A 142964-nucleotide genomic window follows, 5' to 3' on the forward strand; every position below is an offset into this window, starting at 1 on the left:
ACATTTGTTTATTGATTAATTAGGAGTAAATATAGTCATGCAAGTAAGTTATTTTCTTTAGGAAGGTTGAGGATTACGATAGAACATTTGCAGATAGTAGTTGTGTTGTTAGTTATTCTTTTATGTGTATTACACTATTACTATGATCTACTAGTGCATTTGTATGTATCTTGCTATTTGGTTGCCTTATTTTTCTTGACACCTTACTTTGATTAACATTTCTTTTGAGTTGAGGGATCTATGGAAAATAACATATAAACCCTACAAATTAAAACTAGAAATAAGATATATGTACATGTTATCCGTTCTAGATTTTCCTTATAGAATTTCACGGTGTATATTATTGGGAAAATTCTTCTGTCTCTTGTAGATGTCAAGTTTTTTCATGCAATAGGAGAGCTATCCTTGCTCTTAAAGGACCGTCAATCTGACAAAAGAATTACATTATATATTTTTTTCTTCTTATATTTGTCTTTTCTTATTAAAAAAATTCTAATTCTATCGTTGATTTCTCAATAACAACACAGAGAATGAGCTATATCCATACTTTTGTGCAATATGGTTGGTTCAATTTTGGATGACATGTGTCCCTTCTTATGCAATGGTTTTTGTCAATAATAGCAGTATTAGTATAGTAGCACCATCACATATTCAAAAAAGAAAGGCTTTAATTTATTCAGGTGTTAGTAACTTTTAGGTGAACTATAAATCTAATTAACAACCCCTTTAAAGTGCAAAATAAACATGGCTCTAGTAGAGTTATAGACTAATATCATCAAACAATTAATCATGATTAGTATAAGATAATTAATTGAATTATAGAGTAATTAATTATTGATTGATTACAGCTCCTGCATGGAGGTAGTAGTCAACAGCAAGTGTTTCAAACAGTCAGCAAACTGAATTGTTAAACAAAATTTTGTTCTCTTCCCTCTAAAGAAATGTAACTAATTAATGAAGTAGTTAGTGGTATTATTTTATTTAAATGAATCCTTGACATGTTTATTCAATGTGCTAGAAGCCATGAATACACGTATATGAAAACAAATCGATAATTAAGTAAATAAAAATGTCTTCAATAACATCAGTGAATATTTTAACACTCTAGGCAATACAATTAGAATTTGTGACCTCAAAATTAAACTCTGATTTATTGTCAAATATTCCTAATTCTACATAAATATAAGCAATATAGGTTGGAAAATTAATTAAGATGCTTAAATATAGTCTCACATCAAGCTAATTAATTAGCCTCTTCATGGATCCTACTTAAAATCTGATTCACAACAGCTGCTATGTCTTCCACTGAATTCATCTTGCAATCTTCCTCTACCTGCACATTTATAAACAAAATCAAGTACATTAAATTAAATTCAAAAGATTTTAGCTTTATGTTATATACACTGTCAATGTAAATCAACAAATTTTACACCATCAGATCATCTATACCTATCACCGTAGATCACACATCTTAATTTCATGATTTCAGGCTTACTTGAATGATCAAACGGTGTAAAATATTGTTTACGATATTAATATATAAAATTTGAACTCTTTTTTTCTTTGTCTCAATTTATGTGGCATAGTTGAAATTTCAAGATTCAAACTTTGACCGTGAATTCAGGCATAGAAGCTTTAAAAATTTGATTAACTCTCGAAATTCTAACAATGACACATAAATTGAGATATAGTCTCACCTTCAAACTGAGAGAACAGAGGACAAAGTAGTCAACTTTTGAAACATTGAGATGAAGAACACTTAGCCTAAGACTTTCAAGCCCTGAAATAATTGTAGGAAGCAATCTTGGCCTCTTTTTTGACCTTATTTTCAGATTTGCATGATTTTCCACCATTGTAACCTCTATATCAGCTGTTGCTGGTAACTGCTGGTTCCTGTAATATTCATTCTCACAACATACATTTTCACTAGTAGTTGTAGCAGCAGACATGGTTGTGGAGTACTGTGGAATGCTAAAGAACTCAGAAAATGGAGAAGTTTCACCATTTGCTTCTTGATTTTGACTAGTCAAATGCTTCTGACCACTAAGGAATTGAAGCTGTTGCTCTAGCTCTTTCACATAGTTAATTGCACCACTAACAATTGATGCTTGATCACCCTTAAAATGTAACAAGAAAAATCAATAGTTTAGAATAAAAGTGTATTCTATCTGTCTAACAGCTTAAACTTTTCGATTTAGTGGACGTATATAAAGAGGATTTATAGATTTCGGCGAAGGGGATTTGATTGAGCTTCTTTATGATATCACACAGGTTATGAGTTAAAATTTCACAAATAAAGAAATTTCAAATCTCAAACTTATACGAGTCGACCAGTATAAAATAAAATTTGAGAAAAGGAATCTGACCCTTTGGACATAAGATTCAGGCATGAGAGTACGGAGAACAGAGAGGTACTCATTCATCTGTTTTCGACGATTTCGTTCAACGGCAATGTGTGTAATTCTTTGATTCTCAATCTCTTCGTCATTCTTCTGTGTTCTTGTTCTTCTTCTTCGTGGTCTAGTTGTACTACTAGACATTTCAATTGGAGAGTCCAATTGTGCCTGCTGTTCCTGTTGATCCACAATTGTAAAATTATGGTCTAAAACAGAGGAAGAATTTTGACCCCATTGATTAAATTCATTTTGGGAATCTACTAATAATGGAGCTGGCAAATTCCAATTTGAGTAGTTCTCGTACTCTTGAGGTGCTGTTACATTTTGATTATTCGGAAGAAATTCATCAAACGCTTCATTGTTGTAATAATCAGAGCCAGAGCCAGAGCCAGAACCAGAACCAATGCTCCAATTTGTAGTTCCGAGTAACGCATAAAGATATTGTTGTTGTTGCGTTATAGCTTCTAGAGCCATTATCGATCGATGAAGTCTAAGAGTATAGCGTGAGAAGTTTTATTTTGAAACAGACTAAAAGGGAAAAAGGATACCCGACGGAAATGTTACAATACGGGTTTTGGTTCTTTTGGGGTGAATTATTTCACCTTTTAAAGGCGTTCGACGGGATATAGACCACACACATGCACAGAATATTGCACGTGAAATTCTTTTGAACATATTCACATTTTTTACAATACAAAACAAAATGAGAAATATAATAAAATTCGTCCTTTTAAGTTCTACCTGTTCTTCTTTTTATGTCAAACTATTGATATATCATATATATGGTAAATTTAATTAAAAGTATTGAGTTTGTGCATTAAGGTCACATGGATAAACAATTTTTTAATAGAAAGGTTTTTGCAGGTAAATAAACCTTATACAATGTGAATATGATTTAGTTGAGCTAATACATTTCAAATAGTTTAAAAGAACCTATTGGATGGTCGGAGGACTTGTTCACATAAGAACTAAATGTCCTACCACAATTGCAAATCAATCTAAATAGCCGTTCTATGACAGTTCTACTCCTAAGACCTAATATATATGCAAAATTAACTGCAAATATGGAAACCCGTCCATTTTTTATTTTGATATTTTTTTTTAACTTTTATCCATTTTTAATCCTATAAAAGATAGCTTTGAATTTAAATTGGGACAAATTTAACTTGAATTTGTGGTCCTTTTCTGGGGACGGACTTTGAACATGATTTTTTTTTATTCTCATGAATTTGAAGCCGAGAATATACATTTATGCTCAAAGACTTGACTATACTTTTTGAACTGCCCTAGCTAGGTTCATAAAGACTATATGTTGATTCTAAAGCTGTACTTAGAGTAATTAATCACCAACTAATTTGGAAAACACTACTCACAACCTATTGTTGGATGAGAGTTAAAAATTTATGAGCTAGCCCAAACTATATTTCAATTAGATACTTATGGATGTAGCCACGTTTTAACTTACGTTAAACTCAAAAATTTATAACGTTATGTACGAAACGGAAGTTAAACTGTTTAACAACCAGCTAATTAATGAATTATTAACTAAGATGGCCCAAACATCGGTAGGCCAAACAATATTGTACCTTTTTTTACATAAAAAAAAAACCTTTTTTTACAAAATATAGAATTTGTCCCAACTCTCGCTACACTTATTATTCCAAGACTAGGCAATATATATTGGAGTACTATCTTTAGAGTTCATGCAGAATAAATCCCACTCCAGTACAATAGCTTGCAACTCACATTCGACAAACCCTATGCAACAACTCAATCAACAAAGCATGCAAGTATTTTGAACCAAACTGAGAACTTGAAACCTCATATAAACTTGGACTCTTCTTAATATGACGTCTATTCTCTTCAAATTAAATATGGTCTATACTTAGATGATAGTAAAATTTAATTTAACTAGACAGTGATATATACCTTCCATTTTTTGTCAATTTACATTTGAACAAATTGAAAGAGATAAACATTACTTAAAATGCATGTCTATTCCTAATTATCAAAGTATGTATGAATATTAGCTGGAGGACGAGTAATTAAGTAGTCCATAATGTGTGCATAACAGCATATTATATATCTAATTAATTAGAAAACGTAGAGTGACAAGGAACAAGGTGGGGACCACACCTATGCCACATGGCTAAACCCTAGCCCTCTATAAGTCCCCAATGCAAATATAGGCATCAACTACTTCATACACCTAATAAGGAAGGAGTCGTAATTTTGACTGGCGAGATAGGATAAACTAAAATATTCGATCCATAAGTTAAAATATCTTAAGCGGTTATTTTATTTTACCATTTTAATCAAAATAATAGAACAACTTAGATTTAAGATCATTAACTTATACCTCAAATCAAATGCAGAATAAAAGATTACTCCCTCTGTCCTAATTTATATGATATTTTTCGTTTTTCGAGAGTCAAAACTGTTTAAGTTTGATCGGGATTTTGCGCATGTAATCTTCAATTTTTTTAAAATGAAATTTATATATTTATAAACTACGTAAAAAGTATTATAAGTCACAATAATTGAAAATTCAAAATGTTTAAAAGATTTATGAAAAATTTACGGTCAAAGATAAACTTGTTTGAATCTCAAAATCTAAAAAGTGCTATATAAAATGGGACAGAGGAAATATTATTCTTTTCGCACGTACCAAATGACAATCAGGAGTATTATTTAAGGATATGCTTTCGTCGGGTTTTAATTTTCAGTTAAGAATTAAACTGTATAAATAATTATTAGATCCTTCAGCTGTCAATGTGCACTTTTTCTTTGAAAATTATTTAGGAGTTACCAGAGAAGAACCAAGTCTTGAAGCATATCCAAAATTTGCATGTCAAAATTGACGTTAGTTTATGAAGAATTTAGTATGCATTATTTTCAACGATTCATTTCTCTGTCATTTACTAAATTAAACAACGCGTTAAATATGGCCCCCATTTATACATACGTTAGGTACACATTTCATGGATTATTATAACTAATACGGAAACATTTTCATCCAGAAACAGTCCAAAAAAAGAAAAAATGAAAGTTACATTCTTGAATATCAGCTAAAACAAGAGCAAGCTAGCTATTTTAGTGAATTGGAAAAGGCAAAAATTATGCGATAATTAACCACGATAGTTGAAATTTGGCTCAGGTAAGACGTTAATGGTCAATTAGATGTGATTAATTACTAGAAAAAACTGTGATTAATTGACATGATGAGTAGAAATCTGTGAATATTCGCAAATCAAATTAATTAAACAGCAAAGAAACAATGATTCTGGACATTAAACTGGAGTTCATTCTGGATTAGCGCTTTGAAATTATTTCCGACATGGTTGGATCGGAGTTGTTAGAGCTACTAATTATTTTCAAATCTCTATTAGGCCGGTTAATTAATTAACAGCCATGTCTAGGCCTTAGGATAATAGCCCTATTAAAAAAATGTTCCTGCCAATATTTTTTAAACAAAAACATATTTATTATGATTACGTGGTGGTTGTAATTTTAACAACTTATGAAGAGACCAATCTAAGATCGATCTGGCATCAGTGTGGATTACTCAGAATGAGCATAATTTTACTACCTTATTGTTTGTTTTTGCGTCGTAAGCATAATTTAAGACGAAAGTAGTAGCTTCAATTGAATTCATAAACCAATACTCGATCGTCATGGCAAGGGCCGGCTCTATGCATACTTTAATAAGACATTGGCCTTAGGCCCCCAATTTTAGGGGGCCTCAATTTAATTTTTTATAGAAAAAACATTAATTATTTATGATAAAAAGTATATATTTAAAATTATTATTTTATTCTCTTTAACCCCATTCAAATAGAAGAAATCAAGAAAATATTGTTTTATTTTCTTACACTCTCTCCACTAATATTCACATTATTTTATTCTTTTTAACTCCTTTTACACTCTTCATTAAATTTTTGATAAGTTAGAGTAATATTCCGTCAAAAATATCAATCAATAGTCGAAGAGTGTTGAACAAAGTGAATTGTAAATTCTTTTTCCATTTCTTCTTAGATTTTCAAGCATTACACAAGCATAGTAAAATGTGGGGTATACCAAATTATCAATTTTTTGAATCAAATCTATGGTTCTAACTCTTATATTTATTTGAAATTTGTCAAACTTATTACTTATAGAACTATGTTAACTATTCTATAATGATTACCCGAGTAAAATGATATTATATTTTTCAACGTTGAATTGATAAAATATTATCTAAAACTAATAATTGGAATCATTTATGAAAAATATATATTAAGTAATACTTTGCATTTTAAAATGTAAGAAATAAATTTTAAATAAATGCATGTGAAGTTTATTTAGATTTTAGGCCTCTAAATAAGATTTCACTTTAGGCCCCCGATTACATTAAGCCGCCCTTGGACTCACGGCTCTGATACCATATTTCTATGTAACAAACTTATATAACAGAGAAGAATTTTTTTTATACCAGCTCCATATATATATATACGATTAGGATAGTATACGTATTCCTTAGGCCTTAGCTAATATTTTTTTTTATCCATTCCATTATATCAAAAAGGACAAAATATCTCAAATTAGAGATTTTTACCTAGCTAATATAATACATTAGATGCAGCTGGCTTACAGTATATATTAATTCCATCACTATATATGCATTGCATGTTTTTAGAAATAGAAAAGTTTAAATAACTCCTACATTCCTAATATAAGGTGGTAATTGCTATTTGCTACTTAAACAAAAATAAATGAACAAACACTAGTAATTAAATTTCAATGGGCGGCAAATAAAAATTAATTTTCACTATGGATGTCAGTTTATTGTTTGCTATTGGTGTTGAAAATGGGCCAAGCCAACTAGTTATTACGTACTTAAAAGATAACCTGTTCAACGGGGAGTTTGAATTGCCTCCTCCACAGGGATACTATACATACACGACATACTATATTATTTGTCTATATTCATTTTACGCTATTATATTCAAATTAATACCTACATTTTTTTTGTGATGTTGTTGGCCGTGGATGGTGTAAATTTCACACGGCTCAAGTCCACTTGACTTGTGGGGGATAACTAAAACTGACTATATAATGTACACCAATTTGTCGCCTTTTATATACTGCATGCAACGTACGGATCCGGCTCCCCTTCATTTCGTCAAGTACACCTCTAGATGAAAGACATGTGTTTTATTTAAAGTTTAAAGGTCAAGATTATATTATATTAACAAATATCATAATCATAGTTAAATCAATTAATTTTAGAAAACTACTCTCTAAAGTTGATAAGAATTATAATATATTTCATTCAAAATTTGATATTTATTAATATCATTAATTTCATCTTATAATATTATACTTAAATATTAAATTGTTTGATATTTAAGGGGAAAATCAACTAAACAATTTTTTGTACTAGTAAACTTTATTCTTGAAATATTATACTATGTTGTGAAACGAAAAACAAAAGTGAAGAATTATCAATGTTGAAAAAAAAACCCATAAAATAAAAGAATACGAAACAAAACTAAAAAATAAAAAGACAAAAAGTTTTTAAAAATTAAACGATACCAAAATTATTCCAAGGAGAAAATGTGGCTATTGTACATTTGAAGGAAAAAAATATACGTTTTTTAAAAATATTCTTTATCTTATTTTTTTGTGGTGAAAATAAATAAAACATTGTTTTAGATGCAAATATTTTTGAAGATTATTATTTATCACAATTAATATAAACGTTTCATGTTCTACAATTTTAATATTTAAATATAAAAATATAAGATGAAATTAATTGTATGGAATATATTGTACCTTTTACCAAAATTTAGAGATTAGTTTTCTAAAATTAATTGACTTAAATATAGTTATGATATTTATTTATATAATATAATCTTGACATTTAAACTTTAAATAAGACACGTGTCTCTTAGCTAGAGGTGCACTTGACGTAATGGAGGGGAGCCAAATCCGCAACGTACTATGATGGGTTCAATGAACAAATTTCATCTTAACGTACTAATGATTGATTTATTGTCAGTTTAATTTATTGCGTTGACATTGATATTATATATGTGCTTCGTATATACAATTAGTATTGTGTATCATTTCTTCGACTCTTCTCGGACGGCTCTAATGTCAGAAAGTCGCTCTAACTTTACTTATGTTTGGGTATTAATTGCTCGGAGTATTATTTGATATTATAACAAGAAATTTAGGATAATTCATACTTAACAAATCTTTCTATTGGCTTGAATTTCTGACAAATAAATTTGCTCCACTTTCTTTACATAAGTTTCAACGATTGGCATCTCCTCTTCATAATTTTCTCTGCAAAATTTATGTCTCGACACAAAGAACATCTCTGAAAATATTTCTTCAACAAAAATCTTCATTACTATCAAATAATTTGCGACTAGAACTCAACCCGCCAAGATGAACACCCGTTTTAACCTGGCTCCATCATTGAACCATTGAACCTGACGCTGATACCACTTGTTAGGACCACAATAATCCGGTGTCACTGAGAAGCTAGCAAAGCAAATCTCGAAAGATCATGAGTAAAAAGACAAATAAAAAATATATCAAAAAAATCAGACTATCAAAGCACCGACTATACCTTTTTTTTGGTCTTTGGGAGAAATTAATTAAGTGTAATTCTTGAAAGATACATATATCAAATCATAGAAATCAAGATTCATGAACTAGGTGCTAATTTGAATTAAAAAGTTAAGTCTTGACTTTGATTCACTCCTAGACTTATCTCCAACGTAAAAACGACAAAATATAGAGCCCAAATAATTTGTAACTACTATATTATAATTAACATTTTTTAAATAGTAGTAATAATTATCTCTGTTCGTCTTAATCCATGTGTACATTTTTTTTTGGGTATATTCTAAACAGAATAACAAACTTTTTATACTTGGAAATAATGTAATTTGTAATTTTCATTTATTGTATAAATGAGATACTTTTTATTATTGCACTAATTTTTTACTTTTTATAATTGCACTAATTTTTTCTTTTAACTTTGTACTCAGTCAAACCCTTTGTCATAAAAGAGTTGATGACACCAATTGATTCGTGCATTTCTTCTCGAAATTTAACGTGAAATCAAAGGCAAATAATGGCTGCAACTAAACCAAAATTTGCCTTTTTGAAGATTATTTTCTTACTCCATGTTGCAAAAAGATACCTAATATTTAATTTTCTTTACCAAATTGTCGATAGTTTTGTCCACTTTACTTTCTCTTCTTACTTGTTGCGACTTTTGAATTATAATACTACTTCTAATTTAGTTGCATTAGAGTGCTCTTTTATAATCATCCATTAATTATCTTCACTTTTATACCAACTTCACTTTAGATTGTTCTACTATTTTCATCTTTGTTCCAATATTTCTGCTTTATGAATATTTAACATATCCTATATAAATATGATTTTGGCAATAATTTGACCAGAATGGTAAAAAGACTCATTCACACTATAAACTAGTTTCTTTTTAGATTTTTTACCCTTTTAACTTAAAATTAAATATATTCTTAAAATCTTTATATTCTTCCATCATGTTTCCAATATATTGAAAATAATTAATGACATTAATTATTGAGGATTCCATAGTCAATTATCGAAAATACTACAAATTCTACCAAAGAAAACATTGATCATTAAGTAGATTGGACGTCATCCAATCTGTAAAAAAAAAATGTTTTCAAATTATGTTTTAAAAATAATAATGGTGAGATCAATAGTTAAAAAAATATTTTTTGAATCACATTATATTCTTGTTGGTTGTATTATAATAAAAAAATTACTTAATTACTATAAGTAATGATTCATAATTTATCAAATTGACATAATATAGGGGATAAAACATGTATGATTAGTAACATTAATATTTTATTCTCTTTGGTTCGACATATATGAACTATACACATGATTTCTATAACTGTCGATATTTACCGGGTCTAATGTATTTTGAGTTGTCGTTATCTCAATACTTTACAAATTACATTTAAAAACTATTTAAATATATAGTTTAATTTTATTTAAATATAATAATTTAAAAAATTACTTAATTGGAGGTCATTTTAGTAACAAATATAAGTAATGATTTACAATTTATCAAATCTACGTAATATAGGAGATAAGACTTGTATGATCAATACTATTAATGTCTGACTCACTTTGGTTCAATTTCTATAACTATTGACAATTATCAGGTCTAATGTGTTTTGAGTTGTCAATATTATCCCAATATTTTACAAATTACATTTAAAAAATATTTATTTATCTATCTTAATTTTGTTGAAACTTAATAATTAAACAAATTACATAGTTGCATGTCAATTTAGTAACAAGCATAAGTAATGATTCATAATTTATCAAATCGACGTAATATAAGAGATAAAACTTGTATGATTAATATTATCAATGTCTGACTCTCTTTGATTCGACACATATGAACTATATGCATGATTTCTATAACTATCGATATTTACCAAGTCTAATGTGTTTTGAGTTGTCCTTATCTCAATATTTTATAAATTACATTTTAAAATGATTAAATTATATAATTTAATTTTATTTAAACATAATAATTTTAAAAAATTACTTAATTGGAGGTCGTTTTAGTAACAAATATAAGTGATGATTCACAACTTATCAAATCAACGTAATATAGGAGAAAAGACTTGTATGATTAATACTATCAATGTCTGACTCTCTTTGGTTCGACACATATGAACTTTATGCATGGTTTCTATAATTATCTACATTTATCAGGTCTAATGTATTTTGAGATGTCTTCATCTCAATATTTACAAACTACATTTAAAATTATTTAAATATATAGTTTAATTTTATTTATACATAATAATTAAAAAAATTACTTAATTGGAGGTCATTTTGATAACAATTATAAGTAATGATTCACAATTTATCAAATCGACGTAATATAGGGGATACGACTCGTACGATAAATACTATTAATGTTTGACTCTCTTTGGTTCGACATATATGAACTATATACTATTTATATGACTATCACCGTTATCAGGTCTAATGTGTTTTGAATTGTCGTTATCTCAATATCTTATAAATTACATTTAAAATTATTTAATTATATAGTTTAATTTTATTTAAACATAATAATTAAAAAATTTACTTAATTGGAGGTCGTTTTAGTAACAAATATAAGTGATGATTCACAACTTATCAAATTGACGTAATATAGGAGAAAAGACTTATATGATTAATACTATCAATGTCTGACTCTCTTTGGTTCGACATATATGAACTTTATGCATGGTTTCTATGATTATCTACATTTACAAGGTTTAATGTATTTTGAGATGTCTTCATCTCAATATTTTACAAACTACATTTAAAATTATTTAAATATATAGTTTAATTTTATTTATACATAATAATTAAAAAAATACTTAATTGGAGGTCATTTTGGTAACAAATATAAGTGATGATTCACAATTTATCAAATCGACGTAATGTAGGGGATAAGACTTGTACGATAAATACTATTATTGTCTAACTCTCTTTGGTTCGACATATATGAACTATACACGATTTATATGACTATCAACATGCATTATTAGGTCTAATGTGTTTTGAATTGTTATTATCCCAATATTTTATAAATTACATTTAAAATTATTTAATTATATAGTTTAATTTTATTTAAACATAATAATTAAAAAAATTACTTAATTGAAGGTCATTTTAATAACAAATATAAGTAATGATTCACAATTTATCAATTCAACGTAATATAGAGGATACAAAGTGATCGAACGCTTTAGTTCTTCACGCAAGTGTTCTCAATTTATACTACGAAATCAAATGATAATATCAAGAATAAGAGTATGAAGTAAAAAGCAAAATATTTTAGAACATATATCTAAAAATAAGTTAAATGATCAGATTAAATAGGTTAAAATCAATGAGAACTCAAAATAACAAGAGGACCATCTTTAATAACTGGAAAACAAAATTAACCTATGAGATGAATTAATATGAGTTAATATCTTAAAAGGTCATTGAATTATGAGAAATTATCTAGCAAAGTCATTGAATTTTGTTTTATATCAATAAAATACTAAACTTAAAGCTTTTATTTTTAAAAATCACTCAACATTAAAATAAATTTGACATAACAAAATAAATTATTTTTATATGCCATGTAAATATGGACCTCATGACAAATAAACAAAATTTTAAAAGATCTCCTTAATTTATCATTGAGATACATCTGACATGATAAATATGTTTTTTTACCATATAAATTTGAATCCCACAATTAAAATCTTATAAGTATTTTTTAGTCGGCTCGCCCATTATAAATTCGACTTATACCCACTTTGCTTCAATTTTCAATTTCTACACTTTGAGCCACTGTTCGTAGAAGATTATTTATTCATTTTTTAATTAAAGTGATCATTATATATTGGTTACTTTAGTTAGATACTCCAGTACATATATGTTGATTCAAGTAAATGAGTAATAATGTATACGCCAAAATACAAGTAATAATGTGCAACGCTAATGCAATTTATAGAATTTCAGTGCATATATTTGCTAGCTAATTGTAATGTGATATTGAATCTCTTATGAATTTAAATTTCATATCCAAAATTTGATAATAAACAAAAGAACAGGAGTACAGATAAGCGGGACAAAATGTTTTGTTTATATATTTATTTATTGGGTCCATGTAATTTATATGGCATAAAAATAATATGTTTTGCTATGCCAAATTTATTTTAATGATAAATGTAGTTGGGTGATTTTTAAAGATAAAAGCTTTAAGTTGAGTGATTTTATTAATATAAAATAAAGTTTAATGACTTTACTAGATAATTTTTCATAGTTTAGTGACTTTTTAAGATATTAACTCCTTTAATACAATCTTAACGTTATCTTAGAACATACATCTAAAAATAAAAAAAATCGCTAATTTAAACACGAGTTGTCAAAATATAGCATAAACAGTTAATTAATTCACTAAATCCATAAGATAGGAATACTTCAGCAGGAACAACTCATCCCTAACTTCAGTTGAATTTATAATTTTTTTTGGAGAGGAAGTGATCGTGTCGACAAGAAAAGGAAAAAAGAATTAGCAGATTTGTGTCCCAATGTATAAGACTTTTGATATTCTAAGTCTTGGAATCTGTGTTCTAATTGAATTGTAATTTTAAAAAATAACAAACATTTTAATATCCTTTAATTAAAAAATAAAAAAAATCAATTTATTTTAGAATAGAAAGGTTAGTATAGTCTTTGTACGTTTTTGATCAAATTCTGACCATATTTTTTTAACTGTTTAGCACTTCCCTATAAATATTATAGATTCCTAAACTTATTGATACCAGTGGTTTCATTAACGTGCCCATAGTTTGGAGATATTTTAGTGACAAATTAATAAATGTAGTTATTTGTTAATATTTGGTCTCTCACCTACCAAGATTTGTGGACCAAGATGAATGTTAAGGTTTGAGTTTAAGTGGATGTGACTGGCTAGCTCTAATTGATTTACTTTACTAATTAAGTGGCCAGCTATCTTTTAATAGTATCGCTATTATTTATTTATTTATCGAATATAATCGTTGCTATATTATATTTAGTTAAATATGAATATTTATAATCAATATTTTATATAAATATATTGTTAAAGACTTTAGCGATTATGAATGTATGAATTTAACTCAATTACCAATAAACACTTTTAAAATGAAAATCTATTGCTACTAAATGTCTCTTTTTTATTGCAGCGGACCCCAGTCGATGTACAAAGTTTCAAATTCCTGTCTGCCTTTAATAGGTGAATTCAAAGAAGTTCCTACTCGATCGGTAAGTGTACAGAGCTATATATATTATTTTTTGACTCCTAAATAATTTGTCATCTTCATTCAATGAATATATTCATGCATGTTAATCATTCTTGTATTCAGTGGTGGAGCCAGAATTATCAGTAAGGGGGTTTAAAAACTGAAGAAATAGATACATGAAATAGCCGAAGGGGGTTCCATATCTACTATATATACTTAAAAAATTATTTTAAACATATAAAAATAATATAATTTTTCGCCGAAGGGGGTTCGGATGAACCCCTAGTGATAATGTGGCTCCGCCACTGCTTGTATTGCTTAACAAAATAATTTATACAAGGGAGGGAATGTCAATTTGATGAATAATTAATCTTCTTTATTGATTATTTATAAATTGAATAGAAGAAATGACTTTTTCAAATTATCTTTAGGCGTAAAAATAAAGATTTCTCCTAACATAAAACTAAAAACAAATTTGTAAAAAACTACATAATCACAGTTAAAAAGATTTAAAATATAATAGGGAAAAGGGTCTGATATACCCCTCAACTTTGTCATTTAGAGCTGATATACCCCTCGTTATGAAAGTGGCTCATATATACCCCTACTTATATACAAATGGCTCACATATACCCTTTTCCTCTAACGGAAATGAAAAAAATTAATTTCAGGTTAATTTTTTATTATTTTTTTAAAAAAATATAATCCCATATGAGTATATTTAATCCTCCTCAAACATATATATTTTTTTAACTTTTTTTTTTGGTTTCAATGACTAATTTAGATTTATTATTTTGATGGTCAAATTTATTTATGTTTCACTAATATTCTTATAAAACTTATTATAGACCAAATTGTTTTCTTCAAATACAAAAATTAAATTACAATATAGACCAAAAAAATAAAATTTTAAATTATAATATGGCCACAAAAAAATAGTTTTAAATTTTTTTCTTTACACTAAGGAATGAAAGAAAAAAATAAAATAAGAATAAGAAACTCAAATAATTATAATAAAAGAAGTCAAAAAATAATTTATGTATAAAAAAGATTAAAATATACCTTGAACTTTGCTAGAAGAATCATATATACCCCTAAATAATTTTTAAGAAAATTAAAAGTCAAAAATATAAATTTAAAACTAACTTTTTCACTTCCGTTAAATAAAGGGTATATGTGAGCTCATTTTGTAACTGTAGGGGTATATGTGAGCCGTTTGTATAACGGTAAGGGTATATATGAGCCACTTTCATAACGAGGAGCATATCAGCTCCAAATGACAAAGTTGAAGGGTATATCAGGCCCTTTTCCCAATATAATATACACTACATTTTGTGATGCACTTTCTTCATGTGAAAAGTTGTTGTGGGGTCTAAAATTCTTTTCCTTCTCTTTACCCTTATTGTATTGTTATAATCTTGTTTTACTGTATCCATGAGTTTTTGAGGAACACTGAAAATATGATTACATTTAAATTCACTTGAGAACAAATTTCATTGAATCTGACTCCTATATGGATCAATCTCAAGAACAAAATCATACTAAATTGCAAAAACATATCACTCTTTTTCACATTAATCTGGTCGGGTACGGGAAGTAATTAATTGTGGAACTATAAGTCCTAATCATAGTTGATGAAGCTCATGGTTCTTACAATAATCTGTATTATTGCTTAGTGTATCTATCAGAAAGATACTTTTCAAGGATTTGGTCTCTCCTAATGTGTGTTAATTTTTGAAGTGATGGTAACACAAATTTGTCAATAATATATATTTTGTTGTCAAGGTTATATATGATTGAAAGAGCAACTTTCACATTTAGCAAACATAAAAATCATATTTGTATGTTATCGTTATAGTTTGTATAGTTGCGCTCCTTAGCAAACTTTATGTTTGCTATGGAGCATCAGATTGTATAAATCGCTGGGGGCATTAGATTTGTATAAAATGGTTGACAGCCTCTCATTTGTATAAATCGTTGGCAGTCTCTCGTTTGTATAAATCGCTGGCAGCCTTTCAATTCAATTTTATGTTTGTATATCTGCATAAAATTTGAATTTGTATACAATTGAATCGAAATAAAATGTTTGTTTATCAAATCTCTCTCTCGCACGCACTTTATACAAACACAAATTATACATTGTATTTTGTGTAATCTGTGTTTGTATAAAGTGAGAAAGAGAGAAAGACAAAAGAGAATTGGGCAGGGGAAGATTTGTATTGTATAATTACAAGTGTATAGGACGAAGATATATGTATTTGCATGTGTATATACAATTTTCTCTCGCTTTATACAAACAGAAACCCATATATACATTTGTGTTTGTATAAAGTGAGAGAGGCGAGGGAGGAGTGGCGAGCGAGAATTTCAGGGAGAGAGGTGAATGACAACAGTTTGCTACAGGTTACAATTAAATCAAACTGTGGTTATAGCATTTAATTTGAATTAATAGTTTGTTATTATATACAATCTTCCCTAGTTGAAATTTGGATATTGTCGAACTAACGGTCCATTATTAATTTTTGATCCTAAGGGAAGTCTCGGGCTGGGGCTACGATAAGATTGTTTCATTGTGAGTTATGACTAGTAGGTTATTGATTCAAGCTGTGAAAACAGTCGCTTGTAGAGAGGTAAGGTTACATATACTAGACTTAATGTGGTGAAATCTTTTTTTCATCATGGCCATAGGAAAAATTGAGTATTGAAACACCATTACCATGGATGTGTGTGGTGTCAAGTACTAATAGCTTGCCTTTTTGTTGTGATCTTAGTTTTATTTTTGTGTCTTCCTTGCTGAATGAAGATATTGGATGTTTTGACTTTTCATATCTTAATTTTGTCACACACAAGAATAAAACAATTTCTCAAATACACATTACCTATTTAATTAAAATGATTGTCAATTTCTACGGTTCAATTATCAAATACTATATTATATTATTATTGCTGGCTTATATGATTTGAACGTACTATTTTGTCATTTTCAGTAGTTTATAGTATTGCAATTATCATATTTAAAATCGGAATGATTAAAATGCAGACATATAAAATAGACCAATTTAATAATTGAGATCTAAATAATTAAGATTAAAACCTTAATTAAATGTGAATAATTAAAACCTTATTCTATAATATGTCTACTTGCAGAAAAATCTGCCCATGCTTGTAATTGTTTAGATTAATTCAGCTAATAATTAAGAATTTCTGGCGATAACCATTATATATCAAAGGAGAACTAATGTTGATAAAGTTGCTCATAATTGGGAAAATGGTATGAAATAACAAATTATTAATTCAAATTAAATGCTATAGTCATAATTTATTTTATTTGTAATTCGCAGCAAACATTCCATTTTTTGCCATCTGATTCGGTATACAATTAGCCATTTTCGATATACAATTAGGCATTTTATACATTTCGATATAAAATGTATAAAATGAGTTTGTGTTTGTATAAAGCGAGAGGAAAGTGTATATACAAATACAAATACATATAGTTTCATCCTTTACACTTATAATTATACAAATACAAATCTTATTATACAAATTACAATGTATAAATGAATTTATACAAAACTGAACAATTTGTATAAAATTTGATGTATCTAGCGAATTAGACAAATCAAAATCTCCATAGCAAACATAAAATTTGTTGTGGAGCGCAATTATGCAAACTATAGTTATAACGTATAAATATGATTTTTATGTTTGTTATTCTTGAAAGCTGCTCATAATGATTTATAATTATTTTTGAGGTGGCCTTTTAATTTTTTTAAAAATTATTCGTATTATGTTTAAAAACTTAATGATATCACCACAGGGGCATAAATAGTGCTATTTATGGAAACTCCCCCTATTATGATTTTGTTTGAATCATTGGGCTGCTGAACAGGCCCAATTTAGTTTTCAGCCTGGAGTTAGTTGGACCAGTTTAGTTCTCGAGTCTTGTAAATAATCAGGAGTGGGGTTATTTCGACTTCGCCCCTATTTCGTTTTTAATTATTGTGTCACGGATAAGCATATTAGTGCTCTATAGATATAGTTTTGTTATTTGCGCTCTATAGCTATATTTTGTTTGTTATAGAGCCTCTGATTTGTATAAATCGCGACGCCAATTCGTCTGTGTCTATGAAAATTGTGTTTGTATATTTAATTCAATTTGTATATGTATATGTTCTTTGTGTTAAACTTGTCAATTATATATACATGTGTGTGTGTGTGTGGAATCTTTGTACAAATACAATCTTTTATTAGTTTCATTTTTATATGTATATGTTCTATATGTTAGGCTTGTCAATTGTATATGTATACTTATATATATATATATATAATTTGTATATAAATAAAATTTTGTATTAGCTGTAAATTATATATGTATATGTTTTATGTGTTACGCTTGTCAATTATATATATATATATATATATAAATTGTTGAATCTGTATATAAATACAAAATTTTATTAGTTGTTATTTGTGTATGTATATGTTTTTTGTGTTAGGCTTGTCAATTGTATATGTATACAATAAGTCTCACTTGAATGGCAAGAAAAATGAAACATTAAATGCGAAATAGAATTAAATGAAACAGTAGCGATAACATTTAATTTGATTTAAATGTTTACTATTATGAACAATTTTTCTAAATTTTTGTCGCAAAACATAAATTTATATTTGGGATAATTAAAATTTTTATTAACCAGAATTAGCACAACTTTCATTATTATTTCAATTAGCCAGTCAGCTATCTTAATTTTAACACATTAGCGAGCGTAGGAAATTTCCAACTCCCTTCTAATTACTTTCGTGGGAACCTTCCTTTCGTCATACACAGAAGAAAATAACTACTCTTTCCGTCCATTATTATTTGTCATATTACATTTTTCGAAAGTCAATTTGGCTAATTTTAAAAGTTAAATTAGATTACATAATTCAACATTTTAAACAAAAAATTTAGAACTATACGAAAAATACTATAAATTGTATTTTTTTTCATATCAATATGACGAAAAAATACATCGCAATATAACCATTAAAGGTTTTATAGTTTGACTCCTAAAAAGGAAACTAGGACAATTGAAAGTGGACGGTGACAGTAGCTATGAAGTAAAACATGATTTGCGTTCTTCCAACTCCTTTAAATTACCCTTCTCATGCTGTTTCAATTTTGGCATCACTACTAGTCTATTGTTATGCTATTTTCGCCATTGAAGAACAACAGAGGAGGAAAATGTGAATCAATTTTATAATTTGACATGTCGTAAACGTGATTCGTTTTGAATGAATATTATATCAAAAGAATCGATACATCCAGAGGAGTTCATATCTAAAATTTTAAATTGTTGGTTGAAATTGAAAAAGTTGACCAACAATGCATATTTTATTGCATCAACAATATATATAGATGTATATACATCTCTGATCTATACACTATTTATACATTATATATACATATGACCATTTTATTGAAAATAATTTTTGTGTCGGTATATATTGCTAATTTGAGGCTATTTTTAATGTAAATGAAAACTTGACTATATTAGTATATTTGGTGCAAATAAAACTACTTTATATGAAATTATCCCTTAAGTTTTTTGCATTACAATATCCACAAGTTATGTTCTACGTCCTTAAAGAGTTTATTTTCCAACAGACACAAGTTTAATTGTTAAGGACAAAAATTAAAGATCAATCCATTTAAAGAAGAAAAAAAAGTTAAAGACCAATGACTAATTGGGCAATTAAATGCTCAGGAGGAATTGGCAAACGAAGAGATAGCTCATATTTTCTCCATCTAAATTTCGATCATGTGTAAATCAACAATCACGAAAGCTTCTCTACTACTACCTTTCGATCAAGTAAATTCCACTTATATTTCAGATTTTTCTATATGATGATAAATAAATTGTTTATCATAGTGCAGCTAATTTTGATAATATCTTATTATTATTAGATGTTAACTGCATAGTGCTTCTGATAAGATTCCAGTCAATAAAAACAATCAATACCTCAAAAAATTATGAAAATTAATTAGGACTTGAAAGTCTTAACCTACTATGTAATCAATGGTCAGCAGTGGTCATTTATGTTAAAATGAAATGAAATATTAATTAATATTTAATTTCACTATTCAAAATTGAGTGTCATGTGCATCCCTTTGCTTTTACTACAAGGCTTAAAAAAATGAATTTAAAATAAAAAATGTGCCTAGTAAGATGAAAATTTAAAAGGAATAGAGGCTATAAAATTTTGAGCAAATATATGTATTGAAAAAATAAATCGGAATCAAAAACTTGTGTTACAATTTTAATCCACCGTTCATTTTAATTTGTCAATTGTATCAAAAATATATTTTCACTTTTACTAATCATTTTTTATATATTAAGAGACTTTTTTTCTTCACATTTTTTTTAATAATAATTACTTATTTTCAAGTTTTTTCTCAAAATCTAAAACAATACGTCAATGAATATGATTATTATGCTAAAATTTTCATATTAATCATTAAAACAGAAAGAATATTTTTAAAATATAAAAAATGATACCCTATCAACATAAATTGAGCCTAAAATATATAAAAAAATTTGTTGAGAGTGTCACCTAAATAACCCTTACTAGATATGTCATTCAAATTTAATGGAAGCTCTAATATGAAATTCGAAAACTAAAAAAAGAAAAAGGAAAATTTTCAAAATGATACCACCAACGGATCAACCCAAAGCACTAGGAGTAATTATCACGACAAAAACAAAGAAAAAAGAAGACGTGAAGTCAACGTTCGACCCACTCCCTTCTCCGCGCCTTTGCTTAAGCTTAATTCCTTGTATGTATTTGGTAATAACATCACTTTTTTGGGCAGGTGAACTGTTTACACTGTCCATTTGCACCGATTTACCCGACTCATAATTTGACCTCAAATGGCATGGCAACAGTTCACCATTACTCTCCTGAGCCTCTCGTTGATCTCTCTGTTGATACGTTACGGCGTCGCTTCCGGTTTCCGAATTTCTGATGTTTTCAATATCAGCACCGGTTTCCTCCCTTCGCCGGCCGACGGCAGCCGTCACACAACCATGTTACTTCCGCTTTTTCCTCCGAAAGACACTTCTCGCCGTACTGAAATCTCCCGTCGGCACCTCCAGAAAAGCCCTGTCAGTGCTCGCATGTCTCTCCATGATGATCTCCTTATCAACGGGTTCGAATTCGTAGCTATTGCTCAGAATTTAAATTAGTAACTGTTACTAACTGTTTTGGTTGCTGATTTCTCAACTTTTGATGCAGATACTATACAACTCATATTTGGATTGGAACACCACCGCAGAAGTTTGCTCTTATTGTTGATACAGGGAGTACTGTTACTTATGTTCCTTGCTCTTCATGTAAAAAGTGTGGCAATCATCAGGTTGGTTCATCTCTCAACTATCTCTTTGTGATTTTGTTTTCTCTTTCCTTTTTCTGGATAAATAGTAAAAGTTACAGATTTATCTTAATTTTCCAGTTATGTGATTTGATAGCTCAGTAATTTCATAAACGATTATTAAAGAGAGGTACTATGTTAGGCGAACCCAGGATTTGAAGGGCTTAGCGTGCACCAATATTACCTTAACTTAAATATAAGTTCTTAGCTAAACTTAAAATAAAAACAATGAAAATGGATTTAGCTGGATTCAAACCCTAGTCTGTGATTCCTCTGGCTTGTACTAACGGCACAAGGGAACTCATATGCTCCTCATGAGTGCACTGTTAATTATATCGTAGTTTCTGTTAATTTCTCAAGATAGAATTACATATATACAAATAATTTTTTCCGAAGTTGACGGGTGCACGTGCACCCCCATTTATAGGTATGGGTCCGCCTCTGCCTATCTATGTTTTTCACTTTGAATTGTGTGGCGTTTTGATTTCTTTCTTTTGATCTGTGGTACTATGTATGTTTTCTTACTTAGGATCCTAAGTTTCAGCCGGAAAAGTCAAGCACTTATCAATCTGTGAAATGTGATAAGACTTGTCCCTGTGACCTTAAGAGGCAGCAATGTATTTATGAGAGACGGTATGCTGAGATGAGTTCAAGTTTCGGGTTGCTTGGAGAGGACGTCATATCTTTTGGAAATCTAAGTGATCTTGGACCACAACGAGCTGTTTTTGGATGTGAAATTGCAGAAACTGGTGATCTTTACAGCCAACGTGCTGATGGAATAATGGGCTTGGGTCGAGGGGATGTCAGTATAGTTGATCAACTTGTTGGAAAACATGTAATCAGTGATTCTTTCTCCTTGTGCTATGGAGGGATGGATTTTGGTGGTGGGGCGATGGTTCTTGGTGGAATAAAACCCCCTGCTCACATGGTCTTTACCAAATCATATTTTGGTCACAGGTATGTATTGGAAATAATTGAATATATACATAGGAATGTTAGGTCCTCCTAACAAATACACTTGATAAATCTTACGCATTTACTCTAGTCTCGGATGGCAACAGCCCGTACTACAATATTGAGCTGAAGGAGATACATGTAGCTGGGAAGCCGCTGAAAATAAATCCTCAGGTTTTTGGTGGAAAACATGGGACTATTCTTGATAGTGGTACCACCTATGCTTACCTTCCAGAAGCAGTATTTGTAGCTTTCAAGAGTGCTGTAAGATATTGTTATCTATATATTTGCCAATGTTTCTGTCATTTGTTTGATTCAAATCTGCCTGAGAAAACGAGTAGTAGCAAAAGAACATGCTATTGGTGAGAAGATTTTCCTGAAGAAATTAAAAATTATCAACAATTTGCTTGTGTAGGTGACGATCCAGTATTTTCTGAAACCTTATGTAAGGAATTACAAAACAAATTCACTTAGAAAAATATTCATGTGAATGTTGTGTTTTTGATTATGTAGGTCAATCTATTAATTTTTGTTGTTATTCAAAATTTTGCTTACACCACTGATTGGAGTCACAAACCACCATGTCCTAATCACGGATCAACCTGTAGTCGGAGATTCCTATACATGTGTGGGACAGGAACTAAAATCTCTTAGTCAATAGTAGTTTGTGAGCCGATACTTTGTTAGGTACTTCCTTGTCAAAAAAATAAAAAGCTTTGTTAGCTACTACATATTTTTGAAAGAAAAGGAATGACCCAATTATCTCTTGATCCTGTAACTCCACAGTCTAATATTGTTCCTTCTTTTGCCGCCATCTTTTCTGCTATCAAAGGACATAATTTTCATTGCATAACCACTTATTATGGTTGTTTCATGTTTTAAATTTCTCAATTTGGTAATACAACACTTCCAAACCTGATTTGTAGAACGTTGTTTTTTTAGCCGAGGAGTTAGTGCTATCTTATTTTTCGTTAGTAAAATTCTAGTTAAAAGAGTTCAATTGTGCAATTGAGAGAATGCGAATTTGAGCCTATTGAATAGAGTCCAAGTATTTTTTCTCTCCTAATTTTTAGTTTTTATTTTTTCCATCAGAAACAACCTCCTTACCCCTCAAAGGTAGGGGAAAGGTCTGTGTACATCCCACTCTCCCCAGATTCCACTTGTGGACACACTGGGTATATTGTTGTTGATGTTAGCAGGTAGTAATTTTCGTTATATTCAGAGTTCCTTGCAAGCTTCTAGACATCTTTGATGTTGTCTTGCATTGCTTTTGCTGTGTTATATTTAGTGAAGGGATAAGTGGATCACTAGTGGGTAATATCTTTAAATGCAACTAAGTCTATTCCTTTCTAGAATGAACCTCTCAACTTTTCTTTTCAGGTAATGAAAGAGCTTCATTCTCTAAAACAGATCAAAGGGCCTGATCCTAGTTTTAATGATATCTGCTTTTCAGGGGCTGGAAGGTATTAAACGAAGAGTTCTGAAATTAATTTGGTGTCTATGATTTTCTTGTTTAAATTTGTTTTCTTCCTATTGTTGGTGCTACCCATATTATTAATATCTTATATATTCCAGCAACGTGTCACAGCTCGCAAAGAACTTTCCGCCTGTTGATATGGTTTTCAGTGATGGAAATAAACTAACTATCTCTCCTGAAAACTACTTGTTCCAGGTAGGCATCTTATTCTTCTTTAGTACTTAGTTATTTATCCTGCCTGATGCTATTTTGGCTTCAGATCCACTGGCTTCTTTTTCTTTTTACTATTTTGTATTGATTATTTCCCCCCTTTTCCAATGTAACTTGTATGCTTTAAAGCATTTCAAAGTACGTGGTGCTTATTGCCTAGGAATTTTCCCGAATGGAAAGAATCCAACTAGTCTTCTTGGAGGTACTTCTCACTACTTGACAACGTTCATCTTCCTAACTCTTCCGTGCTGAAATATGCATGCTTTTAATTGCAACAGGAATCGTTGTTCGCAACACTCTTGTAACTTACGATCGTGAAAATGAAAGAATTGGTTTTTGGAAAACTAATTGTTCAGAGCTATGGGATAGACTGAATTTATCTCCTCCTCCACCTCCATCTCCATCTACACCAGTGCTTTCAGGCTTGGATAACCCAAACTCCACTGCACATATGTCTCCTTCACCAGCTCCTAGTGGACCTCCTCGGTACGATATACCTGGTATGAAGAGACAACTTTTCTCCACATAGTATTTCTAAATTCTACTGGAAGGTTACTCTTCCCATTAGGGTGCTGTCATAACTAGAACTGCTTTTTTTTTTTTTAGCATTTCTACTAGGAAGTTCTGAATCTGTATAGATTAATACAATTGGTCTTCTTCTTAAAATAAAATGAAATAGATCAATACTGTCGTTTCCTTTTCAAATTTCAATCTTATGAAAGTGAGGATCATGTTTAGATTTGCATCTTGCTGATGTTATGATGTATTGCCTTTGATCAAATCACTTTTGACTTTTGACAATTGAAATTCTGCCTCTTACCCTTAGGTCCAGGAATGCTGCTGTCTTTATATTCCCATTCATGTTGACATATGACCTTCCATTCATGTAGTAAATCATCTAGTTTCCCTGGCATGCCAAACTTCATAAGAAGCAACCGTCTGTTTAAAATTGTTCTGATGTCATGACATTCTCAACCTTCTTTTTGCTGAAGAAAGATTTAATTAAATTGGAAATTTTTAATAACGACTTCAAGGAATACTGAAAACCCTTGGTTCCCTTTTATCCCCTTTCCACTTTTTGTCTAACTCTCCGACTTTGACTACAGATTTACTCAGATCTTAAATAGGCTAGACAACATTTATTATTTTGTTAATCCACAACTCATGTGATTGGTAAGCTAATTTCCAAAGCAATGTGTTCATCTTTTTGGGATATTTTAGTGGACAACCGTATTTTACTACATAAATGGTCATTTTGAAATTTGCTATTCGTAAAGATGACACTTGAAATACAAATATGTCGTTGGTTAGCTTGTTTTGTTTATTATTGGACTTCTGCAAAATTCGGTAACTTGAAGGTTTAATGAGTAAAGTTGAATAGTTAATGGAACATGCACTGACCATATACCTGACTGTCTGAAATTCACTCCACTAAGTTATAGTAATAAATTGTCAAATTTCTGGTGAATTTTGTGACACGAATACTCTGAAGTCTGAACAATGACAAGGATGAGAATTTTGTGGTAACTTCCTCGAGGGAAGGAATGACAATCTCCAAAAGTTTCATGCATAATAATTTCCTGTTTTCACTGTTGAACATAGGCATGTTTTTTACCTAATTTCAGTTTTGATGAATCTCTTCTATCTCTGCATAATCTCAAATGAGCTGACTTTTATCTTCCGAAAAATTTCTCAAGATTTCATTTAGTTTTGCTAGTGTCCGTTAGAAATACTTATCATTGTTATCAAATTCATCTTTGACATCAACTTGCAGTGGAGATTGAAATTGGGCTCGTTACATTTTACTTGTCACTAAGTGTCAACTTCTCAGAGTTGAAGCTACGGATTCCAGAACTTGCCCATTCCATTGCCCAAGAGTTGGATGTTAATGTTTCACAGGTAATTTTGGCAGAACCACTTTTTTCACTTTTGATAAGTTACACCTTCATTTAATCAAAACAGCATTGCCAAGCTACATATATTTTGGCATAAACAGAATGTCTGAGATTTATTCTTTCCAAGGGTGTCTAAAGATGCCATGCTACAGTACTAGTCCAAATTAAACTGAGAAGTAAGAGCTTGTAATTGAAGTTTGTTGTTGTTGTTGTTGTTGTGGGGGTGGAGGTGGTTGGGGGAGGGTTTGAATAGGTAGTTTCTTTTCTTGTTGAGCATTTACAAGCAAGTTTTGGCAACCTACGACATAATAACACAGGAAATGGCTATGCAGAACTAGGGGTTTGTGAAGTTAGTTTTGAGAAGTCCTTTTTATTAGTATGATATAGCTGAGTTCAGAAAAACTTCAAAACTCGAGCTTCAGAAAGCCTACCTTATCTTGCAGCATTTCAATATAATATTTGAACGTCTTATTTCTTGTATGTTACTCAATCTCCACTGGTCTTGAGTTTTAACTTTATTACACGTGATATGTCAATCATCTATGTCTTAACCTCAAGCAAGGTTGGGAGCTATACGAATTCTCATCAAGGATTGACTATTTTTATGATGATCCTTAACCTATGGCAACTCAACTCTTTTATCCGGACTGCACTGACTATGCTTTCAAGTAGGTTGATTCAACCTTATTTCACATGATGATGTCACTTACCTTGCAGGTTCGCTTAATGAACTTTTCAACAAAGGGAAATGATTCCCTCACTAAATGGGGTGTCTTTCCAGCAGGATCTACAGACCTTATGCCAAATGCCACTGCAATGGTGACTTAGCGTTCTAAAATATGTATTGCTATCCTTTGAGTTGAAGAATGTGTATTTATTCATGATATATTATGCAGGAAATAATAGCTAGGTTGGCTGAACATCATCCTCATCTAAAGGATTCCTTTGGAAGTTATAAATTGTTCAATTGGGGCATTGAACCTCCACCAAAAAGGTATACAAGCAATTACTTCTGTCTCTTTTGCTAATTCCTTCATTTGTCTACCCCTCACAGTTCTTTATTCTCTCTCTTTCTCCACCATTCCTTTTCCGTGGTAGTTTCATCTTTTTCGTGCCTTGTGTGCTGTGTTAATAATATGATATCACATCCTTGATTTGACATGATTTTAATTTTGTAGGAAGCATTGGCCGCGAAATTACTTGGCCCTAGTAGTACCATTTTTAGTTGTTTTGATAGTTGGACTATCAGCTCCTATTGGATGGTTAATTTGGAGGCGAAGGCAAGAACGGGCTCTACCTTATGAACAGGTTGGAAGTGTTGAAACTGTTACTCACGAGCAAGAACTACAGCCGCTAAAATGAAAGGGAATTATTTGCCAAGGATGGTTCATGGTAAAAAGGAAATTTTGAAGTGGAAGTGTTGATCTCTTATACAAACAGATTCATGATTTAAATTTTATGGGTTCGAGTTCAGAATTCTACCCCAACCCATGTGGTTTATTGGGTTTGCAATCTATTATTTGTACTTCAGTACAAAAAAAATTTAACACATATATATATAGGGTTAGGAACTTGGGATAAGTTAAATATGTCCTTTTGTTCTTCATACCACTACCACATCATATGCTGTTTCTTTTCTCTCTTCTTATTGTGGTGTATTTCATGACCGTTTATGCACACATTCATTTTTCTAGCAGGTGCCTGTATTATTTTACCTGCATATATACCAAAGTATATTTATGAAAACTTATAAAGAATCTAGTCTTTTATTTTATTTTTATACTTTACTAGGATTGGAGAAGAAGTAGAAATCCAAGTTAACAGCAGCAAGGGCAATAGAGAGTTGTAATCCATGCTTCTCGTTTAAAGTATGTCTTTCGAGGTGGAGTAGAGGAGACATTTCATACAAATGTAAGAATCTAGTAAATTACTTGTGCCAATAGTCCTCCGGAAACAGCCTCTTTACAGACGAGGTAAGAGCGTACACTCTACTCTTTCTCAGACCAGTAGGATCTCAGTGAGTTGCTGCTGTTGTTGTAAGAATGTAGTAATTAATCTCTAGGGAAGATACGATTTTAGTAAGCACAATAATGAACTCGCGTATTATAAATATGGCTGTTACAAGTTAATACTAAAGTCAGCTACAGCTTTGTGAAATGTGAATGCATGAACGATGAGATGTGAAATTTTGACTGTTGATTAAATTGAAAAATTATTAAAGCCACCCAGCTCAACAGCTGCGGAAGAAGATCCATTCTTTTTTATTTTTTTGTAAGAAAAGAGATTTAATTAAATGGACCAAAAATACTGTCCTAATGAAAATACATGAACCCTTAGGTAATTTGAGACTGAATAAATAAGCTAACACCATGAAATTGAACGTTGATAAATCGCGGAGAGACTAGGAGATATGAAAACAAGGCCCCCCACATTATTACACAAATTTTTTTGTATAGATGGAAGAACATCCCTTCTCCAGCTGTGTTGTATCGAGACACCTGAAAATTGCATACATAGGAACAGGTTAAAAGTAGCAAAGAGGACTTCTCTTTTCACAGCCTAAATTGGTGAAAAAGAAAAATCAAACTAATGCACAACCACAAAAAGACCTTGATAACCAAAAAAAATGAAAGAAGGTAAAATTGAAGGTGAGAAGAACCTGGAAACTATATATTTAGCTCTTCTCATAGGTTGGTATGGGCACTCCTGAATCTTTTGAGAGATTCTTGTAAGCATTTTGTAATCTCAGTGTTATAGGTCCTACTCGACCATCACCAACTATACGTCCATCAATTTTGACAACCTGTCCATGCAACGAACAAGATAGTCCCTCAGTATGATAGTAAATCAGCACGAATAAGTTAAACACCAGAATACTCAGTGTCATCATGTCAATGGTAAGATTCAGATTTTCAGCTCAGAGAATTGAACACACTTTTGAGTGTTGATAGATTTATTTATGACCTGCAGACTCAAAATAATCTACTTTGACAGGCCAAAATTATGTGAATTAGGATTGACCCCAATTGAAAACCAAGCCAAGGATCCTCAGGTGAACATATTTATTCAATGAGTTAAAGGAAACAGTTGCAATTCTGTATGACTGAGTCAGCCACATGACACTAAAGTTTTAATTCAATTCAAGACTTTTAACCTACCGGGCTCAGCTCCCCCATAGTTCCTGTTGTCCACACCTACAGGAAGTGAAAGATTCATATTAGAGGAAGCAAAAACAGAAAAATGGCGAGACAACCAACTGTGGTGGTGATGGTCGAGTCATACTTCACTAGTGACAGTAAAAATGAAAATGAGAAGCTTCGTCTTAACACAAGCATTTTTCAACACTAGATAGCAACAAACAACTAAAACCAAAGAAGAAGGCATCTCTAAAACAAGTAGTATCACAAATAATGGAACGGAAGAAGCATAATTGTGTAGGAATTAACTTTGCAAAAGGTGTTCTCGAAGCACACAATATATGCCCTCAAATTACAGACTGAAGAGTTGGACTGCAAAAATATCCTTATTACTTCGGGTCAGTGAGAAAACAAGAAAGTGGGCATCTTTTATGCATAATGATCGCATGGACCAAAGAGTGGGAAAACTAAACTTTCCTGAAAATGCTTAGAACATCTTAAATTCAGTAATGTCAAGTGTAAGAATCACGAAGCTTGTATTCTGTATATTAATGAATTCAAAAAAGGAATCCACATTTAAACCAAATGAGATGAGAGTCTCAATAATAGTTGATATGGAATGGTTAGTCCCTTCATGATTCATGATACATACATTTAGTGCAGTGATTACCTAGTCCATCAATACAATATACACACAATTTTCAAAGTTGAATCTAAAACAAATATAGAAACCTCATAGGCAACTAGGCATAATGATAGATTATCGGTGCTACCCCAAACATTATTGCCTTACTGCTGCTCTATTCAATTTTAGAGATGCAGTAGATGCTTCAAAAGGTATTCAAGCTAAAGTAAAGTTTGTCAGGAATGGTTTCTCCAGAAAATTGAGTAGGTTGAGTTGTGTGATAAGAAGGATGCATACACTAAATGCTCCGAAAACCATATTCAAGCAAGGTGGAATACTTCCACCTTGTGTTAAAATCCTTCATTTCATAATTTCTCAAGCAGCTTCCTCAGACACATTTACAAGCAACATAATTGACAATGTCTGGAGCTCATCTTTAAGAGAAAAAAGGTTGTTAGGTAATGCTTGAAACAAATTTTCTAGGTTTTCAAAGAACAAATGCATAGTTAAGAGTATACACCTCATCAGCAGTGTGAAATTCTGATAAGCTAATTCGTCGCTCCTCTAAAGCTAAACTTTCCTTCAGCACAAGCTCCATAACCTGCAAAATATATTGTTGATCATCAAGCAGATAACTCTAAAAATTTATCACTTCATCAAAGACTAAAAGGAGGAGAGAGGGAAAGAAACAAGAAGAGATCTTCTAAAACTTACTGTTGCTCTAGTTATGCCAGGAAGGCAATAATCAGCATGAGGTGTCACCACACGCCCTTTCTTCACTAAGAACTGCAAAGGGTAAAATCATATATTTTATCAAAGATAGGAGAAACACAAGATCTGATGGTTGGTAATAAAGTAAAAGGAAAAAAAAATGCTCAAACCATTGCAATGAGCTAAATGACCACAGAATTGTGTGAGAATGTGCTTTTGAGTTTTGTGGTTATACCACCAAACACAGGCAGATATTACAGAATAAAAGGGGAGTCTGTTGGAAAGGGCATGCTGTGGCTTGCCTCCTGAGGGATAGAGATGGGGAACCTCAAGGAGGAGGTAAATGAGCTTACTATATTTGTAGCATTAGTTTCTGACACATAGCCATCTTTATCAAGCATGATTGCATCATCAGCCTCAGCATTATTACCTTCTATCTGCACCAAAAGAGAAATTGATGTCAATTACAGCCAGGTGGATGCACACAAATCATACAGTGCGGTAGTATGACAAAGACAAGAAACAACTGCAATTTCTAAGGAATGCCTGGCCTTCACCAAACTGGAGTTGCTTTTGTATTTCCACATAGTATAATGATCACAATTTTAAATTGTCAAGAAGCAGTTGTCCAGCTACTAAACCATAGAACAATTCTTCCATCATCCCAGTTCACTGTTGATGTCCAACTTTTTTAGTTACATTGATATTTTTGATTGGCATTTAAACATTTCATAATCTTAATTAGGGAGTGGGATAAACATTTCACTTACTTCCAGCTGATCCAACAAAATTTTAGCTGCATAACCAATCAATTTGACTCTAAAAGTGAAATTGCTATAATTTCTTAATATAAAGTATTTAAAATGCAGAGGGTGAGCTAAGAATCTGCAAGCAGACATAAAACTGAAGAACTATCAATATGAATTTCTGGATCGCAATTACGACTTCCTCACAATAGAAAGATTATGTAAATACTCATTGTATTGATTTGCATAGAGAAAAATACCTTTGCAAGAATGTTGTTGAGAAGGTTGTTATGGTGAATCTTTGAATCCAAATTCTGCAAGGGAAACAACAAGTCGTTACTTTAAGACAAGAGATACCCCAAACACAATTTTATTAACAGTGATCAAAAGCTCAGAGTAACATGAACTTCATTGTCTTTTCACTTAAAAGATAGTTCAAGGAATTATGTATCGCTTTCCTCAATCTTTGGTTTTAAGATAGTAGCAGCAACAGAAAAGCAAGTTATTCCACATCATTAACTAGGAAGCATAGATCACTTAGATACCTTAACCAAGGATTAAATATAAATCATGAGAAGAAATTACAATCCTTGGCCAACATCATCTTGTGGGGTAATGGAAATGGTTGGGAAGGAAGAACATTAAATCATGGTGTTATTCTCAGCAACACATCACCATCCTTACTTGGACTCGGTATCAAGTTTGTTCTAAAGGTACTCTAGAACAGGGTACTGATAAAGCTAATAGAGAATGATTTTTTAAAATTGGCTCAAGTCTTGATGGAAGAGCCCGATGAAGGAATTTGGAAGTACAGGATCCACATGATGGTGTTAAAGTCTAAATTAACTGAAAACAGAGGAGAGTAGCACAGTGTCAGATTTTCTATCCTTCTTTTATTTTTCCTTAATTTCAGGCAAACGGAAGTTCCTCAGGATACCTCAACATAATCATGCTTTATGATAGCTATCTCGACTGTAACTGACAAAATGTCAAGTTGTCACTCACCATTTTAAGAAATGATCACTATTAACATGCACTGTACCGTTAAATAAAGTTAAAGACCAATGAGAGGATGAGCAACCAACTCCAATAGAGAAAACAAGAAGCACAAAAAACCGTCTTTTATAAATTATAACAGATAAACAATTAAGAGCGAATTGTTTCACCAGATATGGAGCCCTGATATTTGCACTTGAAGATGCTACTGAGTAGAAATCTGATTCTGGTTTATTACAAATAATTAAGCATAGAAGAAGAAATGTGAAAAAATAATAATCTGGTGTAGTATACAGCATATAATTGAATTGCAACTATATGATAGAGGTTTTTTAAAAAAAAAACTCAAGGCCTTTCCTAAAGTTTCAGGGTAAACCCTCCCCCTCCCTGCAGTAAAACAAACAAAGGATCAGGGGAATGCCGAGTTATCAACAAAACCACAACTTCCCTCAAAGATGATCTGAACACTTGAATAAGAATCTCTAGATGAATGGAAATTGTTTTAGCAGTAAGGATAAAAACGAAATGATTTTTTAAGCCAAAAAAGGGGGCAAGGAAAAGGCATAGAATCTCATGAAATTACTAGGTTCAACTAGAAGAAATATCTTACATTTGGTGAATTACGACGAGTGGTTGCCGTCACTAACATTAAGCCCTTTTCATTGTCATAGACTGGAGGTTTCCATTCAGCAAGAACTACAAAAAAGGGTATAATAAAAATATGAGAAAGGAGGACGGCAAATAAGAGTTATAGCTACACCAGTAAAGTACAGAAAGTGGACATTTAGTATTTTAATGTATTTTCTTTTACGTTTTATTGACATTGAAATCAAGGATGGTGCTAATCTATTTCTTTGGTATATCTCTTTTCCAGACTATTCATCACCAAGTACACAGAGAGAGAGAGAGAGAGAGAGAGAGAGAAATGCAGTCCAGGAAAAAGGTTTGCTGACTAGTTCGAAACATTCTTAATTCAGACAACTTCAGGCAACTGTAACTTGGATATAAGAACTCATAAACAAGAGTAGTTCATAATAAAACAATTTTCATGCTTACAAGATGACAGTGTAGGCTGAACCCTGACATTGTTCATGCCGAGGAACAATGAAAGCGTATACGAAGTAGGCATTCAGACAACAAAAAAGAGAGGACAACTTACCAATTAAAGTACATCCATAACGATTGAATGACGGGCTCATTCCTGAGGTTACCTAATGATAAGAACATGAGAAATTCTAAGGCCAGAGTGAAAGAGAACTAGAATTAAAAACATAATATGACCTAATGTCCAGGCATGCATTTATATCAGATTCCAAAACAACGACTGAATATGAGAATAGATAGAGTAATAGCAATTATGTAGATTACCTTTTTACCACGTGTCAAAGTTAGTCGGATATGTGCATTATCAAACATTCCATTTCTTAAAAGAGTCCTGAAAATAGCTTCTTTCACCTACATATTCTTGCATCAGGTCACAAGTTCTACAAATTATACTACATATTGTAATGTAGAAATCAAAAGCTTAGAGGACCTAGACCCAAACAGGGAATTGCCACAGCATTTTACCTCTTCGCGAGTTGGTACATTGCTGAAAGCTAGTGCTTTCACAGAGTCAAACATCCTGAGAAAAGGAAACTTAAATGTAAATTTAGAGCAAGAAAAATCATTTTATAGATGCGGCACATTATTCTGTGATTCAGATCAGAGAAGCTAAATCGTTTCAAAACTGATATTCATTTAACTTTATCTCCACTGATTAATCCTATGTCATTTCATATTATGGAGGCAGAATAGGTCGTTACATTGAAAAATTCTTACCATTAGGACTTGCAACTCATTTGCATAATTTTCCCTATCTGGTGTGTTTGCATTACACATGAAGGCGTGTTTTGATAAATTTGATTTTCAAGTTATGCAAAGCATTATCTTTGCTTTGGAGTTACTCATTCACAGGGAGTTGCATCCATGCTTCATCTTCTTTTACACATTTGATGTTATTTTCTTTGATTATGCCCCTTCATTATAATGTCCGTGCAAAACCATCCAAGCCTAATATTTTCCCTCTAAATTTTACATCAAGACGCCAACTTAATCAGTTAATTCTCTTCACAACAGTTAAATCTGATCCTGTCTATAGGTTCAAGTCAGTGCAGGTTTCCTATCTTGTAACCACCTCTGAACAGTTTGATCTGGATCTCTCATAGCCCTACATAAACATAAATGATTATGCCTTAAATTCCTATTCTGCAAAAAACTTGTAATCCCCTGTCTGACACTTGTTGATCTTTCATTATGTAGAGCCTGATCCTAAATCTTATGCAGAGGAAGCATCTCATGTCCAAGTATCTTACCATAATGATGAGGTATAAATTTGATGATACACAACAAAAGTGGAAGATATTTTACAAACTATCTTGTGCTGAAATTAATTGGTGATTCTTTATTGTTAGTATTACATTGATACTTATCCAGATAGACTTAAAGCTCATGAAGCGACAAAGTACATTGTTTAGAAACTTCCTCCAGTAGCAAATGAGAGGACTTAACCTGTGGTTTGTGAACTGTTCCTTTTTTCTTTTTCAATGTACTTTTGTTCTTACCTGTATACTCTCATCATTTACAACATCAGTTGGACCTCCATAAAAGAAGCCCAGGTAGTATACTCTCACTGTGCCATTGAAAAAAGCAATGGCACCCAAAAGGATTATTCTAATTTGTACAAAAATATGTTGCCGCTAGAAAATTAACCAAATTACTGGTGTTACTGGAACAATCAATGGGGAAAAAGAGTAGAGCCATCTGAATGATCGGTACAATAGTTAGACCATGAAAAGAAAGAAATATTGGTTGCACCGCCGCCTGTCAGTACGTGAAAACTATTCAAGTCGACCAATATTTAGGGGCTTTGAGGTGTAGGGGGGAAATAATAAAAGGCAAAGAGAATAAATAGATTGCTTGATGACAATGGTCTCACCTCATACAATCCACATCTTATATCTGACTAACGGTGACTAATTTAGCACTAGTTGTTGTCACTTACCTATCTAAATGCTCCTCAAGCTTAAATACCTTTCCGCCGTACACTCGAAGGCCCTCCCAAACTCCATCACCACCTTGGACAATTGAATCAAATACTGAAACCTAGAAAATGTCTTGCAGTGATCAAAAATTGAGAGCTAGTTGAGCAGGAGAGCAGAAAGAACAGAAATTATTCGAATATCATTCTTGGTAAACTACGTTACCATTTTACCTTCGCAGTCTCACGAGGCACAATCTCATCACCAACCCATGCAAGCAGCTTCTCATTAGCAGGAACAGGAAGACTAGGATGAGGTAAAGTTGAGTTCAGGTAATTAGAAGAAGATCGTCTAGCATGACGTTTAAGCATGTTGTAAAAGGGTAGGCTTTGCTCCAACATATCATACAATGATGTTGGAAATGGCTGAAAATTTTTAGAAGGAAAAACTATGAGCAAATGTCTTTCACGTGACATTTAGCTTTATTCATGATTATTTAGAATGTTCTAGGAAAGAAACGAGCTGCCAGCAAAATCAAAACAATTTAAGACTGAGTAACAACAAACAGGTTCAACTTTCATGGGATTAATTTTGAACAAAAACACATCGCGCTGCACATGCAAAAACAACAGGTGACTGGTAAGCGTGGGACATGAAAGAGACTTTGTTTAAATAGTTTTCTCCATTTCAAATTCACTTGGCACAATATATCTCCGCCAATAAGGATAATATGTGAGCTGTGGATAATCCCCGGAAAAAGAATTCATATGCAATCATACTTGATAATACAAACTGAAGTAAAGAGTGTCCCTCTTCTTTATTTTGTAACCCGATGGCACTAAAGATGAGTTTCTAAATGCCACTATAATACTCTGTTTAATCATTAAAGTTTTTGCATAACCAAATAGTAATCAAGGATCTGTGAACCATATACCATAGGGTATTTCTTTGCTGGAGAAAAACCTGTTGATTTATGCACACTTTTATACCACCATGGTGCCCAGATGCCATCAAATGGTTTCGGTCCAGCTTCCCACCTGAAAACTCCAACGAGCTTGAGATTTAGGTATAGTTGCAGTTGTTTAACTCCAGAGAGATGATTTTCTTCTGATAAGGTAACATAATCTCATTAATATGGTAAATTTTCCGCATACAAAAAAGTATTACCAAAAAGTAGAGTCTACACAAAATATGGCTGTCTAAAGAATAGAAAATCTTCTAGTGCGGTGACTCCAGATAGATTATTGTCAACAACTTGTTAAAAGTTCTAGCACGAATTTAGCTTACCTGAGCATTGAATCTTGAAATGGAATGTCAAGGTCTTCACAAAGGCCACGCAGGGTCACCTGCAGAAAGACAATTAGCAGAGAATTCTTAAAAATGTTAAGTTGTGAAACTTTATAAGCAACTAGACAAGTAATCAAGACACTCAATCCTGCGATCATTCCTCATGTAAGAGTTGGGGGAAGGTATTTTAGCTATCTTTTCTTTTTCATTTCTCTTTCAGTTGGTATAACAGACTGCCATGTTTAAAACAAGATGAAACAGGAAATTGAGGGGGAAAAGTTGAACCAGATAAAGGAGACTGGACATTGCACTAACTGCACTAGAACTAGTGCTATACAATACTTTTATAAGTGAGGTCTTAACATTTATTCAATAGAAGCTGACCCTACCAGTCATAGTTGGTGGGACACTAAGCCTGACCCCTACGCTTTAGTTCATATGAATCAAGTTGAACATATAAGGCTCTCACAGCAAACCAACTGATAGCATAAACACAAATTAGGCCTTAGCTTATTATAATGAAAACACATGATAAGTTGTGTTACCATATAAGCACAATAGCTTAAAATTTCACATTCATAACAGTTCCTTTCCTCTTTTTCTACAAATTAAGGTTTTTGTGTTACTCCAACAGTGTTCTTATTCATAAATACCTATATATCTACACAGAGAAGGAATACCACTGAATACAGTGGTAAAATGACTAAGCAGACACAATGAAGTTGTGACAGGACCCTAATGAGCAGCCATTGCTATAATTCTTAAACCATCTATGAAAATGTTTGCACTGGCAACTCCGTAAGTCAGTGCAAAGCAATAATCAGTTATTACATGTTACTGCACGAGTAGAATAGCTGTGATTGAAACCATAATTTCAGTAATTTGGGCATCACTGGACAAAGGACCATATCTTTCTAGTATCTAAGTTTGTCAACATTCCCAACTAGGATGAGCAGAACCAAGAACCATACTTTCATAAACCAGTAATGAAAGGGGATTATGCTTCAAACAGAATAATGCTACTGGAAACGAACCTCGGGATTTTCTCGAAGATCTGCAGCATCAATAACTGGTGGGGGTCTTCCTGATTCAGATAACTCACTGTATATGGAGACCAGCTCTGCCAACCCCAGCTCAAGAAATGATGGAGGTACAACCTTCTCAAAGGATGGCTACCAACATAGCACATGTAAGTTAAATTTGTTAGAAGCAGAAATAACATTTTCTACATCAAAAAGAAAATGAAAATTAATAAAATATAAAATAAACAGAGAAATATAAGATGAGCAATGTCACAAGGTAATGAACCTGCTGCTAGTGATGCATCGGTATTGAGATTTTCCATTAATTTGCTTACTTGGTACGTTGACAAAAGAACATAATTTTTTTTAAAAAAAAAAACAGACTGAATAAATTAGAAACTTATAACCAACCCATCAGTAACAAGAGTCAAAACTTGAACTTATATTTACCAAGATATCAAGGGGATTCCTTATCAGTATGAAGTGCTTTCCTCTTTTCATCAATTCATTTGTCAAACCTGGCACACGTTGTTTGGCTATATGCTGCGAGAAGGAAGAAGGAATAATGAGAAAATTTGAATTAATAATCTAATTACAGATCTCTATTACCAAAACTGTCTACAGCACTATGTAGTGCTCGAAACCTATCAAAGACCAGACCCTTTGAAACTCAGTGTTTGACCCACAATGTTAAATGCTTGTTTGCAGGCTTGCAGCTGTCTAGACAACTTATTGGTTCTTCATCTTATTCGTCAGAAAACTCAGGCCAAAGTTGTCAAGCAATAGCAAGCATTCCTATATAACTATTAATTTACTTTATATAAAATTTCTGGCATAAGGGTGTGTTTTACCATTTTAAAAAAAATCATAATCATAGTAAAGAACTCAAGTCTTACACAAAGTCCACAATTTGCTAGCATTAGACAGCACCGGTACCTAGAAACAGTGTTAGTTCATGCTCCTTCCAACTACTCTTTGATGAACAATCACAAAAATGATGGAGCTTTGAGAGAAACCAGTACTGAGAGGAGAACACACAGTCAAAATTATCTTGAATACCCTTCCGACGTAACACTCAGTTGCTAACTCTCAATCATACAAATTGTATGGTGCCTAAGTTGTCACAACTGTTATCTGAGTTTTAGCAGCAAGCAGACACATTTCCAACATTTTTCTACAAGTAAATAAAATTCATCTTGATGTTCCTTGTCCTCTGATATCGAGTTAGAAGACTATGAATATGAATGAATCTCTCTTAGAAACGTAAGAACGATAAAACCCAACAAGGCTGGTAAAGAACAAATCATAACTTCTAGTGCATTCATAACTTTATTCATAAATAGAGCTATGATGCTTGCTTGATTACCTTACAGTAGCGATACTTCTTTACTCCTGCACCGAAGATGACCTCTTTCACCACCTTATTTCCATCATTCTCCTGCTTATTTCATATAAAAGTTACTCTAATCCAAGATACAGAGAGCGCATTGCCATACATTATGTAACCATATTGAAAAGAATCAAGATTGCTATACTAGGTATCAAAATTGCAACTCAGCACGAATGACAAAACTGGAAAAGGATGGGAATCATGAATGTGGTACTCATCTTACATACCATTTCGGATCGAAGTTCTTCCTTGTAAGGTCTATCCACTCCAGTGACTCGCAAAAAATTTGCATACAGGGGTTCATCAAGAACTTCGATGTCATTTCTCTGTAACACAAGAAAATACTCTTATGCCAAAGGGCATGTACCATCAAAATAACACTATATACGCTAGTTAATCAAACAAAGACATAGGTGTCGAGACTGCTTAGGATTCTTAACCATCTAATCAAGCAAATAGAAATTACGTAGGAGCATTATTTTCGCTGGAAAGAGGCATCATATATATTCACAGAAAATCAGGATTATCAAACAGGCATTCCAAAGACTAACAGAGCAATTATTTGCTATTGCACTGTTAGGTGACATGCAAGATCAACTTTCCAAACCCCACTTCCATCATCCTCTTAATGAAGGGAATGGGGATTTGAGAAGCATCATTATATCAAGATTCATGAACATAAATCATTCTAGTGTAAGATAAAGTCAACCAAATCAAGAAATCCAAGAATCTCATGATTTTTCAAGAACCACTTCAAAATTTTCAAGAACCAACATTTATTCAAGAACCCCATCTCACACAGAGAAAAAAATAGAATCTTTTTCCCCTCTGATTCATCAAGAATGATGGTAAACAAAAGAATACTCCTCACCTGGGAAAAAGAGTACATGAGGCTGCTGCTTAGGGACCTTGGTGCAGACCAAGAATGTATCACCTCAATTTCTTCTCCCATTATTCAAGATTCAAGAATTGCACAACTTGGTTTTGTGAGTTTGAGAGATTCAAGAATGTATCACCTAAATGTTATGTTTCTTGAAGTTGGTAGCAACAACATAAGTAGACTAGTTGGTGAAGAGGACAAGAAAGGATAACTACAATTTGTACACTGTATTAGTATGTCCTTACCCGAAAAGTAATAAACAAAAACTTTATACGTCTCGTCATTAGTTTGATCTGCTTTAAATATGAGAAATTGAAACACGCCAGCCGTGGAGGTTCTTTTATAGTAAAAAATACTTTTATTTAAGGGATACATTATTGAAGGAAAAAATGGCGCCCCATTAATCCAATATATAATTTTTGCACTTATACTACTATAACAGCATTTAGGGAGAATACAGTATATGTTGACTTATCACTACTATTTCATGGAGATCGATAAATAAATTAGATAGCATTTTGTTTCTATCAACCTTCTATCTTAATACACAACCTTCTCTCTTTCCTATAGTACTCTTTCCATTTCATATTAATTGTAGAAAAGAAGATTAAGACATAAATTAGGTATAACTTTTCATTTTTACCCTTATTAATTATTGTCAAATTTATGATTAAAATAACTAAACATTAATTAATAACTAATTCCAATACTAACTAATGAAGGGTAAAATTGAAAGAACATTTTAAAAATAGTCTAGAAAATTAAACAATTAAGTTAATTTGAAAAATGATAAATGTTTTAGCAATTCAATTAATATGAAATGGATGGAGTATTAGTTATGTCTTCAATAATATGAGTTTGTCCCATATTATCTAATCAACTCTCCCCAATACGTTTTCGGCATATCCCTACCCCTATGTGTAGCCCTATAACCAAACCTTTGACACATCCTCATTGAAGCATCATTAATTTTATAATATAATAATTTCAAATATTTTAGTCATCGTTCTCTTTTTCCTATCTCTTAGTATGATTTTAAAAATTAGTAGTAATAAAATAACATTATTAGTGTAATGATGTAAAAAAGAAAAAAAAAAGTTTGAGACGTATTGTAATAAATTTAAATTTAAATAGAAAAAATAAAGGTGCTTTCTTCTATAATCCGAATGTAACTAATGAATAGGATAAACTAATTAATGGAACGTGGATTTGGTCATTTGGTATATACGAAATTATCGGATTTAAATTTAAAAGAATTGATTTTTTCTTATTTTTGGTACAATATCTTATTTTAAGAAATTCAATACTGAAATACATAAATAACTCATACAACACATATTAAGATTATAAGCATATCATTTTTGACATCCACACCAAAAAATTAGCCCATCTCATTAACATTAACACCAATTTATTAAATCAATTAGAGATATCAAAATAAGTACTAATATTATTCTCTTATCGTTGCTTTATGAATCCCAATGAAATGTTATGATAATGAGAAATTAAATCTTTAAATTGTCTTTAAATTTTTTTCCCTCAAAGTAAAAGATCAGTCAAATTTAGATAATTTTATTCAATTCAATTACGATTTCTTTTGGTATAGTTTCCTAATTTATTTATTTATTTCAGAACATATAATAATACAATTTAAAAGTTCATGACCGCACATGATTTTTGTTCAGTATATTTTTCATTTTTCAAAAGATTTTTTTTTTTATATTTCTCTATCCAAATGGAATTATCAAATTAAAAGGAGAAAAAATAAATCATGTTAGATTTTTATTTAATAAAATATTAGTTATCACTTCAAGAATTCGAATACCGAAACAGAAATATAAAAGCATATCCTATCGACTGACGTAACTCAGAAGTCAGAAAGTTGCTTAGCACTTTACGTATTCCATTTGTTCTAATATATATAAATCCAATTATCTCAATTAATTGCTTTTGTTTCACGCTAAATTTGTAAGATGCTTTATTACTTATTATAATTAATTATAGACAGCTGATTAGATAATGTCAAATGCTGTCATGTATGATTAACTAGTTTTTGGATATGCGCTTTGCGCGTGTAACTCGTATTAATGAGTATATTATTTTATTTTTTAAATAAATATTATTAAAAATATGATTTGAGTTTTTTTTATAAAATATGTCTAATGAGGTTTCTTATTGAGTGAATGTACTGAAATAGTAATATAAGAAGTTAATAAAATAAACTCTATTTACAAGTCAAAAAATAAGCTTGTAAAGCAAAAAGAAAAATATAATAACTATCTAAATTAAATTTCTCGATAGTGTTAAAAGTTCTTTTTTATTGGTAGAATAATGTTAGAAGATCAAAAGATTGCATGAGATTAATCCTCTACAAATCGTAGTGCAATGTTAATGTTTCTTCAATTAAAAGTTTGAGAGGAGATTATTTACTTTTTGTATCAACAATGGTGTAAGGTTAACTTTCAGTGAAAGGAAAACAAAACCTTTCAATTTTTTTACTTTGTCTTTTGAATCTCCTGATAATTATAATGAATGTGTTCAAAATATTATATTAAATTTTTATCCACAAAGCACTTTAAACTAATTAGTTAATTATAAATATTTAAAACTAAGGTGTAAAATTTTTTATTATTTATATTTTGAAAATTGGGATATTTATAAACATAACTACTATTTTTATATAAAATTTAATTTTTTCTTCATACATAACGTATTCACCATTAATCTAATGTTATATGTTTCACCTTCTTCTTCTTTTCCAAAAAAAAAGAGAGTAAACATTTTATCATATTCATTCTTAAAGATGAAAGTTAATGTATATGTAAAATTATAAGTACAAAGAAAAAAAAAAGATACACATGAGCAAGACAATTAGGCATTTTTTTTTTGTCGCCTTTGTCTCTATAATGAAAACCCGAATATTTGAGCATACAAAATAAAAATTTGAAATTAAAGCAAGTTGCTAACAAAACAACATTTCAACTATATGAAGAGAGATATAAAAGTCTTATTATAATTCTAATTATACAAATAAGTATAAAACTAACACACCAAACTCCGATGTTTCAATAATTGAATTCTTGTCTATTTTTATGACTGTACAAGGGGATCTCACAACTTTCACCACAAATTATGACATTATTTTTCCTGTTTAGAGCTCCTACACACAAGAATTTTCGGAGTAGTAAATAAAAGTCTTTCTTGGAAAAGTTAAATTTATAGAACAAAAATTATGGAAAGACACATGAAAAATTGAAAGGTCAAATACTATTAAAATAAAAATATAATGATTATTTCATTATCTTTATAATAAATAACTAACAATTCAAATAATAATTAAAATATTATTTTTTAATATTTAATTAATTAGAATGTTTAATTTAGCCTAGGGGTAAAATAAATATAATAATTCTTTCATTGCCTTTATAATAAATAACTAACAATTCAAATAATAATTAAAATATTATTATTTAATATTTGGTTAATTAGAACGTTCAAGTTAGCCTAGGGATAAAATGAATCTAACTTTTAATCTTTGGAGCTTTCGAAAAATTACAGAAACATGACAGGTCACATGAAAAATTAAAAGGTCAAATACTATTAAAATAAATATAATAATTTTTTCACTGTCTTTATAATAAATAACTAACAATTTGGACTTCCCACTTTTAATAATATATGATCGGTATCATTATAAGATAAGATGTTTCTTTTTTCAATTAAACATGGCGAGTTTGATTTCTTTGAGTCATTTTTAACTGGAAGTATTTCATTTTCTTAATAGTATTGTGCAGGAGATTTGATTTGATAGATCTTTTAAAATTTGTTTGTAATTTCATGTCCATTTTACGAGAGAGATTATTATTTTATGTAAAAATTAAAGGAACCCCATAGTCTAAGATCTAAATTACATTCTCTCCCTAATAATTCCAATATTACAAAAATCCCTTGAAAATTGAGAAAATCGGATACATAGGTACCATACAGATACATTATAAAAGATACATTGTAACAAAATGTTGTTGCACTAAAAAAGGAACAAATAACGTAAAATTTATTATTGTTATATTAATTTCCTAGATTAATGCCTAACTGATCATAATCATTCCATATTCTAATAGGGGACAGTTTCACGATTTCAAATTTCAAAATTTCATCTTCTTCATTGAAGACGATTTTTGAACACCCGATTGAAAAATTCATAATTTCAAAAAGAAACTCGATACATGATGAATATATTTATTTTGTTGAGGCATTCAGGAATTTGGGCGAGCGAAGTTAATTATGAAGGTTACAAAAGTGACGGAATTGTTGTTGGACAATCAATTTCATTTTTGAATCTCAAAGCAGCCATTTCAACCGAGTTAGAGATCGATGAGGTAAGAAAAAACATTGAAATCCGATACATCATAGAAGGTAATTCATCTCCTATGAAAATTAAGAACGACATGGGTGTTAGACTATATTTAAAAGTGAAAAAAGTGAGCCTGATTTTGCAATGTATCCATTATGTATTGATAAAACGGATAAAATTGGTGGTGAGATACATAGCTTTGATGGAACATTCGAAGATGAAGGTATGTATCATGATACATAATTTTATCTTTTGTATCTAATTTGGTATATCATTTGGCTGTTTTGATCACCATTTCTTGAAATAAATTTATCACTTACTTTTAAATGTCCACAAGTTGTTCCATATCAAAATTTATTTTCTCGATTTATGAAGCTGGAAGAAGATACATTGTTTGTCTTGAGAGGAAAGAATGTACTTGTGGTAGATTTCAACTAGATGAGATACTTTGGGCACATGCAGTTGCTGTTTTAAAGGACAAAAATGTCACAGATATGCATCCTTATTGCTCTAATTACTACAAGCCTGATGCATTAGCAAAAACATAAGGCTCCAATGGTTCCAATGCCAGATAAGGAAGATTGGTCGGTTCCTAGCAATGTTATAGATGAAACTGTGTGGCCACCCAGATACAAAAGATTGGCTGGAAGACCAAGGAAAAAAAATGCAGATGCAAAGATAACAGTAAACATAAACTGTTGTGGACGTTGTGGACAAGAAGGTCACAACAAAAGAACTTGTACTTTCTTCCCAAAAGAAAAGTGAAAGTGTTATTTTTATAAGACATTCATGTTTTTGTTAAATAATTTTTGAATTAATCCATTATCACTTTTATTTTTATCATGAATAAAGTTTACTGTTTATTTTGGTTATTTTGATTCAATATTTATGAGTTTTGTTGATACATTTAAGAATTTGTTCTGATTTTTGTGTTTAATGTTATTTTGGTACGTTTATTTATGACTTATGTTGTTCAATTCAATAAATTGTTATGATTTGTGTGCAAAATCTCCGATATACAAATATTTAGGTGTGTTTGTATCATATACATTATGGGGAAAATCTAATAAATTATGTAGACTATGTGTAATGTATCATATACATAATAATTAATGTAGCATATTCATTAAATCATTAATAACCTATCTATTTTAAATAAGCTATTGTATCTGAGTACTTATATGATACATAAATTATACCATTAAGTTACTCACCACTGTATTTGTCACAATAAATATGAAAACATGTATCATATATATTATTATCTATTACAACTATTGTATCATATACATTATCAAAAAATTGTGTTATAAACATTAAATGAACAAAATATATCTATTGATTACAATTTTTTCATAGACCTTTTTAGAATACAATTTTGTTTCACTTTTATAATTTTCAATTCAATAAGTTTTTCACTATAACCGTAATATACATTTCAATGTATTGTGATTTTATATGTTTTTTGACACAATATATTGAATTGTTACTGTTAGGAAATAAAAGTTTTAATCAAATTTATGTGCATTTCTGATTGATGTTGATTTAATTACACTGTTTAATTATAGAAATCTGTAAATAGACCAATATACATTCTGAGATTAAAGGAACAAAATATATTGACATTAAAAGTCAAACAAAACAAGTTTTTGGAGAAACACTCCAACACTTAAGTTAATGTATCTTGAAAAGAGTACTAACTAAAAAACATTGTGTATCCATTGATACACAAAAACTATTCCACATTAACTAAGGCATTATGATCCGGTGGTGTGAAATAACGCCTAGGCTTTGATGGATCGTTATTATCATGACTAACATATCTTGCTTTGATTTTTTGACTGTCGTATTTTCATAGCAAGGTTGTGTATCTTGTGCGGTGATAATCAAATCGGAAAGCATTGGATTGTATTGGAATTTCATCGGTAAGAAATTCAGCAAATTCGGCCACAAACAATCCACAATCCCTACAAATGCAGAAGATATATTAAAAAAACGAATTGAACATATACTTTAAAACAAACTTTATAAAACTTACAGTGTGTCGCTTCCTTGATGAATAATGTCTTGTACATATTCAACAAGAAAAGGGTGCTTTGGTTTCAATAAACATCGTGTTGTATATTGAACCAAACCTCAAAAAGTGTGTAGGAATTTGTTTTATCTTGTATTTCACAGACTATAATGAGACAAATGAACAATAGTTAAAGAGATAAAATAATATAAACATGATACATGCTGAATAATATATAGTTGAACTTTTAATGATTATTATATTTATATCTGATACATAATATTAATATTTGTATATAATACACAATAACCTTAATAATGCCATTTATGTATTATATATGATAAGTCAAGATTGATACTTAAATAAGCATAATACAACACAATGTATGTCATTAATTGAGAGTGATACATAATCCAACCTGTTACAAATATATTTATAATTTGATACATTGAGAAGAAAAATTGACAAATTTTTGTGTTAGTTAAAAGAAAGGGTTTTGAATCAAAATTTAAATTGCATGTTGATACATCACAATATGATAGCATTAATCTCTCAATAATGTTCATAAATTTAAATCACTAATTGATTCAAAGATTGAGCAACAAAAAACGCAGAAATAGATCAGAACTCATTACCTCGGGTAGATTCGAACGAGAAATTGGGGATGATACTTTTCTATCCCTTTTTTAGGGGTTTCCCAATCTTTGTTTTTGAAGAAGAAGGCACATCCTTCTTCACCTTCTCGATACTCACATTGGTCAGGACTAGGGGATCATGCAATTTTTTCGATCTATTCTCAGCCCAACCTAGATCTTCATTGTCATAAACATGATTAGTGTTGGATGGCATTATCTAGGTAATACCTAAACTGAATGAAGGAGGATCCTCCATAAATCAGAATTTTGAATTTAAAAAAAAACTAACAACTATGAGCGAAAGTAATGAAATTGAAACAATACCTAGAAGGAATGAAAAATCCTTTGACTGGAGAGAGAAATATTTTGAAATTCAAATTCAAATTCAAAATTAGAATGATAAGATCATGGGAGAGAATATGGCGTGATTTTCAGGAGAGAAAAATTGGGGAGAGAAACGTGGGTTAGGAGATATGGAGTTATGTATCTGGGAGTTTGGTTTAAGGAGTAAAAAAGGGGATTTTAGTAATATTTTAAAAAAGAAGGGAATAATAGAAAATAAGTAAACTAATGATGTGTATATAAGTAATTTTTCCTTATTTTATTGTATTCAACTAGTAAGTGGCCGAAATTATACTAAGCCAATGACTATTGTCTAGTGCTCAGCAGGTGCTTGTTGAAATGTTTCTTCGAAATTGAAGCATTACTTTGCTTCTTATAATGCTACTAGATTTCGAAAATGCATTGCACGTGTATCTCATGTTATTTAATAAAAAATATTTTTAAATTTATATATATATATAAAGCCAAATATAAAAACGCTAATGTGACACCTCCCAATGGCCTCTATTAAAATTTATCTATTTTATCAATTTTTTGAGCTTGAATCTTATTTTTAATTACAAATTAAAAATGTATTCATGATATAAGAAAAAGACATTTAACTCCTATAATTAAGAAATTGTGTAACAACTAAATAAATAATGGTAGGGAAAAGACATAAATTCACCCCTGAACTTATCTCAAAAAGTAAGTTACACGCTTAAACTATCATGGTGACCTATTACACACTTATTCTTGTTAAAAGTGTAATTAATACCACCTTCTAATGTACAAAACCAGTCACACATACTAGCGTTGTGCGCACGCGCCTGCCAAATCTATGCAAGCATACACGTGTAATTTTTTTAAATTTTTTTACTTTTTTTCCCAACCAATTTTGCCTCTATCTTCTCTCTCCTTTTTTTCACTTTTTTCACAGCCATTTTTACCTCTCTCTTCTCTCTTCTTCCTCACTTGAATGACACCATTTTTTTCTTTATTTTTTTCTCTTCTTCCTCACCTGAATGACTCCATTTTCAATTATTTCTTCTAATTATAACATAGACAATACAAACTATTGCGACAGACAAGTTAATCGACGGAGTAGCAGCGATTTGGAATGTTCCTGAAGGAGTGAGGACATGGATATCAAATTAAATTGAAGTTATTACCCAATACGATTTCATCTCACTTGTCATCATCACTGACATGAATTTTAAACCCAAAACTTATCTTTCTTAGCTTCTTAGCCCTATTTAAACACCTTCCTTTTTTCTGGGTTTTCAAATATGAGTCAAATGAACCTTAACTGGTAATGTTTTGTTTTGAATTTTTTTTTTTAGTTATTAGTGTTTTGATGGTAATGGGTTGTGAAACTTGAAATAAATATTTTAGTTTGATACCGATCAATTTTATATTGTCGAGCCAATTTTTATTTTGCTATGTATAAATCGTCATTGAACCCAAACCCCTGCTCTATCAAATCTGCAGTGCTGTGTAAAATTGATAATTTTGATATATGGGGGTCGGGAACAATTAACTTTTCTAGGTATTAATGGTTTGGGGATTTAGGGGTTAGACACTTCAATGTTCTTTTGATGTTATTGGGTTGTAAAATATAGATTAGCAAATTACTTTTCTTGGTGAATCGGTGAAAATTAGTGGAGAATTCTCAAGTAATGATGAAATTGAGTGAGAAATTGTAGAGTTGTGACAAAAAAAAATAAAGAAGAACTCTTAAGAAGAATAAGAAAAGATGAGTACGAAGAAGGAGAATAGAGGGGGCTGGGGGTCAAAAAATTATTTTTTTTCGACTTTATTTTCGACTCTAACGCGCTTATTTTATTTTTTAATTTAATTAAATTTCCACGTCAGTTCTGAGGTGGTATTAGTTATAGTTTTAACAAGAATAAGTGTGTAATAGGTCATCATGATAGTTTAAGCGTGTAACTGACTTTTCGGGACAAGTTGAAGGGTGAATTTATGCCTTTTCCCATAATGGTACAATTAGGATATATCATAAACACAATAATTAAGAAATTGTGTAACGGCTAAATAAATATGATACAATTAGGATACATTATAAACATAATTTCTTTAATTAAATTATTATTAACTAATATTAAAATTAAGTCATTGATTAATTAACTCAATGAAAATGGCAGTAACTAGAATATGAATGTTAATTTTGCTATTTCAACATAATTGATTGACTAAAAATTTGTATTAATTACGGAAGTTTAATAAGTTTTTCCTAATTGCAAAATTAATGAAAAACTAACCACTTAATTCTTTTAATTACACCTTTTCTTTTCCCTTAATTGTAACTTATACCTCATTTAAACCCATTAAACCCCTTTAATTACTCCCCAAACATTCAACTTAACCATCAATATATTCTGCAATCTTTTTCCACAAATTCAAAATATGGGAGAAGGTAATCACAATGATATGTATTTTTTTTTCCTGATTATGATTTGAACGAAGCAAATATAGTTTTATGTCCTTTATTCCAAGGCCACCAATTAAAAATGTCTAGATTTGCAACATAAAGGTTATGAAGAAGGACATCAATACTCAAAATGAGAACAATATTTGGCTTTATTTTATTTTTATTATTGTTGTTTATTTTGATCATATATATGTAAATGATATTTATTTTTGTCAAAATATTACTATCTTACAAAGTTATTTATTTTTGAAGGTTGTTTCTTCTTCTATAGCATGTTCGTTCACTTCATGGGGTTCCTACAGAGAGGAAGATGAAATTCTTAAACAAAGCAGAATCTACCTAGAGATAAAAATTTGGTATTTGTCTGTAAGTTTCTTGCTTAATTTTATTTTGATACATTGTCTTATTAAAGTTTATACAAGTAAAATTTTAATAGTTCTTTGTTATATATCCACCAAAAATGAAATACTTGACTTGCTAATTTTACAAACTCCTATTTGAATATAATTTTTGTAATATATATATCCATTTAATTTTTGGAAGACATGATTGAAATTAGATGAAAAGGATAAATAAAATTATCTTATTATTGTAAAAATAAGAAGTAGTTAACCTTTTATTTGTTTATATATATATATATATACACACACTCATTGAATAGTTGTACATTTAATTTTAGTTTTACATTTTTATTCCTATGTACTCATTGAATTATTTTTAATTATCTAAAATTTTAATAAGTTCCACCTATAATATATAATGAGAGATATACTATGAAAATTCTTATATAAATGATGGTACTTAGAAACAAAATATATGTGTTTTAAATAACCCAGATGTATATATTGGTGTGTGAAATAATGCTAAAACATGTTGTTATAGTAATTTTCTTTCATATAAAAAGAGTGGCATTTTCTAAATCCATTATTAAATTAAGATATAACTTATAATACACAAGAAAATAGATAGAAGTGAAATATTCAATATATATTAAAAACAAGTGTATATTTTGATTTATTGCTTAATATTACATTTTTTTTATATTTTGTATCAATCTAAAAATTACAAGTAGAACAATTGATATAACCGTTATGATCGAAATCTATAGAAAAAAATGTAAAGTTATTTTTTGAAATTACAAAAATTAAAGCAACATATTGGCTTTTTTTTACATCTTATCTTATTTAATTTTTGTTAAAATTTGAAATTTAAAATACTTTAGTGATATATCTTTTTGACCAAGAACTACAATTATTTTTTTCTTTTCTTTGGTCTATTTTTTCTTCATTTGTGTGCTATATGAAAAATACTTCAAAAAATCATTTATTTTCTTTAAATGTGCAATGTTAAGCTAAAAAGTCATGTTTTACATTTTTTTTAATGTAAATATTAAAGGTTTTTATTTTCACTACTCTTCATAAATTTTTTTAAAAATTATTATTATTATATATAATTGCAAAAATAGTTAATAGTCATATTAATGATATTATTTGATAATTTATATTATAGTCTTTATTAGTAGAGACATTGTAAGACTATTGAAATAAGCACATTAGCATTTTAAGTTATCACGTTTTCGATGTTAATTATATTGATGCTTTTGTTTGACTTGAAGAATAAGATGAAGGATATTGAATGGTTCAAAGTAGTAACTTATAAATTTGTTGGACATAATTAGTTTGTTATCTTTAAACTACAAATAATATATATTTTTTCATGAATTTCAATTACAAATCTTTTATTATAAGCTTTAAATAACATTAAAATCTTCACAATAATCTTTGGCTAAGAATTGTATTTATATTCTTATTTTGTTGACAATTTCTCTAATTTTTCTATTTTTTATTGTGAAATAATAAATATGTAAATTAACCATTCATTCATATTCTTCGATGCAAAACATAATGTTTTTTATTTTTATTATTCTCATATTTTTTTATTATTATAGCTCCTAAAATAAATAATAATCATATTCATGACATTATTTGATATTCATGTATATATATATATAGAGAGAGAGAGGGAGAGAGAAACATTGTAATCCTTTGTAGAAATGATCATATTTAAGTTGTTATGTTTTCAGTACTTATTTTCTCCATACTTTAGTTTGACTTGAAGAATAAAGTGAAGGTTATTGAATGGTGATCGACTTAAAATTATTTATGGGAATTGATATTGACAAATGTTCGGAAGATTGTGCATTCATTTTATATTTTTCTCTTCTGGTTTTAGTGATTAAGATCATAAAAATAATGTTGCGTTATTTATTGTAGTTACGTTCTCTCTATCATTTCTCTTTATTTTGTATATTATATAATTTTTTCATTGTTATAAGTTTATAATTTATGGTTCAAAATAGTAATTTATGACTTTGTTGGGAGTCAACTAACTACTAATTAATACGTCTGGATAAGTATATATTGACATCTTATTGTCTTTCATAACCGCGCGAAGCGCGGACTAATTCACTAGTGATACAAATAATTTTAGAATAATTGATGCATTACACAAAATTTAATGGGTAAAAATGTTGCTTATGGTTATAATTCAATGCTAATATAAGAGTTACTTTATTACAACCCTAAGACTAAGGTTGCCAGTATCACTAAAATCAAAAGAATTTCTGATTGTACGGATAAAAGCTTCCCTTTTAATTATTTGGGATACCCTATGGCTATATTTACCGGTAAAAAAAGAAGATTTTCTACTTTAATTATATGATTGCCAAATATCTAACACTATGTTTCCATACAAAATGAAAGAAGTTAAACAATATAATATATCAATTAAGAAAAAAATGACCGATGAATAAAAAATTACATAAGAACTATATTAAAATGATGAAACAGAGAGTGTAATGGACTAACATTTTCTATTCAATTTATAAAGAGAGAAATTGTGTACATGAAAGGTTGTGATTGGACGTATTTTTAATTGTAAAAGCTAAAATGTTTAATAATTAAAGTTATTTAGCAGTGAAAAAGACAAGTTGTAACATCTAACCATGTATTTGTTCTAGTTTAATTATAGAAGCTAAAAAGTTAACAATTAAAGTTAATAAAATAATTTTAATTAAAAAAATTAGTGAAGGATATTTTCGTAATCCAACTTTAAAAAAGAGAGGTTGTTATCAGGTTTGTTATGGCTATTCACTGACCGTTACCTAAAACAGAATGCAAGATTGCATTGTGTTCTTCTATCTAATAAGAAACCACTAAAATGAATCATGAAAGGTAGTGATAACTCATAGTGGAAACAATTAGAATTGTTAGTGAAAACTTACAAGATAACAAAAATACAAGATTACAATTGAAAATAAAAATGTAGAAATAAATCTCTTCAGGCTAAAGCGCGGATATCTCGCTCTCTTTAAGGAAATTCAAGCCCACTGCAACAAATGTTTTTCACCAGTCCAGCAGTAGTCCTTTTTGACTTGTCCCCTCCAGGATACAACAACTTTCACAATATATAACTCAACAACTATGGATAAGAGTTGAGTCCAAAGCACTACAAAAAATAACATCTTCCTTCAACTAATAAGAACTCTCTTTTTTGATTAACTTTTCCACTCTATATTTCCTTGTGTGTTGTGTCTCCCAAACCAAATAAAGACCACCACTATTTATACTAGAATAAGTCTTTCTAGCAATGAATAAGAAGATAAATGGTGTAGTAAATAGTAAAGATAATGGTCTTAGGAGTTACATATGTTATATAGGTTACAAAGAATAATGGAGGAATAAAGAATGAGATAATGGAGAAATAATATGGAGAAATAATATGGAGAAGTAATGGCCAAGATGCCACTACCGATGCTGCAAGAAATGGTCATAACATCAGCACTTACTCCGAATGGAGTAATGCTCGAAATAACTGCCCAACGGTTGAGACAAAAGAATTATCCACCAACGGACAACTTACAGCAAATGCAATACTTTGACTCCAAACATTTCAAGCAAATTAATATACAAAGATATTAATATTAAAATGCTGACCAACAAGTACTAATAGTGAGCAGCATGCTGCAAGGCAGTGTTACATCCTGTGAAATTAATGTCTGCCTCTTGCTTTCCCTGCTGCCTTTTTCGAAGATGCTACACTACTGCTACTAGTTCTCCTTTCTTGATTTTGCTGCTGAAATATCCTTAAAATTAATCTGTCAATTGTTCTGTTGTACGACTGGTTCCATCTTTTTGAGAATAGAAGTGGTAGAAAGATGACCCCAACACCAACAACAAATCCCAATATAGCACTTACATAAATCTCCGTCCTTGAAATGAATTCGTCCTCTTCAACTTCTGGCTCTGAAGGTGCATCTGCTGAATTATTCTTGCAAGTTCTGTTCAGCGGTAACCCACATAGCCCCTTGTTTCCTTCAAAAGAACTTTCTCCAAATGTTTGAATTTGGTTGCCTCGTGGAATCATTCCAACCAATTCATTATATGATAAATTTATGTGTGAAAGAAATGTGAGGCTAGCAAGCTTTTCTGGGATATTGCCACCTAATTTGTTGAATGAGAGGTCCAGTGATTCCAATTGCTTCAAATTTCCAATTGCTGGAGGGATTTGCCCCGTGAGATTGTTGTGTGAAATATTGAGAACATAAAGTGATCTGAGATCTCCAACTATCTCTGGTATGTTCCCCACAAAATTATTGCTTGAAAAGTCAATGGAGGTGAAGAAGAGAAAGATCTTTGTCTGTGTAACATCTTGTCCTTTAAGAGAAAGAGTGACTCTGTCCTGATAGTATACTGACCTAACAGATTGAGACTCAAAATGCAAGATATCAGAGCGTGAATGTGTTAAAGATGGGTCCGCCATCATTCCTTTTAGCTCCAAGAATGAACCTCGTGGAAGAACACCCCCTAAATTGTTGGAAGCTAGGTCCATGATTTGAAGAGAGGTCCAGTTGGAACTCACTCGTGAGCAATCAATGTTCCCATGGAAACCATTGTAGCGTAATACAAGTACACGAAGATCTGACATGTTCCTCAACCAGCAGGGGAAAGTATCCTTGATCTTGTTGTTTCCAATATTTAATACCTTTAACTTTGTGCAGTTGGACAAAGAACGAGGAAGCACACCTGTTAAGTGATTCTGACTGAGGTCAAGGCTCTGTAACTCACAATTATAAGAAAACTTTTCAGGTATATTTCCTATGAGATTGTTCTTTCCCAGGTTCAGTACTTTCAGTGTGCTGCTCTTTTCTGCTAAACATGGTGGTATTATGCCACTCAAACTGTTGTTAGACAACTCAAGTACTTCAAGATAGCTGGAGTTGCATACCGAAGAAGGGATACTACCGATAACTTTGTTGTTTGCAATTGAGAGGAACCGAGCAGTTACTAGATAATTGCCAAAGGCAGGTGGAAAAGTAGAAAAGTTATTGTTGGAGAAGTCAATATAAGCAGCTGCACGTGGTGGTACTGGAATAACTCCAGTGAGCAAATTTGAATGCAGATCAAGGAAATTCAGGAAGCCAAATGTATAAGGTTCTTGAAGATGTGTGAATTGATTGAAAGAAAGATTCAGAAAACGGAGAAGTCCATCATTGATTTCCACCAGCCAGTTTGGTATTTCACCAGTAAGCTGGTTGTTTGAGAGATCTAACATCGACAACTTTGATTGGTTCTTGAGGAAGGAAATATTCTGCAGATTGCATGATGCTAACATGAAACTATTCAGCTGGGGTAGCAAGGCAAGGTCCGATTCACTTATAGTTGTGTCAACTGATAAACTGTTGTGGGACAGATCAAGACTTACAAGTTTATTGAGGTTTGTAAACTTCTTCAACTGCACAGTACCGTTAAACTTGTTGAATGAAAGTGAAAGACCGTAAAGATCATGCAGCTCAAATAAAAACTCAGGTATTGGCCCTTCCAATTTGTTGGAACTCAACTCAAGACTTTCTAGTGGAGAAATCACATTTTGTAATTCAGTTATTTGGCCAGAAAACTTGTTGTTGGACAGAAATAAAGCTGAAAGTGAGGGTAGGTAAAACAATGATTCTGGAATGAGCCCAGAAATTGAATTGTTACTCAAGTCAAGATACTTAAGATTCTCAATGCCTTGCCAGTCGGATGATATACCTGTCAATCTATTTCTAGCAGAGTATATATCAGTGAGATTTTTGGACAGCTTAAAAGATGGAAATGAACCCGTGAAGCTATTCAACTCGAAATCCAGAAGAACGAGCTGGGTTAGATTTTCCATAGAAGATGGAATTGGACCTGTAAAATTACAAGCTCTAAGTTCAACATGCGACAACTTCCTAAGGTTCCCTATGGACTCGGGTAAACTTCCTGAAAATTTGGTATCACTAAGAACCAGGTTTTGTAGAGATCCTTTTGAAGGAAATTCAGGTAAAGAACCCCCAAGCATCTCATTTACTGATAAGTCAATTGTTTGCAGAGTTGGTACCTGGAATATTTTCTGAGGTGCCTCTCCTATCAAGTTGCAGGAACTCAGACTCAAGACAGTTAAATTGGTTAATTCTGCAAAGAATTCTGGAATTGGTGCAGATAAATTGTTCCCATCAAGACGGACAATAGAGAGAAACTTAAGATTAGCTAACAGATTGATACTGCCCGAGAATGATTCAGCGCTAAGGTCAAGACCAATAACTTGGCCTTCACCGTTGCAAGTGACACCCTCCCATTGACAGCAGTCAATCCGCTGGTTCCACTTCACTAGCTTGGTAGATATTTCAGAATCATAAGTAAGGTTATTTCTCAGCTGCAGCAGTAACTTCTTCTGATCCTCAAGACATTTACTGGAATTAGCTGCCACTACATCACTCATTTTACAGCAGATGGAGAGTAATAGGATCAAGAAAAGCTGGGAAAACATTTCACTTCTCATTTGGACTGTCAACAGAAAAAGAAACTCCAAGTTTCTGCAGATCTGAAACGTATAAAACAGCAAAATCCTCGCCCAAATGAATACAACAGGATTCGTTTGAATAAAAAATTTTGGCTAACAGATCATTTTTTTGCCTATTTTAAATACTAGCGCCAACCAAACATGAGTAAAGCAAGATGATTAATTTATGTATTATTTTAAATACGCTGACACCTTGTGTCTACTTATAATATCAATTTATTTTTGAAATTGATAGACAGTGGAAACTGGAGTGTGGACCTACACGGTTTTCCATAGGATGTTGCTTAATTTTGTTTTGACTATATTGTCTGTATTTACATGTGAAATTATCTTAGTATATAGTAGTAAGAAAGTTATATTCCCATCATTAGTTTTTTTTTTTTTGTTTGAAACGTGTCACAAATATATTTATTAAGTAACAAACAAAACATCTGACAAAAATAAATAAATCATAAGTTGTGTAACACCCAAGCATTGTTATTTGAACGAGAAAATGACCAAAATAATCCTTAATATAAGGGTTGAATAATATTGATCTTTCATATATACTATTTTATTAAAATAATCTTTAATGAATATAAAAAGATAATTATTTTGATCCTAACTTTAAAACTAATCATAAAAGTTAAAAATTATGTTAACTTTTAAGTGGTCCCTTGAAATTAACATGTGAAAGTATCATTTCTCCCTCAATCTTCTTTCTTCTTTTTTTTTGCTCAGACTCGATCTTCTTTCTTCATCAATTCTTCTTTCTATTAACAAAAATCCACTTTTACTCACAATTTTTTTTTCAAATTTCAAAAAGATATTTTTAATATTCTATTTTCTACCCTCGTTCATTCAAATTATTTGAACAGTAGAACAAAACTAAGTAAATACATTGAAAAATTATTAATCATATATTATTATTATTATAAGTGGAAAGAGCTTAACCTCAAGAGTTGAATTACGAAAATGCCCCTATATTAAATTAAAAAAGCAATAAAAATTAATTAATTAAATAATAATCATATATCATATTATTATATTATTATACTAATGCTAATCATCATATACCTACTTGTTTGTTTTCTCCGTTTGTTGGCTTCTCATTTCCTTCCTAATCTTAATTATTCTCTCTCTACTTATAAATATTCACCTATTGTTATAATAATTATAATAAAGAAGGGGAATGAAGAGTTGCAAGGTAATTAATTATGAGAGAAATGTTCACTTTATTGCTATATAATTATGATAATAAAATATAAAGAGAATGAAGAGTTGCAAGGGTAATAAATATTGAGAGCTATAATATAAAATAAAGAGAATGAAGAGTTGCGAGGGTAATAAATTAGGAGAGCTATATATAATATTTGTGTAGCAAAGAGGTGGCCAGCCGATGATCATTATTTTTGCAAAAATGCATGATTATTAAATAAAATTTTCATTTTCTCTAAACACATTAGTTGATTACTTATTACTTTCATTATATTTTTTTGCTTTTTACAGAACAAAAATGTGTATAAGTTCTAAAAGTTCATACGGAGCATGCAATGATGGAAATGGATATTGGAAATTTTCACGGAGGTTGAAATCCATCTATTCACAAAGTTAGTTTTTAACATTATCTAATATATTTTCATATTTTGAGAAAAACCTCTTTTAATATTTAGTTTTTTGGTAATTGTCAGAGGAATTCAAATCGGTGCTTTCACTGATTTACATACTTTGGGTAAGTGAATTGAACTCTCTTCTTCCTTTCTTTGTCATTTCACATAATATATATATATATATATATATATATATATATATATAGTCCTTGTTTTTCTTTCTTCCATTTAATTTTTCACCTTATTTTGTTAGAGCTTAATTTTTCATGTTTCAGATCTGACCTAGCTATCATCTTTGGAAGAAAATTATTCTAGATAATTTATAATTATGACCATATCTAACTATTATGTTGTTTACCTCATTTTGCTCCAATATTACTTTTTTGATTCCTTTACACTAGATCTTCTAGGTACAGAAGAAAAAGAATATCATTGTCTTTTTAGAACTGTTAGGGATAGTAGTATTAGTGTTGCATTTGGATCGAAGACGTTATCATATGTGATAATATTGATAGATAGAGAATGAATATTTGGAAGACAATAGATTTTATCACTATGTATGGATTAGAATGAAATAAAAATATATACTCTTTTATACACTAATAATTTTTATATTTTATTTTTTATTATAATTGATGTAGATGAAGGATACATATCTCTCGAAGGTGTTTGAAAATGTTTCAAAAATTTAAATTTTGGTTTTATTTCATGTAAATTGGTTCCTTTGTAAGTGGTTTTTATATTTATTCTTAATTTTTTTTTTTATGTTTTCAAATTGGATATGGGATCTACGTGTAAAGTGCGTAACGAGAGATTATTGAAGATAAGTTATATCGACATATTCATACCATTACATGTTATATTATCTTAATTAGCTTCACATTTCTTGCTTGATGCTAAATGCAGCATTCTACTGTTATGATTAAAAAAAAAAAACATTCCACTAGTATGAATTTTATTTAATGAATATGATGTAAATGATAAAGTTAATATTGTTAATTTCAATATTTTCTATATAATAATTCAATAATATGAGATAAACGTGCAACGCACGTTCCTAAGGACTAGATTAAAAAAAGGGAGAATACAAATATTCTTCCCGTATAGAGCTTCCACATGAGAGAATAGTTGGTTAAAGCTTAAAATAGTTGACTTATGACAATCTGAAGAATAAAGTATTTTATATACTTTACTTAGTTCACATTTGTATAAATGGTCACGTTTTTTTTTATGTTGATGTATGGAAATGTGAGTTGCTGGAAAATTTGTTTAGTGGGAGAAAAGAAATGGGTGTAATGTTATTTTTCTTGCAAGGATATTGCAGGTGGTGGATTGTGGATACAGAATGAGCTTTAATGGTGAAAGAAAGAAGATTGAGGGAGAAGGGCTACTTGTCACTGGACCCACAATTTAACAGAATTTTTAACTTTTATGGTTAGTTTTAGGATTAAAAATTAAAATGTTCTCTTTTAACATACATAAAAGACTATTTCAATATGACAGTATATATGAAGCGCCAAAATTATTCAATTCTTATACATTAAGTATCCTTACTCAGTTTGTACTTTGTACTATGTGAAATTAACATCTCATATCTAACTTTATAAATACGGTATTTTCATTCACATTGGTTGCCAAAAAAATACGGTATTTCCCTCCTTTGATTCAGAAATTGAGATTGACAATGTTTTCTTAGTTTTCTAATTATTATTTTTTGATAAACTAAGAAATAAAATATGTCACAATAAACAAAAAATATGGGATAGCAGGAGTAATAATATTTACCTGGTATTATATAAATTGAGACAACTGAAATATAATTGAAACTTGAATATCAAATGAGGTGAAACAATTCAATTATTTTTGAGATGACTGGAGTGATCTGGGATAATCTTAAATTAAAATTGACAAATTTATTAGTAGTACTTATTAATAGTAGGTTTCAAAACTTTTATAAACACACCAAAGGCGTTTCTCGGGCATTTTCCCTCTTTCTCGAAGCTTTTTTGGCGGGAAAATCTCCATAGCTCGTTGATCAAATACGTGTATACATAGCTGTTTTTTTTTTTCCAGCTTGATCGTTGATCAGCTTAAATATGTCAACCATGAAAGTTTGTGTGCTATTTAGTGTTAAAGCAAAAAGCTCCACATTGGTGATTAATGCGATGGTGGACTCTTTTAAGGCTTGAGCAATACGCCTCCCTTAGAGCTAACTTTTGATTGTAAGTTAGACCTAAGACCTAATTTAACATTCAGACCTCTGAATTCGGATGCTGTCTTTGTTCATGGAATTAACTCTGAATCCTTCATAATCAAGGTTTTAAAGCTCAAAACTCTGTTTCGTGTATTGATTATTCTGTTAATTTCAAATCAAATGTGAAGTCTGTTCGAATATACTTTTGAGAACGTTACATGAATATGCATTAATACATTCATTATCTACTGTATAGTAGATCAACTTTTGTCCAAATCATACACTTTCAGGCAAAAATTGTGCAGGAGCCATTTAACGTGGACAAATGGACATAAAGGATTTGCAAGGAGAGAATTAGGGTTAAGCAGGAAAGGTTCAACAAACTGTCAAATGCCTTTGAAAATTTGATGTCAAGGCCAGAAAGAGAAGTCAACAAGGACCATGAGCCATTCAAATCAGACATTGAGGAGCTTATAAATGAGTTTGTCAAGGGTGGATCTCCTACTTTTACAGAAGAGAGTGTGGATTTCTGAAAAGTGCTCCTATATTTTCGAGGTTAGTCCATCTAAAGATCAGGCATGCTTTATACAATCTTTTTATGCATACTGCAGTGGTTACATGGTCTCTACTCACTCTCTTTTAAGGAGACTAGGTGGATTATATTGCTTTTATGAGACAACCATTCAGACCTCTGTTACGACCAGATTTTGAAAACTAAGGTTTCGAAGCCCATTTTCGCAATTTTGTGAAGTTTTTGGAAAAATTTATAACTTGGAAGTCGCCACTTAATTTTTTAGGAAGAGTATTTGAAAGAAAACATATTAAATAAAACCAAAGTCGGGTAAGGGTTCAAATAATTCTCTAAGGAAGGGTTTAGGCATCTTAGAGAATCCGCTAACACGCGGTTGACCGACGGATTTAAAAATTTGGCTAACTTAGTAAAAAATGGTTCCTTAATTATAAAAATCTCATTTGAAACTTAGATAAAAATCTCTTAATATTTCTAGAAATCTCAAGAATAATCCTAACTTAAAAAAAACTTTTATCCATAGTCATGTTTCGAATCATACAATTAATTCTAACTCATAAACATGGATTAAAGGACCTTGTTTAATAACTAAGAAAGGATATAGAAAAATCCTTAAGTCATTCGTACAAAGTTCTAAGTTAAATTAAAAGACAACTAATTTATTTTAAGAAACTTAACATTTTATTCGAGTCAAGTTTTGTGTCGAAAAATCAACACAATAACTTAAGCGTGGATTTGAAAGCTAAATACTAACTATGAAAGAATATAGATAATTCTAAAGTTAGTCTTGAAGCTTAGGGTGACTTAACTAAAACGGGTTTTGAGAAATTTAAATATTTAAAGTAAGTAACTAATGAAATAGAAGAGTTACTTAAAAACTTCCAAGGATTCATCTAAGTTAGATAAAATAAATGTTAGAAGTTAAAAAACAAATATAACAAAATCACAATATGACGGAGACAAAATGCGAATAGAACTTGGACGTTTTTAAGTCCACTTGTTGCTTCTTATTTGCTGCTGCAGGTGCTGATTTTGAACCCTTTTTAAAGCCCGAAAAATGTTATTTCCAGCCCTTCGAGGCTGCTGCAAATCTGCTGCACTTAGTGGACTTTTGAGAGTCCAAAAATTATCACATTTCAGCCTTTTCAAGGCTACTGCTGCTGCTGTCTTTTGGGATTTTAACCCAATAGTATTAGCATCCCCTTGTGTGACTCGAATGAGGTCGACTCAAATAGAAGAATATGCGAGAGATGGGGAGTCCAAGTGAACTCAATGGAAGCGTGTTCATGCATAATAAGAAAAAGAATTAGCTAGTATAGATGAACTCCAAAGAAAACATAACGAATTAAAATTATCGTCAAACTAACCAAACCGGAAACACATGATCATTAATTAGTCACAGTTTGCAGAACTTAAGTAGTATGGTAAACATGACAGATTTTCTTTTAAAAAGAAACAAGGAAAAATAAGTCAATAAACAAGTCATCTGTAGTCGAAAAAATAAAATAAAATAAGGGATCATTACAGAGAACATAAAACCAAAGCATTCAATACTAACCAACACATCAACTTTCTTAAGCAAGACACAAGACAAAGAAAACTATTTTGAGAAATGAAGGAACTTAGAAATAAATTATACATGCAGAGAAGTTGTATGTGAACTTAAACAAGATTATAGTATTGTAGTCTACATTGAAACATGCAAAACTAAAATTAAAACAAGCAGACAACTTCTTATCTTTATCTGGTGTGACTCAAAAATAAAAACTAATAAGAGCAAAACACAAAGATAGGAGAAAATGCTAAGAAGAGAAAAATAAAATACTTGATTTTATTGCCTTAAGTCTAATTAACCAGCTCATAGATTCAAGTTTCAGTCAGCACATTGCTAGCTATAAATTACTCATCTCTAACTCACAAAATTACCACACTTCGATTGATTTTAACAAAGAGTAAACAAAGAGCTAAATCAACAAAGTACTAACATATATTATATTACTTAGATGCATAATTTATCCATACTAACTCTAGGTAAACTAAGCATAACAGAACTTCAAAAACTGTACTTGGAAGAAATCATTTTAAAGCTAACATGCTCTACCATTTCAGAAATTGAGTAAATCAACAAAAGATCACGACTAGTAAAGCAACACATGACACATGAGCTTCCAAATAGAACAACACATATATGGCATCCAATATTTAAACTAATAATCAGCAAATAGGATGAATTCCAAGCCAAGCAAATGTACACAATTTAGGATCTATAGCTCAAGGAGTGACATGAGGATCTAAAGGATTTAGGAGCAACCAAAGAGAAGTTGAATTCAAATTCAACTTCATCTAGAGCTCAACTAAACCTAGGATCAACTCATGGTTTCCGAACAAATAAAATCCTTAACATAAGAAGCAAGCAAGATACCCACATTGTGAAGAAGAGAACTGGATGTAAAACGAAGAAAGCATGGGTTCACTTTAAGGGGCATATGTAAAAGTAGAATTGAGATTGAGTGTAGTCAAAATGAATCTACATACGACATACAGTTGCTCAATCCCTTGGACTACAAACGAACTTAATGGAGTATCAAAAGTGTCATACTAAACTAAAGAAACAAGTTCATAATATAAACAACAACTAAACTTGAACAAGTCACAGCAACATTTTAATCATATATGACTTAAGAAATTGATAAAACATGATACAAAACGATCTTGAATGATAAATTTGAGACCTCAGATTTTATAAGCTTATAAATAAACCCCTATTTCACAGATACCAAAATGATAGGAACTAAACCAAGTATTAACCTTTTAAACCATTTTATGGAGCAAGAGATAGACTCTTAAGGAAACAATAGAGGAGTAACTATTCCATCGAGTTGGCAAGGGTAAGACATTTTATAGGTTGTTTTCAATCACCAGATGCGATACAGAATCAACCAAGCAAATGTGCTATTAAATCAAAACAAGATTTCACATTTTATTAAAAGAAAAAAAAAGTAACTTTCTTCAGAAGCTAGGATTGGAAACTCAAACAACACATAAGGAATAAAAGAAACATTGCTAAAATAACTATAAAACCACCAATACTTAGGTATTCAGCAAAAACGTATTCATCAACATATAAGTATTAGGAAACATAACTAGCCTTAAATCGGCTTTAACGCATAACACTACAACGTAGACTAAAATTAAACTAAATAGAAAAGGAAAGGAAAGAGTTACCTGGTTCTGGGCAGCGACTGGAACTCGAGTCTGGATGTGACAAACTCCACCACCATTCCGACTCAAAATAGCCGTGAATCAACCAAATTTCAGTGACGAAAATAAGAACTCCCAAAAACTTAGCGGGGTGCTCTTTTCTTCGCCTCCAAGAACTCCCCCCTTGAACAGTAAGAAGGAGGGGGTATTTATAGGACCTAAAATCTCATGAAATTTGGAAAGATTTTCGATGTGGGATTTTGAGAATTTTCAAAATCCCTTAACAGATAAGGATTGCCAACTAGTTAGTGTACGAATTCGTACCATTTTGAACGAAATTGGAAAAGGAAAATAAAAAATTAGAAGGGTATTACCGTTGAGGAAAGCAATGCTGGAAGCTTGAGGTGTCTTCGAGCTCGTGCTATGCACGCGGAGAGTACGAATTGAAGGATAAAAGAGGAAAATTAAGGCGGTGAATCTGAGGATTTAAAGTTGGGTTCGTTTGGTTGCTTTCACTGAAGAAGAAGAAGAAGAAGAAGAAAGAGGTGGGATGGGGGGGCGCGTAGGGGAGTTCTGTTTGTTCTTTCTGGGAAACAAAAAGAGTGTGTGCGCGCGTGAGGTAAAGGGGATTAGGAAAATAGTGGAATAAAGGGTGTGGGCTGGTTTAAAGCCTTTTGGGGCCGAAAAATTGGATTAAAAAGTTGAGGAAAAATAAGTGGGTTAAGGAACTGATCCTCTTACCATATCTTAAATAAATTGAAAGCAAAAGTAAATTACGTATTTAATTAAACACTAAACTTCTCAACTCTTGCAACATAAAACAATTATTTTGAAGCAAAAAACTAATATGTGAATTAATCGTTTTTAAAGAAATAAAATGCATATTTAATTAAAAACCCATTTTTAGTAAAAACAACCTTCTAAATGTTTATTCAAATTGAAAATTATATAAATCTCTATATTTTAAGTATTTATATGAAAAATGGCGAAAAGTGCCTTGAAAATAATTTTTTTAAAGTATTTTGATTTACCAAAACAATTATTTCAAATTGTTTGAAATTTGAGAAGCTTGAAAATTAACTAAATTGTGGAGGGTCAAAATTGGGTGTCAACAACCTCCTTCCAAGATTTATCTATATCAGCGAGAGTTGAAGAATCTTAGAAATCTTGTCGCTGAGGCAAAGGCCAAAGTTGTTAAACGAGTCCCAGCTCTAGTCAAGCATATGCTAGATAGGAACATGTTTCTTTTTGGCTTTGTGGATGTAAATGGAAGCTCGGTAGCGGGAGATGATGACTGGAAGAAATACAAAATGCAAGTATCCAAATAGCGTGCAAAAGTTATTTGCAAATAGCCGGATTGAGCACTTCACCCACATGGATATGAGGTTGGAGCTTGAGGTGGATTTGCTCAAGCAAAAGTCGGCAGAATATGCACAGGCCAAAGATCTAGCTATCAAAGGGGCTAGTGACATGGTGGATGTAGAAAACATAAAGCACATAACACAGAACCAGACATTGATAGGAGACATGGTCAAGAAGACAGCTGATGACTGGAAAACTCAGAAGGAATTATTTTAAAAGAAAACTGGTATTTGTCATCGGCCTGTCAAATCTCAGTTGACGTTGTCCGAGAAGGGCAGGATAAGTTCTCCCAACAAGAAGTGGCTGAAGAGCAGGATGGCGATAAAGACTTCAGTGAGGAACTTGAAGAAGTCTTATTGTCTGCGCAGAAATACTTTGACTTCGAAGATAAGGGAGAACTTGTATAAACTATATTGTACTTAGAAAATGGCCTAGTTGGCTTTTGTTTCTTAAAAAATGAGAGAGGTTGTTATCAGGTTTGTTATGGCTATTCATTGACCGTTACCTAAAACAGAATGCAAGATTGCTTTGTGTTCTTCTATATAATAAGAAGCAACTAAAATGAATCATGAAAGGTAAACAAACACCGATAACTCATAGTGGAAACAATTAGAAGTACTAATAGTGAGCATCATGCTGCAAGGAAGTGTTACTTCCTGAAATTAATGGCTGCCTCTTGATTTCCCTGCTGCCTTTTTCCAAGATGCTACACTACTGCTACTAGTTTTCCTTTCTTGATCTTGCTGCTGAAATATCCTTAAAATTAATCTGTTAATTATTCTGTTGTACGACTGGTTCCATCTTTTTGAGAACAGAAGTGGTAGGAAGATGATCCCAATACCAACAACAAATCCCAACATAGCACTTACATAAATCTCCGTCATTGAAATGAATTCTTCCTCTTCAACTTCTGGCTCAGAAGGTGCATCTGCTGAATTATTCTTGCAAGTTCTGTTCAGCGGAAACCCACATAGCCCCTTGTTTCCTTCAAAAGAACTTTCTCCAAATGTTTGAATTTGGTTGCCTCGTGGAATCATTCCGACCAATTCATTAGATGATAAATTTAAGAAGGAAAGAAATGTGAGGCTAGCAAGCTTTTCTGGGATATTGCCACCTAACTTGTTGAATGAGAGGTCCAGTGATTCTAATTGCTTCAAATTTCCAATTGCTGGAGGTATTTGACCCGTGAGATTGTTGTGTGAAATATTGAGAAGATAAAGTGATCTGAGATCTCCAACTATCTCTGGTATGTTCCCCACAAAATTGTTACTTGAAAAGTCAATGGAGGTGAAGAAGATAAAGATCTTTGTCTGTGTAACATCTTGTCCTTTAAGAGAAAGAGTGACTCTGTCCTGATAATATATTGGCCTAATAGAAGACTCAAAATGCAAGATATCAGAGCGTGAATGTGTTAAAGATGGGTCAGCCATCATTGCTTTTAGCTCCAAGAATGAACCTGGTGGAAGAACACCCCCTAAATTGTTGGAAGCTAGGTCCATGATTTGAAGTGCGGTCCAGTTGGAATTCACACATGAGCAATCAATGTTCCCATGGAAACCATTGTAGCGTAATACAAGTACACGAAGATCTGACATGTTCCTCAACCAGCAGGGGAAAGTATCCTTGATCTTGTTGTTTCCAATATTTAATACCTTTAACTTTGTGCAGTTGGACAAAGAACGAGGAAGCACACCTGTTAAGTGATTCTGACTGAGGTCAAGGCTCTGTAACTCACAATTATAAGAAAACTTTTCAGGTATATTTCCTATGAGATTGTTCTTTCCCAGGTTCAGTACTTTCAGTGTGCTGCTCTTTTCTGCTAAACATGATGGTATTATGCCATTCAAACTGTTGTTTGACAACTCCAGTACTTCAAGATAGCTGGAGTTGCATATCGAAGAAGGGATACTACTGATAACTTTGTTGTTTGCAATTGAGAGGAACCGAGCAGTTACTAGATACTTGCCAAAGTCAGGTGGAAAAGAAGAAAAATTATTGTCTGAGAAGTCGATATAAGCAGCTGCACGTGGTGGTAATGGAATAACCCCAGTGAGCAGATTTGAATGCAGATCAAGGAAATTCATGAGAAAGCCAATTGTATAAGGTTCTTGAAGGCGCGTAAATTGATTGAAAGAAAGATTCAGAAAACGGAGAAGTCCGTCATTGATTTCCACCAACCAGTTTGGTATTTCACCAGTAAGCTGGTTGTTTGAGAGATCTAACATCGACAACTTTGATTGGTTCTTGAGGAAGGAAATATTCTGCAGATTGCATGATGCTAACATGAAACTATTCAGCTGGGGTAGCAAGGCAAGGTCCGATTCACTTATAGTTGTGTCAACTGATAAACTGTTGTGGGACAGATCAAGACTTACAAGTTTATTGAGGTTTGTAAACTTCTTCAACTGCACAGTACCGTTAAACTTGTTGAATGAAAGTGAAAGACCGTAAAGATCATGCAGCTCAAATAAAAACTCAGGTATTGGCCCTTCCAATTTGTTGGAACTCAACTCAAGACTTTCTAGTGGAGAAATCACATTTTGTAATTCAGTTATTTGGCCAGAAAACTTGTTGTTGGACAGAAATAAAGCTGAAAGTGAGGGTAGGTAAAACAATGATTCTGGAATGAGCCCAGAAATTGAATTGTTACTCAAGTCAAGATACTTAAGATTCTCAATGCCTTGCCAGTCGGATGATATACCTGTCAATCTATTTCTAGCAGAGTATATATCAGTGAGATTTTTGGACAGCTTAAAAGATGGAAATGAACCCGTGAAGCTATTCAACTCGAAATCCAGAAGAACGAGCTGGGTTAGATTTTCCATAGAAGATGGAATTGGACCTGTAAAATTACAAGCTCTAAGTTCAACATGCGACAACTTCCTAAGGTTCCCTATGGACTCGGGTAAACTTCCTGAAAATTTGGTATCACTAAGAACCAGGTTTTGTAGAGATCCTTTTGAAGGAAATTCAGGTAAAGAACCCCCAAGCATCTCATTTACTGATAAGTCAATTGTTTGCAGAGTTGGTACCTGGAATATTTTCTGAGGTGCCTCTCCTATCAAGTTGCAGGAACTCAGACTCAAGACAGTTAAATTGGTTAATTCTGCAAAGAATTCTGGAATTGGTGCAGATAAATTGTTCCCATCAAGACGGACAATAGAGAGAAACTTAAGATTAGCTAACAGATTGATACTGCCCGAGAATGATTCAGCGCTAAGGTCAAGACCAATAACTTGGCCTTCACCGTTGCAAGTGACACCCTCCCATTGACAGCAGTCAATCCGCTGGTTCCACTTCACTAGCTTGGTAGATATTTCAGAATCATAAGTAAGGTTATTTCTCAGCTGCAGCAGTAACTTCTTCTGATCCTCAAGACATTTACTGGAATTAGCTGCCACTACATCACTCATTTTACAGCAGATGGAGAGTAATAGGATCAAGAAAAGCTGGGAAAACATTTCACTTCTCATTTGGACTGTCAACAGAAAAAAGAAACTCCAAGTTTCTGCAGATCTGAAACGTATAAAATAGCAAAATCCTCGCCCAAATGAGTACAACAGGATTCGTTTGAATAAAATTTTTTTGGCTAACAGATCAATATAGACAGTGGTCAGTGGAGTGTGGACCTACACGGCTTTCCGCAGGATGTTGCTCAATTTTGTTTGACTATATTGTCTATATTTACATGTGAAATTATCTTAGTATATAGTAGTAAGAAAGTTATATTCCAATCATTAGTTTTTTTTTTTGTTGAAACGTGTCACAAATATATTTATTAAGTCAAACAAAACATCTGACAAAAATACATAAATCATAAGCTGTGTAAAACCAACAACATCCTCACTCCTTAGTTTGTACAAAAAATTTTACTCCCTCCGTCCCTTTTTAGTTGTCCACTTTAGAAATGACACACAGATTAAGGCAACAATGATTAGCATAGTGAAGTTACAATTTTACCCTTATGACAACTTTTTCACTTCAAAATTACAACCACTTATTTGAATTAAAGTGAAATAAATTGGAAGGAAACAACATACACTTTTACAATTTTCAAGAAGTGTAAATAAGGGTATAATAGGAAAAAATTTGTTGTCCTTTCTTGATTTGTCAAAATGGACAACTAAATAGGAACAACCAAAAAAGGAAATATGGACAAGTAAATAAGGACGGAGGGAGTATTCTATGAGAGGCATAGATATTGGGTGGCGGATAATACTTGTGTGAGGTGCTTTTGTGCTTTTCCAAGTGGAATTTGGGTCCCACTTGCAAGCAAAGTGGCCTAAAGTCCCTTTCCTCCCCTCTAATCTCTCTCCTCCATGGTCCAAATTTTCTTCTTATGCTATTTAAAATTTGCTAACGTAAATTTTGTTATGTTTTTGGGCTGTTCGGTTTTGTCATTTTTAATAGAAAATATGATAATATAACAATAATAATTAATTAACAAATACAAGAAAAAATAGCATAAAATGCACTTCTGACATTATCAAAATAAAAATATAAATCAAATTAGAAAATAAATACAAAAAATCTGATTATTATAAAGACAAACACATGAATATGAATCAAGAGTTCAGAAGATTAATATCTAACATAATTTTTTTTAAAAAAAATATGTATTTATATAGTTCATGTGAATCAAAGTGGTGTATTGTTTACGGACAATTTAATAGTAAATAATAGAGTGAAAATTTCAATTATAATAAATCAATGTATGATCTTCTATAAGCGTACACAAAAATGCTTTTTTTTATCTAAGTTCTCGTATTTTCTATATATCATTTATAAATATTTTTTTAAAAAAAACATTTTATGAAATTAAGACACGAGATTTCAAAATACTAATATTTTTGTAGTTTCACTTTCTTCAATTCCTTAAAACTTATCTAAAAAATTAAATTTAAATTTTTTGAGACACCCACTTTTGTTTTTCCTCAAATAATTGATGGGGCAGAAGATATTATTGTTTCTCGCTTAACTAGAGGTCTCGAGTTCAAGCTTTGAGTGTGAAAAATTCTTGATAAGCAATATATCACTTCGAACAAAGCTCTACACAATGCAAATCTTAAATAGTCATGTTTTAATTCATATATCGGATACTAGATAAAAAGTCAAAAAAATATCATACAAAAATAAAATTATGTGTAAGAATTAACAAGTACTAGTAGGAAAAAAATGCAAGAAAGTGTTTTGAAGAAAGAAAAAATATATAAAAAAAAGGGGCTAAAAATAGATGAGAAAAGAAAATAAAAGAAAGTTAAATGTGGTCCCATAGTATACACTTGGCAGCCAAACAACCCTTCATACAACGGACAACAGTTGCACCTCGGATAAAAAATTTCATTCCTATAACCACTACTTCATTATTCTACATAATTATTCTTGAATTTTGTAATTCATGTAAGTTCTAGCTCATTCACTTTTCCTATATAATATTCATAATCTTTCTATTCATTGTAATGAATAATTTCTCACCTATATATAGTGATGATCTTACTTTATTTTATAGATAAGAGAAATAATGTAAAAGAAGATGAGAAGTATTTTATATTGAGGTTAGTGTAGTAAAAAGAAGGTTGAGACAAAGAAAAACATCCCAAATCTTCAACTAATTTACTATACAAAAGAAAGTAATTATATGTTGAAAGAATGTGTTCTTTTGGTAGATCTTTGGACTCTTCAACTAATCAAGAGATATAATGTTGGATCCACGTAGATTGTGCCGCAGTGAACTTGAATCTCCTTAAGGAGAGCATGATATTTTTATCATTTTATTTAAAACTATAATTTTTTTTCTGTATTTATGGTATCTATAACTTTGTACATATTAGGAAACAAGTTTATATACATTCTGTAACACCCCCTTCAAGTTGAAACATGTATATTGATTATGCCCAACTTGTTATAGAGGTAATCAGCTCGAGTTTCATGCAACACTTTTGTAAACAAATCAACACTTATACTCTCGTCTTCACGTAAAGTACATTAGATATTTATATGACTATATAAATCATTTCATTAAAGCTAAAAGGGAAATTTTAAAATTAAATTGCTTTTAATTATGAAAATATGACATTCTTTTTGAAATATTTCTAAAAATAAAATGGTGTTACATAAATTGAGACAAAGAAAATATTCAAAAGACTATAATCAAATCAATTATATTTGAGATGAAATGAATGGAGTAATTTGGGTTAGTCTTAAATTGAAATTGACAAAATTGTTACTTATGTAAAGAAAGAAATACTTAACCGCAAGTTCCAAAATCTTTTACTTTACTACTATAAATAAACACCAAAAGGTGTTTCTCGGCCATTTCCCTTCTGTTCTCGAAGCTCTTTTGGCGGGAAAATCTTCATAGCTCGTTCATCAAATAGTGTATACATAGATCCTTTTTTTTAATAGATTGATCGTTGATCAGCTTTAAAATGTCTACTATGAAAGTTTGCGTGCTATTCAGACCTCTGAATCCGAAGGAACTATCTGAGTTCGGCGATGCTGTCTCTGTTCAAGGAATTAACTCTGAGTCCTTCATAGTCAAGGTTTTAAAGCTCAAATCTCTGTTTCCTGTATTGATTTTGCTGTTAATTTCAAATCAAATGTGAAGTCTGTGTATGTATTGCAAAAACTTTGAAGTGCACTACTTAATCTTCGCATTAGCTATTCAGAATGAGGTTTTACTACTTCGTTGATTTTGTAACATCATCACAGGATGAAAAGGAACAGGAATTTGATTTTACCTTCGACAGAGTTTTCTATCAAGGATCTGAACAAGCTGATATATATGAATTTCTAGCTCTGCCTATAGTCCAAGGTACAATCGAATTTCGTGAGAGTTATTATAAAAAGTGAAAGAGTTCTAAATTCAGTTGATCTTCTCACTTAGAATTTTCGTTTTCCTGATGATGGTGAAAATAGGTGCCCTAGATGCAATAAACGGTACAATTATCACTTATGGACAGGTAAATGCTTGATTACAGCCTTTTATGTAAGCATGCCTGCAATTTTAATATGTGAATTGGAGATTTTCAGTACAAATACTGGGTCCGATTAGTGAAGGATCAACTGCAGAAATATGAGAACAAAGACATTACTCAATTCCTAGTGCAGAATTGTTAATGATTACAGGAGGAGAAAGTTCTTCTTTACCTTTTCGTAATTTTCGTTGACTATTCTTTATTATTTTGATGTTTTCTCAGACAGGAGCAGGAAAGACATATAGCATGGAGGTAAAATGATTTTACAACATCCATAAATCTGCGTTTTATGGAAGTATTAGTTCATTGTCAACTCTGTTGGCTTTAGGGACCAAGTATTGTAGATTGTGAAAGCAAGAAGAAAGGCCTATTGCAGAGAGTGGTGGATGGGCTTTTTGAGGCCATAATGAATTCAGAGAAACCTAGCAAATACACAATCAAATTATCAATGGTGACAATTTGTTGATTAGGATGTTATTGTTATTGATTTCAACCTTTTGTATGGCAAATGCTACGTTTCTTTAATCTCTTTTAAGGAAATTTCTTACTCTTACAGGTAGAGATTTACATGGAGAAAGTAAGGTTTGTGTCACTTACCAGTACTTGTACCTGAGGAGATTTTATTGATCCATATCTATTGCTTTAACTCAATTTGGCTTTATCCATAAGCATGCCTTTTAAGTTATATCAATTTCTCTCAGAGATCTCTTTGATTTATCGAAGGACAATATACAAATAAAAGAGAGTAAAGTTCATGGAATTGTTCTAAATGGAGTAACAGAAGTAAGACTCATCAGCACTTTTCTTTCACTTTTTCCCTCAAATTGTTATACTGTTTTAGTTTCAAGCATGCAATATGCTCAACATAACCTGATATTGTCTATTTGGATTTATGCTGGATTATCCTCAATAGTCCTCTGGCTTCCTGCATAAATTTAAGTACTCACAAACTACCAACTAAAACAGTTGGCTGGCTTGATATGTTGGAAGCCTGAATAAGTGCTAAACCTTTTGACTTTCAGGAACAACAACCTTTATGCGAAAAAATCTACTTGTCCTTGATTTATAACTAAAATGCTATATCTATTTTGTTTTTTATTTTAGTTTTCCTTGGAAATTTCTAAATCCTGCAGAATCTTAAATTGCTTTTTCCAGGTAGCTATAGCCAACTCTGCAGAAGCATTGCAAAGCTTGTCTGTAAGGGGAAATGAGATGATGTGTTTCCATATGAAGCATTTTATACATTTCGGTTCTGATATGGCTGTTCATGTTGCAGAGTGGGATAGCTAATAGAGCAGTCGGAGAAACACGTATCCTTTGCCTCATTCTGTGCATCTTGTTAACAAAATTTCTTCCTTTTACATATTTATTTTTTGTTAAAATATTTTAACAAGTCCAGAAATGAATATGTCGAGCAGCAGAAGCCATTGCCTCTACATATTTACTGTCCACCAAGATCTTACAAAGGATAAAAGGTATTATCTCTCAATAGGTTTGAAACTTGAAAGACATATCCTAAATATTTGAATTTCAAAGCAGGACCAAATTTGGAAAGCTGATACTCGTAGACTTGGCGGGGTCAGAAAAAGTTGAGAAGACTGGAGCTGAAGGTAAAATTCTTGAAGAAGCAAAGACCATCAATCAGTCCCTCACAGCACTTGGGAAAGTGATAAATGCTATGACTAGCAGCACTCCAGGAAAACCAACTCATATTCCTTATCGTGATTCTAAGCTCACTCGGATCCTACAAGATGCTCTTGTTAGTTCCATTTCCTGAACTCCATTTTCTCCATACTTCCAGCCTACGTTGATGAGTGATGACCATCTACACTATGATTTGCAGGGTGGATGCTCTCAGACTGCATTACTTTGCTGTTGCTCTCCAAGCCCTTCCAATTCTTCAGAGAGCCTCTCCGCCCTGCGATTTGGTGCTAGGTATGTAAACTTGGTTTTATTTGAACTTCTTGTCATAAAGTCAAGAAGGGAACAATGAGGAACATAATGCACAAAGGAAAAAAGAGAAATTTTGTAAGACCCCTATTAGTTCTATACATCTTTGGAATTTATGGATTTCATTTTAGTATTCTTTTATTTCCTTTGTTAGCATTATAGTTTCTTCTCATGTTTTGGTCTCCCTTCGATTTACATTCCATTGGGTATAACCTAGTTTTACTTGTAAGTTAAAGCCTTGGTTTTTGAAAAGCTTACCATGTCAATCAATATTTGGTGCTGGTCAATACATGTAAAGTAAGGATTTTAAGTTCTAGTTTCTGTCCTTTCAAGCAGAGCGAAGCATGTAAAGGCATCAGTACATGTTAGTTGCAAGGAAGATCTAGACAATACCAAGGATGCCACGGTCTATACTTATGTAGACGAGTCCAGGGAGAGAATATTGGCCAAGGTCTGATTTGCTGGGTTCATGTAATTTAATCTATCCTTGGTTACTGTACTATAAGCTAATAATCTGATTTACATAGCTGAGAGAGAGAATGACTGCCGATGATGTTCAATTGCTTGAGAACTTATTTGTACTGGAGGGAATTTTCTTTGATCCCAATTCAATTGACGAGATAGAAGCCGCATATGAAGATGTTACATCAAGGACAATCTCATCATTGCATAAAGCCGTGGAAGAGCTGAGTACTGGTGTAGAGAAGGTAAGCGATACATACATCTGAGTTCACTGGTATAAATAGGGTTCTATTCAATTTGATTTCACTGCTTTTCTTTCATTTGCTCTTTTTGCTTAATAAATCAGTGAATAGTTGAAAAGCTCTTCTGTCGGGCTTGATATGAATACTGAAGTGTGTTTGCTGGAATACCTAGGAACGATTTTTCCAGAAAGATATCAGTGAATAGTTGAAAGGCTCTTCTGTCGGGCTTGATATGAATACTGAAGTGTGTTTGCTGGAATACCTAGGAACGATTTTTCCAGAAAGATTATGTACTCAGCAAAGGCTTCATGAAGTAGGTTAGGAAGGCATTCTGCTTTATATTTTTTGAGTTCCAACACTTCCTGGGAGAGGATTCTTCTGCTGGATTTTAGAAAAGAATGAAGGCTCTCCAACTATACCTAAAGAAAGTGTAATTGAGAAAACTAGAAAACATATATATGAATTATGATTACCTTGTATAGACTATATAATGTCCTTCACATTTTTAACCTTTCATGCTTTTTGAAAATTCCAGCAAAAGATTGATGTTATAGTTCACGATCCACATACAGTCTTAGCTAACATTATCAATTGGATAGAACTAATGTATAGTAGAACAAAGAACAAACATAGGTAAGAAATATGATTAGAATTCTACTTAGAATATGGACCGAGTGCAGAGTCAAAAACCATCCAAAAGCTTTTTCACGTGATCACAATTGCTTTACTAGATGAGTTTTCCTAATGGTATGGAGCTTCATTTTGATTGTGCTGTTGTGTCAATCATTTTACAGATGAAAAGGGAGATTGTCGCTCTTAAGTCCAGCTTGAAAGTTTCTGAAGAGTTTTATCAACATCAACTCGAAAGAAGGTCGCTCTGCTTCATTCTCTGATTGTAATTATGGACCTTCATTTTTAAAGACTGCATTTAAGACATGAATATTGGATTCGATAATAGGTTACTTGTCATCTCATGACACTTTCATTTTTTGGACATGTAAAGGAAGCCTTAAAAGTTAGCAATTCGTGGAAGCAACTTCCCGTTTTGCTTGCAGGGAGGATTGAAGTTTTTTGGGCCCATTTGCCTTTGCTTTCTGAGATTTCTAATTTTCACAGTACTCAAGTTTATTTTTTCAAGCAATATTTTCTTTGAGCCAAAAATGCCCTTTGTTCTCTTTTGTGATGTTGCCACTGAGATTAATGATGCAAGGTATTAAAATTACCATTGTTCCTGCGCATTAGGAATCGTTGGATTTGTAAATCACCTGGGTGTTTAAGACCATGCAATTTTTTATTTTAAAAGTTTTTCTATTGCTATGATTATTTTGTTAGTTAAATGTATTCTTTTTCCAATTAAACCATCCGGTATCCCTCATCCCTTGGCTCGACTAATACGGAAACAGTCGGCTAATCTAGTAAAGAGATTGCTATGAGGGATCACAATTATAAATGTAAACCAACTTGAAAAAGAAGTAAAGAATATCACTAATGCTTAGACAAATATACTGTATGAATGGACGTTAGGGATGAATTATTCGAGCTAATCTCTACTTAATTAAGCATCGATCCCATGAGTAGACTAATTTGAATTGTTTACTAAAACATGTCTGACCTCCACCTAATGTTCTTATTTTTCATTACTTCCTCAATTCAGATCCACCTACTAAAGAAGCAAGAAATATTACACTCCGGAAGCCCATGACAGTCGAAAAAAAATATTTTCTTTGATTCCATCTTTTTAAAATATTTTCTAAATATTTTGAATTGTTAACCGTTGTAACATATAATTCCATACTTCTTATATATTTTTTAAATGTGTAAATTTTATTTCAATTTTTTTTTTTTGAGATTCTATGTACAATTCACACTAAACAAACATTAGTTAGTTTGATCCTCATAGTCTGAATTTTTTGGGACAGCTGGAGTATATATACACGTTGAAGACAAGCAACTTTCACATGTACATGTCTGACCAAGATTGAGTTAAACATGATATCAGAAATGAATGCACTGACATTACAAAATGTCTCTGTCACAGAACCATATTGCATAATTTTTCTCAGCTGAGTTATATTATCAGTGGTTAGAGAAAATAACATTAGAAAAAGGACAATTTTTACCTGTTTGAAAACAAGGAAACTGTCCTAATCAAATCTGTTTTCTCATTAATGGAAGCACTTCTAATCATAGCATCCATTCATTAAAGGATATGAAAGTAATTGAACAACAACCAATTCACAATCTTTTAGCCTTTCCCACAATTCAAAGACAACTTGAAATTGAAGCAAAAAAGCCCAACAAATCTTATTTTAAGAGGATAAAAATGCCAACTTTTTGTCAAAAGGGCAAAAAAACATGGCTTCTTCAACCACTTGTGTCCTTCACATTCTTGCCCTCTTCTTCTTCTGCTTGCCCCTGGCTAATACCATAGATTTCAATTATCCTGCAATATTCAACTTTGGTGATTCAAATTCTGATACAGGAGGCCTTGTTGCAGGCGTTGGTGATCGCCTAGAGCCACCTAATGGACAAACTTATTTCAAGAATCCATCTGGGAGGTTCTGTGATGGCCGACTAATTATCGATTTCTTGAGTAAGATTCCCACTTCAAAGTACCATCTTTTGATTTACTTTGATGTTTATATTGATATACTTTTTTTTAATGGATTTTTGTTGCAGTGGATGCAATGGACCTTCCATTCTTGAACTCCTATTTAGATTCCGTTGCTGCACCGAGTTTCAGAAAAGGAGCCAACTTTGCAGCTGCTGGTTCAACTATACTTCCTGCCACTGCATCATCTGTTAGCCCTTTTTCATTTGGGATTCAAGTTGCTCAGTTTTTCAGGTTCAAGAATCGGGTTTCTGAAATTCAGGCAAAGAGTAAGTTTGATCATGTTTCTGATAATCAGGGCTCATTTGCATATATCAGAATCCTATATATCTTGTGAGATTTTATTGATTTTCTTTGCAGCTAGGAAATATGATAAGTACGTTCCAGCTCAAGATTTTTTCCAGAAAGGACTTTATATGTTCGACATAGGCCAGAATGATCTTGCTGGTGGATTTTACTCCAAGACATTAGATCAAATTCTAGCTTCAATTCCAACTATTCTTTCAGGATTTGAAGATGGTGTCAAGGTCAATTCTTATAACAGAAAATTACGCAAATTTTCTGTACTGATTATCAATTGCAAGTTGTAAACTCATTTCTGCTTCCTCTTTGACATCACAGAGATTGTATGACCTAGGGGCCAGGAATTTCTGGGTTCATAATACAGGTCCATTGGGGTGCTTAGGTCAGAATATAGCCAAATTTGGAACTGATGTATCAAAGTTGGATGAGCTTGGATGTGTTAGCTCACATAATCAAGCTGCAAAACTTTTGAACCTGCAGCTTTACGCCCTCTGCAAGAAGCTTCAGGGCCAGTATTCAGATGCAAATATCACTCATGTTGATATTTTTTCCATCAAGTCTAATCTGATAGCAAATTATTCCCGAAATGGTAAGTTACTAAGTTTCTTTACTCGCAAATGTCAAAAAGAAGATTGTATTATGCAATTTCTTTGTGATTATTGAATTCATGAGACATAAAGTGAAATTGTTCCACCAAATATCATATGAACTTTATTGAGAAGAACTGCAGTGCGCCCACTGTGTTCTTCATCTGGAAGGCCATGAGTGGAGGAGTGATGGTGCCTTTGCTTTCTTGATTTGGCTAAACCAACTTTAGAACTTCCTCTGATAAACACAGCTGAGAATCATACTTTTGCCATCATGATAACTTGTTTATACTTCAACTAAGAGGAAACTAAAGCAGGAAGAGAATTTCCACAAACTGCACTTTCATTAAGTTGTAGAAGAAAAGAATTAATATAACACTTGGTACTTTGCATTTACACCTTGCAGGATTTGAGCAGCCACTAATGGCTTGCTGTGGATATGGAGGACCTCCACTCAACTATGACAGCAGGATTGCCTGTGGTCAGACAAAGGTGTTGGATGGAAACAATGTCACTGCCAAAGCATGCAATGACAGTAGTGAATATATCAATTGGGATGGAATTCACTACACAGAAACTGCAAACCAGTTTGTCGCCTCACAAATTCTCACTGGAAAATACTCTGATCCACCCTTCGCTGACAAGATGCCTTTCCTTCTCAAACTGAAGTTCTGAGGAAATAACATGCTTATCATTGTTTTATTCTCTGTATACTTAAATATTTTAATTTACTAAAGAAATTCAATACTTTCATGGATTCTTGAAAATATAGAACTTATGGATCGTGTCATGATGGATACCACTAAAAATAACCCTTTACATTATCAGCGGTGCAACAGGAAAGTTTTATCTACTTCTTATAAAAAGAAATGGTAGTATCCGTTATGTTAGGGGAGGTCCAAATCTTCATATTTATCCTTTTTAAATATCTCATGAATCAGTCATTTCCGAATGGACCATTTTGTACACGATAATATACATGCTTACTCAAATGTAACTTTCCAGAATCAGACAGTTCACTTCTTTGAAACATATGCATAGTATTGAGCCATAGGAACAACGAAAGCAATCACTAACAGCCCACCAACCACAAGTGTGAATTGTCCTCTTTTCTCATCAGTTTCCTCTCTGGATTTAAAGTTGGACTCTCTTTTGTTATCCTTGAGTTGGGGGCCACCAGGGTCAGGAAGGCCATCAATGGCTGCAACGAGACGTCTGGCAGTGCTGAAAACTGCTTCATTGTACTTCTCTTCAGTAGCCAAGACTACAAATATTGAAACCAATAGCCCCACCATCAATCAAGAGCATTAGTGTACTTTCACTATGAAACAAAACAGAATTGTTCTGGGGTTGCTAGTTCTCCTATATATACAGAACAAGTTGTCTAGATAGATAATACTTTATTAGAATAGTCATCTACACACAGAAAAAACATGTGGTCATCGATAGTTCTGTGTAAACCTTCCCAAATTTGGTTTATCCAACAAACACTTCGAATTCATGCATCCAAACCCCATTTTTCTTGATAAAGAGACTTTTCATACCAACTTTAGCACTAAGAATGAAATCCAGATGCTGCATTAATTTTATCAATTGGTAAATAATTGAACGAGACCTTGGGACTGGGGTTTAACCTCGAGAAATAGACAATTAACGGAGAATGCTCCAAAAAAATTCACTTCATCCCAGTTTATTAGAAGTATGAATAATAAGGAGAAAGGGATCTGTTTCCTTTTCTTGCATGTCTAAATGTCATTGCCATCCTACTAGAATCATTCAAATGATACTAGTTTCTCCAGAGCTTCGACATCACGATCTACTTTTGGACCAGAAGATATGCTTTTTAAAGAATTCTTAATTGCATGCACAGAATAACTAAGAAAAAGTCCTTATTCCTCCATTGGATTGTCTCAGGATCATTACAAATATATAAACAACTAGGTGAACTCTTTTGGAGTTTGTGTTTCTAGGTCCTGTTTATAAATCCTTGGACATGACAATGAGAAAGCTTTTCTAGCAGTTAAGACCTAAGAGTTATTGAATTTATCGTACTCACTAAATTGCTTACATGCTATTGTTAATGTTGATGAAGAGAATTAGACTTTTCTAACCTAGTAAGTATAATCTATGAAAAGTAATATTCTCTATTATACTAATTCTCTGTACTATACTTCATGTCCATACCAAAATTGTGAATCTTACTTATCACCACTGTTCTCAATAAACCATTCATTGGAAATCAACCTCAATGACAGAATTAATCAATGTGCCCAAACAACAAGGAACTAAGAGGAAGTATTTCCTACCTGGAAGGTTCTCTGAGACGGTAGCATCAAGAACAGTATCTCCAACGGCCTTTACAAAATCAGGGCCACCAGTTATTGCGCCTTCCTTTTGACTTGTAACGAGCACAACTATACCCTTATCATTTCCTTGTTCAACACTAGGGTACCACTTCTCCAAAACTTGATCAGCATACTCAAAAGCATCAGCTTTGCTCTACAAAAAAAAAACAAAAGTTACCATTTCGATTATTTTTCCTTAGTCAGTATAGTTTACAGGTTGAGGTCATAAGTCTCTCCAAGACAAGAATTTACAAAAGAACATAAGTACTTTAAGAGCATATCAAGTAGAAAATCACCATAAAGATAGATTGAAACTTTTCTTCTGAATAACTAATTATAGACTATTTCAAGATAAAGAAGAGAAGAAAAATTACAGTGAGCTTGCGGACAGTGATGAAATTAATGTGGAAGCCTTTTCTCTTCTCTACATCAGACAACAATGCCTTCAAATCAGACTTTGTCACCCTGCTAAGCACACCAGCATCATCAACTACATATGAGTCCTTTGGTGGCCCTTCATTTAACACATCAAATTCAGATGCCAATGCAGAATCAGAAGACACAACTGGGCAAAAATTAAGGGCTAAAGAAATAGCTAGAGCAGCTAATCCTTGCTGGACATGAGAAACCCAACTTTTGGGTACTGAAAAAGATTCTTTTTCAATCTGGGAATGTTGTTTTCTGAGGCTGCAGCAAATTGGCTTAGTTGATCTGGGTAAGTGAGAAAGGGAAAGAAAAGGCTTTGAAAGGGAAGTTTTGGGGTTGAAGAGAGGAGAAAAAGGAGGGGAGAGAATAGTTTCCATTGGAAGAAAAACAGTAACAGATCAAAATTCGTGAGAAAGTACAGAAAAAAGTTGTTTTTGTTGCTCAGTGTGACACTGGCTATGTGTTTTTTGTTCATATTTCGGGTGGTTTGTGTTGTGTTATGTTGCTTCTCCTTCATTGGTTGTGGCTGAATCTTGATCTTGTATGGATAACGTTTTTCTCAGCCATGGAGAAACACAAGGGCATTCTGGTCTTTTCCTCTTTGTTTATAACTATAAGTTATTCGGTTCATTTCAATTAATTGTTTTTACAGCTTTTGAATCTTGTGTTCAATTAAAAATATTGTGAAATATATTATCCTTATCTTAAATATATCACTATCATTATCTCGTAGGATAAAAATATTATTTTTGATATACCACAACTTAATAAAACATTTGTCTACTCTTTAACCAACATTGAAAAATATTTCAAAAAAGAAGTTATTCCCTCAATTTAAAAAAGAATTATCTACTTTCATTTTCATTTTGTTTGAAAAAGAATTACCCTTTTTCCTTTTTAGTAATATTTTTATTTCAGTTTTCCACGTGAAATGTTTAAGGCAATGAGATTAAGGGTGTGTTTTGGTATGAAGGAAAATGTTTTCTTGGAAAACAAGTGGATTTCTAACTTATTTTCTCATGTTTGATTGGTGAGTTGAAAATATTTTTTAATGTTTGGTGGGTGAATCAAAAATATTTTTCAGAAAATATATTTTATTTTTAGCTTGAGACTAAAAAATACTCTTCAGGAAATAATTTCTGATCCGAAAATCAACACCGATAATTGGTCTAGGACCCGACCTCGACACCCAAATTAGGACAAGATCCCAATGACCATTCCAAAATCTGACCCTGAGATTTGACTCAGGAAAAAAAATTCATTTTTTTTTTTTAAAAACAATTTGATGGGGTGGGGTGGCATAAAAATGATTTTTTTTAAAATTTAAAATATTTTTAAAAAACAATTTCTTTTTTTAAAAAAAATTCTTTTTGATGGGAGTGGCGCGGGGGGGGGGGGGGGTGGCGTTAAAAATGAAATTTTTCCCAAAAACCTTTTTTTGTTAAAAAATTTGACGAAAATGGCCTGGGCAGGGGGTGGGGGTAGAGGGTGGCATAAAAATGAAAAAAAATTAAATTTAAATGGGGAGGGTCGGTTACGAAGTATGGTAGGGTGAGAAACAAATTAAAGGATAAGTTATTTTCCTTAAATTTGAGGAAAATGAGTTGATTAGAAAAACACTTTTCAAACACTTCAGCCAACCTAACACACACCCTTTGGTACATTTAGCCTAACTTTAATTTTTGATCACAATAGTGAAAAATATTCTTTATTTTCTTAAATTCTGTCATCTCAAGGCAAATTAAACCATTTCTTAAAAAACCCAGGGAGTATTTTTTTTTTTATAAAAAAACATTATTTTTGATCATGTAAAAGAGTAAAACCAGGTAAAAAAAAAGAAAAGAAGGGTAAAACCAAAAACCATGTTTTTTTAAAAAACAAAAAATTGTGACAGGTGGCAGTCCATAAACGGTAAGCACTACCAGCTTAACTTATGCTGCGAAGTAGCAAACAAATCCTCCTTAAACCCTCTTCTCAAATTCCAAAACCTCCATTTCCGTCTTGAATCTCCTTGATCACAAATGGCTTTAGGGCGATTGCAGACGCTTCGAAACATCTTTGAAACAGTTCAAATTCGAGAGTTCTCTACCTTGTAAGCTGCTCAATTTATTATAATCTGTATCCTTAAATTCGTAAAATGCATATAAAGTTCTTTCTGCAAAGACTTGCTATATTTTGATTACATGCGAAAACGAGTTTATTAGCGAAACAGCCAGCTTCCCATTTTCCGTTTTGTTAGAAAAATGTTTTTTTTCGGAATTAAAGATGTCTTTTGTATCAAATCTGCCTCTTTTTTGGATACTGCAGGCTAGCCAGCTCAAGAAGCAATTCAAAATCTATTTCAAATGGTAAGTGCATGCTTTCAGTTTCTACGCGCATTTGATATTCTATTTCACAAATGGGTTTGTTGAAATTTACTTCATTTTGGTTGTGTTTAGAGGCTGATGGAAAGATACAAGTGGAATAGGTGAATGAATTGTTTTTTATGGTTGTTGTTCTCACTTATGGGATTGGTTGCAATATGAAATCGTAAATTAAGCTGGTCTATTTGTAGCTGAATTGCATCATGTTGGAATAGATATGTTGTTTTCTGATTATCCTATCATTTTCCATTTCATTCATTTCAGTTCTTATGAGGGATAACTCTTATCTGTAATGAATTGAATAGTCTTTTCTTGTGATCCGATACAAGAGCTGGAGCAATTTACTTGCTTATATAAATGGCCGGACCTCCATCCATGGAATAATATCACTTGGTGAAAGACCACTCACTCTGAATCAATTAGTTTACTTTCTTCCTTCTTGTTTCATTTTCGTTGTGTTGACCTCTCTGCCTTTTAGAATTTGAACTCTGAGCTGTTAGTTGAACAAACATATTTCTTTGTTAAACTGTCTACTCCTGGTGTTCAGTTCCACATAGCACACTGAGGTGCATATCATCCTGCATCTATAAGGACCATGGAGGTATCCCCTGGACATCTGGAGATAAAATAATGCTCCGTTCAACTACGGTGAGTTAGATTTGAAAAAAATATCAAAGTTGTATTCAGAGGTAGCTTTCCTTTTTATAATTTAAATTTTGTGAGCATTTTATCTAAGTTTTAACTTGTCTGTAACTATTAGTTGTCTCAAGTGGTTTAAGCACCTTCTGTTTGACTGTTGATGGAGCATATTGAAAGTCCAGAGAGAATCATTAAGAATAACTTTATAACTAAGAATCCCAAAAAATTAGAAAACTTTATTTTAACCTAAACTTCCGTTATTACAGTTGTTTATAATTTTCTTATATTAATTATTAAGTTGCCTAAACTCCGATATAAGAGTTCTCTTATATACTGTTCACCAACCAATTCAAACAAGAGCTTTTATCTCCTCTTCTTATTTCACATGAAATAAGGTAAGTTTAGGCTAAAGGGAGTTTCGCAGCAGAAGAGGTGAATTTTCTGTGGAAGAATCCCAACTGATGGTTGACACTCTTATAGTGTGTCCTTATCTCTTTTAGACAGATCAAAGTTCTTTTTGAACTGTTTCAATGTTATTTTAAAATTGGTTGATCAGTGAATCTGTTGCTGTCCCTTCTGTACTATTGTCCTTGTTAGTTTGCTCACTTTCTCTTCTAGTGGAATTGATACTCCTGATCGTTTTCCTTGTAGTAATTGTATATCCTTATTTTGTTGAATGAGAGCTTTGACTACTCCTATCACTTTTACTTTCCGTCTAGACGCAGGAGCCAATAAGCTATGGTTACATGCGATCAGTTACAACAAAAGCAAAAGCTCCAGCCCAAGCACGGCAAATGGTAACAAAATTGAAACTCTGCTAGTGATGAATAAATATGCTTGGTTTCATTTTGGTTGTTACTTGTTAGTGTTAAGCACATTAATCTGTTACGGCCTTTAGATTATTCTTTTGATGTGGTTTCTCCCTTGGTGACTTGGACCCACAACCTTAAGGTTGGAGATAGATGTGCTTTCCACTTGAGCTACCCTCTCTTGTCAAAAGAATTTTTTTTTTACAATTAAGTTGGATAAACATTTAAGCTTTAAATTTTTTCCGTCTATAGGGAGCAGTCAAAGTGTCTATGCTGAGTCCTGGAATCATATATGAGCCTTATGTCCCTCGTGAGAAAATCCCATTCTGGAAGCGGTAAGTAAGACTTCTCATGCAATTGGCTTTTGATTTTGGTTGCTCGCTCTTCTGATTAATATCTAAATACAAGAGATCTTTTCTGGAATCAGTTTTAGTCTGTATCTAACAGAGAGAAAACTATTATGGTATTTAGGTAACTTTTGGTGTGGCAGTCTAGGACTGTCAAATTCTTTGTTCTAGTTACTGACATTGATTAGGACAGGATGGATTGTATATGCTCACATAAGACAGTATCCAAGGAGAAAATATAATGAGGAGAAAACTGAGGCAAGCTAATTATGGACAACACGCACCATGGTGCACGAATGAGGTAGTAGGTTCTTTTGGGGTTGGTATACCGAAACATATAAGAAATCAATGGACTAATATTAAGTTATTAACAATGTCTAGTTCAAAGTGGAAATAGGAGGTGCTTTGAAGACAAAAAGGAGATGATTCATGTTGTCAAATATAGATGTGTTCAAAATTTGTACTATTGGATGAAAGTAAATTTTGATTTAAATATGTATGACATGATGGACTTGTTAGAATCTTTGAATCTGTAATGTAAACCAAGTCCTGCTTTTTGTACTTGCTGGAGTACTATCTTGGTACTGTACGTCTTATTCAAAGTAGGGAATGTAAGGAGAATTCACCTTGGCAGATGCATGGTTAGGTCATACACTCCTTAAAGAAATGTTTTTAGATCTCTTTTGTAGTGATGCTGATAAAAAGGTCACAGTATTATAAATAAAATTAGAAGTGCTCATTTGGTGATTTGGAGTTCTTTACACTTCGTGATCATGCAAAACAACCTGTGTTCAACTTTTCAAATCTTGATACCAGGTATTTCACTAGAAATGGTTGGAAAAGGACAAAGGAGGATCTTACTTCAGAGGTAATTATTTGTGCATCTGACCGTTCTATATAAACTCATTTGCACTGCTACTTGACTACTTCACAAAAATAAATTGTTTCAAGATCTGCTATTCTTAAGTTTTTAACCCCTCATGGCATGTTCCTTCACTTGGATTCGGGTTAATAATAAGAAATTATTGATATTATTTAAGGGTGACTATGCGAAAAGTTCCTATTATATGTCCTTTATCTTCATTGTCTTCACCTTTACTCATCAAATTTGTCTTTGCAGCTAAAAAATGCATACGCTATTGCTAAATTACGAAAATCTGGATATTCAAAAAAACAGTTCTATACTGAAGCTGTTAGCATATACAAAGAGGTGTTCTTTCAATTTTGTTCTATTTTTTTCAGTACTTTAGACTTCTTGGGTGATTGTCGTCCTCTTGTTTCTGTTTACTAACATTTTCTATGTTCAGCATTTGACTTGCATGTACTTCTGCCTTTCCCCTTTCAGATAAATACCCAAATGGCAAATGGAGGAAAGGGAACTTTGAGGAAATTAGTTACGGAGCATATGTACTCTGTAGGTTCTTATACCTGGTATTTTTATTCTGAATTCACACCGTGCCTTCAATCTTGCTGCTTAACCTGGTCATTTGGATGAAACAATGAGATTATGCTTTTGGCATGGGTTAGGTCCTGTTTGTAATGAGTGGATCTTGGACCACTTCAATTTTCATACATAGGCCATGTTGGCTATCGGATTGGTCCACAGTTATCTATATTTGTCATGGGCTATTTAATTAATTAACTCTTTCTGACTTCAAACTTAAAACTAGTCTGTTTGACATATTTCTTCCTTTGGTCTTACAAGACAGGCTCTCAAGAATGAGATCAAGCAACGAGAATCAGTGTGGCCTACTGTCTACTGGGAACTAATTGAACCAATTGTAAAAGTGCGAACTCTGCGAGCTCGATTGGCAAGTACCAAACCTTAACCATACAAGCTTGTAACTGCCTTGGTTTGCATGTGTAGGAACATTATGTAACTACCAGGACACTAGGTGGAACTTAAGATGATTACCTTTTCCATGTGATGGATATGATCTACATTTTTTGTCTCTCTTATTTGGTTTGTCAGGATCAAAGCCTTTTATGCTGACCCTTTATAAATTCTGTCTCGGGTTCTGATGGACACTTCCTTATGTGATGGATAGATCTACATTTTTGGTCTCTCTAATTTGGTTTTTCAGCAGCAAACCCTTCCATAAATTTTCTTCCTGGGTTGGTTTTGGTATTTGTCTTTCCTGGAGAAACCGTATTCAATGGGGTCGATAACGAAACACATCAGGGTTTAAGAAATTGTGTACGCTTCTGATAATATTTTTAGTTTTTGTACCTGTCTTATTGCCTATATCTTTTCTTAAGATGACGTTGCCAACTTGCCATGTAATTGATTGGGGAGAGAGTGCTAGTTTAACTGGGATGATAAATATTAAAGCCCTAGAGGCTATTTGATATTGGAAGTTGTTGAATTGCTTTTCTACTCAGTTTTCCATATCAGGTACTATATATGTTGTATTTCTTATATTTTTTAGGCGAAAGCAAACTGTAGAGAGCTCATAATGTCAAAGATGATGTGAACTGAAAGTGTTTTTTCTTTCTGTTGTTAAATTGTTTATCCTTCGCCTCCCTTCAATCACTTTTCACGAATATTAAGAAATATAACAACAAATGGAACCTCTATCATGTAAAAAGGGGAAAAAAAGGAATTTCATTCTCTTTAGATTTTCTCTCCACCAAGTGATTATTCGTGTGGAGGTTTTGGCGTTTGAACTTTTGCCCCTTCTTAGTTGTGCAATGATAGAACTCTGTAGCTGCTTCTTTGCAGATTGGTGTTGATCGAAATGATCTGAGTAAGGTGTTCATACAGCTTACACTTGAGTTTCTGGCTAAGCAGGTAAGCTGGCCAGTAATTTAAATATATTCTGTTTTGAGTTCATTTGATGCTGATGCCTGCTCCTGTCAATGGTGTTGTAGCTGTTTGAAGTTTTCTGCATCTCATGATTGTAATGCTTGATTCGGTTGTGAAATTTGACATCCAGTCCTGTTGATATGACCAAATAGCTGCATAATTTATTTATTTTGAGAAAGAAAATAGCTGCATAATTTGTCTATATTACCACACCTTTAAGACTTTACCTGGCGGATAACCTTTGTTTATTGCTAATCAACATGGCAATCAAAGACATCCATTTTATAGAGAATTACTTGGAAAAACAACTCAAGCAAAAGGTAATGTCACCATTCTGATTGTAACTTGAGAAAAGAAGAAAGTGAATAGGTGCCGATTGGTGTTCTCCTATCCCTAGTACCCAAAGAGGATTTTGTGAACACAATCTCAAACTTGAATCATGGCATGACAGGTGGCAATGACTTTACCTATTTGCTTGCTTGTTTTGATAGACTATTTTAGCTCATGAAATTTCCTGCTTGCTAGGAAAGAAAGAAGAGTATTGGAAGATCACTTTCTAGTTTCCTACTGCTTATTCATGAACCAGCGACCTCTATACCCAAAACAGATGCACTAACCATACTGTGCTTGCAAATATCAATGACTTCTAGTTGATGATGAACTTGCTTCCTTGTCTGTTAATGGACTTAAATTAACTGATTGCAGATTCTGTCACATGAGTTAACAATTATGTTTATGCTGTGGTCACATAGTGTATAATAAAGAAAAATCAGGATAAATTAATTTTCATGGTTGTTAAATTAGCCTAAAAAAGGAAAGAGTTCTATTGGCATCATATCAGTCTTACCTTGAAACTAAGAGATCCTGCTGCAGCTTATGGATAAGAAAAGTAATAAACCCTTATCTTGTTACCTTTAAACTAAGAGACCTTGCTGCTATTTGTGGATAAGAAAAGGAATAAGCCCTTATCTCGTTACCTTAAAACCAAGAGATCCTGCTGCCACTTGTGGATAAGAAAAGGAATTAACCCTTATCATATCACCTTAGCAAAATTAGTTTGTAAATGAAATAATTGGAGAACGGCCTTTCTCATGTTTTACTAGTCCAAAGGAACTTCGTTTAGTTTCCACGAGTGCGTCAGGTTTTACTTTTAATATTTAAAATTTAAAAGACCAACACATCTTTTGTTGTAATGCAGTCTAGGGTTATTAGAAGTGATTATCCTATGTTGATATTAAGCTTTTTTACAGAAGTTTGAGGCATATGATGGGAAAGGAGCTGTTGTCTCTGGAGATAGAAATAAGGAGGTATGTGATAGAGATTCTGTATAATGCAGTGATCAACTGAATTAGCCATCCGACATTGCTGTGAAGAAAGTCACTTTTCTACACTCCAAAGTTGAGGAATGCTGAACCAGAGTTTGTTATTTAGTCTAAGTTAATGGCTCCATATCTTACAAATATATCTGGGATATTAACATATGGATTGGGAATTTGGGATGCCAGAAGCATTACCTTGCAAGCCTCTTATAACGTTCTATATTTTCTTCTGTTTTTTTTTTTAAAAAAAAACAGCATTCCTGGTTACATCTAGTAAAGGGCTGCTAAGTCACCACAGATAATACAAAGGTCTAATATTTGGTATGCTGAAATTTATAGTTTTCCACCATCATAGTAGTTATGTTAGTGAAGCATTTTGGCAACAAGTCCTACTATGTGATTGCCTATGCAATAGTAGTAGAAAACACTATTTTCTCATTTGTTTTTTCCCATCCAGGTCTTGGTACGTGATATATGGGTTTTTGAGAAGTCTCTCTTCCACCCTGGAGCTTACTGGCGTTTATGTGGACGAATCAAAGTTTAGATAGACTAAGTGAAGAGGGAGTGATACACTTCAATTCTGTAAGATGCTAAGATTTGTAACTTATCCAATCCTTAGATACTACATGTCTTTGTTTCTCTCAAGCTAATTAGTTGGGACTGCCTCATGGGTCGAAGAGTACTTTTGTGTGCCTTATCCCCGAGTCCATTCAGAAAATTTCCTTCAGACTTGTGTATCTGCCATTTTATGACTTAATAAGCAGGTGTGGTCCTGAATAATCGTTCTTAGAAGAAAACCTTTAAAGATGTATTTTTAGTTTTTTGTAATTGTTTTGAAGTGTTGTCAGTGTGATTTAAGGGAATGTCTATCATTTGACTTGGTGAAAATTGTGTACAAAGAAGTATACTCCTTGCTTCTTTGCTTGGTAAATAGTAATACATCTCGTCTGGTTTCATTCTCTTTCTTCATGTGCTCTTCAATCAATTAGTATTTCATTGTTCGAAAGTATTGCACTTCAGTTAAAGCTGACCAAATCCCTTAATCCTCTTTATTAGTTTTCCATGCTCAATTGGTTTCAATTCTTAAGCTGAGATTGACAATCAGAGCCATCTTCTTGATTATCTTTTTGTTCTTAAACTCGAGTTGAGAAAGAGGCAAGGAATAAAAACCTTGGTGCTCTATAAACATTAGCTTTATGGAAGGAGGAAATAAGATGCTATCAGGCTTTGGCTTTGGTTTGCTCTCAAGAAAAGAAAAGGAACATTGCTTGCAACTGTTGCTTGTCTTTGCAGAAAGAATCCAATGCTACAGCAGGCTAAAAGCCTGCGTTATTTTTTTAATTTCCTTTCTTTAAACAGACTAAGAAATGGACCAAGGAGAAAACAAGATCCAGTTCTTTGGCATTTTTAATGAGTTCCTATGTTATATCATGTCTTTTGGATGTCCTGTGTGTTTCAGTCTATCCATCTGTCGAAGGCTATTCAACTTGTTCAAGGATACTGCTGCTGAAATAGCAGGTCAAATCTACATGATCACGAGTTTGAATTTATCTTGGCGCAATGGCATCCTTATTGTCGACAGGCTTTATGAATTTGTTGTGCAGAGCCTTGCTGATGAAGCTACCAAACCTGTAACTTTGGGTGATTCCAAGGGTCACAGTTTGGTCAATACAGGCCAATCTCGATCTAATCCAGGTAATGGAAATCACTCAACCAATGAACATGTTCTGCATTCTGAAGATTCGAGTTCTCGTGTAATTCCCAAGCTGGAAGAAGCTGTAGTTGAAGATGATCCTGTCCTTGAAAATGAAGAAAGTGAGCTTTCTCAGGTAACTAGTGAAGAGAATGAAGGTGACAAGATTGTTGAGGAAGAGGCCTCTGGACCATCAATGGAAACTCAAAATAAAGCTCCAAAGAAGATGGTTAGCATAAATGATAATGTGGAGGAGATTTATTTCAGTAAGAAGAAGAAGAAGAAAAAGAAATCAACAGAGAAAGTGCCTTCCAACAAAGAGGAAGTAAAAGAAGAGCCAAAACCATTGAAATCAATTCTCAAGGTGGGCTCTAATGTAAATGAAAATTGGGATGAGAAATAGTAAATTCATAGGTGCAAATAACAAAAAATTACTAGTAAATTATACTTGTTAATGACGCACATTGCGTTTGGGATATGAAATAAGTTCTCACTCATTAGTATCTATGAGGTGTTATGGTCATATGGTTGACAGGGCATTGTTTAAGATTGAACAACTTTTTTATGATATTAACTTATTGACGTCCAAACATATATCCAGATTTTAGTACTCAATTAAATATACGCACATCAATATTTACACCTAATAGAACACTTTAAAGTTTAACATTAAGAGATAGCAAATTTAAGTAAGAACATATATTACTTTAAATTTTATGTTCATTTCATCTTCCAAGAATAGAAAAAGGGATCTCACCTTGCCATGAAGCAGAACTCATATTCCTTTTCTTTTATAGCATGACACATACTCATATTCTTCAAAATATACGCTAAATATAATTGCATTTGCAACATTTATTCCTCCTCAAGTTAGAAAAATCTAAAAACACTAGACACTCAATTTAAGATGTAATTTCACATAGGACAAGCTTATCAAAAATTCCTAATAGCTTTACGAAGAAAAAGTGATTTTAAAAGTTTGATCAAACAAACTAATAATAATATATAATTATGATCCTCACGCGCGCACACCTTCCACCCAAAGAGAAATCTTCCTACTCATTCCATAGTTCAATAGTCAAGATCTCCTCCTAGTTTTTTTTTTTGTCTTTACTTTGTTATAAATATACATAGTTTTGGACATTTTACCTAGTTCTTGATGTCAGCAGTGACATCTTTCCATTTGGAGATAATACATAATTTTAATGTATATGGGGGATGAATTGATAATTTTATAGCATATTCCTTGAGCAAAGTTGCAACACACTTTCCTCAAAAAAGGCAAATTGAGAACAAGATTCCCTCCCCTTTAGCAGCCAGCCAAACGTAAAGAGCCACTTTGGACGATAATAAGGTAACATAAGGGGTCCAAAGAATGTCAAAATGGGCAGCGGCTGTTCTTCTCCATCAATCTCACTAACTAGCATAAGCGCTACCTCTCCTTTTCAATCCCAAGAATCACCATCAAACTATTTAAATTTCTGCTCACCTACTAGATTCTTGGAACCCCGTCTCCTTAAATCTTCCAAGATTTTCATACTCAAATCCCCATTGAAGTGTGCTAAAGTGCATAAAATGCAGACCCAAGTGGAAGATTCTGCGAAACCCATTGTCGATCTTCATGATATCGACCCAAAATTGGTGCAGAAGCTTGCTAATGATGCCCTTGTCTGGTGCTCTCTTCGTGGACTTCTTGTTGGTGACAGAAATTCGGAGGTCAGTCTTTATGGCAATAGAAACTGCTTTTTACATCACAGAGAGATAAGTTTGTATTACTGAATTATCTATGAAAATATCAGATTTTGTTTATTTCTTTTATTGTTTTGATTAAAGATTGGTGCTTTATTTTCCTTTTCTCCTTTGTTTATCAAGAAGGTGGTTAGGTGTTATTGTTATTGCTTTCATGTGATATTTGTGCCTTTTGAAATTTGAAGAGGTCAGGAACTGTTCCTGGTGTTGATATGGTTCATGCTCCAGTTGCTCTGATACCAATGTCATTTCCTGAAAGTCATTGGAAGCAAGCTTGTGAAGTTGCTCCTATTTTCAATGAACTCGTGGATCGCGTGAGTCAGGATGGAGAATTTCTGCAGCAATCACTGTCTAGGTTGGTACACATAATTGCTTCTGTGTTTGCTGCTCACTTAAAGCATGTACTGGAACAGAATACACAACTCTCTAGTAAGTTGGAAGAGATAATGGTAGTTCTTTAGAGTTTTATGAAACTTAATGCAATTTTCTGCAGGACGAGAAAAGTTGATCCTTTCACCTCCAGACTACTAGAAATCCACTCCAAGATGTTAGAAATCAACAAGATAGAGGTACATCTTGATATCATACAATTTTAATTTCGAGATATGTGCGTACCACATTTGTCAGCTCTTTATATTATGGCATTTCTTTTCTATTCTTTAATCATTGTTAGACTTGTTCTGTTGTTTTGGGTTGACATACAATTTTGATATTCCTAATACATGATATCAATCACCATGATTTTGATTGACCCTTTTATCATTGGACTTGGTGTTACTCAATTTGCCTGATAGTAATAAAAATTCTCGTTGTTGCTTTAGATGTTGCCATATTTGATCATCAGAAATGGAGAATCTGTCATGTATTTCTTCATCTCCAATCGTTATAAGAAGGCATTATTCATTTATGTGCCTAAGTCGACTTATATTAGTTGTAGGAGTATTTTATTGTTTCTTTGTGTAGGAGAGAATTTCCCATTTGATATAACATTGATGTAGGAAATACGCTTGGGGTTGCATCGCTCAGACTATATGCTGGATGAGCAAACTAAATTACTTCTGCAAATAGAGCTTAACACAATTTCATCATCATTTCCAGGGCTAAGTTGTCTGGTCAGCAAGCTTCACAGGTAAAATAATCTATGTTAACTTATGTAGCAAAGCTTCCACTTTTTTAATAATGAAATGCATTGTAATGTCCTTGTCTAAAAAAATTCAAAAACCTTGAGCAACAAAAACCTTCAAGGGCTTTAAACAAGCAGCTAATGATATCTGCAGTACAGTTGGGTAAATGGTGTGTTATAGGACAGTCTGGTATTGATACTCACTATCCAGAACTTCTGTTGTAATTTTATCAAGTTATTTCTTGGATTTTTGTTTTATGATGAATCTTCAGTGTATGCATGCGTGAATATTGAAACGATAACGTCAGATCATAAAACATCTAGCTCTTTCTCCTCTAAAGCCCATATAGAAGTTGATATTAACTGTCGTTTACAGGAGCTTGCTTCAACAATACAGAGAAGACATTGCATCAGATCCTAACAGAATTCCCGCAAACAATGCTGTAAATCAATTTGCTGAAGCATTGGCTAAAGCTTGGAATGAATATGGTGATCCAAGGTCGATTTGATTTGAGAGATTTTTTTGCTTAATGCCAGAAAATATGTCTTTGAAGTTGTTCTAACTTTAATACATATTGCAGGGCTGTGATTATGTTTGTGGTTCAAGCTGAAGAGCGCAATATGTATGACCAGCATTGGCTTTCTGCATCATTGAGAGAAAGATATCCTACTTTCAATGATAGATGTGGCTTTAATGTACTTTCATGGATCTAATAAAGGAATATAGCCATATTTAAGACACTTAAGATTATCTTGGTCTGAAGTATCAAAAATGCATTCTGTGTAGTACATCTGCAGTGATTTTTGCTTGTAAATTCTCCTAAAGATATTTCCTTAGCTTATAACACACATCAAGTTACAACTATCAGAAAGACACTGGCTGAAATTGATGCACTTGGCGAGCTTCAACAAGATGGTACCCTTGTTGTGTATGTAACTTTTCTACCAAAATACTGTGTTAAAGCTGTTAAATTTGCACTTTCTGTATGGGAAGCTTAAAAGCTTTAGGATTGCAGAGATGGTCAAGCTGTGGCAGTCATTTATTTTAGAGCTGGCTATGCACCAAGTGACTATAACTCGGAATCTGTAAGATTATTTTTATACTGCTTGACTATGGTTATGAAATTACTGGCTTACTTTTAAATTCCTATTCAAATATGTGCAATAACCACTATTTGCTGACATTAGAGGTGGATACCCTCTGTACAGTCAGATTTTTACATGGCTCGATTTGTTTGATAAAATTATCTGTTGGTATCTTTATGAATCACCATCTCATGCCATTTAACAATTCTTATCGAATCTGTAAATACCTGAAATGAAAAAAAGAAATAAGCAATTCCTTATTAAAAGAAAAAGGAGAACACAGTTCCAAGGGGGAACCTGTCTGGTAAAAAAACAGTGGGCAGGTTATTCCCTATTTTAGCAGGTATACTCTAGATCAGAATTTCTTAGATAGGGAGGTGAGAGAAAACATAGGTACACACAATTGGAGAAGAAAGAGAAATGAGCACATGATTTTGGGTGGAAGGGAAAGTGCTGTTTAGCACTGATCACTGGCTGAGGAGTAGTCAGCTGTAGTTTTCAGAGTCCAAAATAAGAGTAGCTTGTGACAAGATTCCTATGTCTTTGACATGGCATGGGGGTAAAAGCATTTTAAACAAAGTTTTTTTTGATTAAAAAAAAAAAAACAAAAAAAACTGGTAAGTGAAATGGAAGCAAAAAAAAATTCAATAACTAATTGAAATGGAACTGTTTGGATCTATGTTGCTCAGACTCTTCAGAAACGTCGACGGGTGCGTGTCGGATCCTCCAAAAGTAGTGCATTTTTGGAGGATCCTACACGGGTGCGGCAGCAATTTTGGAGAGTCCGAGCAACTTAGGTTTGGATGCCTAATTCAGGATAATGGACCCTGATCATTTTCATTGTACAGTTAAAAGGCAGTCTCTGGTTCTTTTAGTTAGTCTTATGGATATTTAGCCTTTACTTTCTGCAAAATCTTTTGAAAGCATCTCTAAGTTGTGCACACACGTTTTTGGGTAGAGGCAGAATTGATTCATAAGTACTGTTCAATATTTGAGATTATGAAAGTGGCCCAAATAGAGAGATTGGCCATTTACTATTGCATCTCGTTGTGATCTCCACTTAGTTATACACTTCCCAGTTACCTATCATTTTTGCTTGATCTGTTTTATGCAATTTATTGTAGGAGTGGAAAGCTAGGCTGCTGATGGAGCAATCACGTGCAGTCAAGTGCCCTTCAATTTCTTATCATTTAGCTGGCAGCAAGAAGATTCAGCAAGAGCTTGCAAAGCCCAATGTACTTGAAAGGTAAAAGCTTAACTCAAGTTGCGTCTCTTGTGATTCAGTAATTAGTAAACTTAGTGTGTTGATACAGGTGTTTAAATTTGAGTCTGGATAATTGTTTGGGATCTTCCCTCTCTGTAATGGGGTTCTGGAAAGGCAAAACTTAATGCACTTAGTGCTTTATAAACTGATTGTGATGAATAATGTCATTCCGTTGCTCTCTTTTCCTGTGGTACAAAAAGAAGGTAAAAAAATAAATGTCTAAATTAAAAAGATATAGACATCCAGACAGTTTGAAGTAGAACGTTTCGTTTAATTTGTAAGCTGGGAGCATAATGAATACAGTTATGCAGTCATTGAGAAATTAACTTTTCCTAATACTCTATCTATGATTTGGTAAACTTCCGTCCTTGTTTATGAGCAGGTTTCTGGAAAACAAAGATGACATTGCCAAATTACGGAAATGCTTTGCAGGGTTGTGGAGCTTGGATGACTCCGACATTGTCAAGGATGCAATTGACAGGCCAGAATTGTATGTTATGAAACCACAACGAGAAGGAGGAGGTCTGTCTCATGAAATTGATTTTGTCTATATTGTAACTACACATCAAAATCATTAATACTAGATCCTCTTCTCACCTCAGGAAACAATATCTATGGGGAGGATGTCAGAGACGCTCTTTTGAAACTGCAAAAGGAAGGCACTGGAAGTGATGCAGCCTACATTCTAATGCAGAGGATTTTTCCAAAGATCTCTCACTCGATACTAATGCGAGAAGGCATCTCTCATAAAGAACAAACCATATCAGAACTTGGGATATATGGTACCTATTTAAGGTATTTAGTGAATATGCTGTATTGCACCCCCATGGACCCACCCACCCCAATTTAACGTAAGAATGAAAAAGAGGAACTGCCAGAAAGGAGAAACGTTGAGGCAACCTTTTTACCCAAAGCATGTTCCAGTCCCTACTTTCAGCTTATGTTTGATTCATAGAATGATGTTACAAGGGATGCAGATTATTTGAATAACAAATGAGCAAGAATGATTATTTTATTTTGTAAACCTAAGTTTTAAAATCATCGTTGCCCTCTAACATCTTGTGCTGATATGCACTTCATATGCAGGAACAAAACAGAAGTTTTAATCAACCAACAGGCTGGTTACTTGATGCGAACAAAGGTCTCTTCATCAAATGAGGGAGGAGTTGCAGCCGGGTTTGCAGTTTTGGACAGTATATACTTGGTTTGATGGAATTGGCTTGCGCGTTGACTCTATAACAAGGGTTGAATGCAGAAGCTGGACAAGTCATTTCCTACATTATTTTGAAACACCATGCTTTTGCCTGTTTAACCTTTCCTTGTTTTACATTGTATTTTTCTTGCTTAACATCTTTAATAAATAGAGCTCTCCATATCTGAAGGAAGTGACCAAAAGAATGATAAAAGTCAATTCAAAGTTTATGATTGCAATTTAAACCTATTCAGCGTTTGGACTCTTTGTTACCCCAGGAGCTTTTACTGTTATGTTGTTCATTACATGTAATTCTGTTTCACATTTGTTGGTACTATCAAGATTGCTCACCTGCTTTTTTGTTTTCTCCTATGTGATCTTATTAGGATATGTGTGAAATATGCATTGCTCGATGTGATGTATCATCTATTTGGAAACATCCTTTTGGCTAGAATGGTAAAATAACATATTTCACACTATGTTATTTTACCTTTTTGAACATTTTTATCCTTTTAACTTTAATACCTTTTAATTAAAAAATGAAAAAAAGAACAGTTTATTTTAAAATAAAAAAAATATTATAGACTTTTTAAATGTCTGGCCATTTAGCATTTCCCAATTATATTATGGATAATTGAGACGTTGCAGTCTTTCTGTTTGTTTCAATTTAGAGCATGCAAATTCAACCAATTATCAACACTAAACCACCTTCCATCTTTTTTCGGAAAAAAACACCTTTTATGTTTTATTTTTTCCTAGTCTCCCATTATAAGCTATGAACGGGTGAGAAAACTAGTTTTAAGTAAATGATTACCTATACTTGGTGTTAGTTTACTATAATTAATGTGAGAGAATGTAATTAACTATTGCTTAGTGATAACAATGTAGATGACTGAAACTCTTGAGAGAACAGCATGTACTCATGACATGACAGCAAGACGGCCAAATTGAAAACCACACGCATTCCGTTCACAATGATGTGAATTGTGATAACACAACTTGGAAAAACGTCAATTAAATTATTAACTGAAATCAACACAATCTGAAGTATAAGAAATGAAAACCAAGACAGACGAAAAGGGAAAACCATATTCACAAAATGGGTGTACAAGGAAAGAGGCATATCTATTCTAATTCTAACAGAGACCAAAATGGTTTAATTAATTTTCCTGGAATAAAGTCTTCACTAGTCCTTCCAGCCAAACTCAATGGCTCGAGTCTCCCACAGTGCAGAGAGCTTGCGCTCTTCTATCAATGCAGCTTCAGCCTTTTCCCTCCCTCCCTCACATGTATCTATCCCTATGTTGCACTTCTCTGATTCTTTTTGGTAGTGTGAAGATGCTCTTTTGGCACTCATAATTAGAGCCTTGGTGCGATTCAAGACGTCATCAGTAACATTTTTTTGCAAGTTAATCTCCTCTGCTAGTAAAGTAGCAATGTCCTTTTTCATCTCTTCATTCAACTGAGGATCATTTTTACCACAGTCTGCATCACAAAAAGAACCAATGATTAGAGGAAGCAGCTTAAATCAAATTAAACCTCTCCTCCTAAATTTTTCAACAGCGACCTACTTATCTGCACGCATGCAGCACAATGTTGTGAAAGACTATATAGTTAGATGGCAGAAAAATGCTACATTAATCAGAAAAATGGAGGAAGAGCGCCAAAGGGTGGCTCTTTCTCTACTTTGCTTTCAGTGTTCTAGACAGTTCTTCAAAACTTTTAGCGGATGTCAAACAGTCAGTTTGTCCAGAACATCTCAGCTCTGTTTTTTGTTTTTTTAGCAAGTATAGTGCTCTGTTGTGAGTTGTTACTAGGGCAATCAGGATTTAGACACAAGAAAAATAAAAAAGATGGCTTAGATTTCAGTCAAGTGCTGGATTAGTGTCGCTTTAAATAATATCCCATAGCCAAAAGATTTAATCGTTTCTCCAACATTATGCCTTCATAGAGTAACTTTTAATCAGGAAACAGTATAACACTTCACTCAATTTCGCAGAGGATTACTTGTATAACTTTACACCTTACAGTTTTTCAGGCACTAAATGAAGCAGAGAACTAACCTGCCAATGAGCTGTTTAAGATGTCTGCAAAACAACACATAAATAGGAGATAAGAATCAACAGGACAGAGGAAGACATCATAAACGATGTCAGTTCTGCATTGAAAGATATTATTATTTCCAAAAGCTATGCTGATTTTCAAACATCAACACCAAGAGAAAAGAGAAAGTACTGGATAAATAGCTTAAAATTTTGTTATACCAGACAAAAGAAGACAATATGGTTAAAAAAATATCTTGAATGTTAATTTATAAACATTAAAGGTATTGCGTCATAGCAGTATATATTTGAATAGTATGCTATACTGATGGAAGTATCATCCTTTATATGTAAACAATCCTCATCCTCTTCAAAATAGAGAACCTCAAGTCTTAATGATGTAGAAGGTATTCAGTCTACTCCAATCAGGATAAACAAATAAACTATTTCAGCTAACTCTTGGAAAAACTATTTCCTGGACCCTATTATGCCACTTTTTGCAGATGCAAATTTATCAAAAAGTTCTCATTCTTAAGGAGCTTGTCAAGCACTAAGAATTTCTCCCTGTACCAGAAACATATAGTTCAAGATCTAAATACAAAATCAGTAAGAGTCGGTACTCTGAATAAGTTCAATAAAATGCTCTGTTACCAACAATGAGAGGCATCTATAGCTTAGATAAGTCATATCAACCTATTATTCAGGATGACAGATTGGGAGTTTGGAACTGCGGCTACTGAATCACTCCAAGGTTTACAAAGTTTCTTCCAGGCCCACCAGTTGTGTCGTGATGCCAATTTATGCCCTCAGAGAATTATGGGCTCCTTATGGAAATCAATAAAAGTAAAACAGACTATTCAGAACAAGGCAACACTTCATTGACTACTAGGTCACACCCAATTCATTGACCACTAAGCCACACCTTTGAACCTGATACCTCATGGTTCTCACCCACTTTTGTCTCTTCAATGAAATATGTAATAGTTCCTTTCCCAGTACAATTCTCAAATCAACCATTAATTAGAAATTTCAGTTAAAGTGTCTTTCTCTTACATTTCGTTTTAATTGTAACCTGCACCAATTCTCAGCAAATTCACTTAGTTCTTGTGGATTCTAGAAAGACCTAACTTAAGATTAACTGTATGAAATCCTCGCTATGTATATGGAAGTATAATAATACGAAGCATTTGATTTTTGTACCAGGACAATATAGTCTTTAAATATACAAGACAGTTCACTCATTCCTGTTACTTCTGTCATGAATATTCTCTAGCCATACTCAATAAGAACATATAGACTTAGAAATGACCTTTTGGTTGATGCATGGAATTGGCTAAGCATTTCATTTGAACAAAAATAGAGCTAGGATGAATGGTTTTGTGTCTATTTCCAGTTCTTCCTCCTGTGGAAGAACCAAAAAGTTTTCAACTCACATGAATTCCTTCTAATATTTAGTTATAGTTCATTCTCCACCTTCTATAAGTGGTAAAAACAAGGTACTATTAATTGAGAATCCTGCCAGTTTCTTCAATTGGTTAATACTTATTACAAAAATGGACCATAGTTCACCAATTTGGATGACAAGCAACCCCATGAAGGCTATACAAGTTTTCTTAATCAAATTGTTCATACATAGACCTTAAACAATATCACTTCTTACTAAAAGCAGAAACTCAACTTTAAATGAACTAAGTGTCTCAATATGTAAAAGGCATTACTTTTAGTCATTAGGATCAAATCAGCCAACATAAGTACACAACCTACACAATTTTAAAGTAGATGAGCAAGATTTAGCATCCAAAGAGAGATAAACTGACCTATAGGCGAGAACATGGGATCCTCCTCACAATCACAGAAACATGGAGGACATGAAGACAAAGCCTTAGAGTGCCGCAATGTTGGTGTTGTCACCATGTAAATAACCAAAAACAAACCCACCAGAACCAAAACAAATCTCACAGTCCCACGACTAGAGGACCTATGGTCTAATGGATAAGCCATAAAATTGCCCCTAAAACACACAACAAAAGTTCCAAAACCCATCTGTCAGTACACAAAACAAACAAGCAAGCAAACAACCCAAACCAGATTTCAATTTCAAAACAAAATCAAGAAAAAGACAACAAAACTACAAATCTGAAAATCCCATTTTTTCAGATTTTCACTGAAAACCACATATCAAACACCCAAAAAAACACACATTTTCCATACCTGTGTCAAAAAGATCAAAACTTTCTAATAATCAGAAACTCAAACTCAATCATTTGAGCAAGTCTGAACAAAAACCCACTTCACAAAATGGGTCTATATCCTAATGCCTTGCAACCCACCAAACGAAAAGAATGTATAAGCAAGCACACAAATGATTGTAGTGAGTACTATTCAAACTCTTTCTTGAAATCCAAAATACAGAGAGAGAGAAAAAAACACAAATAGTGATTAGCTTTAGTGGATTAGGAAAAGTAAAAGTAACTCAGATCCCAAAAAAGAGAGACGAAATATATGGAGTTGGTTAAACATAATGCAACATTTGTAGAAGAGAGAAAATAGGAGGAATTAGGTAGTGAAGAACAAGTCTCTGCTTTTTAAAATAGCAAAGGTAGTGTTTGATCATCATTCAAACACTAACAATGGATGTGTTTTAGTGCTAATCACAATCCAAATTAAACTTTAATCAAAACCGGGAAAATAGAGTAGACCAATCAATCTGGTCCACGTATGTCATTTAGTGTACCTACGTGGTCCCCAAATTTGTAAGTAATTATTCACTTGTCCTGAAAAAAGTATTAAATGTCGTATCAATTTGTTTGTCCCTAAAATGGAAAGATGTATTTTTTTTAAAAATAAAAGTGTATCAATTTTTGAAAAAACTACTTATTTATTACTACTACTTAAATCACTTACATTTTTTCCAAAAAACTTGATTAAATACCTAAATTTTCTAAAATAAACATTTTTTAACTTCTTAAGAATTTGGCGAAACAGGCTATTAGCCTTGTTTGAATTAAAAAAAAAAATTAATTAATAAAAGCCATTAAAGAAAAAATATTGAGTATAACTATAGTATCGCTACCTAGATTTTTTATTTTATTTTTGTTTCCCTCACGGGTCCCATTGGAGCCCGACTAAATTCAAATCACGCAATTTAAATAAAATTTTCTCCATATTCAGGGCTCGAACCCAAAACTTCTAGGGTCTATTTAAGGGTGAAACAGTTCACCACTATATCACAACCATGATTGGTTACTACTAAAGTTTGTGGTTTTTTGAGGGAGAAAATACTACCTGGACTTGGTGAACTTGTAAGATTAGACATAGACGGGTCGAGTTGCCTGCTTAATTTAGGTAGTTGCCTAATGGACAACTATAGAGACAGATACAGTACATGACTGGATTTTATTTGTGTAAAAGGTTTATGTCTTTCTTGCACCAATGAATCTTCTGAGCCTACATACCAACAGGACAGACATAAACAGATTTGTAGAAGTTAAATTCATAATCTATGGGTAAAATTATTCCTTTTCGCATAGTTCAGAGCATATTCGGCCCTCTTATCGCATGTTAAAAGTGTTGTTCCTAAAGGAACTTGTCGAATTTTATGTTGAAGGAGTCCTTATCCCATGGGAATATATATATTGAGAGCCAGTACTGTAATTAGTCCTTACTAATGTGTAATTTGTTGAATGAGAATTCAGACAGGTAAAATGAAACAATACTGACATACAGAAAGGGAAAAAGAATTGAAAAATATATAAATATTTTACTAATTCAAAGGACACACACCATATGTCAAAATTAAAGTAAAACTAAAAGTATAGAAAGCAAAAAAGAAAAGAAACAAATAAAATAGAGTAACAATCATGGCTAACTCTTTCAAATTCAAATCCACGCAAACAAATTTAATATTTTAATTTTAAAAAGAAAGAAGAAGACAACAGAATCTGTCGACCTCATAATCCTAATTAGTAAAGCAAATGTGAAAAGTTGAAACCTATCAATTTAAAATACTCTCTGTCTCGTCCCAAAATAAGTATCGTTTTAGCTTATTTCACGTTCATTATTACTATATGTTACCTCTATTTATTAGGTGTTTCTTAAGAATGAAAAGTTATTAAGAAGATGTAGTTCTTTAAAATTAGAGAATATATAGTTACTAACAATCAAATTTAGCATACAGGTATGTTGGAATTACAAATGGTGTACGAGTGAATGAAACATTTGATGCAAAAGATACACCATCAAAGGAAAGAAGAAAACAGACACAAACAAGGTCTTCATGTTTGGCCTTGGTTTCATCGAAGAAAAATAACCCTTTTATCTGGTCTGAAGATGATAAAAGGGTTATGCTATCTGGGCTAAAGAGCTACTTCTGCACTGGGCCAACCAGAAGCCCAATTCGGATAAAAGGCCCAAGAAATAAAGGTTTTACATATAGCTGAAATGTATATACATAGATAGGGAATAAAATTTGTTATAGATAAGCCAATTAAGATTGTACAGCTGGAATGGTAGTTACAATAGAAGGTTCTATTCTTTTCTTTAGTTGTATATAAATATAGGAACAACTTGTATTCTGGATATTCAATGAATACACAAAATTTCTAAATTCTTGTCAACTTTCAAGGTATAGACTAAAACAGAGAGGGAGTTAAAGTTAATAACAATCCAATTACACCATAATTTTACTTAATTACTAGCTAGCTAGTACTTATAATTTAGATAATAGTATTCTCATCATCAGAATCTTCTGCAAAACAATCCATGAAAGGATAGGAATCACAAGTTCCCTGCCATTTAACTCCTGTAGGACCATAAGCTTTACATTTTTGATCCTCTATCATATCAGGATATAGTCCCCATTCGTGAAGTTTTTTGTCATCGTGATGAAAAGCTAGGCTGTATTCCCCGCCATGCCCTAATTGCAACACTTGAAATTCACTAGTTTTCATCCTGTTGAGATCCTCAAATTGCTCAATCGTCCAGTCGAACCATTTCATGAGGAAGATCCGACTGGATAGTCCATGGGTAACGATGATGATGTTGGTTTCTTGACAAGGATCATGACAGACGAATTTCTTCATTTCTATGTCCCTCCTCAAGCATTCAATATAACCTACATATTGTTATAGTATGAGTTTATGTTACTACTATACTATTCGTCTTTAAAATATTTACACAATCATCTTATTATTTACGACTAAGGTAATTATTATAATTAAATCTCTACATAACATATATTGATTGGTAGTCTAGGAAAGAGTTTAGGTTATATCATCATCAGGACAAGGCTTACTTATAGACATCCTTTGAATGAGTGGAAAGGTTTCTTACACTACCATTGATGTTTGTAACTTAAACTCGATTAAATGTGTTGAATTATATTGATAGTACAAGAAATCTTAGTATATGTTCCTTTAAAGTCACCACCTAATTTTACTTCCTTATTATTATTATTATAACTTTTTCATAAGGAGACGACTTTCAGCTTATAAACTGTAGAAAAGTCAAATCATATTATTTCTAGTCAATAAATTAAGTTCGTGTTTACTTAAATATATATACACTTCAGTTAAATGTCAAGGTAACGCATATATAGCTCAAGAAGGAAAAGAAACATCTAAACTATGTTCAAGAAATTAAAATGAAAAACAGAGCACTTCAAATGCATAACAACAACAAACAAGCACCCTGTTCAGAATTATAACTTTTTCGCCAAATACATATCTAAATTATCACGAATATTATACTCTAACTATGGATTGTTCTCTTTTCCCATTTGAACTATCACCAGTAACAAAACACACGTCAACTATGAATTATCATGTAAGTAGAAAAAGGAAACAAATTAGGGTAGAAAAAAAAACAATATTGAATTGTGATTTAGACGTAGAAAAAACCAATAGAACTTACTTGATATACGATCATAAACTTCAGCTCCAGTTTCACCACCAGGTACTCTATAATAAAACCTCCCATACGTTACTCGTTCCTTCTTAATCTTTGCTATACTTGCAGGGTCATGATAGTTTCCAAAATTCAATTCTCTCAGCCTATACTCTTCCTTCACACCCATCACTCTCCTCTTTGGGAACGATCCGCCGATCTCTCTCAACGTCTTTCTCGTTCGCTCTGCAGGCGAAACATAGAAGAAAACCTTCCAATTGTTATCATTTTCAGAAATCAGTTTCTTAATTCGGATTCCAGTTTGCTTGGCCTGCTCAATCCCTTTCTCCGTCAGTTCAATTTTGTGATTTGGAGTTGTTCCGTACACATTGATGTCGGCGTTTGCTGAACACTCGCCGTGACGGACCAGGATTATGCGTTTGGGCAAATGAGTGTTGGTTTGAATTTTGACGAGAGACATTTGAGCAGATAGGTAGGTACAAAAGGGTATATTATTATTATTAAAGAGAAAGACCAGTAATCAACTTCTATTGATGTTTGTGTTATTTTGGTGATATATCATGCAGGAAGTTCACATGGTTTATATACATGAAAAAAGGCCAAATAGTGAAAAAAATTATACAAAAATTCAAAATAGTCCCTAAAGTATGATGATTTGAACTGTTTTGGTCCCTAAAGTTTGCAAAGAGTTGGTATTACTTTTTGTCTGATTTGACGGAAACTATGAAAGCAATTTTTTTTTTTTTAGTGGGAATTGCGTTTGGAGTTACTACTATTTTTGTAAGTTTTGTTAGTTTTGCTTTCTTTCTAGAATTTGATGTGTTGTTTTATCTAATGTGGTTTTTTATATTGCAATTTTTAGGATTTGATGAGACTTTCTTACTTTTATGATTAAAAAATACTTCGTATATCTCATCAAATCAAATTACTAAAGTTCGTTAAATATTTGACAAAATCAAAAGTATTAACATTTTAAGTACGTTAAATATTTGAAGAAATCAAAAGTATTAACCTTTGATAAACTTAAAGAACCAAAACTATTAAAATTAAACTTTAGGGACTATTTTATACATATTCTCATATATATAAGACTATTTTTCATTTTCTCATATATAGATTTTTTTAATTTTTTTTTTTTTTGTATAGTAGTTTGAAAATGAAGGTGATGCAACTTTGACTGAGCATCCGAGTCTCCGTAGACCTATAATATTCGCAGAGTTTATATTCAATGCACAGAATAAAAGATATGAATACAATTAAATAAATGACTTGTAATAGTCTTACGTATATTAAGTCTTTTTATATCATAAATTTCAATTTGATAATAACTAACATATTATAAAATGTCGAGATCGTAAAATGAAAAGTAAGCAGTATAAGTTTTCCTCGCAAACAAGGCTTAAAAAATAGTTATCCATCTTGTTTAATTTGATGTGAAGTGTTAAAAGAAGTTATTAAACTCGTATGTAAGTAAGTCATATAAATTTTGATATTTATAATTTATTTAATTAATGATAAATTAAAAAAATACTTTAAATATAAAAAGACACCATTTTAATTGAAACAATAAATCAGAAAAAATATCATATAAATTGAAAAAATATAATACTAAATATAATTATTTATATATGTCCAACAAAACAAAATTTATATTGAACAATATACCTTACGAATATCCTTTAAAGAACTGGTAAAGTTTAACATGCTCTCTTAATGAATACAATAATAATGCCTAAATATTCTAATGAGAAAAAAATATGTAACGTTCCAAGAACTTCCCCACATGTTCCTCTCTTTTTCTTAACTAGTAAAGTTTAACATGCTCTCTTAACGAATACAATAATAATGCCTAAATATTCTGATGAGAACAAAATATGTAACGTTCCAAGAACTTCCCCACATGTTCCTCTCTTTTTCTTAACTCGGTGTTCGATAATTATTTTAGAGTCCAACTAATTTGAATTTATATTAAAATTTTTTATTAATTTAGAAATAAAACCTTCTTTATCAAAAACAATTTTATACTAAAGACTCAAATTCAAAATCCCTTACGACTTATCACCAGGGGCGGACCTAGAGTCTGCCGGAACCCCCTCGGCAAAAAATTACGTTGTATATTTAAGGTATTTTTAAGAATTTTTATGTTTATATATTGATTTTGAATCTCCTGAATATAAGATTAGAGGTTGGCTTAGTGGTAGAGGGGTTCAAACCTCAAATCTTAAGCACTGCTCTTTTTTTTTCAAACCCCCTTAATGAAAATCCTGGATCCACCACTGCTTACCACTGCACTGCACTATCGTAACCTCCCCACATGCTCATGTTGGCATCTTCTGTGTCATTATTTTTTTTAATTTTTTTTTTTGTGGTAGACAAGAAGGAGACCTGTCGCAATATTGATTAATTTTACGTGTCCTGCATGGAGAATTATATTGTGGCCCTAAACATACGGCAAAGTTTCTTAATTGAAGTTACCTTAACTAATTAGATATTCAAGTTAATTACATCTTTTCAAGTCATTTTCTTTAGAAGATGGAAAAAATTAATTACGATAATTAATTAACTCACAAGAGAATATCCTTCTGTTAATTTACCATAAATAATAAAGTACGTTTCCCTTATTAATTATACAACTACATTGCATGAGTGAAAAGTTTTCATTTATATTTTCATTAGGTAATTAATTATACATATGTTTATAGTTCCACATAAGCTTTTAGCAAATAAGTAATTACAATGAATTATTAAAAGACTTCCTTAATTAATGAAGTCAATTTACATTTTTTGTCCTTTTTTTTATTCGTATATGTCGTTTTTGTTGGCATATTGAAGGACTAGACTTGACTAGAGAGTAATTAAAAGTTGAGTCAAGCTAAAAGTTATATGTCCCACGCAGCATTCTTTTAGCGTAAGAGTAGAGTCTAAGTTCCAAATTTGTGAAATTACATGAAAATCACCTAAAAAGAATCTCATACTTAAAAAAGTTCGTTTGAAAACAACCATTCATTTGATATTTTTGATTCAACTCATATAAACCAGGGAAGTATATATGAAAATTATTAAACATTACGTGTTGATAAGAATTTTTCTAGTATTAAAATTAATTTAATAAATAAATGATTAAGATATTATTTTTCATCCTTTCTTTATTACAAATTATAAATATAAAAATATTTTCGTTAGGAAAAGGATGAATGGTGTATATGGGATGGAGGGAAGTTAGAAGTTTTGTTTTTGAAAATTTATTTATAAAATGACTCTTCGAGTAACCTAGTGGTTTGGGCTTGAGACTTTCATATTAGAGGTCTCAAGTTTGAAATCTCTTGCCACTGAAAGCAAGGGATTTGTTTTCTGAGTCAAGCTTGTCGCACCGGGTTTACCTAGTGCGAATTACCTCTCTTGTGTGGTTTGCAAGCTATTGCATAAGAGTGAAGGCTCGATAAACTAAAAGTGCTTATAATCGGAAGAAATAATAAGTTGAGGTTGATTACTAATGACTTTTGTTGATTTTGGCTCATAAGCATTTTGAATGTTTATAAGTCAGTTTAATTGACTTATAAGCTTTGAATCAATTCAATATCTTAAAATTTTAATTTAGATATTAAAAAATTATATGTGGCAATTTTTCATTCCATGTCAAAATAATGGTCATTGGTCAAAGTTTTCAGAATAAGACTCGAGAGAACTTGATAAGGTGAATTTCAATGCAAAAGTGCTTTCAACTCTGCAATTACCTTCCATTATACGTCAGTTAAAACAACGACCTCAACAGTGAAAACTGGTCTAAAACTTGTAACTTGACCCTGCCAAAACTAAATCAATCTTCATCCTGTTTAAAAATCATAATTTTACCAGTCAAAAACTAAATCCATACTTCATCCTTGATATCAAATGATTGTTATTCAATTGAAAGTTTCAAATTTACAAGAAATTGACACTGATAATGCCTCCGGGCCTAAAATTGTAACAGCAACTTGAAAAGAGCTTACAAACATTTCTATCAGTTAACCAAATGAACAGTACAACAGAATTGGAACGAATACACGTTAACAATGTCATGCTAAGGGGAGATACGAGTTGTTTGACTTCACATCTTCATCATCTTTGTCATTTGAATCCGCTAAATGGTCAAAGAAAGCATCAAGGTACCAAGGGCAATGATCATTCAAAGTACCCCTGTTAGCATTAGCTCGCCTTTTTTGGTCAGCGATCATCTCAGGGGACATACCCCATTCTAGCATCTCTTCATCAGTATGATGGACTGCTAGGCTATATTCACCACCCGCCCCTAATTCCATAACTCGAAACTCACAATTCCCTAGATTGTTTAGGTACTCGAATTGTTCCACTGTCCACTTGAACCACTTCATTAGAAAAACTCGACTAGCTAGACCATGGGATACAATTACAAGATTCAACTCCTCATTAGGATTGTGATGGTGCCTGTTCATATCAACATCCCTCCATAGAGTTTCAAGGAAATCTGCATTACAAAATTTTACAAATGAAAATAAGTATCAAACTTCACTCTTCTGAATTGCAGCTTAATTCAAATGCATCCTCATTGATTCAATGCACTGAACAAACCAGTTACATTTTGCTCAAATAACAAATTAAAGAAACCAACTACTACCATAACAGAAGGATTTTTGGTGGACACATGTAAAAGAAATCAGTCTTTATTATATCACTAGTGTGTATAAAATAATTAAGTATTTGAATCATATCACTATCATCCATTTAAGTCAACAATTTCATTCTGGTCTCAAAAATTTTGAATTAGTTTTAACCGTCGATCTTATAATTTAGATTAAGGCTATAAACACATCAAACTTTAATTTTAAACTAGACATGGATCTTTGATAAGCAGAACTAGGATCAGAAAACAAAATTCAAGTCCATCCTATGAGCTAGTAAAGCTTGGGGAACCTTTCCAACATTGAGTATTGAAGGAAAGAAGACACTTTTTTCCTTCAAAAGGTGGTATTATTAGTTCAAGTCATCCTTCAGAATTTCTCTCGTAAAAAATATTAGTGATTGTTGCCATGAAGATATGAATTTCTTCGGCGATGTTGAGTGTCATCAAGCATAAGATTGAATTTAATACTGCCTTGGAAAAGATGCTTACTACACTAGTAGATATAAAGCACAAAAAGGTTTGGTTCTTTCTGTATATTGGCTGGGATTCAATATAAATCTATGGTCATTCAAAAATTAAGATTTGTTGAGCAAACTGCTATGAGTTTCTTATCCCTTTCAAATGAAAAAAAATCAGACAAGCACGTTTAATTCAGTCTTGATGTAAAATAGTACTATAACTTCCATTATGTCATCATGTTTTACCAACTTGCTTATGCTGAAAGCAGACTACTTGATCTTATTCTTATCGTAACTTGAAGTCTCAGACTGTTAGTTCTATCAATTACACTACATTCTTTTAAACGATAAACTCATATTATGGATACCATTATCCATTTAATTAACGATTATTTAAAGATTGCATCTTCCTTTCAATTGGAATAACAATTGATGTCAATCAATAGAAAAAACTGAAAAATTGAATGACATGAGCAAAGTTGTGGCGAGACCCAAAGCTTCAATTATATCCAAAGGTGTGTGAGAACTGAGAATGCAGACCAGTACACCAAAGGAAGAATCCAACTGTAGCAAATTAAGTCTTGGCATTCTTTCAGCAATATGAACAACATATTGGGCACTGGCTGCAAGGCTGCAGTTAGTTGCACCTTCTTTGACTTTTAGTATGATTTGTTGTTCTAATACAAGTTAAAAATCCCAATGTTGTTAAACTACTTATATGTGGACATCAAGAAGGCAAGATTACTACCACCAACAGAGTATAACACACAAATCTCAAGATCCAGGACACACTGAAAGACATTGTGCCTTTGAATGGCGACAAACGATAATGGATCTCATAGCAACCTAAACATCATACTAATTATAAAACCTATATCATGACTTAATCTTGGTCTAAGCCAAACCACAAACATCTTCGTTAGAACAAAATGCACACACCTAAAAGAGGTTTTTCCCGAACAAATTGGTAATTTCTAGGAGAATATCTCACACCAGTATCCACCCATATCCCGCACCACAGTAAGAAAGTCGCGGCAAAATAAAATGTCGGAAAGATCTCTTAAACCCCTCTCAAATATTCTTAGATTGAAACTAAAAACTAAAGGATCCATTGTTACTTCTTCTTTTTTTCATCACAATATATCTTTTTCTTTCCAACTATCCTAAAACTAGACAAAAGACATACATTCATCTAGGCATGAACTAAATATATGTGATTTATAAGAAACACCTTCAGAAGTTTGTCATCTATAGCATACAATATCATTGCAACAAAATCAGGTCATCAAAGGTAATGAGAATAGCAAAATTATAGGGTTTCAAAGTACAAAAATTCCATTTATTGCAAAATCAAGAGAGAGTATTTGGGTAATTAAAATTCTTACGGGAAACTCGATCATAAACATCAGCAGCTGATTCGCCTTCTGGAAACCGATAGAAAAATCTCCCAAATCTCTCCCGAGTTTCTTTAATTACTTTCATACGCTCAGCGACTTGAAAATTCCCAAAATCTTGTTCTCTAACTCTGCACTCTTCTCTAACCCCAAGCATCCTATTCTTCGGGAATGCCCGGCCGATCTCCCGGAGCGTGGACCGCGTGCGCACGTAAGGAGAGACATAGAAGTAAACCTTCCAGTTCTCAGACGACCCATGGCCGGAAACAACATCAAGAATCCGGGAGCCAGCTTGTTTTGCTTGTTCAATCCCTTGAGCCGTCAAAGGGATTTTGTAATCTGGGGTTACGCTGTATGCTGCGTCGTCCTTGTTCCCTTGGCTCTCGCCGTGACGGACCAAGATTATACGCTTTGGTAGGTGGTACTTTTGTGTTGGAACATCAGTGCTTTCAGCTGTGCCGTTTATCATTCTTCGTTTTTCTTTGATTGTTTACAAAAAAAATTGTGGGTATTGAAGGAAGGGGTTTTTCAAGGTTTTTGGAAATGGATCTCCATTAATGGTGATTGGTTAAGAATTTATAGAGTTCTAACGAGCCGCTTTTTTTTTATTGCTGGAAGTGGGAACGTGGTGGATTAACATTTGAATTTGAATTTCTGAACGTGTGATTTTCAACTTCGCGTTGTATTTGTCATTTGTAGATAAGATAAGAAAGATGCAAAAATAGAAATACAATTATTAGCGTGATGTATATAATTAAAAAAAATGATATACTTAAGAAGTCAGCTTATTTTTGTAATGATTACTCCCTTCGTTTCAACTAATATGAATTGATTTGATTTGGTATGGAGCTAAAGAAATAAAGATTTTTTAAAAAAATAAATCATTTATTTTGTGTAATTAAAAATTCTTTTATTATGAATAAATTGAGTATTTTAAAGTTAAATTGTTACTAAATATAAAAAATATATTTCATTTTTTTGGAAATAACTCAAAAGAAAAGTGAATCTTATAAATTTTCGAGGGAGTATTCAAAACTCACACAAAAACTGTCACGCCCCAAACTCAAGAGGCGTAACTGGCTCCTAATGCCAAAACTCAGGCCCGAGCCGACCCTGCTGAACCATTTGCTACTAGCACATGGCAGTCACACACAATCAATAAAATAAACAAGTATATCTCGGCTTAAAACTAAGCCCTCAACCGGCAAAGTCCCTGTCAACAGATCTATAAACGAAACAGCTACTCCCAAGAGTTCATATAAAGAAATAGCAAACTAGCACAAAAGTCCTGATTAGGACGTCGAGGCCACCATGATCTCTATACCAAAACTGAAAGCATGTATATATCAAGACAATACATCAAACAACTCACAAGCTTCAGCAAACCAACAAACTAGGCCAGCATAGCCATAACGTAGCTACACACCCCGCACACTAGTCTGCAAACCTTTAAGAGTAGTACATATTTGTGGGACAGGACCCCAGCCTACCCATAAAAATATATATAACAAAAGCTAACAAACCTCCAAACTCTGACAGCTCTGGATGAAAGGGGCTAGCCAACTGGATAAAAGTCAATCCTGCTGCTAGGAGGTCTACTGGATTGTCTGTCGGGACCTGCATGCATGAATGCAGTGCCCATAGGCAATGAGGCGTCAGTACGAAATAATGTACAGAGTATGAAAGACAATAGACTATGAGCAGGTATCCTAATATACTGGAATAATCCGATAAATAGATCAAGGATACGATAAGTGTACCGACCTGCTCCTAAATCTTAACTTATCAAAAATAATAAAATAACAACATAACCAAGCCACCATAAGCTCGGTAGGTACAAACAGCACACAAGACCACTTACTCAGGCCTTTATAATCCCGGAAGGTGCTAATCAGTCTATATACCCCTATCGGTAGTCCCCTAGCCCTGTAGGCACTCACATAGCCCTCTTAGGCATTAATATAGCCCCGTAGGCAGCACATAGCTCTCTTAGGCATCAACATAGCTTATAGACAACTCATAACCCTCTTAGGCAACAGCATGGCCCTGTATGAAGCACATAGCCTTCTTAGGCATCAATATAGCCCTGTAGGCAACTCATATCCCTCTTAGACATCCATATAGCCTCGTAGGCAAAACATAGCCCTTCTAGACATAAATCACATTCCTGCAGCTAACCACAATAGCCCCAAGGGCAACAATAACAATCCAATCGCTAAAAGCGAGCAATTTGGTTATAAGCAACCTATACGAATAGCCTCTAAGTCGTGCCTAACATAGGGACGCTACTAACTGAATAAGAATCCCGACAAGGGATGATTATATCAACTCGAGCAGCCAACAATCAACAATAATGGCCATAAGTATAATAAGGATAACAACCCAATTACATTGCTCCTACGCTTTAAGGAAACACGTCGTGAGTAGGGAATAACCTTAACATACCTTTTTTGTTGAATTCACGTGGCCTAACGACTTTACTCACAACCCCCCTCGATGCTACAACAAGGCAAGACCATAATCAACACAAAAGAATAGAGGATACCACGATAATCTGATAAAATATATGTATTTCCGTCGCAAATTGCTATTGGTGACTTATCAAAGCTAGAGTGGATGGAAGAAGGGTCTTACCTTGATTTTAAGTTTGTAATACACCTCAAAGCTTTAAAATATGCCCAAACCCATGTTGTCCAACAACCAAAGTACGATATGCTAAGAAATCGATAAAACAAATTATACCATGTTGACGAGCCCAACGCATAGAACAACTTTTGTCAAGGACTTAAGTCATGAAAATCTGTAACTTGGTTGATCCTAGAAATGGACTTTGTGAGTTTCTGGTTATTCACTAAGAAAAATGAAGGAAAAATGAAGAAAAGTCGAAGAAGATGATATATATAAAGTTCCACCGACCTAGGGGATCCACCTCACTTGCCTGCTTGCGCAGTCTTGCGAAAACGCAAATATCTCTCCATTCTGAAGTCGTATGAATGAACGGGTTGATGCGTTGGAAACTAGACTCATAGACCTTCGATTTCATAGGTCGTGGGCATCATAACTCTTAATAGATTGGGAGAAAATCTCCAAGACATTTGACCCAAATTTCAGACAAATCTTTAATTTCATAAGGCTTTTTAGTTTGATAGTTCTAAATTATAGTTCTTTTAAATATATCAAGATATTTTTAAATTTTGTGCCCTTAAATATGTTATATAAAAAATTGAAATTAAAATGTTATTAAAAAAATAAATCAATATTTTTTTAAATAATTTTTTTAAAAAAAAAGGTAATTCGTTTTACAACAATGGAAGTAATAAATTTAAAGTCGTCTATTAGTTGGTACGAGTCCCTTTGGTTTTATCTGATAAAAATAGCCTCTTTGGCAGCTGTTGTACACTTTTTGTGCAAGTGATGCTATTAAATTAAGCAAAGATGTGAAACCGTGGGCTTCTCGTGAGATTATGAACAAGAACAAAAAGTCAACTCTAGATGTTTTGACCAAATGAATATGTGCCAGATAACCAACGCACCGGTGGGAGTGTTTCCTCCTTAATCAGAGGTCTTAGGTTCGAACTCTAGGTATGGAGAAAATTCTATTGGGAGCACCATATTTCGAAAAGCGCAACATGACAAATAAATATAATCTAATTTAACTTTGAAAATTAATCAAATTAACTTTCAAAAAGCGCAACATGACAAATAAAAATAGACAAAGGGAGTATATATTATGAAACACGATTTATGTCTAAGTCAAAATAATATATAAAATTTGAAGTTATTGCAATGTTATCATTATTTCAAGTTTGAATCTCCAATTTTTAATTTGTCAACAATGGACATCTATGGTTCTCCTATCAAACGTAAAAACAAGAGGACAACAAGTGAAAGGCATCATTATTGGGGGATTTAACTGTGTAGTCTTTATAAATCTATTTTTAATTTTATAAAAAAAAATTGAAAAATTTATTTTACACATTTAAAAAATATCATTTATTAATTCAATTTATAAATAGTACTAATAATTTTCATCCAGCTCATTGTCTTGAATATCTTTAAGAAACTATACTTCTTTACTTTTGTGAATTAAAAAGAAAAAAAAAACTAATTATAACAATGCTGCTATATAAAGAATTATTATAAGTTTCTTTAATTCTCTTCTTTAGACAGCCATGACTAGTCAACTTTGTCCCGTTGTAGTTTTTTAAAAATAGATCATGCTCTTATTAAATTGGTATTTTTTAAATTCGTAGAACTGTTATAAATCTTTTGGTGGTTGGCCATAATTTCTAGGTTAATTCTCTCTTTCATGAGTAGTAATTACGTATATGTTATAGCTCATAGCTCTAAGTCTCAATTTCTTGGTGAAAAGAGTTGTCGTTGTTGATAATGTGGTCAAATGGATGATCATAACTCCTAGGTTAATTTCTTTCTTTATTGATAGTAATGTTGTTGATAATATCCTCGTTTTTGTGTTTATTTTTTTCTAGTTTTACTATTTATTTGTAAATAAAAATGTAAGTGATGATGTCAAGTTTAATAGTTTTTTATATAATTTGATAATATTGAGGACAAAAACATATAAATAGTGAAAATTGGCGCACTTCATTTTTACATATAAATAATGAAGATAGAAAAAAAACACGAAAATACATAATGGAGAATGAATATTAATATTTTTAAAAAGTGTGCCATTTTTTTAAGGTTGTAAGGTTCATTCTAACATGCGCCTTACAAGGCTCGTGTCAACATGAGCCTTCCAACCTACGATTTAACGACATCCATCCTTCCATCCAAATATTATCATTTTGGTTTGATCCTCAATTTTTGTTGCATTTTTCGAAATTTTGCTCAATTTTTTTGCCCTTTTGGCTCTGGACTCCCATAACTCCTAGATTTATCTTTTCCTTTATGGATACTAATTCTCAAGGTTTAATTTTATGTTTATAACTACCTTTGGTATTCCTCAATGAAATACAATAAATAGTGGTATTGATCAAAATGATGTAATTTAAAAGGTAAAAAGGCATAGGTGTGTTTGATATGAAGGAAAATGTTTTCCTATTTTCTCTTGTTTGGTCACAACTAAATTCTAGGAAAACATTAGTAGTTAATGACTTTGAGTCCATAAAAATCATTTTTTGAATTGAAATTAAGGAAACTAAGTAAATATCCCACAAAAGCAAAATAATTATAAATATATATCATTTACATTCATATTGAGGGGTGAAGAGTGGAGCAAGAGATTTTGCTTTTGAAGCTTTAAGATAATCCCTATAACAATTTGGGTAAATACGGATACTCATATTATCCATTGAGTAACTCATTTTTACCCATTTAAACTATGGATCGAGTAGAGAATTTTACCCATTTTTATTTAAATCGAGTTTTTACCAAATAGAGCTTTGGAACTGTCAAAGTGTTTGAGAAATTATTCATAGGGAAAATGCAAGTTGAAGCTCTCATAGTTTTTTTTTTAGTTTTTCACCCGGTGTCAGGAACCCATATTGGAGCTCCGATTAAATCTAAATCGCGCTCTACAACTCTCATAGTTTTTTTTTTGGTTTTTCACCCGGTGTCCGAAACCCATATTGGAGCTCCGACTAAATCTAAATCGCACTCTACAAGACATTCAGGGGTGGTGCTCCCAACAAAATTTTCTCCATATCCAGGACTCAAACCCGAGACTTATGGTTAAGGGTGAATCGCTCCTACCAGTGCACCACAACCCATGTTGGTGAAGCTACAATAGTTAACATGTAAGTGTGCTGCCAATTTTGACAAGCTAAACGAGTTTAAACGACTCTGACAAGGATGGCAGTGCTCAAATAGACAGAGCATGATCACAATATTGATGGTGGCGAAGGCATGTATTCAAATAAACAAAGCATGTATAATACAATATTAAAGAAAAATGTTATACGATCAATTAAACATGGAAAAGGGCCTAAAATGTCTCTCAACTATTTGAATTGATATAAAATTACCCTCCTTTTATTTTTGGGCTCCAAATACCCTGACGTTAACCTTCTAGCTAAAAAATATCCTTATGTCTAACGGATCATACTCATTAGGTGGATGAAGGGCAATATTGTACCAAATCTCATAATTTAAAGGTATTTTAGGCCATTTTCCGTTAAAATAATTTAAAATTACTTAATATATAAGCTCAAGTGATTGACTTGATTTTGAGTTTCATAGTAATTAAAAAAAAAAGGTTAGACATCAACTCTCTACACCTCCCCCGCCCTTCACTTCCTATCTCTTCCATTTTTTTCTATTTGGATCTTGTCCACCATTTAATTATTATTTTTTTCAATTTATGACAAACAAGAGAGAAAAATAAGGAATATAACGATGCATTTATATAGAAATAATTAGTTCAATAAAAGATGACTTAATTAAGCAAATATGTACAAATATTATATTTTTCTTTGTGTGTACCCAAAATTCAAAATAAAAAAATAAAAAAAATTATTTCTCTTATCCCCCACCCTCATTCCACCATAACAATAATACAAATTAAAAGAATATAAACATGTGAGTTGGATCCCCATTTATGAGTTGAGTTACGGTATAATAAATTGGGGGTTAATTTAAAATAGGTCAATAGGAAAATATCATGAAATTAATTATTTTTTCAATATTATTTTCTAGTGTATCAGATCAAAATATGAATCATAAGTGGTTTTATAGAAAACAATTTTAAAAATATCAATTTTATTATATATTTGAGAAGGGTTTAAATTTGGACCAATCACATTAAACAATATAATAAATAAATATTTTATAATTTTTATTTTAAGGGAGCTATTAAAATAAAGGCAAATATGAGCCAAAGAATTACCATCGAGAATATTTTTGAGCCAAAAGGTGGATGTTAAGAGTATATTAGGGCATGAGTGCAGAATAATTTTGTACAAATTAATTAATTTTTTTGAATTTATTAAAGTAAAATACATATAAGAAATTAAATAAATATAATTTTCTTTTCTAAATTTTGACTTTATACTACCCATTCTATTAAGCCGCCCAGATCACGCTGGTTCTGAAACGATTGGTTCGTTTCTCGGAGAAGACGAGAGGAAGAACGAATTGAAGGGAGAAGAGAGAGGAAAAGCGTGGGTTAATTGGGAGAAGAGAGAGTTTAGGATATGGGCCGGGCTGGAGGGTAATTGGACCGATTTTGAGTAAGTTTGGACCAAAACTTTGGTCTCAATTCTCAAAATTGATTTAAGAGATGTAATATTAAAGTATAAACTATATAAAATAAATAGCATAAGATAATGTGGCAAATTTATAAGAATTGTTATACTTATATTAATGAACTTAAATAAAATTATATGAATACTCACGTTAAAAAAATTATTATGTATGATTAAAATAAGAGTAACTTTCACATATAGTAAACACAAAATTCATATTTGTATGCTATAGCAAAGTTTGCATAATTACGTTTCATAGCAAACATAAATATGTATATTTTGCTATACATATACAAAAGTAAGCTGTTGTATAATCTGTTTTGGTAGACATATACAAAAAGATCAATTGTATAAAGTGAGAGAGGCGAGTAAGCGAGCGAGATCTGGGAGAGGGGAACGAAAATATATGTATATATACAATATTCACGCATTTTATACATTTGCGTTTTTGTATAAAGTGAGAGAGGCGAGTGAGAGAGTGAGATCTGGAGAGTGGCGAGCGAGAACTGGGAGAGGGGAGAGAGGGAACGAAAATATATGTATATATACAATTTTATCTCGCTTTATACAAATACAAACGCATTTTATACAATTTGCATTTTTTGTATAAAGTGAGAGAGGCGAGTGAGAGAGCGAGATCTGGGAGAGTGGCGAGTGAGATCTGGGAGAGGGGAGAGAGGGGAACGAAAATATATGTATATATACAATTTTTCTCTCTTTATACAAACACAAACGCACTTTATACACTTACGTTTGTATAAAAACGAGAGAGGCGAGGGAGAGAACGAGAATGGCGAGCGAGATTCACCAGGAGAGAGGTGAAATAGCAAGGGTTTGCTATGAGGTACAATTAAATCAAACTATATTTATAACATTTAATTTGAATTAATAATTTGCTATTATATACAATTTTCCCTTAAAATAATTATATTATATATCAAGAAGATTATAAGATTATATTGAATTTGTTATAGTATTATTAAACAGTAAAATATGCATTGCATACAATGGAAGGGAGGGGCCTATATTGTCTAAATTTGAGAGAGTAAAATTTAGAGCAGGAAGGATATGAATACCTTTTACACAATTATTATAATTAAACAAATGGAACAAAACTAATTCCAAATAAAAAAAGAAATAAATTTGTGAGGCCACACACGGTATAATTTTCATTTGAACTCAGAATTTTACGATTCAAAATATAAATATATAGATAATATATTAAAATCTTAATAAATATTAGATATAAACTCATAAGTTTAATAGTACAACAAAATTAGTTGCAAAAATTTAATTCTTTAAATCTAGATTCTGAATTCACTTTTGTTTTAAACTTGAATCGTATAGTGGAGAAACTTAAAGAGGAGTAAGCGTAGAAGGATGTGGTCAGCTTAACTAAAACTTTCAATTATTTTCTTAAAATAAGCAACTATTTGTAGGACATCATTGAATCAATCATCCAATTTAACCTTTTTAGATGAGAAAGAAAATTAGATGGTTGTAGAACTCATTTTAATCATTGATCGTTTCAATCATGGCTCTTCTCTATCTATATAAAATAGAACAGCAAAATAGAAATACATCAAAACATGTATTTCTTGAATAAAAAACAGCATAGGAGTATATTTTTTTATTATGCTGGGACGTGTAATTATTAAGTGTCATTTCCATGTTTACGTTACGTTACGTCTTTTTCAATTAATTTTGGAGATGTATTTTTCTTAGTCCCCACACAGTTGTCCATAATTTGTGTCATTATTGCCTCATCTCTGATTTCCTGCCCAACTTCAACTGCAATCATACATCTGTCCAATCCTTCATCTACCACAAATCACATGATTACATATTTACCACTTCATTATCAGTTTTCATATCTTCTTCTTATTGATTCTATCACGCATTGTTCGTGCCCTAATAAAACACACGAGGCTTAATATACCAGAGTTAATATCTCAAAAAGTCACTCAACTTTAAGAATTTATCAAGTAAATTTTATTTTGTATCAATAAAATCACTCAACTTAGATTTTTTTCTATCTATAAAATCACTCAATTTAGGCTTTTCTATCAATAAAATTACTCAACTAAATTTAGCATTAAAAAAAACATTACAAGACAAAATATTTATTTTTAAATAAATAGTTGGGAGTCTTATTACTACACTTAATATTTAGAAGTCAGATTTTCAAGTTAAATAAAGGATGTTTTCTATAAATTATATACTGCTGCTATAATTATGAGTTTAAGGCATATAATAATTACCACTTAAAACTATTATTCTAAAAATCATAAACTATCAAACTAAAATTCTAACGTTACAGTCGATAAGATATCAAACTAACTTAATCACAATAACTAAGCTATAGTGACTATAATGTCATATTTCGACCAATCATCATATACTATTCTCTCCTTTAATTTAATCTCGAATCCCCTTGCGTAAGGATTGACACTGCCCTAATTTATTATTTTGCTTATCTGATAAGGGTGTGCAAATCAAGTAAATAATTCTTTTATTTTTAAATCATCGCCGCCAGAACCATCTCATATGGTGCTTCCGTATGATTGATGTTTTTCTGGGTAGTTCATTTCATAAAAAATATTAAGTACTAGAGTACCTTATTATAATTAGAAATAAATTTAATTTTAAATTTTTTTATTCTATTTACCATTAATGAAATGACAAGATAACTAAAAATAATTCTTGATTTTTTTAATACTGTATTCATTTCAGAAATTTAGGTAACTGATTCTTCTCTTCCCTCTCTCTCTGCGCCGATACTGCTCTGATGCAAAACAGAATCCCGATGCTTTTTTCCAACTGCTAGCGCAATTCAAGGTTCTTAATTTCAGTGGCTGCCGCCTGCAGATTCTCAATTCCAACTTCATTGGGTCCTCATTTTTTCAGTTTTTTTTTAGATTCCCCTGCAAATGGCAGAGTACGTAGTTGAACGAAAAACAGATTCACATGGATGGCTTCATTTAAATTCACCTAGTTGTCACACACCGTTGCCTCCACAAATGTAAATTACGGTCGTGATGGTGGTGGTTATTACCATGGTCGCCGTAACATCTCCGATGACTATCTCCAATTCCACTTCCCGTCACCGGAAACCTCCACTCTTCAATATCTACTTCTTCCTCTTCATCCTCTACGTCTTCCTCTGTTTCCACGGCAAAATCTTCGTCTTCTTCTTCTTCTTCGAGATCGCGAATTAGATGCAATCTCAACCGTCCATCTTGGCGGGAAGCACGGAAAGTTTTGGGCCTATCAATTTTCACCTCTGTCAATTCTAACCGTCCATCTTTCCTCACCGCACGCATGAAGAAATTGGGCTTTCCATCTTGACTCAACGACGATAATGGCGGTGGAAACTCCTTCTTTTCTTTCTTCTCGCCCAAATGACTTCTTTGCCAGCACCTTGAACTATTATTGCTACAATTTGATTTCCTAGACAACAAAGCTAATTCGTCACGATAACCTAGATCCTCAATTTGATCATCTACTGTCCTCTCATCGGAGCTCTCGAAACCGAGACTCTCTGTACAAGACATTAATCCATCAACACTCCCCCCAACTTCGTCTAAGAACCCAATTCCGCCGGGATCCTTTTTCCCTGTGGCGGCGGCGGCTGGTGGTGTCATGGAGTAATTGGTTGTGTTTTGAGGGTCAAAGTTGTCGCCGCCGATTGATGCGGCGGTGAAAATATTTAGGCAGGGGAGGGAAAGGTCTAGAAGTGTTCCATTGTGTTTGGAATTTGATATACACAAGAACGGGTAGACTTTTTCACTGCAAAAGCTCGTCATCATATAATAGTATGCTTTTAAGGCTTAGCTTGGAAGATTTGGATATATATATAAGGGCTTTGAGATTTTTCTTCTAAAAGAATAGAGTATGTAATTCAAGATGAGAATAATTTTTATAATGAATATTTCTATGTATAACTAGGTATAAATAAGGGGATGTCACATTTTTTTTTTATGACAACAATTATCCCTAAATCACATACTTCCTCTGTCTCATTTTATATGTCATCCTTTTCTATAAATAGCTGGACAATAATACTTGTCATTTTATAAAATTTATGCATAAATTATCATATTTTGCCTATTATATCCTTATTAGAATAGTTAATTAATCTTGTCGTTTATTAATAAAGTTTACTTAAGAAAACATTAAATAAGGATAGAAGAGTTAAGTTTCAACATTTCTTAATGCAAGTTATTAAATAAGGATAGAAGAGTTAAGTTTCAACATTTTTTAATGCAAGTACAAAGTAAAAATGTGACATATAAAATGGGACAGAGAAAGTATCTTTTAACATTATAACTTGATACTTTAAATTCCCATAGTTTCCATGTGTTTCATGACCTAGTCTACTTTTAATATATGCATACATAAATTAAGAATGTGAAAGAGGATAGAGTGTACATAAATTTTATCTCTACTTTAAAGGTAGATAGAGCTATTTCGATAGTTCCTCGATTTAAGAAAAGATAGTCCAATTTTATCTCTTTTTCAATTATCTATAGCTAGTCTCTTACAAACTAGGATATTCAAACATTTCCTCTGCACATGTCTGAATTATTTTAATCTCGTTTTTCGCATTTTGTCCTCCACCGTGAAGTCACTTCCACTTTATTTCAAATATGAACTCATTTTTAGTTTTACATCCCCTAGTATCGTCCACACGTCCTTATTTCTACAACTTTCAATTCTTGATTGTGAATATTTTTTACTAGTCAACGTTATGTCTCACAAAATGTAATTAGTCTAACTACCATTCTATTGAACTTTTCTTTAAATTTTAGTGGCACCTTCTTACCACACAAGACTCCAGATGCAATTTTTTATTTATTTTGCCTGCACTGTGAGTGACATCCTAATTAATTTTTTTCCTTTAATAACAAACACAAAATACTTGAAACTTCTTTCTTTAAGATGACATTCATATGAAGTGTTACTTTCATATCCATCTCATACATAAATTACGTCATTAAACTTACACTCCAAATATTCTATTTATTTTTAATATACAGACCAAATGAAATGAAACGAGTTAGTATGAGGATAAAATGAGAAAATAGAAAGAAGATGAGGTCCGCATAGTATAGATACGGCTAAAGAGAAGGATGTCTATATATGGAAGAACATTTTTGGGGCAGGGTAATGGCATGGAGACTCGGAACTTGTTTAATTTATTATTATTTGCCCACTATTTTCCTTTTATTGTCTGCACCAATTCCTGCCATAGAAATTTGCGTATTTTCCTATAAAATATTATCTAAAAAAAGATGACCTCTTCTTCACAACAATTTTTTATATGGCGTTTTATCTTATATTTATCTCTTTATAACATTTTTATTATATGTATATATTAATTTTCTTTTTAAAAAATTACAATAACCAGCTTAATAAAAAACAAAAAAAAATTCTAAAATGAACAATAATAAGCGTAGAGATTTTGAAAAAATATTTTCGATAGTTTAATAAATCATTCATATAAATTAAAATAATATATTATATTTTTTCATCATTTAAAGATTTTCCTTGTGTGACGAAGCTAACATTTGTTATTTAAGTTTTCTAGGTATAAAACTTTTCATTTTACAAGTTAGGTTTCCACGGAAAATATTTTTATAACATTAAGAAATAAGAAAAAAAGAATTTTGAATAGTTTTTTTTCCATAATAATAAAATGATATTAAACTCCAAATATTATTATTAGCCTATTAGGTGTATGACAATTTTTTTTATAAAAATAAAATTTAATGTTGTTTAGTAGTTGTCAGAATTCTTAGCACCATTACTGTTGGGAGTGACGATTGCAAATAATGTCCGTCCTTTTGAGAGACTCCAAATAAATAATTTTGTAAAAAATCTCACCTAACAAATTATTGATGTTAAGGAATCCACATAGCCACAGAGACTGTGAACCAATTAGAGAAAGGAAACTTATTGATAATATATTACTTAGTATGTACTTAATTAAGTAGTTCCTATGGGCTCTGACCTTGTTATTAGTACAAACAAATTAGGAACCTTTTTAAAGGTTATTTCGAAAATAATTGTAAATTTAGGTGGAGACTACAATTTGCAGGAATTATTATCCACATCCACAATGGTACCATATTTTTGCAATACTCTATGAATATTATTATTATACTCTCTTTATCCCATTTTATATGTCACCCTTTTACTTTGCACTTATATTAAGAAATGATGTAACTTTTTCCTTCTACTCTTATTTAATATTTTCTTAAGTCAATTTTATTAATAAATGACAAGATTAATTAACTATTCTATCAAGGGTATAATAGGCAAAATATGGTAATTTATGCATAAATTTTATAAAATGACAAGTATTGTGGTCCAGCTATTTATAGAAAGAGATGACATATAAAATGGGACGGAGGGAGTAATATATACTACATCCGTTTAAAAAAAATGACATAATTTGACTTGGAACGGAGTTTAAGAAAAGAAAGAATACTTTTTAATCTTATGGTTCTAAATTAAAACTATGTTCAATGTACCAAAATGTTCTTTAATTTTGTGGTCTTAAATATGTCACGTGAAAAATTAAAATTAAAGTGTTGTCAAAAAAGAAAAGTGGTCATTTGTTTTAAAACAGACTAAAAAAAAACTAAGTCATTCTTTTTAAAACAGCATGACGATTACTACAAATTGCATGTATACATTCCCCATTTTTGAAAACGAATCCTCCTAGATTCGAATAATCTATCGACTGCGTAAAAGATTCCCCTTAGAAAGGAAAACTTGGTTTTATTTCTTTTGTCAATAATAATAATAATAATAATAATAATAATAATGTATCCATAATCCCATAGATATGATTCAGAATTGAAGGAAAGATAGATCTTATCATTATCTTTTGAAAATAGATAAATTATTTTCGAAAGAAACTCAATTTAAATAATCAGAAACATAACAAATGGCTGATAACATTAAGGGAAAAAAGAAAGAAGAAAAATTATGACAAAACATTTACATATAAATGTATGATATTATTAACTGATTTCGGATAATAAAATGTGGCGGAAAAAGGGCCAGCAAAGCGAAGAAATGAGCTGGATCTAGATGGGGAGGTTACCATTCGGTTCTCTTTTGGGTCCCATTTTCCATCCTCATACAATTTACTTATTTTTTCATCCTTGGCGAATAATAAGATAGGGAGAGGCGGATCCACATTATTTGGTGGGATGAACGTGCATCTGTTATATTTGAATTTTTTTATATATATTTATTTTGAGAAACAAATAGAAAGTAGGATATAATAACAGTGTACCATGAAGAGCATATGTATGCCCTTGTGCCGTTGGTACAAGACAAAAAAACTATCCGCTAGATCAGAATTCAAATTCAACTAGAACCTTATTTCACTCATTAGTGACCATGCCTAAATTAAGATAATATTGATATTGATACACTCAAGCTCATAGTTGAGTCATTAGTGACCATGCCTAAATTAATATAATATTGATATTGATGCACTCAAGTCTTTAAATTCTGAATTCGCCTCTAAATATTGGTGTATTACCCAGAAAATAATAACACTCCTATTTCGGAAAGGGAATCTAGAAGTGACTCAGGGGCGAACCCACCTTATACCAAGGGGTGTCAATCGACACTACTTTGTTAAATTTTTTTAGTATATATATATATACAAAAATCTGAAAAAAATATAAAAAGAAATACAAATATTATTAAGGACATTGAACAAGCCAGCTCTTTGGTTTGTTGGTTTGCACAACGAGTGAAACGATTATTCCTTTCAGCGAGCATGAGTTTGAATCCCAATAACGCCGATTTCTGTTTTTATTTTTGGGGCGTTTTGTGAAAAGTTCATCAAAAAAAATTTCGAACCTCCCAACCATTAGCTTAAAATAAATTAATTGAACTAGAATACAACTTATTCTCTGTTATAGAAATTTCATTACTTGTTCAAATTGGAATCGGACACAATAATAAGTTATAAAGTAAAACCTAAGTTGAAAAGAAATCTCCAAGTTTGCAAATTGCAAGTGCTGTTGTGTTGAAGGCTTGATGCTACTGTGATTTTCTCTTAATTTTAAGTTCACTTTTCTTTTTATCTTCCATCTTTGTAGTTTTAGTTGGAATTTCTTGAATATTCATCAACTTTTTATAGATTTAATTATTTCAATTTCAAGTTACCTAATTTATTTAAATGTATTGGTGGCTACTGCTACAGTTGAGAGAGTTTTTTCGGCGATGAAGTTGATTAAGACTGATTTACGAAATTGAATGGATATGATTGTTTGATGCCTTATATAGAAAAATAAATATTTAGTACTATCTCCAATGAGACTATTATGATTACATTTCAAAATATGAAAACTCGTCGAGGAGAGTTGTAGTAGTTTACCTGATTTATGTTGTATTAGTATGTTTTAAATAGTTTTTATATTAATATACTGTTTTTATATCAATTAATTATTATTTATTTATTTATAAATATTGACACCACTTAAAAAAAATCTTGCCTACACCACCGAAAAGTTTAACAAACTATTAATAGAAGTTTAGTTGTACCGACTCTACTTGCTGGGTGTTTAATAATATGCTTGAACTATATGATTAGTAAATATATAATATGGAATAAAATAGGTAGCAATTAGTGTCTTTGTGTATACGGTGTACCTCTATTTTAGTTCCTCCCTATATATCCACTTCCCCTTTCGTCACCTCTAGCATGCCTCATCGAGCGCTAATTATTACTCCAATTATGTATACATTATACGCCTCAAGAGTTATCTTTATCTTTCTTCTCCTAAAGTCAAGGCAAATAAATTTTTAATGAGTTTAAATAAATATATTAAGTTTAGATACAATTTTGAACTAATTAATGTTTATTAAACTGATTGATCTATGTTATATACGATCTAGTATGGTCATCATATATATATTCTATAAGAATCATTAGAGAAGTGAATTAAATAGGACTAAATAGAGTGCAATTTGTGCATCTAACAATATCGTAGAAAATTAAAAGAAGTAGAAAACATTGAGAGATTTTACTAAAGTATAAGAGAGAGAATTGGGAGACAACATTCAATGATATTCTGGTGAAACCATTAGGAGAAAGACAAATAGACTGACTTGAATGGGTGATCTTCCATGAAAATGTGCACAATAATTATTAAGAAAAATATTTTTATCTTTGTGAAATCATAAATATATATTTGTAAGTAGTGTAATTTATATCTTAAAAAATATCAAACTTTATTAAAGGAAAGTACAAATATGAAAAAAAATTAATTCAAACATCCTTTGTTGAACTTTGAACAATTCATTACGTACTATATGTTAGTTGGATTTGCATCTTTTTTTTTCTTTTTTCTTTAGTTGGATTTGGGTTAGTTTTAGGAAGAAGAGGCATGCACATAGTTGGGAGGTTCTCTAGGTGTATCGGCATAGCCAATTCCCCTACGAGTAGTAGGAAAAATAGTAAAGAAAATTCATGAACAAAGCTTAATTCTATGTTGGTGTTAGATTTGGGACAATAACAATCTTTTACGTTTGCATCACCTATTGCAAACGTCAAGAAGACCATCGATTAGTGATACAAGGGCACGAATAAAGAAGACTATAGCTTCTTAAATATTCTTTCAATGCGTCCTTGCTCATACGCAGAAGCCTCTCGGATACGCGATTCTATAGTGTATTTTTCTGTTCTGATCGATGAAACTGTTCGTGAAGGAGGAGAAGAAACAGGCCTAAGGTGAGGTACTTGTGAGTGATAACTCCGTCAGTGAAAGAGGGAATTAGAGTTTGGAAAGTTAGCACGGTTCCTGTTGGTAAAATTAGGTTTGATGCACCTGCGAGGACTTTGCCACGTCTGCAGCCAGGTGGTGCTAGTGCAGATAGTGGTGGTGTCTGAATATCAATTTGAATGGTTGATCGTCGATGCATGGTAATTGAGATCGAGAAGGTCAGCTATCTTATTTATAGCGTTATATGATTGAAGTGGTACTCAATCTATAATTATATATTATTAGACCATTTTATATATATAAAAATAAATAAATAGGGTAGGCTCTCTTTATTGCTTATTATCTACAAAGTGATTCTATTTGGTGTGATTTGATGAGTACATGCAATAAGCATGCACACACCCAAACTATGGACCCGTTTGGCCATATATTTCTCAAGTAAAATTTGGATGACAGATAGTGTTTGTCCATACAATTTGTCATTATTTAGTAAGTATTTTTGGCAAATAACCCAAATTCATTGGTCATGTAAAGGAATTCATGGAGGATTGTATTTCTTCCAAGGTACGCCCTTTGGTCTCTGGAACCAGCTTTGCCACAAACATAACAGTTACACCACATACTGCGGAAAATATGAAGAATGTTCCTGAAACACCAATAAACATAACACTTTCAGCAATAAATTTGGGGGGAGTTACGTTGGTATTAGCACACTACTGTGACAACATGAAAAGTCCAATATCGGGATGGACAAGGCAGTACAGTACCTTCAGAACTCCATAGCATAAGAAAGTTGAACGAATATGAGACGATCCAAGAACCGAACCAGTTGACTACTGTCACTAGGCTTCCAGCTAAACCTTTGACATTTATGGGGAATATCTGAGATACAAACAGTAAGCTTAAGTTATTGTTGATTTTGGTAATAGTAGCGTTCATAATTAATTAGGTAAGTTTGAGAGCTACAAACCTCAGACATAATTACCCACGGTATACCTCCCATGCCTAATGAGAAAGATCCAGTAAAGACCTGGCAGCAGTTACGACATATTTGATTCACAACATTAATCCTCTGTTCATTAACTTCCTCTATGGATCAAAGTAGACTTTGAGAAACACTTTACTACTTAAATCTCAAAGAAGTAGAACTACGGTTTTGTCTAGTTAGAGACTTGTCTGTCACTATATAAGCAAAAAAATTAAAGAAGTAATCTTTAGTATTCGGATGAAATGAGCCTGGTTCATATAGCTGGCAAGGCTGGGCACCGGATCGGAATGGAACCACCGGACCGGAACAAACCGGTACCGGACCGGAACGGGACGGTTTGACCGGGTTGTTGACCGGTACCGGGATGAACCGGACCGGAACTACCGGGATGGAGGCTCAGTTCCGTCCCGTCCCACTATATACCGGGATAGAACCGGGACGGACCGGAACGGAACGGGATGGGATAAACGGGACGGCAAATATAGCTATTTCAAAAAATAATTATTTTTTTTGAGTTATTTTGAATTACGAAAATACGAATGTTTTTTTTATTTTTCTAAGTTATATTAGTTTATAGTATTTAAGTTTTAAAATTTATAATAATTTTACTTAAGTTTATTTTAAAGATATTTTTTTTAATTTTTACGTATATAAGTTTGTAAGTTAAGTTTAATAAAGTTTTTTTTTTTTAGTTTTTGAGCTTATGTAGTTATGTTATAAGTTTTAAAGATTTGAATCTTTTGAAATTTATAAGTAATTAAGTTATACTTATAACTTGTAAGTTAAATAACTTAAGTTTGTAATTTTAAAAAAATTAAAAAAACAAAAAAGAAATGCTAATAAAAGTAAATAATAACAAAAATATTATTTTTTATTTTAATTAAAAATGATTTACCGGGACCGGATCGGTACCGGACCGGACCGGAACGGAACCGGAATGAACCGGGATGAACCGGTACCGGTATACCGGTACCAAATCATGGTACCGTTTCGTTCCGTGTACCGGTTCAATGTATCCCATCCCGTCCCGAATACTACCGGACCGGAACAGACCGGAATGGTACCGGTACAACCCGTTCCGGTGCCCAGCCTTAAGCTGGCCAGGGCATGTTAGGGTTGAGGTAAAGTTAGACTTATTTCCCAGCAGATGTAATGATATTACGTAAAGAAGGATCCAGCATGATCGCATAAAAGAATGAAAATTGCATACCAGTATATTTCATTGTTAACCTCAACTACTTTGCTATACAGGCATAGTTGATTGAATGATTTGGAATAATGAAGATAATCGAAAATAGCAGAGTCTAAATAGTGTTACATACAGAGTCATCCAGGCTAAGCGTATGAAAGAATGAAATTGCATTACCAGTATGCCAACAAGTGCCAAAAAGGGGCTAGACTTCCAAAGTTGAAGATCCTGTGAAGAACACTACATTTTATCAGAAAATGAATTGGACGCAAAACACTAGTAAGATATGGTCTATGGATTTCAAATGTAAAACCTGAAGTAAGAATGACGATCCTACAAGGAAACAGCCCAAGCATGTCCCTGCAGCAGATACCTGAAGAAAACCATAATAACATTTTTAATCGTTATACGGAAAAATAAACTAACATCAATGAATAGGATTTCTAGTAATTAATGTTTACCATAAGTAGTAGACGCCTTCCTGATTTATCCATCAAGAGTACTCCTAAAACTTGCATTGGGATCTGCAGATCACCAAAACACTCAAAATCTGATGGAGCAAACTCATAATTGATTTAGCACATTGAGATTATTTACCTGTACAACTACCATTGCAATTGAACCAATCCTACCAGAGAAACCTGATATATTTTGCGCTTCAGATACTGAGATTTCATTTTTATCTTTTATTAACAAGCAACCAATGAAACACCAATCTTATAGGAACATTACATACCAGCTGACTCAAAAATTGAACTTGCATAATATGCAATAGCATTGACCCCTCCAAATTGTTGCAATACCATTAATCCCACTCCAACCTGGATGAATTAACAGACAAGCATAACAACATCATTAATCGCACAGGATAAAAGATCAGTTGTTCCGTCAGAGAAAACTAAAGGTTGTCTTACTATAAGAGAATGTGCATATTTCTTGTGGAACAAATCAATTAGCTTAGCCTCAGAAAGTTTCTGAAGTGTTTCTGTGTACTCCTGCAAGTGATGATACAAATTAAGCATTATTTATCTTACCAATCATACAAATATGGTAATGGAAATCAAAATAAAAGAGATAATACAATGCTTTCACTCATGGAAAGTCAGGAATTTTTTACTTTTATTTCAGCAGCTTCTTCTGATATATTGGCGTCCTTCCCCCTAAGGCGCTGAAGAGAAGCTTCACACTCTTTCCACTGGCCAGCCTTAGCCTGTCAACAAAAACATCGCCAACAGGCTTCAACTTCAGTTTCTTGTAAAGGAAATGCAATTTTTATCATTCTGAATACATCAGAACCTAGTTGTGAAAAAACGTTGATCAAGTTGTACGATCTTACCAGCCATCTCGGAGACTCCGGTATGAAAAACACGCCCAAAAGCTGTATTATACAGGGAATAGCTCCTGGAATTATGTTTTACTTTGGATCAATAAACATGTCCATAGAAAGAGGCTTCCAAAGGAAAAAGAAAGAACATAAATTTACCAATCACAGCCAATAGACGCCAGTTGATGATTACTCCAACTACATACATAAGTGATACTCCACAGCATATCATTAGCTGAAGCATCAAAAGCATACAAAGCGAAAGAAAGGAGGAACTTCTTCTTGAGAATATAAAGGGGGATGGCCAAAGAATTTCTAGCGTGCGAAAAGCCGTGGAAGCGGATTTACGATCAGCTGTCACCATAAAACAAAAAATGAAAACCAGAACTGTTGGATTACCTGATTAACAGTTGTGAATGCACCTCGGAGATTCTTAGGTGTTATTTCCGCTATATATACAGGTACCTATGTGTGGAAAACAACAGCAGAGTCATTTATAATGTAAGATAGATTAAACCTGTTCAATAAACGCTCAGTGTAAATATTTACCACATAAGAAATAATGCCAACTCCATATCCCATTAACAACCTCCCAATGTCAAGCCACAAAGCATTCTGTTGATGATCACAAACAATATAAAAATAAAATTGATCTAGACAGAACAACTATATCATAAAAGTGGAAACGAAGGTTAAGATGAATATACACCTTGCCAAAAATAATTGCGAGCCATCCTAAAAGACAAAACAACTCAGAGAAGCCCATTGCCTGCATGATTAGACATGAATAATTAGAATGTACTACTAAACTTAGTGAAGATGTTTAACTAACAAACTGAAAACTTACACCTCTCCGGGCGAAAAGATCTGCTAGTTTCCCACTCATTATAGCACCTATCATTGCTCCAATTGTCCATATTGAACCAAATACAGAGTACTGAAATTGTAAAAGAGTACATACAAGACCATAAATTCATTTAAGTTTTTGGTAAGTAAGCAAAAAATATTGTCTCGACAGCGCATATATATATAATACACACAATTTCCTTTTCGGATAATGTTAGAACTGACCTCTGCCACAGAGAGACCAAGATCCTTTATTATCCCATTCTGAGCAGGTGAAGAAAATCCCACCTGCATATGAATGACAACATATTAAAGGACAACAGTGAAACTATAAAACCTTAATCTTCTTGCATATTAAAAACTTCACAGGCATGGTGTAATACTCAAAAACTTCAGGGGTTCATAATTATACCATAAGAAAATCTAGGGGTATAAAAAAGGTAGAACCAGTGGAAGAGTGGACCCTTCCATCCAAAACAGTGTTACAAATTTACATTTGATAAATCCTGTGTTACTTTTTAATTTGTTCAAAAACATAATTTTAAAAATACTTCCCAACTTTTTTTAACTTAAAACTTCTTATAATTGTATTCTTAAATCTTAATGAACTTTCTTTTTCCTTTTCCCTACCTATAATACTATTTTCTTCCAAATTAAAGTCGAAAGCAAAAATTAACTTACAGCAGAACCAAAAACAAAGGAGCCGGAGACGGCAACCAAGGTGCTGAATACGACGGCGAGTGTGGCCGACGCCGGAGTATCACCACCAGTAGAAAGCAAAGGATCAGTGGTTGTAAATCCATCTTCTATTCTTTCTAGCCTCTCCATCTAATTAACCTTATAGTTAACTAAAGTTAGTTTAATTTCTCAAAAATATATATGTTTTGATTTTTGTTGTGAAGTTGAATCATCTCATCAGATATAGAAGTACAGCTGCACTTTTTGGTTGTGTGAGATGAATTTAAAAAAAGAAAAAATATAAAGTTTCGGTCTTTTTAAAAATATATATCAAACGTCAGTAATTGTCCAAGATTTGCTTAGTCAGCAATAGGTTGCTCTATTCTTTCCCTATACTATTTGGCTTGATTCGGAATATGACTCGTTGCTTCAATTTACTCTGCATATTTCATTTTTCGAGGGTTTAATAATTTAATTTTAATTGAAAATTTGTGTATGAAATATTTAATTTTTTTTGAAATAAAATTTATATATATATATAACTATGTAAAGAGTATTATAAGTCATAATAATTGATAATCCAAAATATTTAAAAGATATATACAAAATTGATAATAAGAAATAAATTTATTTGAATCTCAATATGCGTCATATAAGTTGAGACGGAGAGAGTACTATTTAGAAATTACGCAAAATAATAGGAATAATAATATTATTTAATTTTTTATTAAGTTTGATAACCTTTGTATTTTTGTATAATTAAGTTTGATAACTAATCAAAATCAAATGCCTTTTGATAAAATGATCACATTGGAAAATTTTCACACGATAAGCTTATGCCTGAATATACAAAAGGAGGCTAGATTCGATTTTTGATTTTCCATGTGGAAGACCTACCTCCGAACCACTTAATTATGCTCTTGTGGCTCTAATATCTGTTGTTATATAAATGTCTCATAAAAATTTCAAAATATGTACAAATCGATGAATCGAATATTACTATCACTTAAAAAAAACAATGAGAAGTTGGTACTATATTTGAAAAGAATACTACATTAAAAAAAAAGAAAAAAATATCACTTTCTTTTGGATGGTTTGTCATATATAATGTATTATGCTTTCAGATCGAAGATAAGACAAACAAATATTCTCTCCATAAAAAAATTAACGTTTTTTAAAATTTATTGAGTAATAAAAATAATAAAAAGTAACTGTTTTTGGCTTTTTCGTAGATTAATTTCTTTATATTTTAAATTTTTTAAGCAAAAAATTTAACTTCGTCATTTGTTAAAAGAAATATATATTTCAACTACCCCATCCCCACCTCAACCCCCATTATATTATGACATAAAAAATTAAATATATACGTTTGAATATATTGGTCAAGTTTTAGAAAAAATCAGTCAAACTTTATAATTACAATAATTACATATGTCTTATATTATATGTAGATAATATCCAAATGCTCTAATCAATTAATTAAGTTGTCTTAAAATAACGTGTTCACACCACAACACCATAACTAGTAAGAATATAATTAGTTTATCATATCTATCATATATATACCTTCCTTTTAGTTTGCTCAAATTTGTATTTAGATGATATCTCGGGTAAAATTTACCCGCAATGAATGTATACACTAAGTCAAAACATGCATGCCATGTGTTTAAATTTATAGTTCATTTTACTTAATCATAATTAATTGACATGTGTTTTACTTCATTAATCACTTAATAATGGAAATTGCATTGACTCGGTGTAAACACTCGGTACGGATAATAATTAAAATTAGTATAATCTTAACTAAATATATAGTACTGTTTATTATAAAGTTATAACTCACTCACTTTTCTTTATTCAATAAACTTTTTTGTGAAGGTAATTCCAATATTTTCAATTGCATATCCTCCTCTCTTTCTCTTCCTTTCTATTTTATAAACTTTAAAGTAAAATTAATTAAATATTTGTGTGTATTTATATATTATTTTCTCTCAATATCAAGCTTAATAAAATCTTTTTGGTTATTTTACTAAGCCAACAAAATTGATTCGGAAATGGGCATATATACGGATTGGAGTCCTGTTCGAGGTAAATTTATCAATCTTAATCATTAAAACAATGTAGAATTCATTTTTAATACATAAAATTCTTATGAACTGTGGAATTAATGTTGTGATTTCATTCTATTCTTTGTAATCACATTCATTCATTTATTTTACTCTTGCAGATTAGTTAGGTCTTTTTTTCATTGCATATATAAATTAAATGTCTAACAAAATTTGGTCAACTATTTGAGATCGTGGTTCTAAAGATTTACAATTTATTGATGAAACGATTTATTATTTGGTGGTCGCAAGGTGAAAGAAATTTTAAAAAATAATTAAAAAAGTAAATTTCTCAAAATACTTTAACCCATCCTTTAGATCCGGGAAATAATACTCTTATTACCATTTGAATTTGAATGGATCGATCCCTAGATCTAAAATTGTCCATAAAAGAATATTGTGTAGAAAGGGGCAAATAATATACCCCTCAATTAAAAAATGTACATAAATTTCCTCGTTATACTAACTAATGTCGATGCATATTTACTCTGATCGTTAACATAGATTTTTTTCATTGTATCTGTCTATACTTGTTTGGTCATGCAACTATTAATAATTCGTTAGGTTTTCCACTCCCTGTTTCTCTCGTAGATAAAATTATTTATCATAAACACATAGTTATAAAGAGCACAAATAAACAAGATTATCACTTTACATTTCAATATCATATAAAGAGTTCCAATGTATTATTAATAAGAAAATGTCTTGTTTGCTTGAAAATTTTAGATAATTTTGTCATTTTTTAACATTTATTTTTGTCATTGTTAGATTCGACGAGCAATTTTGAAAACTTTGAATATGATTCATCAAATATTTATGGGATGACAACTGTTGTTGACAATAAGGTACTTATGACTTGTCCATTCTGTGGGTTGGTCCTAACGCACCCCTTGCCTGTGAAAGTTCCCGAGCTTAGTAAAGAAGTTGATCAAGAAATAACAAGTCATTCAACTGAGGTTTCACAACCTGTTGAATCTCACCAACTTGCGTCATCATCAAGGTAATTGCGATTTGCGCCTTACATTTAAAAAAAAAATGATTATTTTCTTTTTTTCTTTGTGTTGTTGTTAATTATTTTGCTACTTTAATTTTTATAGGACTATTGAAGCAAAGAGGAAGGGATCACCAAAAAAGTCTGCATTGCCCAAAAAGCCAAAGAAAGCTGATCCATGAATTTCTTAATTAAATCTATAGTTTTATTATACTCTTTTACTTAATGAATTTCTGAAGAAATTGTTGGTTGTTCTAGCGAAGGGTTATTGTTTTAAGAATTCAATATAAGTATATGAACTGTTTTTGCCTTTTGGGTTGTTTTAAATGAATTATTTATATATATTAAGTGAATTTTTCATACAAATATAAAATTTGGATCAAATTATTAAACCTATTGAGTCTTGGTTATAAACCCATGACTTCAAGAGCAGATCCACTTTTGTATGTAATCTATCATATTGTTCGTTAGTATATACTTCTCTCACATTAAACTTTTATTCTTTATCATCAAACAAATTGTTTTTTTTAAAAAAAAAAAATTCACTTATATATATGTAGCACTTTGATTTGTGTTTAATTGTATGAACAACTTTTTTAAAAAATATTTTTCAGCATCAAATTGCAGTTACTTTACGAAAAAATTTGCACCATATATATATTGTTCTCAAAGAAAGAAAGGGCTTAAGGCAACTAAAGCTGGGAAGGCATCCCACCGATCCCCGAATCGGCTCTGCTAGTTGGCTTTGTTCTAGCACAGTGGTAAGAAAAAGTCACTCAATGAATCGGTGGATCACACACTTGGAGAAGCCGCGGTCGAACTCAAATTCTGGAAATAAGTCGGGGCCCCTTACCTATGGTTCAGGAAAGGGATTGACTGGAATGATTGCAACGAGACATACAAACACCACTACTTAGAGGTATTGCATACAAACAGACTCATAGTCAACAAGACGGTGAAGTATCAACAAACCCGGTTAGACAAGGGATAGAGATTCAACACCCAATCCAAGCAAAATGACCACCGGAGGGGATTTGGAGTCTTCTTCTTCACTCGAATGGAGCTGAAAGTCAAGAACGAGAATGGGAAGTAACGCCACAACTCCGGACCGAAAGCACGACACGAATGGCAAGCGCGTAAGCACATGCTTTCTGTTTCTTTGCTGATTCCTCTCAATGAAATTTTCCATGTTACACTAACGGATGTATGCATGCGGTCCAAAAACACTTTGGGGTGAACACCCATCCAAACGAATCTGAAGTTCAACGATTTTCATCGTTGACGAACACCTGTGCTAATAAGACAAATTTTCAATATTTATTTATAGTTTATATAATTACATTTCATGCCGTACAACAAATTAAAAATCTCTAGGTCCTTACTCCCAAGTTCTTGAGGAGAAGGCATGCAAAGAGTAATGGAGATACTAAGGTAGTTAGTTACGTATGGACGTACTCATATATTACTTCTTACGTTAAATGTTTGTTTTCTCATTTTGCCCTAAAATATTAGAATATTAAAGTTGATCGACCTCTAATAAGAAAATACCTATTATAGCTGGGGGCGTATCATGATGTTAGTATAATAATGTTACTGCCTTTCACAAAAAAAAAGTTTATTGTATGGATGTGTTAACATGCAAATCATATTTGCCCTAAAACGTAAAGAGGCCTTTCTTAATAAAGTACATATTGTTAATTATAAGTCAACTTTTTGGTATTTATTTTTGAGGTAGATAATTATTTCGATCACGTTGGGAAAAAAATGAACTTTTTAAAGAAAGAAAGATATGAAATGCACTATGCGAAAAAAATTCAGTAAAGCTTGTTATTTGAAAATATATAGTATGATTTTTTTGTGGTCTAATCATGCACAAATTATTATAATATAAGAATTGTTATGCAATGAATAATATACTAAGATAGTTATGAAGATATTACTTTACTAAAATCACTAATCATTTTTATTCTAAAATTGTTTGTACATAAAATTTTATTTCTCATTCTATCACGTTAATATATACATATACTTGCGCATAGGTCACGTTTAGTAGTATTAATTTTACGGTGGTGAAATATATCTATCTATATTGGAGCTTTTTGCTGGAATATGTCTATCTAATATAATATAAAGTTAGGTAATAAAAAGTGAGATGACATGTTTCATTGAATAACATTACTATTATATTCTTTTTTTTTCCCTCAAAATTGATTTTTTCCGTTAATTTTCTAATTATCGACTTTATTTAATTTTTTGAAACCTCCCCATCTTCTCTTTCCTTTGTTTTCTTTCAAACAGGAAATGAATATAACTTTTCTCATTATTGCCATTTATTTCATTTTCTTAAATCCCTCTCTTCATTATCTTTGGTGCATGGACTAATCATCCAATCATATTCTTCATTAAAATATTCCTTATTAGTACCGAAAGCCATTATTGCATTTGTTCAAATACGGTAACAAAATGAGCTCCAATTTAAGTGCAGTTGTGTCTACTTAAAAAAAAAAAGGATAATTGTCCTACGAAGATATTAAAGTTATAATTGAATTTAAGATAAGAATAGTAGAGAAATCGTACTATATATATATATGATCCATCATGCTTTATTAAACCGTGCAGTGTTTACTAATCAACTAATTATTCCCATTAATCTTTGGTCAAGAAAGGGAGCTTTGCTTCTTCATCCATCAAGTATGAAACTCAACCTAATAAAGAATGATTCAAAACTGAAGAGATTTCTTTATTCGCAGTTAGATATCATTAAATTCAAATTCACGTATTATAAAACCTATTTTCAGAGGAGGCATTTTTTTCAACAACGAAAGAAAAAAAATCATTTTCAGAAGTTCAATCTCAGGACCTCTGATTAAGGTATACCATAGAAAACAATTTTGCATCTAATACAAGCTAGAGTATGAATGTCAAACTCTAAAGCTTAAATCAGACGATCTATTTCAAGAATCCACTTGCTTCTAAGAGCTGAGGTTTAAAAATTGCGGTGGCCAAAGCTTTGAGAAAACAAAATCATCAATTCTACCACTGATCAAGACACTGCAGACTTTAAAGATGTGGTGAAGACCTCTAATTCCTTCAATCCTTCTTCCGGCGATTTTGCATCACCTAATATTCTTACCATTGCACTACCAACAATGACACCATCAGCTCCCCATTCCGCCACCTGCAATACATGATTAATGCAAATCAGTTTACTGTAAAAAAATCCATTTCTCACCTCTCTGCCACCTTGCTCAAGGCATTGATCAACTGACCTGCTTAACATGTTCTGGTTTTGAAATGCCAAATCCGACTGCCACTGGTTTAGACGTTGCCTGTCAAAAAATGGATTAGCATAGGAGAAGTTTCCTACAGGTTTAATAATTTAGTACTTGAAACTTGGGAGTACAAATAAGAGTAAGAAACTCATACGAGCTCAAAGCACCATTTTATAATTACACACGTGCAAGTCCATGTATGTGTAACCTGGTGTAAATGATAACCAAAGCAACTATAGCTGATCGATTTACTAACCAAGTGGCATGACACAAATTATGGAATCCAATGGCCGGTGCCATTGTCCGAAACAGCAGACAAAAACATGGGTTCTTTTTTTTATAAATCCACTTAGCCTTGTGACCTTAAATTTGTTCTCATATGTTATCAATATAAGATAGTACAAAGTCGTGTACTTAAGTAAAGGGATAATTTTAGAGAACTTCCTCCAGGTTACGTTTTGTAACACTAACCTCTCTTGTGGTTTAGGTATATTACACCTAGCTCCCCTTATTTTGACTTCTCTGTAACAATTTTCTTTTCAACTACTTACTAATATACACATAAAATACAATAGGACAAGTTCACCATTAATTTAAACCTTTTTAAAATATTCATACGGTTAACTAATTAATTGGCGGAGAGGGGATTCGTATGGTGCCGCAAGTCGAGGCATGATGGAGCGGATTACATGAAAACAAGATCATGGGTTATGAGGATGGAAGAGGCAATGGAGAACTCCTCTTATGCTTTGTCTATTATCAATCAAAAAGGTGGAAGATAAACAAGCAAATCAAAGAAGTAATGATTTATCCTTCTCTTTTTTCGTTCTTTTCTTTGTATAGTCATTTGTTTGAGTACAAATAGTCAAATAACAAAGAAGTTAATGGTTTCTGAAAATGGAGTTGGTGTGAGTACGTGTGAGTGTATGAAGTCTGTGTTCTTTTGTTTGTGAAAAATGAGTGATTCATTGGGAGGGTCTATTTAAGGTGATAAAAATGGCGTACGGCACTGATGGTGATAAAAATATTAAGATGGAAGGTGTTACGGATAGTGCAGGTAGTTTGGAGGAACTGACCGTGTACCAATTTTAATTTATTGACCTATGAAATATTTATCTTTGAGTCAAATAAAAGAGATTAATATTAGTAAGGTTAACTTTTCCTTGATGTAATTTTTTATGTTAGTATAAATAGATATCAATAATAGTTGAACAAAAAAATAATAATTAAGGGACGCACACATAATATCCTAAACCACAAGGGAGGTTAGTGTAGCATAGTGAAACTAGAGGGGAGGTCTCTATAATTATCCCTTAAATATGTAGCCCCTTAATTGACACTTACAGAGTCCAAAGATGGATTTGTGGATTCTAATTGAATGTTAACACATCCTGATCATTTGGATGGAAAAACAGAAGAAAGAAAAGAGAGGCAAATTTCTGAAGTTCAGGAAAGGTAGTGAAGCTCAATGGACGGGACAATTAAGAGTTTGAATTTTCGTCATTGTTCTTGGCATAATTTGAGGGAAGGTCTAGCATGCTGAGAGTTGTATCTTTGCACAATATACCACACCAACTTTGAAGCCCATCACAGAGTATATTAGAGTTTAAGATATATCAGCTTAGGCATTAAGGATATGAAGGATCAATGAGGGAAATATAAGAAGCTTAAAACACACCTCTTTAATGTCTATCAGGAGAGACTGAACCTTAGCACTCACAGATGCACGAGCTCCAGTAACTCCGACTGCGCTTACCTGCAAGTTAAAGACTACATATTAAAACTTTTACTTGTAAGAAGTGAAATTGAGAAATTAGCATCTACACCAGTGTATCACAAGTGAACAAGGAAAATATTCAATAAAAGATCCATAAACAGAAGTTCAATCATTCATGTTCTCATGTCATATGTTAGTACATGTGGATCTTAGTTCCCTGGTAAATTTTTAAAGCTGAAACTATAAAGATCAGGAAGTTTGATCTAAAGCTCTGCAGAAAAATCATTCTCCTGCTAAAAGTACATTTATATCATGCTGTTCAATCCGCTGTTTGTAAATTCACTAGCTAAATTCAATTCACCTTATGTTCTCTTACTACATATATATTTTTTTTCAACAATGAAGCAAAAATCATAACAATAGTACATACACATGGTATAGGGATAGAAATCAAGGAGGTTTGATATGCAAGTCAGCAAGTGTCCACCAACTAAGGAGAATCTGGACTACTACTACCACGTGTGTATAAATGTAAGTCAAATAAATTACACTTGAAACCCAGGAAACAAAAAGGGAGGATAGGACATATAACAAAATCTCAAAATGTTGCAACTCCTTTCGG

The 142964-nt window shown here is 32.2% G+C and overlaps 17 protein-coding genes and 1 pseudogene across 17 annotated transcripts in view; 7 read left to right on the top strand and 11 right to left on the bottom strand.

Annotated features, from left to right (window-relative positions):
* Positions 1-1086: 1086 nt before the first annotated feature.
* On the bottom strand, positions 1087-3032 carry LOC125841217 (transcription factor bHLH94-like). The gene is made up of 3 exons (XM_049520299.1): positions 2367-3032; positions 1698-2117; positions 1087-1333 (listed from the first exon to the last, which is right to left on the bottom strand). The coding sequence occupies exons 1-3, from the start codon at positions 2868-2870 to the stop codon at positions 1244-1246; spliced, it is 1014 nt and encodes a 337-aa protein (XP_049376256.1). The 5' UTR covers positions 2871-3032; the 3' UTR covers positions 1087-1243.
* An 18019-nt stretch (positions 3033-21051) lies between these two features.
* Positions 21052-27945, top strand: LOC125876482 (aspartic proteinase 36-like). Its single transcript, XM_049557673.1, has 12 exons — positions 21052-21437; positions 21524-21644; positions 22189-22616; positions 22721-22877; positions 23994-24076; positions 24189-24285; positions 24430-24502; positions 24579-24800; positions 26075-26199; positions 26913-27014; positions 27092-27189; positions 27374-27945. The coding sequence occupies exons 1-12, from the start codon at positions 21160-21162 to the stop codon at positions 27555-27557; spliced, it is 1968 nt and encodes a 655-aa protein (XP_049413630.1). The 5' UTR covers positions 21052-21159; the 3' UTR covers positions 27558-27945.
* A 710-nt stretch (positions 27946-28655) lies between these two features.
* Positions 28656-40265, bottom strand: LOC125874376 (branched-chain-amino-acid aminotransferase-like protein 1). The gene is made up of 20 exons (XM_049555258.1): positions 40001-40265; positions 39357-39455; positions 39106-39177; positions 38190-38282; positions 37752-37889; positions 36718-36776; positions 36365-36467; positions 35664-35855; positions 35454-35554; positions 33980-34034; positions 33779-33865; positions 33570-33621; positions 33021-33106; positions 31675-31728; positions 31022-31105; positions 30672-30743; positions 30478-30558; positions 29354-29389; positions 28855-28998; positions 28656-28693 (listed from the first exon to the last, which is right to left on the bottom strand). Exons 1-19 carry the CDS (start codon positions 40079-40081, stop codon positions 28870-28872), a joined length of 1674 nt encoding a protein of 557 aa, XP_049411215.1. The 5' UTR covers positions 40082-40265; the 3' UTR covers positions 28656-28693; positions 28855-28869.
* A 12638-nt stretch (positions 40266-52903) lies between these two features.
* Positions 52904-69082, bottom strand: LOC125852610 (receptor like protein 22-like). The gene is made up of 2 exons (XM_049532346.1): positions 66048-69082; positions 52904-52948 (listed from the first exon to the last, which is right to left on the bottom strand). The coding sequence occupies exon 1, from the start codon at positions 69013-69015 to the stop codon at positions 66205-66207; it is 2811 nt and encodes a 936-aa protein (XP_049388303.1). The 5' UTR covers positions 69016-69082; the 3' UTR covers positions 52904-52948; positions 66048-66204.
* Positions 53836-56586, bottom strand: LOC125855160 (receptor like protein 22-like). Its single transcript, XM_049534880.1, has one exon. The coding sequence runs from the start codon at positions 56584-56586 to the stop codon at positions 53836-53838; it is 2751 nt and encodes a 916-aa protein (XP_049390837.1).
* Positions 60858-66053, top strand: LOC125855250 (uncharacterized; annotated as a pseudogene).
* A 2796-nt stretch (positions 69083-71878) lies between the features above and the next one.
* LOC125877593 (kinesin-like protein KIN-1) lies at positions 71879-76253 on the top strand. Its single transcript, XM_049558842.1, has 15 exons — positions 71879-72084; positions 72254-72356; positions 72461-72504; positions 72742-72771; positions 72848-72970; positions 73076-73101; positions 73221-73302; positions 73675-73716; positions 73796-73829; positions 73919-73994; positions 74059-74278; positions 74363-74454; positions 74806-74920; positions 74997-75176; positions 75968-76253. Exons 1-15 carry the CDS (start codon positions 71971-71973, stop codon positions 76064-76066), a joined length of 1380 nt encoding a protein of 459 aa, XP_049414799.1. The 5' UTR covers positions 71879-71970; the 3' UTR covers positions 76067-76253.
* Positions 76254-77464: 1211 nt separating this feature from the next.
* On the top strand, positions 77465-79421 carry LOC125866531 (GDSL esterase/lipase At1g54790). Its single transcript, XM_049546818.1, has 5 exons — positions 77465-77766; positions 77853-78053; positions 78145-78311; positions 78406-78676; positions 79081-79421. The coding sequence occupies exons 1-5, from the start codon at positions 77529-77531 to the stop codon at positions 79347-79349; spliced, it is 1146 nt and encodes a 381-aa protein (XP_049402775.1). The 5' UTR covers positions 77465-77528; the 3' UTR covers positions 79350-79421.
* A 158-nt stretch (positions 79422-79579) lies between these two features.
* Positions 79580-81958, bottom strand: LOC125866547 (UPF0603 protein At1g54780, chloroplastic). The gene is made up of 3 exons (XM_049546819.1): positions 81394-81958; positions 80981-81173; positions 79580-79938 (listed from the first exon to the last, which is right to left on the bottom strand). The coding sequence occupies exons 1-3, from the start codon at positions 81820-81822 to the stop codon at positions 79691-79693; spliced, it is 870 nt and encodes a 289-aa protein (XP_049402776.1). The 5' UTR covers positions 81823-81958; the 3' UTR covers positions 79580-79690.
* A 1440-nt stretch (positions 81959-83398) lies between these two features.
* Positions 83399-90591, top strand: LOC125850652 (uncharacterized). The gene is made up of 12 exons (XM_049530511.1): positions 83399-83537; positions 83753-83793; positions 84356-84456; positions 85167-85244; positions 85509-85591; positions 86420-86471; positions 86724-86813; positions 86949-87017; positions 87313-87414; positions 88326-88394; positions 89660-89716; positions 90186-90591. The coding sequence occupies exons 1-12, from the start codon at positions 83467-83469 to the stop codon at positions 90270-90272; spliced, it is 900 nt and encodes a 299-aa protein (XP_049386468.1). The 5' UTR covers positions 83399-83466; the 3' UTR covers positions 90273-90591.
* A 218-nt stretch (positions 90592-90809) lies between these two features.
* LOC125850661 (uncharacterized) lies at positions 90810-92001 on the top strand. The gene has a single exon (XM_049530516.1). It carries the CDS (start codon positions 91096-91098, stop codon positions 91822-91824), a length of 729 nt encoding a protein of 242 aa, XP_049386473.1. The 5' UTR covers positions 90810-91095; the 3' UTR covers positions 91825-92001.
* Positions 92002-92676: 675 nt separating this feature from the next.
* Positions 92677-98046, top strand: LOC125873692 (glutathione synthetase, chloroplastic). Its single transcript, XM_049554568.1, has 12 exons — positions 92677-93137; positions 93356-93525; positions 93664-93739; positions 94169-94299; positions 94670-94792; positions 94875-94955; positions 95142-95222; positions 95310-95379; positions 96504-96625; positions 97026-97165; positions 97246-97438; positions 97730-98046. The coding sequence occupies exons 1-12, from the start codon at positions 92805-92807 to the stop codon at positions 97851-97853; spliced, it is 1644 nt and encodes a 547-aa protein (XP_049410525.1). The 5' UTR covers positions 92677-92804; the 3' UTR covers positions 97854-98046.
* A 788-nt stretch (positions 98047-98834) lies between these two features.
* LOC125853294 (uncharacterized) lies at positions 98835-102537 on the bottom strand. Its single transcript, XM_049532963.1, has 4 exons — positions 102089-102537; positions 101695-101888; positions 99899-99922; positions 98835-99320 (listed from the first exon to the last, which is right to left on the bottom strand). The coding sequence occupies exons 2-4, from the start codon at positions 101876-101878 to the stop codon at positions 99022-99024; spliced, it is 507 nt and encodes a 168-aa protein (XP_049388920.1). The 5' UTR covers positions 101879-101888; positions 102089-102537; the 3' UTR covers positions 98835-99021.
* A 1968-nt stretch (positions 102538-104505) lies between these two features.
* LOC125853539 (phosphoglycerate mutase-like protein AT74) lies at positions 104506-106322 on the bottom strand. Its single transcript, XM_049533249.1, has 2 exons — positions 105788-106322; positions 104506-104990 (listed from the first exon to the last, which is right to left on the bottom strand). Exons 1-2 carry the CDS (start codon positions 106239-106241, stop codon positions 104593-104595), a joined length of 852 nt encoding a protein of 283 aa, XP_049389206.1. The 5' UTR covers positions 106242-106322; the 3' UTR covers positions 104506-104592.
* Positions 106323-109636: 3314 nt separating this feature from the next.
* LOC125853252 (phosphoglycerate mutase-like protein AT74H) lies at positions 109637-112990 on the bottom strand. Its single transcript, XM_049532919.1, has 2 exons — positions 112264-112990; positions 109637-110264 (listed from the first exon to the last, which is right to left on the bottom strand). The coding sequence occupies exons 1-2, from the start codon at positions 112739-112741 to the stop codon at positions 109837-109839; spliced, it is 906 nt and encodes a 301-aa protein (XP_049388876.1). The 5' UTR covers positions 112742-112990; the 3' UTR covers positions 109637-109836.
* A 9114-nt stretch (positions 112991-122104) lies between these two features.
* LOC125841763 (uncharacterized) lies at positions 122105-123405 on the bottom strand. Its single transcript, XM_049520935.1, has one exon. The coding sequence runs from the start codon at positions 123284-123286 to the stop codon at positions 122465-122467; it is 822 nt and encodes a 273-aa protein (XP_049376892.1). The 5' UTR covers positions 123287-123405; the 3' UTR covers positions 122105-122464.
* Positions 123406-129594: 6189 nt separating this feature from the next.
* LOC125853466 (sugar transporter ERD6-like 5) lies at positions 129595-134493 on the bottom strand. The gene is made up of 18 exons (XM_049533156.1): positions 134261-134493; positions 133805-133867; positions 133581-133670; positions 133443-133502; positions 133283-133348; positions 133133-133198; positions 132893-132968; positions 132746-132810; positions 132527-132619; positions 132324-132404; positions 132146-132230; positions 132007-132050; positions 131871-131933; positions 131723-131782; positions 131587-131637; positions 130203-130262; positions 130000-130114; positions 129595-129878 (listed from the first exon to the last, which is right to left on the bottom strand). Exons 1-18 carry the CDS (start codon positions 134405-134407, stop codon positions 129757-129759), a joined length of 1407 nt encoding a protein of 468 aa, XP_049389113.1. The 5' UTR covers positions 134408-134493; the 3' UTR covers positions 129595-129756.
* Positions 134494-140144: 5651 nt separating this feature from the next.
* Positions 140145-142964, bottom strand: part of LOC125853470 (tryptophan synthase alpha chain-like) — a 6010-nt gene continuing 3190 nt past the window's right edge. Inside the window, exons 7-9 of the mRNA XM_049533163.1 lie at positions 142304-142381; positions 140623-140682; positions 140145-140531 (exon numbers count right to left, since the gene is read on the bottom strand). Of these exons, the coding sequence (XP_049389120.1) occupies positions 140397-140531; positions 140623-140682; positions 142304-142381 (273 nt within the window). The 3' untranslated portion in view covers positions 140145-140396. The remainder of the gene's footprint in view (positions 140532-140622; positions 140683-142303; positions 142382-142964) is intronic.

This window comes from Solanum stenotomum, chromosome 1 (genome assembly GCF_019186545.1).
Source record: "Solanum stenotomum isolate F172 chromosome 1, ASM1918654v1, whole genome shotgun sequence".
Taxonomy (NCBI): domain Eukaryota; kingdom Viridiplantae; phylum Streptophyta; class Magnoliopsida; order Solanales; family Solanaceae; genus Solanum; species Solanum stenotomum.

Excerpts from the sequence above, each read along its gene's own strand:
- LOC125852610 (XM_049532346.1), bottom strand. The coding sequence starts at position 69,015 with ATGAGAAGTGAAATGTTTTCCCAGCTTTTCTTGATCCTATTACTCTCC.
- LOC125866547 (XM_049546819.1), bottom strand. The coding sequence starts at position 81,822 with ATGGAAACTATTCTCTCCCCTCCTTTTTCTCCTCTCTTCAACCCCAAA. Across the intron at positions 81,174-81,393 it reads TCACTGTCCGCAAGCTCACT|AGCAAAGCTGATGCTTTTGA; the intron begins GTAATTTTTCTT and ends TTTTTTTTGTAG. Across the intron at positions 79,939-80,980 it reads CGTCTCAGAGAACCTTCCAG|TCTTGGCTACTGAAGAGAAG; the intron begins GTAGGAAATACT and ends CAATATTTGTAG.
- LOC125873692 (XM_049554568.1), top strand. The coding sequence starts at position 92,805 with ATGGGCAGCGGCTGTTCTTCTCCATCAATCTCACTAACTAGCATAAGC. Across the intron at positions 93,138-93,355 it reads TTGGTGACAGAAATTCGGAG|AGGTCAGGAACTGTTCCTGG; the intron begins GTCAGTCTTTAT and ends TGAAATTTGAAG. Across the intron at positions 97,439-97,729 it reads ATATATGGTACCTATTTAAG|GAACAAAACAGAAGTTTTAA; the intron begins GTATTTAGTGAA and ends CTTCATATGCAG.
- LOC125853539 (XM_049533249.1), bottom strand. The coding sequence starts at position 106,241 with ATGTCTCTCGTCAAAATTCAAACCAACACTCATTTGCCCAAACGCATA. Across the intron at positions 104,991-105,787 it reads AGTTTATGATCGTATATCAA|GTTATATTGAATGCTTGAGG; the intron begins GTAAGTTCTATT and ends AACAATATGTAG.
- LOC125874376 (XM_049555258.1), bottom strand. The coding sequence starts at position 40,081 with ATGGGAGAAGAAATTGAGGTGATACATTCTTGGTCTGCACCAAGGTCC. Across the intron at positions 36,468-36,717 it reads TTTCAAGATTCAATGCTCAG|GTGGGAAGCTGGACCGAAAC; the intron begins GTAAGCTAAATT and ends TGGAGTTTTCAG. Across the intron at positions 31,106-31,674 it reads TCAACAACATTCTTGCAAAG|ATAGAAGGTAATAATGCTGA; the intron begins GTATTTTTCTCT and ends CTTTTGGTGCAG.
- LOC125841217 (XM_049520299.1), bottom strand. The coding sequence starts at position 2,870 with ATGGCTCTAGAAGCTATAACGCAACAACAACAATATCTTTATGCGTTA. Across the intron at positions 2,118-2,366 it reads CTGAATCTTATGTCCAAAGG|GGTGATCAAGCATCAATTGT; the intron begins GTCAGATTCCTT and ends TTACATTTTAAG. Across the intron at positions 1,334-1,697 it reads TCTGTTCTCTCAGTTTGAAG|GTAGAGGAAGATTGCAAGAT; the intron begins GTGAGACTATAT and ends ATAAATGTGCAG.
- LOC125853466 (XM_049533156.1), bottom strand. The coding sequence starts at position 134,407 with ATGGAGAGGCTAGAAAGAATAGAAGATGGATTTACAACCACTGATCCT. Across the intron at positions 131,638-131,722 it reads GATCGTCATTCTTACTTCAG|GATCTTCAACTTTGGAAGTC; the intron begins GTTTTACATTTG and ends TGTTCTTCACAG. Across the intron at positions 129,879-129,999 it reads TATGCTATGGAGTTCTGAAG|GAACATTCTTCATATTTTCC; the intron begins GTACTGTACTGC and ends TTGGTGTTTCAG.
- LOC125850661 (XM_049530516.1), top strand. The coding sequence starts at position 91,096 with ATGGACCAAGGAGAAAACAAGATCCAGTTCTTTGGCATTTTTAATGAG.
- LOC125853294 (XM_049532963.1), bottom strand. The coding sequence starts at position 101,878 with ATGGCTTATCCATTAGACCATAGGTCCTCTAGTCGTGGGACTGTGAGA. Across the intron at positions 99,923-101,694 it reads TCCCATGTTCTCGCCTATAG|ACATCTTAAACAGCTCATTG; the intron begins GTCAGTTTATCT and ends GTTGTTTTGCAG. Across the intron at positions 99,321-99,898 it reads CTTAAACAGCTCATTGGCAG|ACTGTGGTAAAAATGATCCT; the intron begins GTTAGTTCTCTG and ends TTTGTGATGCAG.
- LOC125855160 (XM_049534880.1), bottom strand. The coding sequence starts at position 56,586 with ATGAGTGATGTAGTGGCAGCTAATTCCAGTAAATGTCTTGAGGATCAG.
- LOC125866531 (XM_049546818.1), top strand. The coding sequence starts at position 77,529 with ATGGCTTCTTCAACCACTTGTGTCCTTCACATTCTTGCCCTCTTCTTC. Across the intron at positions 77,767-77,852 it reads ACTAATTATCGATTTCTTGA|TGGATGCAATGGACCTTCCA; the intron begins GTAAGATTCCCA and ends TTTTTGTTGCAG. Across the intron at positions 78,054-78,144 it reads TTCTGAAATTCAGGCAAAGA|CTAGGAAATATGATAAGTAC; the intron begins GTAAGTTTGATC and ends TTTTCTTTGCAG.
- LOC125877593 (XM_049558842.1), top strand. The coding sequence starts at position 71,971 with ATGTCTACTATGAAAGTTTGCGTGCTATTCAGACCTCTGAATCCGAAG. Across the intron at positions 72,772-72,847 it reads GAAAGACATATAGCATGGAG|GGACCAAGTATTGTAGATTG; the intron begins GTAAAATGATTT and ends TGTTGGCTTTAG. Across the intron at positions 74,455-74,805 it reads GCCCTGCGATTTGGTGCTAG|AGCGAAGCATGTAAAGGCAT; the intron begins GTATGTAAACTT and ends CCTTTCAAGCAG.
- LOC125853252 (XM_049532919.1), bottom strand. The coding sequence starts at position 112,741 with ATGATAAACGGCACAGCTGAAAGCACTGATGTTCCAACACAAAAGTAC. Across the intron at positions 110,265-112,263 it reads TGTTTATGATCGAGTTTCCC|ATTTCCTTGAAACTCTATGG; the intron begins GTAAGAATTTTA and ends TTTGTAATGCAG.
- LOC125876482 (XM_049557673.1), top strand. The coding sequence starts at position 21,160 with ATGGCATGGCAACAGTTCACCATTACTCTCCTGAGCCTCTCGTTGATC. Across the intron at positions 22,878-23,993 it reads TTGTAGCTTTCAAGAGTGCT|GTAATGAAAGAGCTTCATTC; the intron begins GTAAGATATTGT and ends TTTTCTTTTCAG. Across the intron at positions 24,077-24,188 it reads TGCTTTTCAGGGGCTGGAAG|CAACGTGTCACAGCTCGCAA; the intron begins GTATTAAACGAA and ends TATATATTCCAG.
- LOC125841763 (XM_049520935.1), bottom strand. The coding sequence starts at position 123,286 with ATGATGACGAGCTTTTGCAGTGAAAAAGTCTACCCGTTCTTGTGTATA.
- LOC125850652 (XM_049530511.1), top strand. The coding sequence starts at position 83,467 with ATGGCTTTAGGGCGATTGCAGACGCTTCGAAACATCTTTGAAACAGTT. Across the intron at positions 85,245-85,508 it reads CAGCCCAAGCACGGCAAATG|GGAGCAGTCAAAGTGTCTAT; the intron begins GTAACAAAATTG and ends TTCCGTCTATAG. Across the intron at positions 87,415-88,325 it reads GAACTCTGCGAGCTCGATTG|ATTGGTGTTGATCGAAATGA; the intron begins GCAAGTACCAAA and ends GCTTCTTTGCAG.